The sequence below is a fragment of the Lepidochelys kempii genome, chromosome 14, assembly GCF_965140265.1.
Source record: "Lepidochelys kempii isolate rLepKem1 chromosome 14, rLepKem1.hap2, whole genome shotgun sequence".
In the NCBI taxonomy this organism is placed as follows: Eukaryota; Metazoa; Chordata; order Testudines; family Cheloniidae; genus Lepidochelys; species Lepidochelys kempii.
In genome coordinates, this window is record NC_133269.1 from 35,945,784 (window position 1) to 36,086,024 (window position 140,241).

The 140,241-nt window shown below is 48.7% G+C and overlaps 6 protein-coding genes and 5 non-coding genes across 17 annotated transcripts; 3 read left to right on the forward strand and 8 right to left on the reverse strand.

The window, feature by feature from the left end:
• Positions 1-5,701: 5,701 nt before the first annotated feature.
• LOC140897774 (zinc finger protein RFP-like) lies at positions 5,702-23,905 on the reverse strand. Its single transcript, XM_073310800.1, has 6 exons — positions 23,498-23,905; positions 21,586-21,681; positions 18,629-18,856; positions 14,729-14,751; positions 10,644-10,753; positions 5,702-6,210 (listed from the first exon to the last, which is right to left on the reverse strand). Exons 1-6 carry the CDS (start codon positions 23,903-23,905, stop codon positions 5,702-5,704), a joined length of 1,374 nt encoding a protein of 457 aa, XP_073166901.1.
• A 2,856-nt stretch (positions 23,906-26,761) lies between these two features.
• On the reverse strand, positions 26,762-38,640 carry LOC140897639 (zinc finger protein RFP-like). Of its 2 annotated transcripts, XM_073310501.1 has the most exons (7): positions 38,207-38,640; positions 34,267-34,362; positions 33,085-33,315; positions 31,159-31,181; positions 29,436-29,551; positions 28,847-28,879; positions 26,762-28,147 (listed from the first exon to the last, which is right to left on the reverse strand). In XM_073310501.1, exons 1-7 carry the CDS (start codon positions 38,621-38,623, stop codon positions 27,636-27,638), a joined length of 1,428 nt encoding a protein of 475 aa, XP_073166602.1. In that variant the 5' UTR covers positions 38,624-38,640; the 3' UTR covers positions 26,762-27,635. The 2 variants fall into 2 exon arrangements, with proteins under 2 accessions (XP_073166602.1, XP_073166603.1); XM_073310502.1 differs by lacking the exon at positions 34,267-34,362.
• An 11,899-nt stretch (positions 38,641-50,539) lies between these two features.
• LOC140898402 (E3 ubiquitin-protein ligase TRIM39-like) lies at positions 50,540-59,255 on the forward strand. The gene is made up of 6 exons (XM_073312207.1): positions 50,540-51,008; positions 51,206-51,301; positions 54,255-54,485; positions 56,072-56,094; positions 56,805-56,917; positions 58,438-59,255. The coding sequence occupies exons 1-6, from the start codon at positions 50,592-50,594 to the stop codon at positions 58,953-58,955; spliced, it is 1,398 nt and encodes a 465-aa protein (XP_073168308.1). The 5' UTR covers positions 50,540-50,591; the 3' UTR covers positions 58,956-59,255.
• On the reverse strand, positions 52,388-52,459 carry TRNAP-UGG (transfer RNA proline (anticodon UGG)). Its single transcript has one exon. It is a non-coding gene; the product is annotated as a tRNA-Pro (tRNA).
• A 4,734-nt stretch (positions 59,256-63,989) lies between the features above and the next one.
• Positions 63,990-77,441, forward strand: LOC140898391 (uncharacterized). Of its 3 annotated transcripts, none has more exons than XM_073312177.1 (2): positions 63,990-64,148; positions 68,023-77,441. In XM_073312177.1, exons 1-2 carry the CDS (start codon positions 64,139-64,141, stop codon positions 70,419-70,421), a joined length of 2,409 nt encoding a protein of 802 aa, XP_073168278.1. In that variant the 5' UTR covers positions 63,990-64,138; the 3' UTR covers positions 70,422-77,441. The 3 variants fall into 3 exon arrangements, with proteins under 3 accessions (XP_073168278.1, XP_073168279.1, XP_073168277.1); XM_073312178.1 differs by having other exon boundaries at positions 68,026-77,441; XM_073312176.1 differs by lacking the exon at positions 63,990-64,148 and adding an exon at positions 64,850-65,304 and having other exon boundaries at positions 68,026-77,441.
• Positions 77,442-84,114: 6,673 nt separating this feature from the next.
• On the reverse strand, positions 84,115-84,187 carry TRNAK-CUU (transfer RNA lysine (anticodon CUU)). The gene has a single exon. It is a non-coding gene; the product is annotated as a tRNA-Lys (tRNA).
• Positions 84,188-93,220: 9,033 nt separating this feature from the next.
• On the reverse strand, positions 93,221-93,293 carry TRNAK-CUU (transfer RNA lysine (anticodon CUU)). The gene has a single exon. It is a non-coding gene; the product is annotated as a tRNA-Lys (tRNA).
• Positions 93,294-96,546: 3,253 nt separating this feature from the next.
• TRNAV-CAC (transfer RNA valine (anticodon CAC)) lies at positions 96,547-96,619 on the reverse strand. The gene has a single exon. It is a non-coding gene; the product is annotated as a tRNA-Val (tRNA).
• A 2,106-nt stretch (positions 96,620-98,725) lies between these two features.
• Positions 98,726-98,798, reverse strand: TRNAK-CUU (transfer RNA lysine (anticodon CUU)). Its single transcript has one exon. It is a non-coding gene; the product is annotated as a tRNA-Lys (tRNA).
• Positions 98,799-105,365: 6,567 nt separating this feature from the next.
• Positions 105,366-116,517, reverse strand: LOC140898399 (uncharacterized). 4 transcript variants are annotated; one of them, XM_073312200.1, is made up of 5 exons: positions 116,444-116,517; positions 113,068-113,207; positions 110,215-110,341; positions 109,023-109,136; positions 105,366-108,653 (listed from the first exon to the last, which is right to left on the reverse strand). In XM_073312200.1, exons 2-5 carry the CDS (start codon positions 113,173-113,175, stop codon positions 107,536-107,538), a joined length of 1,467 nt encoding a protein of 488 aa, XP_073168301.1. In that variant the 5' UTR covers positions 113,176-113,207; positions 116,444-116,517; the 3' UTR covers positions 105,366-107,535. The 4 variants fall into 4 exon arrangements, with proteins under 4 accessions (XP_073168301.1, XP_073168300.1, XP_073168302.1 ...); XM_073312199.1 differs by lacking the exon at positions 116,444-116,517 and adding an exon at positions 114,135-114,401; XM_073312201.1 differs by lacking the exon at positions 116,444-116,517 and adding an exon at positions 111,745-111,911 and having other exon boundaries at positions 112,979-113,158.
• A 3,572-nt stretch (positions 116,518-120,089) lies between these two features.
• TRIM41 (tripartite motif containing 41) lies at positions 120,090-133,746 on the forward strand. Its single transcript, XM_073312189.1, has 6 exons — positions 120,090-120,983; positions 123,959-124,054; positions 126,210-126,440; positions 127,270-127,292; positions 129,231-129,358; positions 131,821-133,746. Exons 1-6 carry the CDS (start codon positions 120,108-120,110, stop codon positions 132,336-132,338), a joined length of 1,872 nt encoding a protein of 623 aa, XP_073168290.1. The 5' UTR covers positions 120,090-120,107; the 3' UTR covers positions 132,339-133,746.
• The last annotated feature ends 6,495 nt before the right edge of the window (positions 133,747-140,241 follow it).

Below are 140,241 nucleotides of genomic sequence, written 5' to 3' on the forward strand. Positions count from 1 at the left end.
CTGTGGGAGACCGTGTCAAAAGCTTTGCTAAAATCAGGAATAACACGTCCACTGCTTTCCCTTCATCCACAGAACCAGTTATCTCATCATAGAGGGCAATTAGATTAGTCAGGCATGACTTTCCCTTGGTGAATCCATGCTGACTGTTCCTGATCACTTTCCTTTCGTCTAAGTGCTTCAGAATTGATTCCTTGAGGACATGCTCTATGATTTTTCCGGGGACTGAGGTGATGCTGACCAGCCTGTAGTTCCCAGGATCATCCATCTTCCCTTTTTTAAAGATGGGCACTACATTAGCCTTTTTCCAATCTTCTGGGACTTCCCCCGATCGCCATGAGTTTTCAAAGATAATGGCCAATGGCTCTGCAATCACATCTGCCAATTCCTTTAGCCATCTCGGATGCAACGCATCCGGCCCCATGGACTTGTGCACATCCAGTTTTTCTAAATAGTCCCGAACCACTTCTTTCTCCACAGAGGGATGATCACCTCCTCCCCATGCTGTGCTGCCCAGTGCAGTAGTCTGGGAGCTGACCTTGTTTGTGAAGACAGAGGCAAAAAAAGCATTGAGTACATTAGCTTTTTCCACATCCTCTGTCACTAGGTTGCCTCCCTCATTTAGTAAGGGGCCCACACTTTCCTTGGCTTTCTTCTTATTGCTAACATACCTGAAGAAACCCTTCTTGTTACTCTTAACATCCCTCGCTAGCTGCAACTCCAGATGTGTTTTAGCCTTCCTGATTCCATTCCTACATGCCCGAGCAATATTTATATACTCATCCCTGGTCATTTGTCCAATCTTCCACTTCTTGTAAGCCTCTTTTTTGTGTTTAAGATCAGCAAGGATTTCATTGTTAAGCCAGGCTGGTCACCTGCCATATTTACTATTCTTTCTACACATCGGGATGGTTTGTCCCTGTAACCTCAATAAGGATTCTTTAAAATACAGCCAGCTCTCCTGGACTCCTTTCCCCCTCATGTTATTCTCCCAGGGGATCTTGCCCATCAGTTCCCTGAGGGAGTCAAAGTCTGCTTTTCTGAAGTCCAGGGTCCGTATTCTGCTGCTTACCTTCCCCTCCTCCCTGCTGCTTACTTTCCCCTCCTAGATCCCTTGTCAGATCTCAGAGTCTCTTTCAGAAAGATGTATGTCAGAGAGAAGACTTGAGACTCTTCAGGAGAAAACTTGTCCCCCTGTAACGTCCCCATTCTTGCACCTCGAAAGAAACAGCATTTTTAAAGGTTTCAGAGTGGTAGCTGTATTACGCTCCTACTCCGCTTGTGCTACGTTGAGGACATCTTCATCATCTGGACCCATGGGAAGGAGGTCCTTGAGGAATTCCACCAGGATTTCAACAATTTCCACCCACCATCAACCTCAGCCTGGACCAGTCCACACAAGAGATCCACTTCCTGGACACTACGGTGCTAATAAGCGATGGTCACATAAACACCACCCTATATCGGAAACCTACTGACCGCTATTCCTACCTATATGCCTCCAGCTTTCATCCAGACTACACCACACGATCCATTGTCTACAGCCAAGCTCTGCGATACAACCGCATTTGCTCCAACCCCTCAGACAAACACCTACAAGATCTCTATCAAGCGTTCTTACAACTGCAATACCCACCTGCTGAAGTGAAGAAACAGATTGACAGAACCAGAAGAGTTCCCAGAAGTTACCTACTACAGGACAGGCCCAACAAAGAAAATAACAGAAGGCCACTAGCCATCGCCTTCAGCCCCCAACAAAAACTTCTCCAACGCATCATCAAGGATCTACAATCTATCCTGAAGGACGACCCATCACTCTCACAGATCTTGGGAGACAGGCCAGTCCTTGCTTACAAACAGCCCCCCAACCTGAAACAAATACTCACCAGCAACCACATACCACACAACAAAAACACTAACCCAGGAACCTATACTTGCAACAAAGCCCGTTGCCAACTCTGTCCACATATCTATTCAGGGGACACCATCATAGGGCCCAATCACATCAGCTACACTATCAGAGGCTCGTTCACCTGCGCATCTACCAATGTGATATGTGCCATCATGTGCCAGCAATGCCCCTCTGCCATGTACATTGGTCAAACTGGACAGTCTCTACGTAAAAGAATAAATGGACACAAATCAGATGTCAAGAATAATAACATTCATAAACCAGTTGGAGAACACTTCAATCTCTCTGGTCACTCAATTACAGACCTAAAAGTTGCAATTCTTCAACAAAAAAACTTCAAAAACAGACTCCAGCGAGAGACTGCTGAATTGGAATTAATTTGCAAACTGGATACAATTAATTTAGGCTTGAATAGAGACTGGGAGTGGATGGGTCATTACACAAAGTAACAGGTTTCAGAGTAACAGCCGTGTTAGTCTGTATTCGCAAAAAGAAAAGGAGTACTTGTGGCACCTTAGAGACTAACCAATTTATTTGAGCATAAGCTTTCGTGAGCTACAGCTCACTTCATCAGATGCATATCGTGGAAACTGCAGCAGACTTTATATATACACAGAGAATATGAACCAATACCTCCTCCCACCATGACCCACCTGATGATCACTTTAGATAAGCTATTACCAGCAGGACAGTGGGGTGGGAGGAGGTATTGGTTCATATTCTCTGTGTATATATAAAGTCTGCTGCAGTTTCCACGATATGCATCTGATGAAGTGAGCTGTAGCTCACGAAAGCTTATGCTCTAATAAATTGGTTAGTTTCTAAGGTGCCACAAGTCCTCCTTTTATTTTTTCTTTACACAAAGTAAAACTATCCCCTCTCCCCCCCCCCCCCCCCCCCCGCTGTTCCTCAGACATTCTTGTCAACTGCTGGAAATGGCCCACCTTGATTATCACTACAATAGCCCCCCCACCCCACCCCCGCTCTCCTGCTAGGTAATAGCTCACCTGATCACTCTCATTACAGTGTGTATGGTAACACCCATTGTTTCATGTTCTGTGTATATAAATCTCCCCACTGTATTTTCCACTGCATGCATCCGATGAAGTCACCTGTAGCTCACGAAAGCTTATGCTCAAATAAATTTGTTCGTCTCTAAGGTGCCACAAATCCTCCTTTTCTTTTTGCGGATACGGACTAACATGGCTGCTACTCTGAAACTTCCCATTCATTGTAACTCATCTCAGTGGCAATGAACACGCTGGCAAAAAAAGCATTCACAATTTATAAAAGGGATTTGAGAGCTCCTGTACATCACACACACACAAAGCCATTCCTGGGGTCGGGGTCGATCATAAATATGTCAAATCCATTTCCTTAATAAAGAAATGAAATCCTGAAATAAAATGACCTGAAGAAGAGCTCTGTGCAAGCTCCAAAGCTTGTCTCTCTCACCGACAGAAGTTAGTCCAGTGAAAGATATCCCCTCCCCTACCTTGTCTCTCTATATAGAACCTTGTGAAATACTCTTCAGATAGGGAGATTAATAATTTTCTCCACCATCTTCAGGTTGCCACTCCAGTCCCACTATCTCCTCTCCTTTCCCTCTCCATGGGGTCCCCAACCACAATCCCATAGCTCGGAGAAATGTGGCTTGTACCACTGATATCAAAGGGGTACTCTGAAACCTAATGATGGCACCATAAATTCTTTCAACCAAGAGAAAAATGACAAACAAATCAATAAACCCCCCCAAACCCCAAAAGAGCCTTTTTGAGCTATCAAGATATTTTAACACAATGAATTTTGTGAATCTTGAAAAGGTCAAACCTATTTCCTTAAAAAAACTGTAAAACTTCAAACTTGGAAATGATTTGTTTTCTCCCTTCTCTTCAGGTTCCCCCTGCTTTGGTCTTCTCCCCTCCCTTCCCCCACCTCCAATTGCTCTGAGAAATATGGACTCCCCCATGGAGTTCAATGGGTTTTTAATTCAAACTTAAAGATGGGTGTGGTTAGATGTTCAGCTGCATGTGTGTGTTCTCCCTGCATGCTGCCCCAGCTCTGTGCAAATAGCCAGCCAAGCAGACCTTGAGCGAATGACCACAAGATCCATTAAGGTACGAAGGCACAAGGTCAGGTTTATTGTCGTCAGCACAGTTATAGCACCTGGCAGACTTTACGAGGATACGAAGACATGTATGCCCATGACAATGGACGCAGTTCAGTGAATGGCAGGACTTTCCATTCCCCCCTCGGCAGGACCAAGACAGTCTCTCAGAGATACATCTTTATAACAAACAAATTACGTATTGTCCCTCTGACATAGTTAGTTACTGCCCTCTGACTTAGCTAGTTATTACCCATTTCCTTGTACATATTGGTTTGATTAAAACATCTTTATTTATTACACTGTCATCCTGACCTTGTCTTTTAGGAGGGGTCAATGTGTTCCTGTTATCGCTGGGGAATGCTTTTGTACCATCCTTGATATTGGGGTGTTCTGGTACCACCCTTTTGGAACGTGTTTGGATGAGTGCTCTGCACCTCTCGCACTTCTTAGGAATCTGTGCTTCTGCAATATCAGCCCTGTTCTTGCCAGATGGTGTGAGCTTGCAAGCAGGCGGGGCCTGGCGTTTGCTAACTTTGCTTTATGTCAGCAAAGCTTGCCCACTACTTTAGCTCAAGCCTCATACGAGGCCTCTGATACAAGGGCTTATATCTTAGGCTCTCTTCCTACTACATTGGGCATTGTCAATTCTTTCACTGCTGATCTTTTTCACCGAAACCTCCAGACACATGCCAATCCCTCAATACCAAACAGCCTCTCATCCCACCCCAGGTGCCAACAGCCCAGATCCTCAAAGGTATTTCGGTGTCTAATTCCCATTGAAATACTCTCGTATATACCTTTAAGGTCCTGTGCCAAAATCCCCAAATGTCCCCCATCGAGGAACTAAAACCTCCAGCTCCCCTTTAAAAGAATCTCTCCCGCAGCTACGCATGCTCAGCACAAAGATGTTGGGATATTGGAAACTGATCACCTGGGAATAGTGCAAAATAAATGCAATCAAATATCTTGCTGCACTAATTGCACCATTTAAATCTATTTTAAAATGCCCTTTAAAATTGTCTCTGACGTTGCTGCAAAATCTCCCCTAGAGGCTGCAGAATCACAGGTGGCTACGGGCAGCATTTCTTATTCCCTGACCTTGCAAAATCCCTGGGCCTCCGGAATCATAAAGAATTGACAGAAAAATGCCATTTGCTTCGCCTTCACGTCCATCTCTATGCCCTTTTGACTGGCCAGAAATACGCTCTAGCCTCAGGGTCGTGGAGTCAGATGTTAGAGAAACCTATTTTATGGTGGTCACATGAATAGGCTCTGACTTTTATTTTTCCCTGGGGGTGTTCCACCCCCACTCCACCCCGAGGCCCTGCCCCCATTCTGCCCCTTCCCCCAAAGCCCCACCCTTGCTCTGCCTCTTCCCACCCCCACTCCGCCCACTCCCGGAAGCCCCTGCCTGCCCACCACTCACTGTTCTCTGCCCTCCTCCAAACCCCGCCCTGAGCCACCAAATAGCTGTTTGTTGATGCCACCATCAGCTGTTTAGCGGTGCCCCCCAATTAGCTGATCGGGGCATTGCCAAACAGCTGATTGGCCACACCGCTGAACAGCTATGGCTGGTGGGTGCTGAGCTCCCACTATTTTTTTCCCAGGGGTGGTCCATCCCTAGAACACCCCAGGAGTTAGCACCTTACAATCCCATGGGACCATTCCCCTTCGCCCCTATCTCAGGGACACAGCCGGAGTGGGGATCCCGCCAAAAAGAAAGGGAAGAGTCTCTCCCCAGTGAAAGAGGCTGGTGGGAAAATGAAGATCAGGAACTTGTTGTCAACATCAAAAAATGCCACCCGCCCCCCTTCATAGTCCAGAGCCACCCGGATTCTCCTGGGGATTGTAGGCAGGGGTAGAATGGTCTCACAGGAGGTGTAAGCCCGGTACTGACTGCCCCAGTGACCCACAGCCCAGATCTCCTGCTCAGGGTAATTGCTCATCCGTCCCTTCCTCCTTACAGACTCCCTGGCCACCCCCACTGACCAGATTCCTCCAACGCCCACCTCCACCTCCCAGTAGCATCTGCCCGAGGCGAACCCCTCACGGCCCAGCACGGAGAGAACGGAATCGAATCGCTCGGGATTGTCGGGCAGATCCCGCTGCTCGTGTCCCCGTCTCACGCCTTTCCCGTCCGCAGACAGGACGAGCTGGGGATGAGCCGTATCTGGATCCAGAGTCACATTTGCTGGGGAGAGAGAATCAGAGCATTAGGGGCAGAGCTCAGCCCTGGCGAAGGAGGGGACCTTTTCTCGCACTCCCCAGCAGCCCGGTCCCATCTGGGTCACTCCCTGATTTTCTGCCTCTCTGTCCCGGCTCTCTGTCCTCTCCCAGGTTCTACGGATGCTGCAATGTCTGCTGCTGTGACTGCTTCTCTCTGCCTCCTCCCCTGCTGCGTCTCCCTTTGGGGGCTGCCCCACTGCCAGCAGCAGGGACAGAGCAGGGGAGGCAGCAGAACCTGGGAGTCACCAGTTGTGCCCGTTAAGGAGAGACACCCCAGCCCCAGCTAGCAAGGAGGAAGGAGGAGGCAGCCCAGACCACAGCCCAGACTCCTGTGTGGCCGGGGGGGGGGGGGGCACAACCCTGAGGAAGAGCACCCAGCCCACTGTGGAATGGAAGAGAAATAGGGGATGCCAAACAATGGAGAGCTGTCTCTCAGCCCACGGGGCAGAGGGGAAGAGGAGGCACCCAGTGGTGTAGCCCACAGGGCAGGGGCGGGCAACTTTTTGGCCTGAGGGCCACATCGGGTTTCCAAAATTGTATGGAGGGCCGGTTAGGGGAGGCTGTGCCTGCCCCCTATCCGAGCCCCCCTGCTTCTTGCCCTCTGATTGCCCCCCATCCAACCGCCCCTGTTCCCTGTGCCCTGATGGCCCCCCCGGGTCTCCTACCTCATCCACCACCCCCTGTTCCCCCCCCGGCCTCTGAGTGCCCCATCCAACCCCTCCTCTCATTCCTGACTGCCCCCCCGGGACCCCTGCCCCCATTCAACCCCCTCTGTTCCCTGCCCTCTGACCGCCCCACCCCCATCCACACCACCGCCTCCACACCACCCCCTTGAACTCCCCTGCCCTCTATCCAACACCCCTGCCCCCTTACTGCGCTGCCTGGAGCACCAGTGGCTGGCAGCTCTACAGCCGTGCCGCCCGGCTGGAGCCAGCCACACACCGCGCAGCACAGGCCCCAGGGGCTCGCAGCCCCACCGCCCCGAGCATTGCGCCCGCGGTGCAGTGAGCTGAGGCTGCGGGGGAACAGCAGGGGAGGGGCTGGGGGTGAGCCTCCCGGGGCAGGAGTTCAGGGGCCAGGCAGGAGGGTCCAGCAGGCCAGATGTGGCCTGCAGGCCGTAGTTTGCTCACCTCTGCCATAGGGCAAGCTTGCCTGTATTCACTGTCTTGCCTTCATTATATTTAGCTGTAATGCAAGAAACCTACAGACATGTGTACCGTAAATCAGGGGTTCTCAAACTTCATTGTACCACGACCCTGTTCCAACAACAAAAATTACTATATGACACCAGGAGGGGGGGACCGAAGCCTGAGCCCTCCTGCCCCAGTCAGGGGGGCCAAAGCCTAAGGGCTTCAGCCCAGGTGAGGGGCCTGTAACCCTGAGCCCCATCACCCAGGGCTGAAGCCCTCAGGCTTTGGCTTCAGCCCCGGGCAGTGGGGCTGGAGCTTCGGCTTTGGCTCTGGGCCCCAGCAAGTCTGACGCCAGCCCTGGTGATCCCATTAAAACGGGATCATGACGATACACTTTGAGGTCACGACCCCCAGTTTGAGAACCACTGCAGGATTAGCTGAAGTATAAATTAGCATAAGTGTGGTTAAGCAGGTGGTAACCCTTGAATAGATAAATGGCCTAACGGTTACATTTTGATATTGGGAAATAAGGAGAGCTTGCTCAGTGGTACGAATTACAATGTTCCAGTGAGTACTACTGCAAGGAACATCAGAAGGAATAATCACAAATCCGCTGGAGCAAGGGGCGATGGTATGATCATAGGCTGAAATGGCTGTTACATGTTAACCCAGCATTTCTCAAACGGGGGTTCCGCGAGGGTATTCCAGGGGGTCTGCCGGCCCCACTGATCAACTCCTCCCCCTCCCTCCCTCAACGTCTCCCCCTCCCTCTCAGAGCCTCCTGCACACCGGGGAACAGCTGTTCAGCGGCGTGCAGGAGGCCCTGGGAGGGAGGGGGAGGAGCAGGGACATGGCGTGCTCGGGGAAGAAGGCGGGGAAAAGGAGGGGCAGGGGTGGAGCAGGGGTGGGAAGAGATGGGGCAGGGGTGGGGCATTGGGGAAGGGTGGAGTGGGGCGGGGCCTGGGGCTGAGCAGCGGGATTGGGGGGGTCCGTGAAAAAATTTAAATCAAAATGGGGGTCCTCAGGTTGCTAAAGTTTGAGAACCACTGTGTTAACCTATAGATGCCAGAGACGGGGCTGGTCCTGTTGTCTCTTACCACCAGGTCCTCAACCAAGGCTGTGAGTATGCAATTCTAGGATAACCCTGGTACTGTATGATCTCTACCTTGTTATGTGGCTTGGGTCTTTCCTAGCTTTCTTCATTATTTTCATAAAGGTATCCAAGGTTTTACTTTGCCCTCAGGGTATGTGTCCTTGTCATCCAACCTGAGCCTCCCCACAAGAATTCAACCACCATCGTGTTAGGTCTGATTCTGGGGGAAGAACCTTACCACACACCAATCCAAACATGATTAACCTTCCAAAGGGTCAGGCAATAGTGGAGAGGTCCTAAAGAGCCAGGGTGAAGGGAGGATCATAAATGGACACCCCGCAGCCCAGTGGGAAGAGAAAATGGGAGATCCAGGTGACTGAGGGAGAGAAGCAAGTGCCCCGGGGGGACACTGGGGGAGGATCAAGCCAACAGCACTGAGTCCCAGTCAGTCAGTGGATTGCACTGCCACCCCCCATCTCACTCCCATGCCGCGCTTGTCATGTGGGAACAGCAGTTAAGGGGTCAATATCGTAGGATGTTTAAGTCCCCATCCCTTTTCCTGTCGCCCTCTCTCTCTCTGTTGGCAGGAGGCTGTTTTGTTTGATCTCGGAGGGTCTTCTGCCATTCAAGCTGGAGCTACAAATGCAAACCAGGAAATATCTCTGTAAAAACTCACCCTTTCTTCCTGTGGTGTCCACGCCCCACGCTAGAGACCTCCCTGCACTGGTCTCTAGCCCCAGAGCCAGAGTGTCTAGAGAGGAGAGATGTCATGGAGTCAGCTTTATGCCCAGCTTTCCACTCTGAATTAAACAAGTCCGCTTAATGAGGGTAAGGAAACAGACATAGGGAAAGGGGCAGAGATATGGAGAGAAAAAACTTGTTTAGTCAAGCCTGATGTAACTTAAACGGAATCAAGAATATCCCAGGAGCATTTTTATGTGACTATATCACTTGCTTTCTCGAAGGATCTCAGAACACCAATACATTCCTAGATTGAACATCAGAGAGCCCAGCGCAGACTGCATTTCTCGTCTGTTGGCCTGACCCATTGAGCTTTGATCAGCCCCACTGGTTGCTCCCTAGTGGTGAGGAGCTGGGCTGAGCTAAGCTGGGAGACTTGGTGTAAATCGTCACTTGCTAGGAGAACTAACAGGAGAGCTTGGGAGGGAGCCGAGAGAGGGCACACAAGAGGCTTTCCTTCTCTGTGCGGATTTCAAGATGGCCAGTGCTAGAACAGCAGCGGTGATCTACCAGGGATGTGCCATGTTTTCTTTTCTGCCGGAAGCCAGAAGGGACTTCCTGTGCATGAAGTGCAAGGGGCTGGCTGTGCTGGAGGAATAGAACATCGTGATTTTGAAGATGGGGAAACTGAGGCACATAGCACTGAATTGATTTTTCCAGGGTCACTCACCGAATCGGTGGAAGAGCTAGAACAAAACCCAAGTCTCCTGACTCCCAGCCCCCAGCTCTATCTCCTGGATCTGTTCCTTTTTCTCTATTATTAAACCATTGTTTACTGGATCTCTTTCTCCGTTCATTCATGAGTAGGGGCCCTGCCAAATTCATGGCCCAGTTTGGTCAATTTCACAGTCATGGGATTTTAAAAATAATACATTTCATGATTTTTGCTATTTAAATCTGAAATTTCATGGTGTTGTAATTGTAGGGGTCCTGACCCAAAAAGGAGTTGTGGGGGAGTCGCAAGGTTATTATGGGGGGGGGGGGTTGTGGTACTGCTACCCTCACTTCTGTGTTGCTGGGGGCAGTGCCTGCCTTCAGAGCTGGGCAGCTGCAGAGCGGCGGCTGCTGGCCGGGAGATCAGATTTCACAGTCTGTGACGCATTTTTCATGGCTGTGAATTTGGTAGGGCCCTATTCATAAGCAGGATTCAGACCCTTTTGGATCTGGCACTGCTCCCTTCACCTGGATCCCAAATTTCTCATGATGTAGGAGAAACAAGTGAATAAAACATTGAACCACATTCATGTTATTTCATTTCTGAATCCTCATTCGAAACTTCTTTTGGCCTGGACAGTTCCCAGTCCCACGGCCCCGTCCAATGGTCCTATACTGTTCTTTTGCTGGGTTGTACATTGGCTGCTAAGTGGCCCGCCCATCTCCTCTCACAGTCACAGAGACGCAACTCGATCCTCCGCCTGCCTCCCGCCTTGGTACCTTTGAATTTCCTCAGGGTCTCCTTTAAAGCAATAGTTTGTTGAGAGAAATCACTAAGCCTCTTTTCCAGCTCAGGAGAAATCCCCATGGGCTGCTGGAACATTTTGCACCTGGAGAGAGAAAACTCTCTGAAGTAAATTGTATTCATTACATTAATTACTCCTTATTATGCATTACTTAATTGCCTTTTAATATGAACCTCATGCCAGCCAATGCTCCTGCTCTGGGGCCACAGAGAATGGATTCCTCCATGTGTCCTACCCTCACAGAAGGTGACACCAAGGCACTGGCTGTGCATGCTTCCCCCACAGTCATGATCCATCCTTAGGCTACAGAGACTATTAGGCCCAGATCCACAAAGGGATTTAGGCATCTAAGTCCCAGATTTAGGTGGCATTGAAACCCCCTTCATCTGCCACCTAATCCTGTAGATGCCTGTTAGGGGGCTTATTCCTTCACCCGCTCACTTCCCTGGTCCTTCTCGCATGAACAGAGAGCAACAATACCCAAAGTCCAAAGGTGCAAACAATTCGATGTTTATTGGGGTGAACTTCCAGCAAGCAATGATTCCAATTTCCTTCCTTAGTGTCCCCCTTCCCAGCTCACACATGATATATGCCATCATGTGCCAGCAATGCCCCTCTGCCATTTACATTGGTCAAACTGGACAGTCTCTACGTAAAAGAATAAATGGACACAAATCAGATGTCAAGAATTATAACATTCATAAACCAGTCGGAGAACACTTCAATCTCTCTGGTCACGCAATCACAGACATGAAGGTCGCTATCTTAAAACAAAAAAACTTCAAATCCAGACTCCAGCGAGAAACTGCTGAATTGGAATTCATTTGCAAATTGGATACTATTTGATACTATTTAATTTAGGCTTAAATAGAGACTGGGAGTGGCTAAGTCATTATGCAAGGTAGCCTATTTCCCCTTGTTTTTTCCTACCCCCCCCCCAGATGTTCTGGTTTAACTTGGATTTAAACTTGGAGAGTGGTCAGTTTGGATGAGCTATTACCAGCAGGAGAGTGAGTTTGTGTGTGTATGGGGGTGGGGGGGTGAGAAAACCTGGATTTGTGCTGGAAATGGCCCACCTTGATTATCATGCACATTGTAGGGAGAGTGGTCACTTTGGATGAGCTATTACCAGCAGGATAGTGAGTTTGTGTGTGTGGTTTTTGGGAGGGGGGTGAGGGGGTGAGAGAACCTGGATTTGTGCAGGAAATGGCCCAACTTGATTATCATGCACATTGTGTAGAGAGTTGTCACTTTGGATGGGCTATTACCAGCAGGAGAGTGAATTTGTGTGGGGGGGTGGAGGGTGAGAAAACCTGGATTTGTGCTGGAAATGGCCCAACCTGATGATCACTTTAGATAAGCTATTACCAGCAGGACAGTGGGGTGGGAGGAGGTATTGTTTCATATTCTCTGTGTGTATATAAAGTCTGCTGCAGTTTCCACGGTATGCATCTGATGAAGTGAGCTGTAGCTCACGAAAGCTCATGCTCAAATAAATTGGTTAGTCTCTAAGGTGCCACAAGTACTCCTTTTCTTTTTGCGAATACAGACTAACACGGCTGTTACTCTGAAACCAATCATTTTACTGAAATTTAACTAACTAATCCTAACATATTGTAACATGATTAACTAACCAATTATATCCCAACACCTGAATTGGTTTACACCCAGCAAAATTAATTATACAGCAGACAGAAACAATCACAGAACCAGACAGAGATTATACAGACAAACAATAGGGAAATGGGGTCTACAGTGATAGAACAACAAAGAAATGAGGATTTCACATCCCAGCTATTGATAAGTGGGTTCTTGCCAGACAGGATGCTATCAAACTGAGTTTTCTTTTACATCTTCTAGGCACTTCCCTTTTTCTGGAGGCGATAGGCACTATCAGGAGAGGATTGTATTCCTAACAGCCCAATAGCACCTTATTTCAATGTGACTAGGTTGGAATGTGAGGAGGTGACCAGTCGCTTCCCAGCTTATGGCTGCCTCTGCTGCTTAGCCAGAGGCCTTAGCCTAAGAACAGGGCCTCAGACTGTCACAGTAAGAGAAGGCCCTTACACCCACAGACAGTGATTTTGATTCTTTCTTTTATACCTCTATAACTAGCTAAGTGATAAGAATACACCTAAATTCTTAAAGTATAGGCCTTTGCAGACAGACCTGAATATCTACATCCTAACAATGCCTAAGCACACTCAACACCTACCTTTCAGCCACAACGCACAGTCAACCTGTGGAACTCTTTGCCGGAGGATGTTGTGAAGGCCAAGACTAGAACAGGGTTTGAAAAAGAACTAGATACATTCATGGAGGACAGATCCATCAATGGCTATTAGCCAGGCTGGCAGGGATGGTGTCCTGAGCCTCTGTTTGCCAGAAGCTGGGAATGGGCGACAGGGGATGGATCACTTGGTGATTGCCTGTTCTGTTCATTCCCTCTGGGGCACCTGGCATTGGACACTGTCAGGAGACAGGATAGTGGGCTAGATGGACCATTGGTCTGACCCCGTGTGGCCGCTCTTAAGTTCTAAAAATGCCCTAGATACCTACGTTTCTGCCTCTGGGCACAGGCACTGCTGCCTCCCCATAGGCGTCTCCTGCCTATGCTGCAGTGCAGTTCTCAAACCGGGGAGGTGTCCCTCCACCTATCTTGCCTGTAGATGTGCTGAGACATGCCTAACGGCACACAAAATGGGTAACCCCTGGGGTATGGGATGTTCTGCAGTGGGTCTCTCAGTCTCTCCTGTTGAGGTGGTTCAACCTTTTTATACATAATTAAATATGACTTGGGCCAGACAGAGAATGCCTTGCCAGTCCCAGAGGGCACTCACCTGAGAGGTGGAAAACCTATGGTCAAATCTCATCGTTGCAATGCCTTAGAAGATACGGGCCTATGTGTATGGGTAGGAAGGAAGCTGCATCCTGGCCACTTTGGTCCATGTCCTTCATGCTCTGATGGCCAGGATGTTCCCACGTTGCTAGCGGTCTTTGTATTGTAGACCTCGAGCCCAACAGCAACTGGAGTCAGACCAGTCCCTCACCAGACACAGCTCACTCCACACAAAGGGTACATCTGCACTCTTCTTTCAGCACGGTATAGAGTGCGTACACGGGGAGGCCCCCTTCGCATGGGTGTAAATAGCAGTGCAGGCCATGAGGCATGGCTTAGGTGAGTAAAGACACTCCTGAAGGGTGAGGGTATGTAGACGAGAACATACCCCACATGCTCTCTGCTCACCCAAGTCATGCCTCCCCATCTACTCAGTGCTGTTTTCAGTGGGGTAGCGTCCCGCTGACTCCCTGCAGCTGGAGCCCCTCCCCGCTGCAGGAGAAAAGACTCCAGAAGTGGGGAAAGGCTCTGGCAATGGGAGAGACAGCGGGGAAAGGCTCCTGCAGCTTCCCACTACAGGAACCTGTCCCCACAGCAAGGGAAAGTCTCCAGCAGGGGAAGGCCGCAGGGAAAAGTGGCCTTTCCTTATTGCCTCCCCCCTGCCGGAGCCTTTCACCGCATGTAGTTACACAGCACAGTGTGGACAGAGCCTGTTTCTCATTGCGGTCGTGTAGCTACACACACCCTATATGCCACCACCAGTGGTGTGTACTGTAGACGTAGCCAAAGAGTCAGCAGTGCTGGATTGTAACCAGGGCCCTAGAGATGAAAGGCCTCTTAATCCATCCCCAGCATCCTGAGACAGCCAGTCCCTTAGAGGTGGAAGCAGTGCTTAATTTGTGCCAGGCCATGCCAGGGCTCAGTGCCAACACCTCTGGGCCTGGCAGTTCACAGCCCCAGCACCTCTGGGCTTGATGCATCAGTTATGAAAGTAAAAAAATATGGCTCCTAATTGCCTGAGCCTGGGCACTTCTTTCATTACAAAGTAATCACTGGGTGGAAGACATTTAAAACCACTTAATTAAACTTAACACAGGAGAGTTGTGACTGTGCCCCTATTGCTGCTGTGCCCTGGGGTTTTAACACCTTGCTGCTGTGCCCTGGGGTTTTAACATGACAAGAGAATGAAAGGCGAGGGGGAGTGAGAAGGAGCCATGTACCTGCTCAAGGTGATCCTGATGTCCTAGAAGGGAGAGAAAGAGAGAGAGGGAGTTGATTGCACATGTGAAATACCAAACACCCATCAAGTTCCATAGGTTAAAGTCACAACGTACTTCTACATATTTATTAAAGCATCTGGATCACAGAGTCGGATTTTCCAAAACAGCTACTAAATCTTCCCCTGGGGTTAGACAGCGCGTTCTGTTGGGCACAGAGAAACAATCCAGGGTGTTTTCAAAAGGCAAATGCTAATCAGGAAAATTAACATTTCCCACCCCAATCTCCACCTCTATCTCCACAGCAGATTCCTGGGTTTGGCACATGTTATGTTGCCTTAGCAAAATGTTTAGACTCCTACTTTGGATGCTGGGTTATGGGGTTCATTTGCTGGCTCTGCTGCAGGGTCTCTCTGTGCCTGGCACATTGGGGCCTCTGGAGGCTATTGCAATACAAACAAATAAGTTAAATATTTATGGGCTTATTTGGATTTGATCTTCCCTAAGGCACTAGCTGAGTGCAGAACTCTGGCAAGCAAAGTTGCCACAGGGCTCTAGCATTCTGCATGCACAAGGCAGCCATAGGCAGCGTCTCACAAAGAACTGGGAGAGCAGGCTACATACCAGGAATATTCCACATCAGATTTCAGAGTAGCAGCTGTGTTAGTCTGTATTCGCAAAAAGAAAAGGAGGACTTGTGGCACCTTAGAGACTAAACAATTTATTTGAGCATAAGCTTTCGTGAGCTACAGCTCACTTCATTGGATGCATAAAAGTGGAAAATGCAGTGAGGATGTTTTTATACACACAGACCATGAAAAAATGGGTGTTTTTCACTTCAAAAGGTTTTCTCTCCCCCCACACCACTCTCCTGCTGGTAATAGCTTATGTAAAGTGATCACTCTCCTTACAATGTGTATGATAATCAAGGTGGGCCATTTCCAGCACAAATGGGGCAGCGGCGGGGGCGGGGGGAGGTTAGGAAAAAACAAGGGGAAATAGCAAAAAGAAAAGGAGTCCTTGTGGCACCTTAGAGACTAACCAATTTATTTGAGCATAAGCTTTCGTGAGCTACAGCTCACTTCATCGGATGCATACTGTGGAAAGTGTAGAAGATCTTTTATACACACAAAGCATGAAAAAATACCTCCCCACACCCCACTCTCCTGCTGGCAATAGCTTATCTAAAGTGATCACTCTCCTTACAATGTGTATGATAATCAAGTTGGGCCATTTCCAGCACAAATCCAGGTTTTCTCATCCCTCCCACCCACACACACACACAAACCCACTCTCCTGCTGGTAATAGCTTATCTAAAGTGACCACTCTCCTTACAATAAGAAAAGGAGGACTTGTGGCACCTTAGAGACTAACCAATTTATTTGAGCATAAGCTTTTGTGAGCTACAAGCTCACAAAAGCTTATGCTCAAATAAATTGGTTAGTCTCTAAGGTGCCACAAGAACTCCTTTTCTTTTTGCGAATACAGACTAACACGGCTGTTACTCTGAAACCTGTCTTTATGAATGTTATAATTCTTGACATCTGATTTGTGACTTTGTCCTTAGCCATAACTATTTTACATTTGGGGACAATGTATACCTTCAGATCAGCGGCACTGCTATGGGTACCTGCACGGCCCCGCAGTATGCCAACATTTTTATGGCTGACTTAGAACAACGCTTCCTCAGCTCTCGTCCCCTAAAGCCCCTACTCTACTTGCGCTATATTGATGACATCTTCATCATCTGGACCCATGGAAAAGAAGCCCTTGAGGAATTCCACCATGATTTCAACAATTTCCATCCCACCATCAACTTCAGCCTGGTCCAGTCCACACAAGAGATCCACTTCCTGGACACTACAGTGCTAATAAACAATGGTCACATAAACACCACCCTATAGCGGAAACCTACTGACCGCTATTCCTACCTACATGCCTCCAGCTTTCACCCTGACCACACCACACAATCCATCGTCTACAGCCAAGGTCTGCGATACAACCGCATTTGCTCCAACCCCTCAGACAGAGACAAACACCTACAAGATCTCTATCAAGCATTCTTACAACTACAATACCCACCTGCGGAAGTGAAGAAACAGATTGATAGAGCCAGAAGAGTTCCCAGAAGTCACCTACTACAGGACAGGCCTAACAAAGAAAATAACAGAACGCCACTAGCCGTCACCTGCAGCCCCCAACTAAAACCCCTCCAACGCATTATTAAGGATCTACAACCTATCCTGAAGGATGGCCCAACACTCTCACAAATCTTGGGAGACAGGCCAGTCCTTGCCTACAGACAGCCCCGCAACCTGAAGCAAATACTCACCAGCAACCACATGCCACACAACAGAACCACTAACCCAGGAACCTATCCTTGCAACAAAGCCCGTTGCCAACTGTGCCCACATATCTATTCAGGGGACACCATCACAGGGCCTAATCACATCAGCCACACTATCAGAGGCTCGTTCACCTGCACATCCACCAATGTGATATATGCCATCATGTGCCAGCAATGCCCCTCTGCCATGTACACTGGTCAAACTGGACAGTCTCTACGTAAAAGAATAAATGGACACAAATCAGATGTCAAGAATTATAACATTCATAAACCAGTCGGAGAACACTTCAATCTCTCTGGTCACGTGATTACAGACATGAAAATTGCAATTCTTCAACAAAAAAACTTCAAATCCAGACTCCAGCGAGAAACTGTTGAATTGGAATTCATTTGCAAATTGGATACAATTAATTTAGGCTTGAATAGAGACTGGGAGTGGCTAAGTCATTATGCAAGGTAACCTATTTCCCCTTGTTTTTTCCTAACCCCTCCCACCCCTCAGACGTTCTTGTTAAACACTGGAATTGTGCTGGAAATGGCCCACCTTGATTATCATACACATTGTAAGGAGAGTGATCACTTTAGATAAGCTATTACCAGCAAGAGAGTGAGTTTGTGTGTGTGTGTGGGTGGGTGGGGGAGGGTGAGAAAACCTGGATTTGTGCTGGAAATGGCCCAACTTGATTATCATACACATTGTAAGGAGAGGTTTCAGAGTAACAGCCGTGTTAGTCTGTATTTGCAAAAAGAAAAGGAGTACTTGTGGCACCTTAGAGACTAACCAATTTATTTGAGCATGAGCTTTCGTGAGCTACAGCTCACTTCATCAAGTGAGCTGTAGCTCACGAAAGCTCATGCTCAAATAAATTGGTTAGTCTCTAAGGTGCCACAAGTACTCCTTTTCTTATTGTAAGGAGAGTGATCACTTTAGATAAGCTATTGCCAGCAGGAGAGTGGGGTGGGGGGAGGTATTTTTTCATGCTTTGTGTGTATAAAAGATCTTCTACACTTTCCACAGTATGCATCCAATGAAGTGAGCTGTAGCTCACAAAAGCTTATGCCCAAATCATAGAATCATAGAATATCAGGGTTGGAAGGGACCCCAGAAGGTCATCTAGTCCAACCCCCTGCTCAAAGCAGGACCAATTCCCAGTTAAATCAATAAATTGGTTAGTCTCTAAGGTGCCACAAGTACTCCTTTTCTTTTTGTGAATACAGACTAACACGGCTGTTACTCTGAAACCTGTCATTATGCAAAGGGGAAATAGGTTACCTTGCATAATGACTTAGCCACTCCCAGTCTCTATTCAAGCCTAAGTTAATTGTATCCAATTTGCAAATGAATTCCAATTCCACATCAGAGAGAATTTTGGGGGTAATTTTGGCATCATCCCCTGTGCATCATCCCAATTTTGTGCATCATCCCCTGTGAAGATAGTTCAGGATACCGTGCAGAGGCAACTGGGTGTCTCTAACAGAAGTGGGGAAAGGCTCTGGCAATGGGGAAAGGCTCCTGCCCACTGCTGGAGCCTATCCCCACAGCAAGGAAATTCACCTGCAGGAAATCACTCGCTGGCTGCTGGCACTTCCCCTCCAGCTCACTGATCAGGCTATTAAGGTGGGAAATCTCCATGGGAAATCTGGTGACCGTTTCCTTTTGCCACTTTGTAATCCTGTCCAACTCTTCCAGCCGGGCCAGCAGGAGCCGCTCTTGTTCCTCCAGAAACTGGCGGAGCTGCTGAAATTCAAACCCAATTCTCTGCCTCTCCTTTTTGATCTTTTCCTGTAACAAACAGATAGAAATGGGGAATGGGCAGGTAAAGACCCTGCAGAGAGATCAGGGTATTTCATACAGCCATGTGTCTGCCAAAGGGAAATTTCTCACTACCCCAAAAAGTCATTTCAAGACTTTTTTTGAGACAAACTCCCTATGGATGAGAGAGAGATCTTCCTAAAGCTTCCTTAGTCAGTCCCAATTTATGTTAATAGTGTGTGATCTTTAGCATAGATTCATAGATTCCAAGGCCAGAAGAAACCATTGTGATCATCTAAGTCTGACCTGTGTAACACAGGCCATAGGATTTTCCAAAACATTTTTTCTTTAATTAGAGCATATCTTTTTTAAAAAAAAAACAATCTTGATTTAAAAATTGGCAGTGATTGAGAATCTGCCATGACCCTTGGTAATATTCCAGTGGTTAATTATCCTCACTGTTAAAAATATACACCTTATTTACAGTCTGAATTTGTCTAGCTTCAACTTCCAGCCAGACAACTGTGGTATATTTTTGTCCTCTAGTTTCAAAGAGCTCATTATCAAACATTTGTTTCCCATGTAGGTATTTACACACCGCGATCCAGTCACTTCTGAAGCCTTATTTATGTTAAGTTGAATAGATGGAGCTCCTTGCATCTATGACTAGAAGGCACGTTTTCTATTCTATTGATCAGTCTCGTAGCTCTTCTCTGAACCCTCTCCAGTTTATCAGCATCCTTTCTGAATTGAGGACACCAGAACTGGACACAGGATTCCAACAGCAGTTTCACCAGGACCAAATACAGAGGTAAAATAACGTCTCTACCCCTACTCGAAAGTCCCATGGTTACGCATCCAAGGATCACATTTTGGCTTCCGTGCTGCATGATGAGGATGTTCTCATATCACTGGCCTAGTGAACTCCAGATTCATCTAGCAACAGAAAGGGCAGCAGGAGGCAGGTCTCAGGTTAACATTCTCTCTCTCTCTCTCTGGCTGTGTCTACACTGAAACCGCTACAACTGAGGGCGTCAGTGTAGACACTCACTGCAGCAACAGAAGGAGGTCACCCAAGAGGCAGATCAAGTTCTCCTGGGGTCCTGGGCCGCAGCAAGTGAGGGGGCCCCGATGCCAAAACGGTGGCCCTACCCCACTCCTTCTGCCTGCAGCCCCACCCCCGTTCCGCCCCTTCCACCTGCAACCCCGTACATGGCCCACCCTTGTTCCGCCCCTCCCCCGTGGCCCTCCCCTTGTTCTACCCACGGCCCCACTCTTGTTCCGCCTCTTCCCCCATGGTCCTGCCCCTGTTCCATCCAGTCCTGCCCCCATTCCACTCCTTCCCCCACAGCCCTATTGCACCCCCTTCCCCGCTTGCTCCTTCCCCCCACTGTGGCACCAAGACTGGAGAAGCTGTGCACCGAGGTTGTGGTGAGAGCTCCTCCCACCCTGGAGCCGTGGCGGGGGGAGATTTTTCCAGGCTGTTGGCCCATGCGGTAATTTGGCACTGGTTCTCCCATTGCTGTGCTAAATCCACCTCCCCAAGAAGCAGTCGCTAGGTTGATGGAAGAATTCTTCTATCGACTCAGCACTGTCTACACCAGCATAGGTCAGCGTAACTATGTCTTTCGGGGGGAGGGTGGATTTTTCACATCCCTGAATGACATAGCTAGGTCAAACTAACATGTTAGTGTAGACCTGGCCCATCTCTCTATCTCACGCACACACACACCCCCTGCACTGGCAGAGACTTCTGGGCAAAGGGAGGTGCGGGAAATTAAAAGCATGACACCAACAAAAAAATCCAATGAGAAAAATCATGATATCAGCATATCAGTCATTTAAAAAACAAATACAAACCACAGAGACAAATGCTCATTAACACACAAGAGAGAGACACCCAGAAATTTCCTATAGGCACTCCCGTGGACAGAGACGACCCACGCCTGCTACTAGTGGCGGGGGCGGGAGGGGAAAGTGAGGACAGCTGGCTTCAGCAGTGTAACTGAGCATGCTCAGTCCGTGGGCGCATGCTCAGTACAAACCATGCAGCAAATCTGGGGGGGCACATGATGATCCCACTATGTGTTGCCTCTGCATGTGGAAATGCAATCATACACGCATCACACTCAGGAGCATGTGGTCACAGAAGAACAGAAATACCATCCCCACATGGAAGTCATAGAGTGAGAGACACATTGACACATACTTATTTATTGTCTCAGAGAGACACAAGTATTCACATCCCAGGCTCTTAAGCTTGAGCTCCACTTAAAAGTTATAGCAAAAAGAAAAGGAGTACTTGTGGCACCCTAGAGACGAACCAATTTATTTGAGCATAAGCTTTCATGAGCTGCATCCGATGAAGTGAGCTATAACTCACGAAAGCTCATGCTCAGATAAATTGGTTAGTCTCTAAGGTGCCACAAGTCCTCCTGTTCTTTTTGCGAATACAGACTAACACGGCTGCTACTCTGAAACTTAAAAGTTATATCAGCATAATCACAGCAGTCAGGGGTCACAGCGCTAGGAAGAATTCTTCCGTCGACCTCTCGGGGAGGTGGATTACCTACGCTGATGGGAGAGCCCCTCCTGTCAGCGTAAGTTGTGTCCACACTTGTGTCTACAGCTGTGCAGTGGTGGTGTTTTCAGTGTAGACAAGCCCCAAGATCTAATAGTCCATATCTAAATCCTAGTCTAGACAAAGCCAGCAATACTCACTCACAGATAGAGATCCCCTCTCTGCTTTGGGCACCTACCAGATACTCCCAGCTCCTCCTCTCGCCAGTCAGTTTAAATTCCAGGAGTTTTTCTCTCTCTTCCCTCAGAGCCTGCAGTCGAGCCTTGACTCGCTCCTGAGAAGAGAAAAAGATTTTGGTGGGATTTCCTTTTTGGGTGGGGGAGGAGTGGATCCAATTCAGACTTCACTTAAATAAACTCTTTACCAGCTACTCTAACTCACGGGGAGAACTTTCTTAATGCCACTTGCATGTAAATTCCCTGACTGGCTGGGGCCAAGTTTGCCTCCCATAATTCACTGGGCTCATGCTCAAATAAATTGGTTAGTCTCTAAGGTGCCACAAGTACTCCTTTTCTTTTTGCATAATTCACTGGGTTTCCCCCCCCAGTCAGTAATGCTGGCCTGTATAACAAACCAAGGGCTCTGCTTAGCAGTCAGGCAGTCTGGGGAGCAAGGAGTGGGTTATTGCTTTGTTGGGTATGAAATTAATGACACAAAAGAAGACAAAAATGACCTTAGTCAACTTTATTTCAAATAGACCAGCTTCAGAAAGGAACTTGCAACATCTAAAGGGCTCGTCTATGCTAGAATCGCCACAGCAGCACAGCTGTACCAATGCAGTTGTTAGCAAAATACATCCATTAAAAAGCCAGGGAATTAGGAGTCAGTGTTAAACTGGATACCCAGTGTACAAGAATTGGAGAAAGGCATTACCTTCTTGGGAGTGAAATTAGTGGCGTAGAGCAAGGAGTAATATATTACTCCAGTCAATTTTATTCACAACAGGTTCAGTGACTGAGGAATGTTATTTCAGGGTGAAATAGCCCTGATCCTGGGGCACACACATGCTTAATTTACTAATCTAAGTAGCCTCATTGACATGGTAATATAAATTTAAGCATGTGCATAAGTATTTATCTAGACTTGCCAGTCATTACAGGTGTGAATTTAAAGCACAGTACATGTGTGGACAGTTTTACTCCAAGACAACAGTGATGTATTCCTATTCAGCTTAATCCACTTTACAGGAGCAAGAGCACCCTTGCTCCAAAATAAGAGCGTCCACACACGGAGTTGATCAGGAATTTCTCCATGTGATGGACAAGCCCTAAGTAGTGTTTGGAAGACTGTGACCTTCGATGCAAAAGGGCACACTCATTTAGGTCTAATTCCCAGATTATGTAACATTTTCTTTAATGTTAGGTGCACAGATCAGTAACTTAAGAACACAACCCCTTGCAGGAACGCTTGTTAGCAAAATGGATGAATGAGACGTTAGGTGTTCAGGTTCCACTAGAAAAAAAAAACAGTTATCAGGAGCAAAGATAAAAAAATTAGTGGCTAAGGCCTTGCTCCTCAAAGATACCTAGGCTCTCAATTTCCAGTGATTTCAATGGAATCCAGAAATCTAAATACCTCTGAAGCTCTGGGCCAAAATTCCATGCAAGAACTCTGTTGTGAGCATAAATAGACCATCAATAACGCAGGAAATGAGAAGTTCAAGTTAAACTGGAAAGAAACCCAAACGTTTAGTCTAGAAATTGCCCAGCGAAGGGCCCAAATTACACTAGGATTTACTGAACTGCTGCCATTTTGATTTTGAAAAGCCAACCAACCAGCATTTCTCAAGTTGCAGTGGGGGAGGTTTAGATTGGATATTAGGAAAAACTTTTTCACTAGGAGGGTGGTGAAACACTGGAATGCGTTACCTAGGGAGGTGGTGGAATCTCCTTCCTTAGAGGTTTTTAAGGTCAGGCTTGACAAAGCCCTGGCTGGGATGATTTAATTGGGGATCGGTCCTGCTTTGAGCAGGGGGTTGGACTAGATGACCTTCTGGGGTCCCTTCCAACCCTGATATTCTATGATTCTATGATTCTATGAAAAACATAAATGAGGCATCAATGGAGACTCTGGAGAGAGAGATTTCCTACCTTGTACTTCTGGGCAGCCTCCTCTATGGGAACCGCAGCGTGAGCTCCATGCGCCCAGGACTCTCTGCAGACCAAACATATTAATTGCTGTTCCTCCACACAGAAGAGTTTCAGAGGCTCCCCGTGTTTCTCACACACGCGCTCCCCCTCTGGCTCTTTCCCTGCTGGTAACTTCAACTGTTTCACCAGCACCGCCATGTTCGCCAGCTCCCTGCTGGGCCTGAAGTTTCTCTGCTGGGCGGTTTCTCTGCACTGGGGGCAGGAGAAGTTGGGCTCCGACTCCCCCCAGCACTGAGTGATGCAGGCCCGGCAGAAGTTGTGCCCGCAGTGGATAGACACCGGGTCTCGGAAATACTCCAAGCAGATGGAACAAGCAGCTTCCTCTTGGAGTTTTTCCACAGTAGCCATGGCTCTCCATGAGGACAAGTGTGACAGCAGGTTAAATTCACATCACTTCCCTTTGAGTGCAGCCTGACAGCATTTCTTCTTCTGGAGCCGGCTCATTTGCTGGGCTGGAATGAGCCCCATCTAGTTTCAGCCCCTGAGGCACTGGAGAGCAATGTGACCCTCCCCATGCAGGGAACAGTGCTACTTAATTCCCAGGTTAAAAAAAAACTCTTTGAAACCGCAATTAAGAGAATGCATCTCTCTGCTATTGAAGGGCAGAAAGGTGAAATCCTGCCCCCAAATGTCAATAAATGAATGTAATGTAATCATTTATTTAAATCCAGACACAGTAAGAAAAGTTATTGGCGGTTAGGAGTCAGATTTCACCTAACAGATAAAGATTATCCATCACGGGAGACTTTTAAGAGCAGGTTAGACAAACACCTGTCAGGGATGATCAGATAATACTTAGTCCTGCCATGAGGGCAGGGGACTGGCCTAGATGACCTCTCAAGGTCCCTTCCAGTTCTATGATTCTATGATTACCAAGTAGGGAAGCGCTCCAAGCTAAGCGTATCTCTGTCCCTGTCCTTCTTTATCCCCTGCTGATCTGCCACCTTTGCGCCACCCAAGTTGTGTTTATGTTTATTGATATTCCTGTAGCTCCTAGACCTGCCCCAGTCAGGCTCAATGTGCTGCAAGCCAGACAGACTTGTAATAAACGCCCAGATCCTCAGGTATTTAGCCTCCAATGGAAGTTAGGAGACTAAATACATTCCAGGACCTGGATCAAAGGAAAAATCCTTCCTCCGTATTCATTAACATTCCCACGATTTCCTGGAGCAGGGAAAGGAGTGGATGCTGCAGACAGGGCTGTACATCAGCCATGGCAGACCATTAAAGGCAAGGCAAACAAGCAACAAAAAACAAAACTCAGAAACTGAGACCTGGTCTGCACTAGGGCATTCAGGCCGTATAACGACATCGCTCAGGGGATGTGAAAAATCCACCCCCGTGAGTGACACAGCCTAGTGCAGCCTAGACCACAACCCAGCCCCCAGGGTGGAGAGCACTGTGTGGCCGGGAGAACGCCATAGCTCCCATCTCTCGGGCAGGTGGAGGACCTACGCCAACAACGGGAGAAGTCTTCCCGCCAGCGTCGGTAGCGTCTTCACTGACGTGCTACAGCGGCACCACTTCACCGTTTTAAGCGTAGACCTGCCCTCAGTGGGAGGAGACGGGGATGGTCGGAGGTTTAAAACCTTCCCTGCCCTGAAGACCCTTTGGTTTAGGTTGACCAGTCAGACGATGGGTGGGGGAAGGGGATACAGGAGACAAAGCAGAGCAGGAAGTGGGTGCCCTGACATTTAGTCTGTTTGTCAGCAGGTTGTTGTGATTGTTTTGTCTATCTGTCTATGGACCTTTCCAGTGGGGGACAGGAGCGGCTTAAGCTCCCTAAAAGTGAGGGGGGGGGAAGCAACCAGTGCCCAAACCATGGCCCCGGCCCCTGTGCTGCCCCACCCCCCTGAGGCCCTGCCCCCACCCCATCCACCCCCAAGGCTCCACCCCCACCCCGCCCCTTCTCCCAGAATAAGATAATATGCATGCTTTGTGTGACTCCAGGGCTTGTGTCAGCCAAGGGCTTTTCATTCATGGATAATTAAAGCAAAGAAGCTAACTCTGGGGTTCTGCAGGGACTTTAAACCATGAAGTCTTTAAACCGCGATTTGAGGACTTCAGTAGCTCAGACACAGGTGAGAGGTTTTTCGCAGGAGTGGGTGGGTGAGATTCTGTGGCCCGCCTTGGGCAGGAGGTCGGACTAGATGATCATAATGGTCCCTTCTGGCCTTAGTATCTATGACTCTATGACAGATCTAGAACCCAGGTCGGTGGAACGGCTGACACAGGCTGGCAGCCATGGTAGGGCTCTCTGGGTCGTCACAGACGCCATCGCGAGATAAACACCACAGGAAGCGCCACCTCTGAAGGCCAGACTGAGAGCTTCCCTCTAGGCCCCTGAACATAGGCACCGACTCCATGCATGCTCCGGGGCTGGAGCACTCATGGGGAAAAAAAAGGGGTGCTCAGCACCCACTGGTAGCAATGCCAATCAGCTCCTCCCCCGAGCACCTCCTTTCCGCCAGTGATCAGCTGTTCAATGGCATGCAGGAGGCGTGGGGGCGGGGAGAGGGAGGAGTGGGGGCCGGAAGAGGCAGGGCAGGTGGGGGCTTGGGGAAATGGGTAGAATGGGGGCAGGGCCTGGGGAAGAGTGGGGGTTGAGCACCCCCTGGGAACTCAGAAAGTCGGCACCTCTGCCCCTGAACCTTGTTTAAGCCCAGGAGGCATTTCAAGAAGTGTCTGTGCACGGAGCTGAGCTCCCCAGCCAGATGTAGTGACGGACATGCCTCCATCACCGGACATTTAGATCCCGAAGGAACCACATGAAGACACCTGAATACTGCCCAGTAGAGGCGTGGGCATTTCTAAAGAGGTGAGAAAGTTCTTTTCATTGACATTGCCTTCCACTGGAGTGACCCACTCTCGTGGCAAAGGGCATGTCAGTAAAGAGCAACCACCGCACCCGTCAGACAGTTCTGAGGGCTCCTTGGCTTATTTCTCTCCAGTAGAACCTCACAGTGCCGAACCCCTCGGGAATGGAGGTTGTTCGTCACTCTGAAATGTTCGTAACACCAAACAAAACGATACGGTTGTTCTTTCAAAAGTTTACAACTGAACATTGACTTCACACAGCTTTGAAACTTTACTAAGCAGAAGAAAAATGCTGCTTTCTCTTTATTTTTTTTACTAGTTTACGTTTAACACAGCACTGTATTGTAGTTGCTTTTTTTTTTTTTTTTTTTTGGCTTTGCTGCTGCTTGGCTGCGTACTTCCAGCACCAAATGAGGTGTGTGGTTGACCGGTCACTTCGTAACTCTGGTGTTCGTGCCTCTGAGGTGCTACTATATTGTATACTAAACAGAAAAGACAAGGGAGCCCATTGGAGCGATCAAGACTCTTTAATACAGTCATCTGGTGGATCATAAAGACATAGAATCCACTTGCTAAAACAATAACACTGTAAAAATCCATAACATTTTCTCCACCTCCTTCAGGACCCATCTTCTTGTCCCCTGCCCGTCCTCACCACACAGCCTTGAGAAATGTGAAGTGAACCACTGAAGTCAATCGGTTTTAACTCTGAAACCGAAAGAGGGCGATTTCATTCGTCGACCTTGTTAACCCTTTGACTGCCCATCGCTTTTAGCAGAAACATCCACAGTCCCAAACATCCTTAAAGCCCCACTAGCCAGCAGTCAGAGCCTTCAAATTCTCCTTCTCCCAACAATGTCAATAAACACATGAATGGGAGCCTGGAAACTGACCGTGTGGGAACAGAGTAAAATAAACCCAATTCAGTGCCAAAATAAATACCCCATTTCACTTCAAGTCAAATACTCCATAGGAAACAATTAGCTGGAGCTCCCACGAAATTTCGCCCAGAGGCTATAGAATCCAGACAACTTGCTACAGAATTTCTAATTCGTTCACCCTTCCGACACCTACAATCCTCCCCAAGAACAGAGGATGAAGACACACAGGCTGGCTCATGAGGTTTGCTTCTCTAGCCCGACTGCTTCACTTTCTTCCTTGTTTTGACACCTCAGAAATACACGTCAGCTTCCAGGATCATAAAGCTGGACTTGTCAGAGGCCAGAGGAGCCCGGTTCATGGGGATAGACTAGCCCATAGCTCAGGGACACAGCGTGAGCTGGGATTCCCAGACCCAGAAGAAAGGGAGGATTCTTTCCCCATTGAAAGAGGCAGGATGGAAAGTGAAGATTGGGGCCTCGTTATCAACATCAAAAAAAGCCACCTGCCCCCTTTCGTAGTCCAGAGAAACTCGGATCCTCCCAGGCCTCCTACTCAGAGGAAGCAGGGTGTCGGGGGAGGTGTAAGCCTGGTACTGTCCCCCACAGAGGCCCACAGCCCAGATCCCCTGGGAGGGGTCCAGACTAAGCCATCCCTTTCTCCACACAGATTCTCGGGCGATCCCGACAGTCCAGAATCCCTGCTGCCCCAGGTGCACTTCCCAGTCGTTCCTCCCTGAGGTGAATCCCTCCCGGCCCAGCACGCAGCAGTACGTATCAAATCTTTTGGGATTGTCGGGCAGATCCTGAGGCGTGTCCTCCCACCACACACTTTTCCGATCCTCGGCCAGGACGAGGTGGGGATTCGCCGTGTCTGGATCCAGAGTCACATTCGCTGGGGAGAGAGAGAATCAGAATGTTAGGGGCAGAGCTCAGCCCTTGGGGAGGCTGGGACCATTTCACACACTCCCCAGCAGCCCCATCCTGGCTGGGACACTCCCAGCAGTAGAGAGAGACAGGAGAATCATGCTGCCTGCTGCAGAGACATCCTGTACCCAGCTGGAAGGCAGCCGAAGGGAGAACGCAAACCCCAGTGTACATGGAATGATCCTGGAGGGTTGGAATCAGTGCCCCCGAATGAGAGCAGCGGCCTCTTGTTTGTATCAAAGAGTTTAGGTGGTCACTCCTGCCCACGGGGAATGGAAAAGGCACCAACTCAAGACTCCTCTTCCCAAACCACGGGCGGGGTGGAATTTTGATACACGAGAAATCGAAACAACTTCCAAATTTTCCAATTTTTAGCAAAGCTGTTTTGCCATTTTTCAGTGGTGATGGGAGCTGATCAGTCTCCATATAGCCCGGCAGCTCCTTCTCACTCCCATGGGATAACAGCAGTTAAAGGGTTACTAATACTGGGGTGCTAAAGGCCTTCCCCCTTTCCTGTAAAGCTCCTCCTTCGTTGCCAGGAGGCTACTTTGTCCGACCTCAGAAACTTCTTCTGCAAGCAAAGCCCAAGCCACAACTCTCATGTTCTTCTCAATAGGGAAATATCCCTGATACAAGTCACTTTTCCAGCTGTTTTCCAGACACTCACCCCATTCCACCTCCAATTCAGACGGCAGAGACTCTAGAGAGAGAAGAGAGGCATGTCATGGTGTTATCGTTAGGAGAAGATTTCTGCAATTCACCAGTCTAACAGGACCTTAAAGATGGGAAACAAATGGAGGGGATGGGACAGAGCTATCCAGACAGAGAGAAATTAAGATGGACAAAGCATGAATTCATCCCCCTACATACAGGAGGGCCAGGCCAACATCTATGCACCTCTTGAATCTCCATAATACGATGGGCCATTGTCTCTCAGCAGAGGGGTGAATTTCACCTCCTGCGATTCCTAGGCAGTTTGAAATAAAAGAGAATCAAGAATATGATTTGATCCCTTTGTGTTACCGTACCAATGGTGTCATCCCCAGTATATCGCACTCCTCAGTAATTAGGATAGATGAGTAAATCCATCTATGAGAACACAATGATATACACCTCTCCAAACCCTACCCCTAATTCAGGGATGATGATATATTCCTTTACAGTTATTTAGCTGGGCTTTCCCTTGGCAGCCAATTGCCTAGTGCCTAAATCCTCCCCGTCACAGACACACATCTGGATTTCCACCCCCTTGGTACCTTTGAATTTCCTCAGTGTCTCCTTCAGAACAATATTTTTTTGAGAGAAATTGCTGAGTCTCTTTTCCACGTCAGGAAAAATCTCCAGTGGCTGCTGGAAGTCCCCCACCTTGCACCTGGAGGGAGACAGACTTTTTATTGATCATTCTTTATTTTATCAGCTCGTAACATGACTTTCACGCCAGTGAATGCTGCTGGACTAAGCAGCCAGGGTTAGGATTAGGGATAGGTGCATAACTCCAGTTGAAATCAATGCATAATTAGGTACCTAAATACTTTTGATGAGCTTGATTCCTGTGATGGGGGTGTACAACCCCCAGATCATACAGGAAGAGGTTAAAGCCCAGCCAGGGGCTTCATTAACCTTGGGTTTAAGACTGGAAGGTGGACTTAAAAAACGGGAAGCCCAGCAGTTGCGGGACTGATGGGGAAGGAAAACAGACAGGCTGCTTCTGTGTGGAGCATGAAGCTTGACCGGGCTAGGAGCTGTCTGGGGATGGCAGCTGCCGGAGCCCACAGCAGGAGGGCAGGCCTGTACTGGATTGTTAGTCTGACAGAAGCCTAGGCACATGGTGCTGGGTGTTGAGACAGGCCCTTGCAGATAGAAGCCTGCCTGCTAGGAAGGAGGTGGGAAGTAGACCCCAGCTGGGCTGATGATTCTTTTGTCTGGCATTTCTGTTGGATTTTGACCAGAGGACTCTATTACCCTGGAAGGAGCTGAACAACTGTCTTGGCTGGAGGACTAAGCCACCTCTACAGGGGAAGTGAGCTGAAGATCATGTGGAGAAACTGAGGCATCACCACTCCGCACCGGGGGCAGAGGGGCATGCTGGGAAGGTACCTCTGTCACAAGCCTGGACAACTAATTTCTCGGTGGCTCCCATCCTCCCAAAGGAAATAGAAAGGCATTTAGTCATCTCAGCCTTTTGGATATCATTGCCACCAAATGTGTCCAGCAAGAACTGGACTGAAAATCCCAACCCAACTCCCCAAAGACTAATCGGGTGGGGAAGATTTTTGATCATGGCTGATCTGGCCAGGGTCCTAATCCATGACAGAGAGGTGAAAAAACCCAAAGCCCACTGCCAGATGTGTCAGTCCCTCAGGTATCCAAGTTACTCAATACACACATTCAGATGACGGACGAGTCCCTTCCCTAGGATGGCTAATTCCATAGTCTAGTAGAAGTGGAATCTACCCTGGGGGTTTGTTCAGCAGTGGGAGATTTCTATACCAAAGGTGACTGTGCCCCATAGGCTGAGCTAGGGAGACGGGGCTTTATTTATTCAGGGAATGGCTTATACTGCAATCCTGGGATGTGATTGCAATGCCAGTTAACGTACCCGAGGTAGCTTTCATTGAGCAAGCTCAGGTACTGGACAGTAAAGCCGTGGCAGAACATGCTTCAGCATAGGTGAGTAACGACCCAAGGTTCTGGGCGGGTTTATACAGACTGTGCAAAAGCACATGCCACTGAAGGTTGGTTGCTCTCAGTACATGAGCTGTAGGCCGGCTAGGAGTGAAAACTATACCCCAAGACTGCAGTATGGACCCTTAGTTTATACAGTCAAATTGAATCGTGCTTCCCTTGGGGATCAGAATCAGTCAGTCATCCCCAGCTAGAGAAGAGAAGCTGAACTGTGCCCTGGACCATGTGCTTTGCTGCTGAGTTGTGGGGCGAGCTTCCCACACAGTCAAGTGGGAGGGAGAAGGAGCCATGTACCTGTTCAAGGTGCTTCTGATGTCCTACAGGGGAGAGAGAGATACAGAGAGCTCAGTCCCACAGCGATAACAATCAGAATGAACAACGAAGGGTCTTTGCACCTCTCCATGCATTTTATCCCTATGACCCTCTGCTCTATTTGGTGAGCACCAGTGCTTTGTTAATTTTGCACCTTCTTGACACTGCCCCTTTTAAGAACAAATCAGTTATTATAATCAATCAATTCCAGACTGGAGCAGGCCCCTAGGGGTCGGGATCTGGCCACATGAGGATCTGAACGGAGCAGCGCCGCTGGTGTGCCCGGCTGGTACATGCTGTCTAACCGATAGACCTTTATTGGCCAGCACAGATTGACTACCCTTGTGCTTCACGGCCTGGGGCAGGACTTAGATCCAGGTTCAGTTGCTGGCCCAGCTCCTTCCTCAGTGGCCTTGGCAAGCTTTACTTCATCTTGCCGTGCCTCGTGTGTGAAATGAGGATGCCAGCCTCTAAACTCAGACTGCACCTACATTTTTACTGTAAAAGTCCCCCAAGCTTCTGGCAGACAGCATCCGGTGTCCAGGCACCTACGTCACGTCCAAGCCCCAGTGAGATCAATGAACCAGGGGAACAGAGCAGCTCCCGTTCCTAGCTTTCCCATATGGCCGGATCAGGTAAGCACAAGAGCTTGGAGATGGGGTGGGAGGAAGGGGAAGAGGCCTCACTGCACTGGAGAGTGATTCTCATTCTGTCTCTGGCCTAATTAATATGTAAATAAAAGCACAATGGCTTCAACCAGCAAGACCCACCACAGTCCATCCCCTAGGGCAGGCACTTGCCTAAGAGGTAGCAGGTGCCCTGCTCATCAGGGCGGGAGATGAACTAACCCACAGCCTAAGCAAGTATGCTAACCACTAGGCTACAGGTTTCTGAGGGCAGAGCCTGCTTCATCCCCTCACCCAGCCATTTTGTCTGGCGTTAAGCAGGTGCCTACGCCAGCAATTCTCAAACTGTGGGTCGCAACCCCATTTTAATGGGGTCACCAGGGCTGGCATTAGACTTGCTGGGGCCCGGGGCCAAAGCCAAAGCCTGAGCCCCACTGCTCAGGGCCAAAGCCCAAGGGCTTCAGCCCTGGGTGGTAGGTCTCAGGTTTCAGCTTCAGCCCTGGGCGGTGGGGCTCAGGTTACAGGCCCCCCGCCCAGGACAGCAGGGCTTGGGCTTTGGTCCTGCCTCCTGGGGTCATGCAGTAATTTTTGTTGTCAGCAGGAGGTTGCAGTGCAATGAAGTTTGAGAACCCCTGGCCTAAGCCCTTCTCACAAGAAATGCCTAAGTGAGGAGAGCAGGTCCCGTTTGTGGCTCCCAAGCAGAGCTAGGAGGCTCCCTACATCCCAGGTTTAGGCTTCTAACTCCAGGCTTAGCACACTTCCCTCTCATCAGCATCTCCCATCGGCTTGCTAAGGCAGCTCCCCGCCGAGCGTGCATTACATAGGGAGCCACCGCAGCTAACCCGGGCTTTGTGGACGCCAGTGATTTTCAAGGGGCTGAAAAGCCAAGTGTTGCAACGCTGAGTGAATCCAGGCCAGCGTGACAAACCCTTTGGAGTCCAGGGAGATTACTGAGGAACCCAGGAAGCTGAATAGCACATACCACCTCCTTAGCTGCCCTGGAACCTGCATGGGGCATAATAAAGCAAAAACTTTCCGCCAAACCCCACAACCCTGGCCGCGCCAGGGGAGAAAGAGTCTTCTCTGGCCTATTATCCCCGCCGCCCATGTTCGCCCAGGATCTCAGCACCATGACAAAATGTGAAGTAAAAAAATCAACATATTTGAATGAAGTACCATAAATCCCAATGAAAAACGATTGGAAAACAAAGATAATATACAGCGAAAGTTACAGACACTGAGTTTCTTAGGCTCCAGTTCTTGCCTAGAATGGAGCTCTCACCTGCAGGAATTCACTCGCTGGCTGCTGATACTTCTTCTCTAACTCACTGATCAGCTCACTGAGATGGGAAATCTCCTCTGAGAGTTTAGCAACACTTCCATTCTGCCGGTTCACAATCTCCTTCTCCAGCTCTCCCAGCCGGGCCAGCAGGAGCCGCTCTTGTTCCTCCAGTAGATGGCGCAGCTGATCAAATTCAGACAGGATCTTGCACCTCTGGGTTTTCGTCTGTTCCTGTAATGAACAGATTAAAACAAAGGGAAAGGAAAGGCAGGTCAAGAACATAGTGATTGAGGGGACACATACCTGGGCCCTGAATGTACAGGAGGGTGACTTTAATTGTCCTTAAAAACCTCCAAGGTCAAGGATTCTACAACCACCCCAGTTAACCTCTCCCAGCGTTTAATGCTCTTCAGAGTTAGGAAGCTCGTGACCCGGTGGCCAGTTGCTATCGCTGATGTCTCTTCCCTTCCTCCCAGGGTCACACACAATTTATCCTCATCATGTTTGGCTGAGAAGCCTTCTCTGGTTGCTCATACTTTTGAGGCAATATCTGTCTCTCACTTCCTTGTATTTAGTCTGCTGGAGTAGAAAGTGTCTCTCTCTGTCCCATTGCCTGCTCAGCCCATCCTCTCTGGGTTTAGACCAGGCGTTCTCAAACTTTTGTTTGCTGGGACCCCCTTTGAAAATATTTCAGCCCCCGCACACCAGGCCATCCTTACTTCTGCGCGGCCGGTGGTGGCAGAGCTGCCTTCAGAGCTGGACACCTGGCCAGCCGCCGCCGGCCTCGCGACTCCCCCACAATAGTCTTGCAACCCCCTTTTGGGTCGGGAGCCCCAGTTTGAGAAATGCTGCTTTAGACTGTGCTTTGCACCTCCCGCTTCCCACCCCTAGTTTGTGGCCACCGATTTTGCGTTTGGAGCAAGTCTGCTTTATTTTCGCACAGTGCCATTATGGTGAAGTAACTGCCAGGGTGATAGCTCCGTGCAAAAGATCGGGAGCAGCCTAACTTCTTGCTGTTTGATTTCTTCTTCCCAGTGACCCTGTGTGTTTTGCTTTAGGGGCTGATCTATCAACGTGAGTATCTTTTGATTCTTATTTTTCACTGGTCAAAGAGTGAGGCTGACCCAGGGAGAGAGAGACCCACACCCATGTCCCTGCAGGGTAATAACAATGGGCACCTACCAGATATTCCTGGCGTCTCTTCTCCCCAGTTACTTTAAACCCCAGGAGCTTTCTTCTCTCTTCTTTCAGAGTCTGCAATTGCATCTGGATTTGTTCCTTGGCGGGGAAAAGTGCTCTGAATGAGATTTCACTGAGGGTTGGGGGAGGGGGGGGCTATTTTCTTCTGTTATTGATTTTCTTAGAACAATACATAACAAAAGGGGGAAAGGGGAAGTAGACAGTAATCAATATGAATTTAAAGTAATGAAATGTGAAAAATTGATAAGGGAGGCCAAAGTCATCAGAGGGAAAAAATCACAACTGGCGAGGCTAAGGACAACAAGGAGGAGTTTTTTAAGCATATCAGAAATAACAAACAAACCCCCTAACAATGGCATAGGCACATCACTACATCATGATCGTGATAAACTTGCTACGAACAATGCAGAAAAGGCAGACGTGTTCCATAAATATTTCTGGTCTGAGCTTGGGAAGAAGCAGGATGCTCCATTCCACATGTGAGGATGATGGAGTATTTCCCAGCCCATTCGCAACCAAGGGGGATGTTAGAAAACGTCTAGGAGGGATAAACATTTTTAAATCAGCATTCCCAGATAACTAACTCCAAAGGAATTAGCTGAGGAGATCTCCAGCTGGCTGGTGTTAATTTTTAATAACTCTTGGAACAATAGGGAAATTCCAGAAGACTGGAAGTGTTCTAATGTTATGCGAGTAATCAAAAAGGGCAATCAGATGATCTGGGTAATTTTAGGCTGGTTAGCCTATCAATTCTGGGCACAATGCTGGAAAAACTGATATGGGATTCAATGTGAATACAATTAATGCCAGTCAACATGGTTTTACAGAAAACAGGTTGTCAAACCTGATTCCATTTCTTTTTTAAATAAGATTACAAGTTTAATTGTTGACTGTACAGATGTACTGTACTTACACTTCTGGAAGGCATTTGACTTTTAATCAGAATGTTGGGTAATAATGCAATTAGCACTATACAGTGTCAACAAAGCCCATGTTACAGGGATTAAGGACTGCCTGACCTGTCTCAAAAAAATAGTTTTCAATAGGGAACCACCACTGAATTGGGGCATTCTGCAGGGATCGGTGCAAGACCTAAAACTATTCAACATTTTTATCAATGATCAGGAAGTGAATATAAAATCAATGCTGACAACATGTGGGGATGATGTGAAGATTGGTGGAGTGGTAGATCATGAGGAAGATAGGTCAGTCATATAGAGCAGTGGTTCCCAAACTGGGGTCTGTGAACCCCTGGGGGTTAGTGGGAAAAAATTCCCTAATGGTGGACAGAGCTGTCCCTAGGGACCCTGGAGAGTACGGGGCCAGCAGCCCGGAGCCCCAGGACTTCCAAGAGCTATGCAAATCAAAGCAAGCATATCTATCACACTGAGGAGGTTTAAACTTTGAGACTCCTTATAAGAAATGGAAAGGGAGGTGGTTATTTTTTGCTGTTTTTCAAATTAAATAGGCAACTAGTATTGTTTTTAAAATTATTATGAAGAACAAGTTTAAGCTTTGTTGTAACATGCGTTGTTTGCCTGGACTGCTCAAGACCTGAATGCTTGTGTAAGAGGAACTCTTTGAGTTGGCTTCTTAAATCCCTTCATGCTGCTTCACATCTAATACTCCTTGATGAAACATAGGAGCCTTGTCTTATAACAGGCTTAATCAAAGTGATACAAGCTACGAAAGTGAGATCTTGGAAGAGTGTTGCCGTTTTCATAATGTAATAAAAATACTGTAATGATAAATAATAATAATAAATAGTGTGTAACAAGCATGTCATAAAAACAAATTTTATATTTCCAAGATCACTGCTTTTATAATTTATACTCAGGTAAAGAAGAAAATCCCTGGAAATACTCATTTTTAGGAGGGGGTTCGCGAGACTTGACATTTTAGTGAAATGGGTTCACAGATTGTTAAAATTTGGGTACCACTGATACATGGGTCATTCGATAAGTTAAATGTATTTTACAATCAAATTCAAAGTTATACATCTAAGAACGAGGACTGCAGGCCAGACCTACAGAAGGGGAGACTGTATCCTGGAAAGCTGTAACCCTATAATGCAGAGGTCCCCAAACTGTGGGGCATGCCCCCCTAGGGGGCTGTGAAGGAACGTCCGGGGAGGGGGTGCAACGGGACCCAGGCCAACCCCCACAGAGGGCAGGAAGGGAGCACCACCCAGCCCCTCCCTGCCTCCAGCTCTGCTCCAGTCCCGCCCTTCGGTCCCGCCCACGCCTAGTCCCATCCCCAGCCTCGGTGCAGCTCCGCTTCTGCTGAGGCTGGGGGCAAGGCCGGGAGCGGAGCCACACCTGGCCGCAGGCCCGGCTGCTGGACCCCACCTCAGCTCGGCTGCGGGTCTGCTCCCGCACTTGGCCCCAGCCTTGGCCCGGCCCTGACCCACCCCCAGCTGCAGCCCCAGCCTCAGTCCCCTTACCTCTGTCCACCCTCCCTCCCCGGCCTGGAGCCATGGCCCTGCTCCTGGTCCCGGTTGCGGGAGGGAGGCAAGGGGGCACAGACAGGGGTAAGGGGGGCATGTCCCTCAAAAGTTTGGGGACTGCTGCTGTAATGTATTTAGAGGTCAGTGTAGACAAAGAGTTCGACATGCGTTCTCACTGCGATGCGGAGGCTGATATGATCCATGGACATATAAACGGAGTCGTGACTAATTTGTATATTTTTTGACCTGTGTATATGTTCATGGTGAGGCTGATCCTGGATATTGCCTCCCGTTCCGGTGGCCACATTTTTAAAAGAATGATGAAAAATTGGAGAGGGTGCAGTAAAGAGCCACAAAAATGACTGAAGGGCTGAAAATAACAACTTAGGGCTATGTCTACACTTGAACCACTACATTGGCAGCTGTAGTGCTTCATTATAGCCAATCACTTCAGCCATGGGAGAGGTTCTCTGGCCGTTGTAGTTAATCACTGCTCCAAGAGGCGGTAACTAGGTTGAGCAAAGAAGTGGGGTAGCACTGTCTACACTAGGGCTAGGTGGATTTTTCACATCCCTGAGAGATGTAGCTATGTCAGTGTAAGTGTTCAGTGTAGACCAGCCATTACAGTGAGCGATTTAAGGATTTCCATCTGATTATTTTATCATGACTATTGAGAGGTGACTTGATTAGTGCATAAATACTTTCAAAGGGGGAAAAAAATGCCAGGTACTAAAGGACTCTTTAATCTAGTGGATTGGGTGATAATGCAATAAGAACAAATGGCTAGAAATTAAAGCCAGATCATTTCAAATGAGAAATAAGGCACAAAATGTTAACAGTGAGAGTGAGTAGCCAGGGAAATGGCAGAGTTTCTCCAACTCCTGAAGTTTTCTGATCAAAACTGCATGCCATTCTGGAAGTTGTGCTTTAGCTAATCGCAGGTTGCTCGGCTCGATACAGGGGTAACTGGGCAAAGTTCTATGGCTGTTTTATATGGGAAGGCAGACAAAAAGATCATACTGGTCCCTTCTGGCTGTACAAGAACCGCCATACTGGGTCAGACCAAAGGTCCATCGAGCCCAGTATCCTGTCTTGGTCGACAGTGGCCAATGCCAGCCAGGTACTTCAGAGGGAATGAACAGAACAGGTAATCGTCAAGTGATCCATCCCCTGTCACTCATTCCCAGCTTCTAGCAAAAAGAGGCTAGGGACACCATCCCTGCTCATCCTGACTAATAGCCATTGATGGACCTATCCTCCATGATCATACCTAGTTCTTTTTTGAATCCTGTTATAGTCTTGGCCTTCACAATATCCTCTATTAATCTAAGGGAGGTGTGGTCACTTTCCCTCTACAGATTCATGTATGTGAGAGATTATCTGACTCCTGCTCTGTGTCGTTTGAAATAGAGAAAAGAATAAGGATTGAAAAAAAAAAAGCTAGTACAAAAATGGCGCTCAACAGTGGTTTCCTACCTTGTAATCCTGGATAGCTTCTTCTATGGGAGCCACAGTGTGAAATCTGTGAGCACGGGACTCTCTGCAGATCAGACAGATGGGGCTTTGATCCTCCTCACAGAACAGTTTCAGAACCTCCTGGTGGGTGTTACATGTCTTCTCCCTTCCTGCCCCTTGGGCAGCCTGGCAACTCAGCCGTTTGGCTATTTCAGCCACATTTGCTAACTCCCGGCTGGGCCTGAATTTTCTCTTCAGGGCCGTGCCTCTGCACTGAGGGCAGGACAGTTTGGCCTCCGATTTCTTCGAGCACTGCCGGATACAGTCACGGCAGAAGTTGTGCCCGCAATCGATAGACACCGGGTCAGTAAAATAATCCAGACAGATGGAACAAGAAACTTCTTTTTGCAAACACTCCACAGGATCAGGAGCTGCCATGACCGACTGCAGGGCGGGGGGGGGGGGGGGGAATGAAAAGGTTAGTTTCACTTTACAGTCTCTTCAGCCTTGGTCAGCAACTGGGCGGTTCCCTTTCTGAAGCTCCTTCATTTTCTGAGCTTTGAGGAGTTGCAGTCCCTGGGGAGGGGAAATCCCCCCACCACCCCGCCCCGGCAGGACACAGTATGAAATTGCCATGTCGCAAGCCGCGTCAATAGGACTGAGGCTGGTCTACACACAACACTCAGAAGCTTGGTCAAATTCTGTTCTGGCAGCTGAGGGCTGTGCCGCTGCAGTGTAGTAGCAGGATTTTGTTTGTATTTTGTATAATTTAGAATAAAAAATAAAAGCATGTTAATAATGTAGCATGGATTACATGTATTAATGTATGAAATTACCCCTATAATTCTGAAAGCAGCAAGGAAGGGTCTAGTGGGCCATTGGTAAAGATGCATCAGCCAGAATCTTGTGTCTAAAGCAGGGCCTTGGAGCCACAGCCAGGCCATGGTAAGAACTGCGCCGGCAGCTATAGGCAGCCGTGGACCCTCCAGCCTGCACAAATTTGTGCATTCCAGCACAAATGGCCCACCTTGATTATCATAAAAAGAAAAGGAGGACTTGTGGCACCTTAGAGACTAACCAATTTATTAGAGCATAAGCTTTCGTGAGCTACAGCTCACTTCCTCAGATGCATATCGTGGAAACTGCAGCAGACTTTATATATACACAGAGAATATGAACCAATACCTCCTCCCACCCCACTGTCCTGCTGGTAATAGCTTATCTAAAGTGATCATCAGGTGGGCCATTTCCAGCACAAATCCAGGTTTTCTCACCCTCCACCCCCCCACACACACAAACTCACTCTCCTGCTGGTGATAGCCCATCCAAAGTGACAACTCTTTACACAATGTGCATGACAATCAAGTTGGGCTATTTGCTGCATAAATCCAGGTTTTCTCACATCCCCCCCACCCCCATACACACACAAACTCACTATTACCAGCAGGACAGTGGGGTGGGAGGAGGTATTGGTTCATATTCTCTGTGTATATATAAAGTCTGCTGCAGTTTCCACGGTATACATCTGATGAAGTGAGCTGTAGCTCACGAAAGCTTATGCTCTAATAAATTGGTTAGTCTCTAAGGTGCCACAAGTCCTCCTTTTCTTTTTGCGAATACAGACTAACACGGCTGTTACTCTGAAACCTTGATTATCATGCACATTGTAGGGAGAGTGGTCACTTTGGATAAGCTATTACCAGCAGGAGAGTGAGTTTGTGTGTGTGGTTTTTGGAGGGGGGTGAGGGGGTGAGAGAACCTGGATTTGTGTAGTAAATGGCCCACCTTGATTATCATGCACATTGTAGGGAGAGTGGTCACTTTGGATGGGCTATTACCAGCAGGAGAGTGAGTTTGTGTGTCGGAGGGTGAGAAAACCTGGATTTGTGCTGGAAATGACCCAACTTGATGATCACTTTAGATAAGCTATTACCAGCAGGACAGTGGGGTGGGAGGAGGTATTGTTTCATGGTCTCTGTGTGTATATAATGTCTTCTACAGTTTCCACGGTATGCATCCGATGAAGTGAGCTCACAAAAGCTCATGCTCAAATAAATTGGTTAGTCTCTAAGGTGCCACAAGTACTCCTTTTCTTTTTGTGAATACAGATTAACACGGCTGTTACTCTGAAACCTTTTTTACTCTCTTTTCTCTTTGTAATTATGCCTGGGGGTGCCGTACATAGGACCTTCTCCCCCTTTACCTGCGTCCCTCCAGCATCTGCAGAGTTAACTTTTTCACTCTTTTTGTATTCCTGGAGTGCCTCTTTCACTATTTTCAGCTGGCTTTGGGTATTTGTAGCCAGCACCTTCCAATTGTCTGCTCCCTTTTCCGTTTGTGCCTTTTCCTCTTTACATGAAGACAAGCAGAGGTAAGAATCCTTACATGCCTCCCACAACAACCAAATTGCTGCTGCATCTCTTTTGGCAGCACTAGAAGGTTTGTCTATGAGGATATACCGAGCCCATCTATCCTCTAGGTCCGAAATAGTGCAGACATCAGCTAGGGCTTGTTTAGTCCAAGGGTTGTGCCCAGATTTTTGAAGGATGTTTAAAAGATGTAATTTCTTTAACAAAAGGTGAGGTTGGAGTTCCTTCTGACTCCATTCCTCCCTCTGGTACTGGCTTACCCTGTTTTCTTTTAAACATCTTAACATGGAAATTTCAATCTCTTTGTCACTCCTGGTATTACTTAGCAAATGACACAGCCTAGGTTCTGAAATCATAGCTTATCAAATTTCCTCGTCACACCTGGCACAGGTCAGCGAGTGACAAGCCTAGATTCTCTGAACCTGCTACTCCTTATTCCAGCGAGTAGCTTAGCCTGGCCCCTAGGCCTTCTTGCTGCCCTGATACCTCAGTGAGCAATACGACTTAGGTTTAGTAATCGTAGCTTAATCTATGCGTTTTTCCCCTGCTACCTTCCCAGAGGCCAGCAGGTCCCCTGCTACCTTCTCGGAGGCCAGCAGGTCCGGTTAACCTGTTTCTCCCTGCTACCTTCTCGGAGGCCAGCAGGTCTGGTTAACCTGTTCTTTTTTTAGTAACCTTAGCTTGATTTATACACTTTTCCCTGCTACCTTCCCGGAGGCCAGCAGGTCTGGTTAACCTGTTTTTTCCTGCTACCTTCCTTGAGGCCAGCAGTTCTGGTTAACCTAATAGAAATGCCTAGCTCAATAGAGCTGGCGGTGTGCACACCAATATTTACAATAACTGAGGTTTTTTACCAGTATTTCCCCTTTCGCAACTTCTGAGCTGTAGCTCACGAAAGCTCATGCTCAAATAAATTGGTTAGTCTCTAAGGTGCCACAAGTCCTCCTTTTCTTTTAGAGTAAAAAAGGTTAACTCTGCAGAGGCTGGAGGGAATTAAGCAGCTAAACTTTGCGAAAATGTTAAAAAGGAAAAGTGTTAGAGAAAGAAAAGGAGGACTTGTGGCACCTTAGAGACTAACCAATTTATTTGAGCATGAGCTTTCGTGAGCTACAGCTCACTTCATCAGATGCTCACGAAAGCTTATGCTCAAATAAATTAGTTAGTCTCTAAGGTGCCACAAATCCTCCTTTTCTTATTGCGAATACAGACTAACAGGGCTGTTACTCTGAAACCTGTTAGAGAAAGAGCATTCTTGATTTCTTTGCAGCCATTCTGAAGGGAAAATGGGCCCTTTTCCAAAGGAATGTCTGTAAATTAGCCAGGCAAAAATAAACTATCTGATTAAAATCATTTGACTGGACAATTTAGTCAAATTTGGTAAAAGAACATAAGGGGGTTCTACTGGAACTTAACTGCCTCAAATGTATAAAGGGAATGTAAGATGTAAAAAACAGAGCAGTGTGGATGGGATGTTAAGGAAAAGAAAATGTGTATGTATCTGTCTGTGTGTGTGTAAATATGTAAAGTTCTAAGGACCAATTGGTTTTGTTTTTGTTTTAAATAATGCCACTAAAAATCCATTTGACTCTTTAATTCAAAGTTGCAAAACTGACAGACCTTTTTGCTAGACTCAGGTAATTAGCATTGTTTGGCTTTGGGATTTGGCATTTAACCCTTAAAAGGTAACTCAATGCTTTACAAAATTTAAAATGTTTTCAAGTTGTGGCTGCAGCAGGACAGTCAAAATCAGGAGAATAGAAGAAAAAAAAATTCTGGATTCTTTTTGTTTGGTTGGTTGGTTTTTGTTTGTTTGTTTGTTTGTTTTTGTAACAAAGTAGCAGATGAGAGCTGCAGTAAAAAAAAAAATTAAAAAAGACAGTGCTCCTCTGAAGCAACAGCAGGGGTGAGGTGCACAAAACAAAAAGAAGCAATGTTAGAAACACTGAGCCTTAAAATGGCTTTGAGTAATCAGACTGTCACTTTGATAAATGTACATGAAAACTCTGTAAGCAAAAAAAAAAAAAAAACCACAAGAAATAGTTACACCTTATGTAAAAATGGATCTGGATAATGTTATAGAAGTTAAACTATGGAAGGAATGGTTTCAGAGTAGCAGCCGTGTTAGTCTGTATTCGCAAAAAGAAAAGGAGGACTTGTGGCACCTTAGAGACTAACCAATTTATTAGAGCATAAGCTTTCGTGAGCTACAGCTCACTTCCTCAGATGCATATCGTGGAAACTGCAGCAGGCTTTATATATACACAGAGAATATGAAACAATACCTATAGCTATTACCAGCAGGACAGTGGGGTGGGAATAGGTATTGTTTCATATTCTCTGTGTATATATAAAGCCTGCTGCAGTTTCCACGATATGCATCTGAGGAAGTGAGCTGTAGCTCACGAAAGCTTATGCTCTAATAAATTGGTTAGTCTCTAAGGTGCCACAAGTCCTCCTTTTCTTTTTATGGAAGGAATGTGCATTTGCCCCAGAACATGTGCAGGGCATATTGTAGAAGGGACAAAAGAAATGCAAACATACCATGCTACTTAATTAAAATGCTATTCGGGCTCCAAAGGGAGCCACAATAGGTTGGGTTTTCTTTTTCAGATTGCTGTGTGTTTTGGAAGCAGAAGTTAAAAGTGATCAAAACTCTGGTGAAAGTTGATTGTGTCCCTTTTAAGATAGAGTCTCTGAGCTGCTGAGGGCTTTAAATCCAAAAGCAGGAAGCGTCTGTGAAAATGCAAATGACCTAAATGATAAAGGAAGGAAAGAATTAGCAGCACAAAGGAGCTGCAGATAAAGGACGCACCTGGTCAGCAAACAAATTGTCTAAATAAAAGGCATGGGATCACAAGATAATTTTAATAAATGTAATTATAATAAGTACCCCTGTAACAATGTATAGTGTGTATGATTTTTGGAAAAATCTTTAAGGTCATATGGTAATGATGCTTCTCAGCTATTTCCTGTAAATAAACTTAAAGCTTAACACAGCAGGAAAAACATTATAAACTTGGTCTGCTGTATAAGAAGGAAAACTGAGGTACCCCACCTCAGGGATTTCATGACTAACAGTGGGATAATTTCCCCATAACCCTTAAAAGATAGATGCCATTGAAACCTGGCCTGCCTATAGAACAAAAAAACAGGAAAATATGGGGGTAATTCCTCTGTTTTGCCTGCAATCAGCAAGGGTATTTGTAAAAGAAATATTTTAACCAATAATTTGCCAGCCCAAAAAGGGGTAGAAACATGTTTTTTTTGTCTTTCAGAAAATCAGGAAAAGCTGATGCCAGCTGAAGAGCAACCCAATACCATGAATCTACTGTCACAATAGAAACTGTGTTTTGTGTTCTATGTTTTGTCTTGTGTTTTGTCTTGTTGCTAGCACTGTTGTGTGTTTTAAAAAAAAAAATACTGAAGACCTGCAGGTACTTAAAAATAAATTAAGCTCTCTGTCCCAGCTACAGGACAGCCTGATACAAAAACAAGCACATGCCAATGTAGACTTGGTCCAAATTGGTCTGGGTAACCTAAAAGCCCAATGGAATCTTTGGCAATGGCTTAATACTACCACATGGCTTATGCATAAGAAAAATAAAATTAGAAATAGGAAACTACACAGCCATGGCTATGGGATGCACTGAAATGCAGATACTTGCCCTAGCTACTTTGGAACACAAAATGTTCTGTGTCATATTGGGAAATATTAAGGGTTTGATGCATTTGTTAAAACAAAGAAAAAGATCATTGTTTCACACTTATCAATATGAATGGATGCAATATGTTTCCAGTATTGTAAAACCAGACTTGTTAATGGGAGAAATTGTTGTCAAAATTGCACACCAACAGTCCCTGGAGGCAAAGGTATTGAAGGTTAACCCACTCCCCATATTTATTACACATGGGATCCTTCTGGCTACCCTGGACCTCGAGCCAGTGGGCTGGGGAGGGAGGGAAGCTATTGGACACAAGAGCTTGTACCGAATGGACTCCTCAAAAGTGGGTGTGCCTCACCTTGCCTGTTGCCCCAGAACCTTGTAGTAAAGATACATCACTAGGATCATGTATGTGGGATGAATTGGAATCACAAACTCAAATTGCCTCACAGTACCTTCTCTTGAATAGGCTACATAGAAAGTGACACTGATGATTATAAATCTTAGTGTCAAAAGGGGGATTATGTTGGATCATATTAAAGAAGTTCTGTATTAAAATCACAAATGAGTTTGATTCCCCATAGTTTAAATTCCAGGGTATTACTAATTAAGAGGTCTCTTGGTTTTTGGTACTGTTTCTCTCCCTCTATGTGTGAAACTTGCAAGCTGCTGATTGTGTTAGTACATTCTATGACAGAGTCTGTTCTCAAAGCAATTCTTTGTAACAACAACTACTCACACAGAGAGAGACTCAAAGCAATACTCTGTAACAACAGAAACAGCACACAGAGACTCCCCGCCCTTTTGTTGTATTCATCTCGCTTTGTTAACAATTGTGATTAAAATAGAGATATAGGATGTATGTGGATGGATGCTTGGTGTGAATAATAACTGAATGATCAGGGAGGTGCCAGCCTAAGAATCCAGTGTCCATCGGCTGAAGAAGGCGTCAAGTGGAAATAACCAGAGGACCCCCGGAGGGCAGACTGGAATCCACCCAACAGCCTCAAGGATGGGAGAACCAAAGAACAAGATAACATCTGGCAGCACGGAGCCGTCAGGAATGTGCCATCTGCTGATTGATTCAGCAACAGCATGATGAAGCAATTCCCATAGACTAGCATAGGAAGAAATTCCTATAAAAATGGACTCTAGAAAGAGAGAACTTTGGGATCTGATTCTGCAAACCAACTTCCAGGAGTATCAGATGTGCATCTGACGAGATCCTGCTCCCTCCTCATGTCCAGGCCACCAGGCCAGTGGCTTGGCATGAGCAACTCTAAGGCTGGTAACTATGATAACAACCTTGCAGAACCTCTGTGTGTGTGTGTTTGTATGAATGAATGTCTGAATAAATATGAGACTGAATGGAATGTTATAGCTATAACTAACTGCTTACTATGATTCTTTCTGTATTCACAGTAAATGTGGTATTTTGCCTTTTCCCCTTTAATAAGATCCTGCTGTTTTTTATGTTATTTGTATAACAACCCCACCCCCTTTTTTAATGAATAAGCCACACTCAAAGACTTGCTGTGTGAAAGGGGTCCCCAGTACAAAAAGTTTGAAAACCACTGATTTAGCCTGACCTGCACATTTCTAAAAATAATAAATAGTCAAAAGAAAAGGAGTACTTGTGGCACCTTAGAGACTAACCAATTTATTTGAGCATAAGCTTTCGTGAGTGAGCTGTAGCTCACGAAAGCTTATGGTCAAATAAATTGGTTAGTCTCTAAGGTGCCACAAGTCCTCCTTTTCTTTTTGCGAATACAGACTAACAGGGCTGCTACTCTGAAACCCGTAAATAGTCAGTGAATTAACTTAATTACCTTACATCCTGGCGATTGCAAACTTCACATTTCACTTAAGAAACAGGCACAGATTACAGGGTGTGAACTCAAAGCCAAGGACGCTCTAATAACTCTGAGCCACATGATCACCTCCTGTGTGAAAAGCCATGGGTGGGGACTTCTTGCAGGAACAGAAGGTGCCCTTCCTGTGCAAAAGCTGCCACCAAAAGCTGGAAGATCCCCCTGGATCTGCAAGAGGCCAAAGCCAGACGTATGGAGACCCTGTGTGGCTGGCCCAGCTCTGATTTCAAGTGGGCCCCAGGCAGTCGGATTCCCAGAGATCTGCAGTGCCGGAAAACCCTTCGGCTGTATCTGCCCTGTGGTGGGGGAAGGCTCCAGGGGAAAGGGGATACAGATAAGATCCATGATGCCAAAGAAGGGACAATATCCATTTCATTACCACTCATCCATCCCTCACCAGTCTTTCCCCCCACACGGAGACGGGCCCGCTCTGCACTAAACAAATGATCTGCGATTACATTGTGTGTTGGTCCCAGCGTGACCATCACATGCCCTCATGTCTGCATTCCAAACCTCCTTGGTCTTTTCTCTGTCATGGCACAAGTCAAGCTAGGAAACCAGCTCTTCAGGGGAGGAAGGAGAGCCCCAGCAGATCAGCCTGCCCTGGTGAACGAACATAACCCCAGGGGATGGAAGGGCAGTACTGAGATGGGCCAGTGGGACTGCAAGCGAGGAGCGCTGAGAAGGGTGTGGGGAAGAAAGGGATTTTTGGGGGGGGCACCTGCACCTGGTGACCAATGGCTGGATTGCAGGCCAGTAGTTCTTAAAGACCCACCGGACAGTGGGATAGTCGGATGTGGGTCTTTCTCCATCTCACCCAGCGAGGTGGTTCCATTCTAACTGAATAATGAATCATCAGCTGGGCCAGAAAGGGAAGGAATGATCACTCTGTTGCTCATTGGCCTGAAAGGTGGCAGATCCCTGTTCAGACCCTTTCTCCCCATGAGGTAGAAGGGTGAATTGAACTTCAGGGGTCGGGGGGGGGGGTTCTGCCACATTCCAGATGAGTACCCCAGAACTGGGCTAAAGGTTCTGAAACTGTTTTGGGTAGAGGTGCTCCTCCGGCCGTCATCTCCTTGTTCCTGGATCACTGCCACAGGCAGTTGAGGGACCCCCGAACTCCCAGCCAGTGCGGGTGCCAGGGCGACCCCGGAGCTGTCAGCCACTGTGGGTGCTTGATACTCCCCTCCCCAGTCCCGATTTTGTCACAGTTATTGTGACAGGATCCCCAGGGTGCAGCCTGGGACTGTGGGACCACTGTGCCTTCTTAACTCTCTCCAGCCTGGGCTGTCTCTCACAATGCCCTGCTAGTGACCGGCAGCAAACCCCTCCAGGCGCTGTGATCACTCAGCACAACACCTGTGTCTGCACCCCATCTCCGCTTGCCTGCCCATCAAGCCTCCTGCCCACCCAGTCTCCGTGCAGTATTCTCCTCTCAACAGCTTGCTGAAACTGGTGGCTCCTACCCACTACCCAGGCTCAGCTGCCCCCCTGCTCTCTCTCTGCTGCTGGGAGTGGGGCAACCCCAACATGAGAGGAAGCAGAGAGGCAGCATTTGCCACTGTAACAGCACCTCTAGGGCCTAGGAGGAAGGAGCCATGGTGAAATCCCTGCTCAACCCCAGCACAGAGGCAGCTCCCATCCCTGGGGCCCCCGGAGAGGGAAGCAGAAAATCAGAGAGGGTCCCACCCACAACAGAGCTGCTGGGGAGTGTGAGAAATGGTCCTAGCCTCCCCCAGGGCCAAGCTCTGCCCCTAACACTCTGATTCTCTCTCCCCACTGACTCTGGATCCAGACACGGCTCATCCCTGACTCATCCTGTCTGCAGATCAGAAATGTGTGAGAAGGGGAGGCACAGAGCAGGATCTGCTGGACAATCCCAAGAGATTTGACACTAAGTGCTGTGTGCTGGGCTGTGAGGGATTCACCTCGGGGGAGACATTACTGGGAGGTGGAGGTGGGGGCTGGGTGATACTGGGCTTTGGGGGTGGCCAGAGAGTCTGTGTGGAGGAAGGGAAGGAGATCAGCCATAGCCCTGAAGGGGTCATGTGAGGTCTGTCTGTAGCTGGCTGACTCTCAGTATGATGCCTTAACCTGTCCTATGACCCACTTCCCATGAGCTGGTTCCCCAGGAAGATCTGGGTTTGTCCAGACTATGAAGGGAGGTGGGTGTCATTTTTAGATGCTGATACTGACGCCCTGATCTTCACTTTCCTGCCAGCTTTTCTTGCTGGGGAGAGTGTGTCACTGAGACAGGGAAGAAATATCCCATTAGGACCCCACGGAATTGGCTCCTCTCAGCTCCTACACCCCAGTCTTTATGAGCCAGAAGGCTAAAGTGTGACTAGGGGGGAAAGGAGGCTAGAAAGGCGTTGATCTGCCTGTATGGTGACTGTTCTTTGTGTTCCTGGAGGACTCCAGCATTGTCCTGAATCAGAGACTGAGATGGGGAGGCCTGGTGACGGGCAGAAGAAGGCGAGGACTGGAGAGGAAAACCTTTGGGTTGAGACAGTGGGGGTAGGGGATCTAGCAGGGGATTGTGAATATTAATCTCCACATTCCAGAACTATGGTTCAGAATTCTACAGCTCATCTGGATCCTAGTTCATTTTTCTGAGGCACAGAATCATTGTATTAAAGCATGCTAGGTTTCTGCATTGATCTCTTGTCTTCTTTAGTGCTCATGTATGATTTTTGTTTAATGAGGAAATTCCCAGACACAAAGTATACTAGTGTGGAATTAAGGTTGAGAGTAGAGGGAAGGGATTTCCCCTTGCTAGTTATCACAAAACTCAGCAGGGTTCTACCAAATGACTCCTAGAATATTCCTGGGAGGAAAGGCCAGGCAGAGAAATGCCATCAAATTGAGGGCCGGGTGGCAGGGCCTCACAGACTCAGCCAGTTATCCCCGAATCAAGTTTTAAAAACCCAGGAAATTCAAAGAGAATTTTAAACTGAAAGGAAAAAAGAAAAGAAAGAAAGATGTACTAAGGAAAGTGTTCTCCGACTGGTCACGCAATCACAGACATGAAGGTCGCTATCTTAAAACAAAAAAACTTCAAATCCAGACTCCAGAGAGAAACTGCTGAATTGGAATTCATTTGCAAATTGGATACTATTAATTTAGGCTTAAATAGAAACTGGGAGTGGCTAAGTCTTTATGCAAGGTAGCCTATTTCCTCTTGTTTTTTCCTACCCCCCCGCCCCCGATGTTCTGGTTTAACTTGGATTTAAACTTGGAGAGTGGTCAGTTTGGATGAGCTATTACCAGCAGGAGAGTGAGTTTGTGTGTGTATCGGGGTGGGGGGGGATGTGAGAAAACCTGGATTTGTGCTGGAAATGGCCCACCTTAATTATGCACATTGTAGGGAGAATGGTCACTTTGGATGAGCTATTACCAGCAGGATAGTGAGTTTGTGTGTGTGGTTTTTGGGAGGGGGTGAGAGAACCTGAATTTGTGCAGGAAATGGCCCAACTTTATTATCATGCACATTGTGTAAAGAGTTGTCACTTTGGATGGGCTATCACCAGCAGGAGAGTGAATTTGTGTGGGGGGGTGGAGGGTGAGAAAACCTGGATTTGTGCTGGAAATGGCCCACCTGATGATCACTTTAGATAAGCTATTACCAGCAGGACAGTGGGGTGGGAGGAGGTATTGTTTCATGATCTCTGTGTATAAATAAAGTCTGCTGCAGTTTCCACGGCATGCATCTGATGAAGTGAGCTGTAGCTCACGAAAGCTCATGCTCAAATAAATTGGTTAGTCTCTAAGGTGCCACAAGTACTCCTTTTCTTTTTGCGAATACAGACTAACAGGGCTGTTACTCTGAAACCTGTCGTTACTTTGTGTAATGACCCATCCACTCCCAGTCTTTATTCAAGCCTAAGTTAATTGTATCCAGTTTGCAAATTAATTCCAATTCAGCAGTCTCTCGTTGGAGTCTGCTTTTGAAGTTTTTTTGTTGAAGAATTGCCACTTTTAGGTCTGTAATCGAGTGACCAAAGAGATTGAAGTGTCCTCTGACTGGTATTTGAGTGTTGACGTCTGATTTGTGTCCATTTATTCTTTTACGTAGAGACTGTCCAGTTTGACCAATGTACATGGCAGAGGGGCATTGCTGGCACATGATGGCATATATCACATTGGTAGATGTGCAGGTGAACGAGCCTCTGATAGTGTGGCTGATGTGCTTAGGCCCTATGGTGCTGTCCCCTGAATAGGTATGTGGGCAGAGTTGGCAACGGGCTTTGTTGCAAGGATAGGTCCCTGGGTTAGTCTGAAACCTGCAAAGAGAGAAAGGGGCACTTTCCTGCCCAGCCCCCTGGGTGGGGGAAGGGCTCTGTTTAACCCAGGCTCATGTTGCAGCCCAGCCAGGGCTGTCCCAGGCACAGAACCGCCCTTTTCCTGTAACAGACACTGAACACGTGAACATTTCAAATCGCTGCTGAGGCTGCAGTTTGCAAGGGGCGGGTTGGCTGCAGGTGGGGTGCAGGGAGCCCGGGCCATGGCCATGGCCACAGAGGGCTCTGCAGTGGAGTCCCTGCAAAGAGAGCTGGCTTGCTCCATCTGTCTGGAGTACTTTCAGGACCCGGTGTCGATACAATGCGGGCACAATTTCTGCCGAGCCTGCATCAGCCAGTGCTGGGAGGGATCGGTTAGAAACTTCTCCTGCCCCCAGTGCAGAAAAACTGCCCGGAAAAGAAACTTCAGGCCCAACAGGGAGCTGGCGAGAGTTATCGAAATAGCCAAAGGGCTGAGTTTCCAGGCAGCCACAGGCTCGGGAAGGTGTGAGAAACATCAGGAGGCTCTGAAACTCTTCTGTGAAGAGGATCAAACCCCCATCTGCGTGGTTTGCAGAGAGTCCCAGGCTCACAGAGCTCACCCGGTGGTTCCCATCGAGGAGGCTGGCTTGGATTACAAGGTAAGGAAGCTCTGTCTAGGGCTAGAGAGTTTGTGCCTCGTTTTATTTGTTTGAATAGCACTGTTATTTCAGGGGATAAAAAGCAAGAGTCACATAGTCCTTCAGACACAGGACTTTGAGACTAAACCCTCCCAAGGCAAAGAAAATCTCACACGCCAAAATACTTCAACCCACTCAAACCTTTTCTCTTGGTTCAGGAACAAATCCAGACCCGCCTGCAGACCCTGAAGGAAGAGAGGGCAAAGCTTCTGGGATTTAAAGAGACTGAAGAGGGGAGATGCCAGCAGCATCTGGTAGGTGCCTGTTGTTACGCAAGCAGGGACATGGATTTGGGGGGCTCTGTGTCTGGGGGACTGTCACTCTGTGAACAGGGGAGGTAATTGTTGGTGGAGCTTGGCTGCCTGTGTGTAAGATGGTAACTTCTGAACACTGCTTCTGATCCATGCTAAAATTTCAGGGGATGCTCTAGGCCAGAGCCCTATAGATTTGGGGGACAACTGGGACATTCAAAGAGGGGGCAAAATGGAAGCCACCCTCATCTGTGGATGGCCCTTGTTAACACATTGCAGTATAACAATAACTCTGCTCATCTTCCCAATAGAGGGTAACTGTGTTCACACCCTGAATTACAAAAGGAACAATTGCTGTCCCTGGTGGGGGGAGCCATGGGGCGGGTACTTAGCCTGCAGGGGAAGCCAGAGGAAGGGGAGAGAGACAAAAGACCCCTCTGGCATGGGTGTGGGGTGGGGGATCGGGTCCCTAGCATGATGGGGTGAATTGGAGACCCTGTTCTGTGTGGGGAAAGGGCCCCTGGTGTGGTGGGATGAATTGGGGATTCAGCTGGGTGGAAAAAGGAGCCCTGGCATGGTGAACTGGGGACCCTTCTCTGTGAGGGGAGTGGAAGGCCCCTGGCATGGTGGCCAGAATGGGGGACCCTGCTGTGTGTGTGTGGGGGGGGGAATAGGGCCTCTGGCTTGGTGAGAATGGGGACCGTACTGTGGGAGGAAGAGAAAATGGGGGTCATAGAATATCAGGGTTAGAAGGGACCTCAGGAAGTCATCTAGTCCAACCCCTGCTCAAAGCAGGGCCAATCCCCAATTTTTGCCCCAGATCCCAAAATGGCCCCCTCAAAGATTGAACTCACAACCCTGGGTTTAGGAGGCTAATGCTCAAACCACTGAGCTATCCTTCCCCCCAAAACTTCCACTAACTTGTGAAAAACTTACTCGCTTCGCCCAACATGGGGCTCGACCCCACAACCCTGAGATTAAGAGTCTCAAACAAGACTCTGTTTCAGCCCGGTTTCGAACTGGGATCCTTTCATGTGTGAGGCGAACGTGATAACGACTAAATACAGAAACCACTTAAAATATAAAAGAGGGCTTGTCCGGGATTTGAACCCAGGCCCTCTCACACCCAAAGTGAGAATCATACCCCTAGACCAACAAGCCATATAGTCACATCACCTGTGTCTTTGCATGTCTCTCTCTGTGGGCTGGATTGTGGCAGTGACTCCCTGCCCTGCACTGGGGCTGGGGCAGGCCCAGGAGAGGGGCCATGAGCACTGGCCAGTGCATGCATAGGGCCTTGGCCCTGCTTCCTTCTCCCCTTGTCACTAGGGCCACCAGCCTGGAGCTGTCCTGGCAGGTCTGCAAATGTGGCCTGTCCCGCACATAAGAGAGAGGCCCATTTTTCTCCTCCATCGCATGCCCCTTAGGCACCCTGATGGGACCTGTCTCAGTCGGGGGTCCGTGTGTCCCCATTTGCACATGGCTGGCTCTGTGTTTGAGTGTTGGAAGATCAGGGTTTTCCTCAGAACTTCCAAAGTCTTTTGTCCCCCTCCCCGCCCTCTCACTAAGCCTCTGCCAAGGTCACTGTGAGTCCTGCCCTTCCTGCCACTGGAAAGGACTCAGATGTGCAGACCCCCTTTTATCCCAGGACAGAAGGATCGGGTCAGATATGGGGCTGCACCAGTCAGAGTCACCAGGGTCAACTGCAAGGCTCTAGGAACCCTGGGGAGAGTAGCAGGCAGAATATTTCTATTTCTCAGTATCTCAAGTGCTGCATGTTTCGATGTATTGATGTCGAAATTCTCCCCCCTGCTCCCAGTGTTGCCCGACTGTCCTCACGTCCCCGCAATAAGACCCTGGGCTTGCCTTTTTGAGCCCAGACAAACGCTTTCCTTATAGGTTTCAGAGCAACAGCCGTGTTAGTCTGTATTCGCAAAAAGAAAAGGAGGACTTGTGGCACCTTAGAGACTAACCGATTTATTTGAGCATGAGCTTTCGTGAGCTACAGCTCACTTCATCGGATGCATGCCGTGGAAACTGCAGCAGACTTTATATACACACAGAGAATATGAAACAATACCTCCTCCCACCCCACTGTCCTGCTGGTAATAGCTTATCTAAAGTGATCATCAAGTTGGGCCATTTCCAGCACAAATCCAGGTTTTCTCACCCTCCACCCCCCCACACACAAATTCACTCTCCTGCTGGTGATAGCCCATCCAAAGTGACAACTCTCTACACAATGTGCATGATAATCAAGTTGGGCCATTTCCTGCACAAATCCAGGTTCCCTCACCCCCCTCCCAAAAAAAAAAGTTTGTGTGTGTGGTTTTTGGGAGGGGGATGAGGAGGTGAGAGAACCTGGATTTGTGCAGGAAATGGCCCAACTTGATTATCATGCACATTGTGTAGAGAGTTGTCACTTTGGATGGGCTATCACCAGCAGGAGAGTGAATTTGTGTGTGGGGGGGTGGAGGGTGAGAAAACCTGGATTTGTGCTGGAAATGGCCCAACTTGATGATCACTTTAGATAAGCTATTACCAGCAGGACAGTGGGGTGGGAGGAGGTATTGTTTCATATTCTCTGTGTGTATATAAAGTCTGCTGCAGTTTCCACGGTATGCATCCGATGAAGTGAGCTGTAGCTCACGAAAGCTCATGCTCAAATAAATTGGTTAGTCTCTAAGGTGCCACAAGTACTCCTTTTCATTTTCCTTGTAAAACCTCTTCCAAGAAAACATCTCTGTAAAATCTGAAATTCGCTCCACAACTAGGAAACTAAACAAAACCTCCACTTGAGCAATTTAACTGGGCAAAATGGGAAGAAAGTAAAGATCTAGCAGCACCAAATTAAAAAACAAATAATTTCAATACAATCTGGGTTTAGTTTGGTTTTTTAATTATTACTCTTATCCACGCTGGGTCCCTGAACTTCCCTTTCACCTGTTTGTTACAGAAACAGACACAAGCTGAGAGGCAGAAGATTGTGTCTCTATTTCAACAACTGCACCAGACGCTGGAGGAAAAAGAGCGACTCCTGCTGGTCCGGCTAAAAGAGCTGGACAAGATGGTTGTGAGGATACAGAATGAAAATGTCACCAAACTCTCTGAGGAGATTTCCTTTCTCAGTGAGCAGATCAGTGAGATGGAGCAGAAGTGTCAGCAGGCAGCGAATGAATTCCCACAGGTGAGAACTCCGATCTCTGCAGCGAAATGGAGATAGGGTTTTCCATTGCTTTGTATCAATCTTGATTGTAGTCCGTTTTCGTGCTGTGATTTGTCAGGGTGGCAGGAGAGGCGGATAATTATGGATCTTTTAAATCAAAATAAATAAACTCTATGAAGTTTGTGATCAGACCTCTTTTGGTCCAATGTCTGGGCACCTCACAAATATTAATGAAGATCTCCTCACCAGGGTCTATAGTAGGTACGTTCTATCACCCCCATTTCATGGATGAGGAACTGAGGCCAGAGAGACTAAGCGATTTCCCTAAAGACATGGTCCCAAAGTCTCTGACAATGACAAGAACTGACTCTGGGTCTCTTGAACCCCATTCCTGTGCCTTCATCATAAGGCCAGCCTTTTTCTCCAGCTCTGTGTGGGCCAAGAAGGGGTCTTGGGTCAATGCTTCAAGGCAGTTGTGCTAACCCAGTGTTTCTCAAACTGGGGTCTGCGGACCCCCAGTTCGCCGGCCCCACTGATCAACTCCTGCTCCTTTCCTTAACTCCTTCCCCTCCCTCCCAGGGAGGGGGAGGAGTGGGGATGTGGCGTGCTCAGGGGAGGGGGCGGAAAGAAGCAGGGAAGAGGAGGGGTGAGGTGGGCCTTGGGGGAAGGGGTGGAGTAGGGCAGGGCCTGGGACTGAGCAGGGGTGGAGAGTCTTGGGGGTCCACAAAAATTTTTAAATCAAAATGCGGGTCCTTGGGTTGCTGAAGTTTGAGAACCCATCAAGAGGTCTGCACTGGGATTGATGGTCCAGAGCATATTTATTCATTATTAGTTTACATTCACTGCTTTGTGCTTCAAAGGGACAGTGACAAGAAGGGGTAGAATGAATGAAGGTGCAGTAAATATACCTGAGGTTACATTGTTCATTTTCACTTTCTGATTAAAAAAACTAGAGCAACATAAAATTAACCAGGCAGACATGACATGGACTTAAAGATGGCTAACTGACAGGTTTCAGAGTAATTGTAGACAGGGAATCATCACTGAACACGTGTGTTTCTAGTGGGGTCCCTCAAGGATCGGTTCTGGCCCTATGCTATTTAACATACGCTATTGATGGGACAGTAGATGGGGAGGGCTCTCAGCTACTACAGCAAATTCTTTCCCAGGTGTCCGGCTGGTGGGTCTCGCCCACATGCTCAGGGTCTAACTGATCGACAGATTTGGGGTCAGAAAGGAATTTTCCCCCGGGTCAGACTAGCAGTGACCCGGGGGTGGGGTTCGCCTTCCTCTGCAAAGGGTCACTTGCAGGTTTAAACTAGTGTCAGTGGTAGATTCTCTGTAACGTGGAGTCTTTAAACCATGATTTGAGGATGTCAGTACCTCAGCCGGAGGTTAGGGGTCTATTACAGGAGTGGGTGGGTGAGGGTCTGTGGCCTGCAACATGCAGGAGGTCAGACAAGGTGATCACGATGGTCCCTTCTGACCTAGGAATCTATGAAAAAGTGTAACCAGGTACAGAGATTTATGTAGTGTTAGTTTTCATTATTAGCACTGTGGGACTGAACTTCTCTCTCTTTCTCCCTCTCTTCCCCTCTCCCCTCCAGGATGTCAGAAGCACCTTGAGCAGGTATGTGTTGCCTTCTCACTCCTCACTCGGGCTTCACTGTGCTGAGAAGGGTTCTAGACAAATGCATGGGGGAGGATTAAAATTCAGACCCCAATCTTCCTCGGCTGAACAAAATCCTGGGCATAGTGCTCTTCATTTAAGGCCCCGTGATTAATCATCCTAAAGGCTGGGTTATTCACCTGAAAATAACTCCTTTCCCCTCCCTGGAACTGGTCTTTCTCCACATCACAACTGAAGCATGTTAACTGGACCTGTGGGGGAAATTGGTGCCTTGACTGACACTGTTCTGAGGCTGGGATCCACAGAGCAATTCAGTCACCTGGCCTCTCAATCCAGCAGTCTTCACTATCTGAAATTCATACTGACAGGTGATGTGATACATTATATGTTATAGAACAATGAATTAGAACATAAGAATGGCCATACTGGGTCAGACCAAAGGTTCATCTAGCCCAGTATCTGTCTTCCGACAGTGGCCAATGCCAGGTGCTTCAGAGGGAATGAACAGAACAGGTGATCATCAAGTGATCCATTCCCAGCTTCTGGCAAACAGAGGCTAGGGACACCATCCCTGCCCATCCTAGCTACTAGCCATTGATGGACCGTTCCATATATTTATCTAGTTCTTTTTTGAACCCTGTTATAGTCTTGGCCTTCACAACATCCTCTGGCAAAGAGTTCCACAGGTTGACTGCAGTCTGTCTCTCTAGGTGCAAGAAGGGGAAGTCCCAGCACCCAGTGGAGATTCCTCTTGAGCTGGAGGAGTTCCTCAATGAATTCTCTCAGGGGAACAGTGTCAGGAAGACGCTGAAGGAATCCAAAGGTACTGAGGCAGGAAATGGAGCTGTAACTCTGAATGCAAGAGGGGGCGGCTCTGCCTGATCAGCTGTAAAACGAAACACCCAAAGAGGTCAGGCAGCTGGTACAATATCTGAATCAAGTGAAGATTCTGGGGAATTATCCTTTTGACTTAGCAGAAATGACATGAAGGTGATTCCTTGGTCAAGAACCTGCATATGCTAATTATTGAGGGATGCAAAGTCTTTTGGAGGACTTAAACTCTATCGTTGTTGCCAAGGGCCCATGTTGTGTTCTGGATTCTGTTTAATTTCAATCTGGCTTTCGTAGAAATTTTCTCTAGGTGCAATTCACCCCAAACAGAGTGACCAACCTAAGGGTTTTTCCTCTCCCTCTGGGTACCTCTGCATCTTTCCTGTAATTAAACCACAGTTCTCCCCCTCTCTCTTTTCCCCGGACTCAGAGGTCTCTGTGCCCTCTTCTTAGGGGTGAGAGGGCAATCTCCTCAGGCATAGGTGCCGACAGGGCAGGAGCACCCACAAGGAAAAAAATAGTGGATACTCAGCATACACCAGCAGCCTCCCCACCCCCCCATCAGCTCCTCCCGCTTCCCCCAGTGCCTCCCACCCACTGCGATCGGATCACATGCCGGAAGTGCTGGGCAGGAGGAGCCAGGGCAGGGGCACTTGCGGGAGGGGGTGGAATGGAGTGGGAGGGGGTGGGGCCTTGGGGGAAGGAGAGGAGTGGGGACAGGGCCTGGGGCGGAGCAGGGGTCGAGCACCCCCTGGCAAATGATAAAGTTGGCACCTGTGTCCCTCGGTGCTGCCTCTCTAAGGCCCGGGAATAGATTGCTCTGGGAACAGGTTCATATTGTCCATATTGCGGAATACATGTATGTGGTGGCAGAAGATCTGTTTGCATTGTCTGTGGGGGGGATGGGGGGAGGGTTTAAGAAATAGTTATGAATGAAGAGAAATAGCAGCTCCCCCATTAAAAATAAGGCCGAGGTAGTTGGAGTGACTCTTGCGGAGCCCTGTAAGCAGAGGGCGCTGCTGGGTTCGGAGCCGGGCATGTCGCCAGGGATCGGCCGGAGGTGGTGGGGGTTGTCCCCTCTCCCCATGGCTGGGTGGGGAGGGGTCTCTCCAGCTGGTGCCTCTGACTCCTCCCGCTGTCAGATTCTTGTCAGTGTGCTGCCCCCTTCTCCTTCCTTGCTGGGGGGGGCGGGGGGGGGAATTTCCCAAACTGCAACTAAAGCTGATGCCTCCATCTGGGCATCCTCCCCTGCTCCGTCCCTGATGATGGGAGTGGGGGAGAAGGCAGAGGGGCAGCCAGAACAGCACCCTTCTAGACTGTGGCAGGAGGGGGCTGCAGTGAAATCCCGGCTCAATCCCAGCACAGAGGCAGCTGCCTGGGACTCAGGACAGCGAGGCAGGAACTCAGGGAGGGTCCCAGCGAGGACGGGGCTGCTGGGAAGTGTGAGAAATGGTCCCAGCGTCCCCCAAGGCTGAGCTCTGCCTCTAACACTCCGACTCTCTCTCCCCCCAGTGAATGTGACTCTGGATCCAGGCACAGCTCATCCCGAACTCACAGTGTCTGAGGATCGGAGAAGTGTGAGGTGGGGAGACAAGCCGTGGCAAGTGCCTGACAATCCCAAGAGATTTTACGCTCAGCCCTGTGTGCTGGGCTGTGAGGGATTCACCTCGGGGAGACACTACTGGGAGGTGGAAGTGGGGGATGGGGGATGCTGGGCCGTGGGGGTAGCCAGAGAGTCTGTGAGGAGGAAGGAAGAGATCAGCCATAGCACTGAGGAGGGGATCTGGATTTTGTGCCACTGTGTGGGTGAATACTGGGCTCAGACCTCCCCTCTGACCACCCTCTATCTGAGCTGGGACCCCAGGAGGATCGGGGTTTTGCTGGACTATGAAGTAGGGCGGGTGTCTTTTTTCGACGCGGACAACGAGAAACCCATCTTCACTTTCCCCCCGGCCTCCTTCGGCAGGGAGAGAGTCCGCCCTTGGTTCCGTCTCTGTGGGGAGGACATGCTGCTCCGACTGTGTCCCTGAGGGGCAGAGCGGGACAGCCCTCCTCCTCTGCCAGCCCCCATCTTGAGGCATTTGGAGGCTGAAGTGTATTTCTGGCTTGCCAAAGCAACCTCGAGACAGGAGCGAACTGACTAGATGCGAGAATGACTTTGACCTGCCTGTTGGTCCCTGTTCTCTGTGATCCCAGAAGGCTGTACGTTTCTGCCGAGAAGGGGGTTGGGGGGGGGGGAGTTGAAGTACGATTTAGTGTATCACAAAAGGAGCTCTTCTCTGTTGTACTGGGCAAAAACGACGGAAATAAACACAGATCTCTTTTATAAACTGGGGTGGTGCTTTCTTTTCCTGCCATGCCTACTGGATTCAAGGCAGGTTACGTGAGGAAAGATTATTCATAGTATTAATAGTACAGTAAGAGCTGTGTTATCCGGCGCTTTATGAACTGGAAAGCTCTATGAGCCGGCATTTCTGGTATCTCCCAATAGAAATCTTCAATCTAGTAACCGGGACTAGTTTACTGCCCAGGAGGTTATGCAACTGCACATTCTGCACTTTGCTTTTATGCAAAAGAGGCAGAAGACAAGGCAGCAAGGGGATATCAGGGATTTAGTCAAAAAAAAGCCGCTTCCAGGGTGTGTTGTAGGGTCGGTATAGATCCAGCCCAATCTCCTACACCTTCTACATCTACTGTACGGTAATTGGTGTTGATAATGCTGACCGTGAGGCACTGCAAGATCCTGAAGTGCCTTCTGAATCAAAAAAAGATTAAATTATGTTAAGTAAAGCTTTAGTGTTCAGGGTATTTTTAGTGATCTGGGTGTACGCCACGCTCTGCCCATAGTGAAATGCAGTGTCATAAGATAACCTACTGTATAGAAAAAGCTTTCCCTGTATATACCTAAGTGCTTGAAGAAACCAACCACTCTGCCGTGCAGTACTACGACTGGACTGGGGAGTACCCATCTACTATTTTATACCGAATTCATTTTATTGTATTCTTATTCTTTGAAAATTGGTATTTCATTGGAGAGTATAACACTAAGTTAATTGGAATTTTTGACTAACTGGTACCTCCATTCCCCCAACATGCTGGATAACAAAGCTTTTACTGTATAAATCTTTATTTATGTTATCATAGCAGCGAAGGACCTCAGTCATAGACAGCATGCAAACAGAACACAAAGACAGTGCCTGCCCTCAATCCCTGTGTAGCTAGGTCGAGACTCCCTGGTGCAGCGCCTCCTGCTGGTCCTCTGGGAATTAGCTCTTTTCCAGCATATGGAGCACCCTCTGCAGACCAGTGTCTCGCCTCCCAGACCCCAGTGCCCCTTACCCTTGGGTTTCTACCCCCAGCGGTATCCCACAATCTGACTCTCCCCTCCCAGGGGAACCCCCAATCCACTAAACCCACCTTGCCTCAGTGGCTACTGCCAGTCATCGTCTCGCCCCCACTCATTGGGGCAGGCTGCAATCTGTAATGGCCAGTCATCGCTGGCAAGGGGATAGGACCTGCTGCCTTTGCCTATCCCCAGGCTACCTCTCTGCAGCCCCAGTACCTTTTGTAGGCCTTCACTAAGGCCTGCAGCCTGGGGGTTCACCAGGCTAGAGCTCCCCAGCTCCCTTTGCCTTTGCCCTTCCCCAGCACTGCTCTGCTTCAGGTACCTCAGCCTAGCCTTTCACAGTCACAGCCTTCTCCAGAACTGCTTTTAACCCTTGTTTTCCAGGAATGGGGCAGTTGCCCCACTACACCCTGCTTTCCCCTGATGTCTGCTGAAGCCAGATTTTCAGGCCTGGGTGCATCAAGTGCCCAGACACTATGGTGACAGGGGGCCACCCACGTACCTAGGTAGAGAGGGGCTGGGAAACTCCTGTGTGTGCAGCTATAACATCACAGCTGTTAGAGGGGATCAAAAGTTGGAACTTCAAACCCCTAATCACCCACCCCTTCCCCTTGCATTAAAGCAGTAAAGCTTTATCCCCAACAATAGGGGGAAGTAATAGGTATTAGAATTATTTCTATCCTTTCTTTCTTTCCCACAAAACAAGGCCCATCAACTTAAACAGCACAGCTTGAGAGGAATATATGAAGCTCAGTTCCCCTTTCACGTTAATATAAATCAGGAACACAGCAGAACCTGCAAGTTACAAACCCTCAGGAATGGAGGTTCATTACTCTGAAATGTTCGTAACTGAACAAAACGTTATGGTGGTTCTTTCAAAAGTTTACAACTGAACATTGACTTAATGCAGCTTTGAAACTACTATGCAAAAGAAAAATGCTGCTTTCCCTTTATTTTTTTAGTAATTAACATTTAACACAGTACTGTGCTGTATTTGTATTATTCTGTGTCTGCTGCTGCCTGCTTGCGTACTTCCGGTTCCAAATGAGTTGTGTGTGATTAACCCATCAGTTCGTAACTCTGGTGTTCATAACTCTGAGGTTCTACGGTAACTCACTGGTGTCATGGGGGATCAGTCTCTGCTCTCAGTTTTACCCATATTCATTTAGCAGAGCTGGAAACTAATCCACATATGGCCATATTCTCGGTTGGTGCAAGTCAGCAGAGCACCAAGGAAGACATCCCCACTTTGGGAAAGCATTCACCACATTACACATTCACCAAGTTAAATAAAAGTTAACAATGCTGTTCAGTAAGAGGAATTTCTTTCCCACTAAACATGATGATATGTGATGCTAGCTTTTAATGGAGGGTGGAAACCCTCAAAATGTAGAAACATTATATAGAAGGAAAAGTTCTAAAACTGTTGGATCTGGAAATGTTGAAATGTTTTGTTTCACTGGACATGAAATAATTTATTTTGTGATGTTGACATGTCAAAATATCAGTCCGAAGCCCAATGTTTTGTTTAACTTTTTTTTTTTTTACACAAAATCAGAATGTTTCAACAAAACTGACCTGTTGCCACAAAATATTTTGGCGTTGAAACCACGTATATTAGCTGGACAAACGTTCAGACAAAATATTTCAACCGGCTCCTATGTGATAACAACAACAAAAATTTAAATGAGAATAATTATGCCAAAGGGAAGAGAAAGAAGCCCTTACAGGCAAGAAAGGAAGAATCACAAAAGAGCCCATGATGTCCTCTAGCAATCCACAAGCATCCAGGAGCCCCAAACACTTTTGAAGCCCTGCCTGCCTTAGCTGTGTCTCTTTGACCTCTTCATCACACACCCAAACCTTCAAGGGGAAGGGCACAGGGAAATAAAGTTCATACACTAACCAAATAGTTACAGGTTTCAGAGTAACAGCCGTGTTAGTCTGTATTCGCAAAAAGAAAAGGAGGATTTGTGGCACCTTAGAGACTAACCAATTTATTTGAGCATGAGCTTTCGTGAGCTACAGCTCACTTCATCAGATAGTTCATCAAATAGTTACAGTGACACAGAATTACCCTAACATATGCATTCTCATTTATGAGTGCTCTCTGTTTTCCAGTGCTGGATAAATCACTGCGGGGGCCATTTTCATTCCCCCCTAGGGAAAGTCCCAGCAGCCGTGATGCTGCATCATGATATTCGCTGTGAGTCCTCAATCCCTGTCTACACAGTGTTTGCGCTGCTTTAACTATATTGGTTTGAAACTGGTATAGTTAAAGCAGAACACCTCCCCTTAGTATGGATATACCAGTATAAAGATGCCTATACTAGCATAGTTTAGGGCTTGTCTACACTACCGGCCGGATCGACGGGCAGCAATCGATCCAGCGGGGATCAATTTATCATCTCTAGTATAGACTCAATAAATCGACAGCCAGTCTCTCTAGCATGAACTCCGGACTCCACGTAGCTGAAATTGTGTGACTTAGATCAAACACACACACACACACACCCGCCCTGTAGTGTACACCAGCCCTTGTAAATTTAGGGGAATAAGCTATGTTGATATAAGCACCTTTATTTTGATATAACTAAGTGTTATACCAAGTTTACTAAAAGAGAATGACAAAGGAAAGAGAGAGACAAGGCGGGTGAGGTAATACCTTTTAATAGACCAAGTTCTGTTGGTGAGAGAGACAAGCTTTCAGGCTTACCAGGCGGGATCCCAGCCCTGCAGAAGAGCTCTGTGTGGATCAAGAGCTTCTCTCTCTCACCAACAGAAGTTGGTCCAATCAAAGGTCTTATCTCACCCACCTCATCTCTCTGATATCCCCAACGTGTCTACAACATAAAGGAAACAGAGACAGATGCACAAAGAGAGAAAAAGTCAGACAGTGAAAAAGACAAACAAGGACAGAAAGAGAGAGAGAGAGATGGGCGGATTGGATGTATTTGTGGTCCACATTTAAATACAAGGAGACCAGCCCAGCAGTGCAGTTGCTCCACATCACAACCTTCATCTTCAGAGACTTCTTCAGCCTGCAATGAGCCTACCATGAAAACAAGAAGCCTCCATCACAGCCCTAGCTGGGAATGTGACATTTCCTCAAGGCTCAGTGAAATCCAGAGATAGAGATCCTCTCCTTGGCATCAGGCTAGCTAAGTGATCAAAGGAACCATGCTTAAGGCTCTGTATGCCTTTCTTGAGCTGGGTATTCTGGTCTGTAGGTGGAGGTTGGGTTCACATCCTGCTCTTAACACATTTTGTCCAGGCACGTGGACTGGGTGTTTAAAATGAATTAACTAATGGTGAATTCACTGCAGGCAAAGAATTCCTCCCTTTGTTATCCTGCAGGGCTCGCTTTCTTTCTTAAAGCTGGGGTGCCTTCCTGCCCCTCCACATCCTCCTCTCCAGCACATCACAATCAAGCAGTCCTCATGCCTCCCAGAAGTTCATTTCCCATACTGCCCTGCCATGCAAACTACACTTCCCATAACACTCTGCCAGGCATACTGCTTTCCCCATAATGCTCCACCCCCAACACTGCATTTCTGATCAGGCCCAGAGACTACACCTCCCACAATGCCTTGCGATGTAAAACGCTGTTGCATGGCAAAGGAGACTACACTTCCCATAGTTCTCTGCAACACAGACTGCCCGTCAGAGTTTGCTCTGCAGTAAAGAGTGCGTGTTCTTTATGCCTTGCAGTGGAGACTACATTTCCCACAGTGCATCTGTGATGGAAACACAAAAGGCAACTGAGATGCAGGTTCTGCTACCCCGGTGCATCAGAGAAGCATCTCTGGTTGGCTGGGGCTGCTCCCCAATTACCCCTTGGTGCTTGGGCACAGGGCCCTCTCCAGTATGAATCCAGGTAAGTGCTGGGAAGGGGATTGATGGTAGGTGCAATGAGTAGACAGCTCAGGGAAGGCAGCCAAGGAACCTTGATGTAGGTCAATACAGCAGCTGAGCATTTTGAAGCCTGACCCCTAAGAAGCTGCTTCGAGAGCAAGATGCCCTGTTTGGTGCTGGACCGCAGGACCCCTGTATTTGCCAGCTGAAATCATTCAAAAATCAGTCAGCCCCCCAAAATCACGAGACTGCTTTCAAATAATGAGGCTTTAAATAATAAACACAGAATTATTATTATTATTAATTTTGTTATTTATTATTAATAATTATTATTTTATTACAGTTTATTATTTGCCTTCTGGGTTCTGAGACTCTAGAACCAAGTTTTCAAGCTTTTCTCTTTAACCTTGGGGGCTAGAAATGTATTTTTTTAAAAGAAAAAAATTAAAGCTGAGATTCTTCCATAATCATCTGACTCTGGGTGCTGGGGCTTTGAGGAAAACACTAAACATCATGAGACTGGCGATAAAAAACAGATGTTGGCGTCACTGGAACAGTCGCCCAGCTTCTTAGCTGAGCCAAGATTTTGCAAAGTGACTTAATGATTTTCAGTGTCCATCTTAACGGGGCCGGATTTTTAAAAAGTGCTGAGAACTTATCCTCCGAAAAATCAGGGCTTCTTTATGGTGTGTTGGGTTAAACATCCAGAATTCAGCAGCTGCTTTGGAAAATCTTGGCCCTGTAGCTCCTTTGACGTTAGTGGAGCAGGATCTGGTTCCACAGACTCCGAGTCCAAACCCAGAACTGGGAAAGGGAGGGAGCGGAAGAGCCCAGAAAGTAGACCTTCCCCCACAGCTCACACTCCTCAGCTGGCATTGTGAGAGCTGCTTTCCTGTTTCAAATTTAGCTATCAGTTTTCTACAGCCTCCCATCACCGTAGTGTCTGATCATCTTCCACTTAAAATTCCACGCAGGAGCAAAGTCTCTAGTGGACTCCGTAGACTCTCTGGCACCTTCTCAGGGGCAGAACTATGCTTGGGGATAGGAGTGAAACTCATTTTAGAACATAAGAATATAAGAAGGGCCATACTGGGACAGACCAAAGCTCCATCCAACTCAGTATCCTGCCTTCTGACAGTGGCCAATGCCAGGTGCTTCAGAGGGAATGAACAGAACAGGTAATCATCAAGTGATCCATCCCTATCACCCATTCCCAGCTTCTGGCAAACAGAGGCTAGGGATACCATCCCTGCTCATCCTGACTAATAGGCATTTGATGGACCTATCCCCCATGAATTTACCTACTTCTTTTTTTAACCCTGTTATAATCTTGGCCATCACAATATCCTCTGGCAAGGAGTTCCACAAGTTGACTGTGTGTTGTGTGAAGAAATACTTCCTTTTATTTGAAACCACTTTATAGCATACTGAGGACCACACCACTAAAGCTGGCTAGAGAACAGAATTTTGGTTCTGTGAAATTTTGAGTGTTCAGGAAACGTTTTGGCCAAAATTGGGACAAAAAACCAAAACCGTGCAAATTGTGGAACTGAAGTCCTGCAATATTTTGCTTCCGAAACATTGAAATGTTTCTGCAGGGAGAATGGTGTTTCTTAAATATGCTCCTCTGCTCCGGGGCAGGCTGCCTTCGAACAAGGACCCGAGAAACCTGCCTGATTTTGGTTGAAAGTTTCAATAGAATCGGGACATTGCCGCAGAACATTTCAATTCTGTCAAAATATTTCCCCTTGAGAAAACAGTTCCAGTGGAAAATTTTCTGCCAGCTCTAGCCCGTGACCCAGTACTTTGGGTATAATGATGATGAACCCCCAAATGTTCCTTACATTTTGCATCTCTATGGTAGGACTAGTTTGCTGGCATTGTTCTTAGAGGTGACCCAATAGCAAGTGTGAAAAATCGGGACAGGGTGGGGGGGGGGTAGTAAGCGCCTATGTAAGACACAGTCCTGAATATTGGGACTGTCCCTATAAAATCAGGACAGGTGGTCACCCTAATCGTTTTCCTTTTCCTGGAACCTTACTGCTATTGATTTACTTAGTAATAGTGAGGATAATTAATCATTGGAGCAATTTGCCAAGGATCGCAGTGGATTCTCTGTCTCTGGCAATTTTTAAATCAAGTTTGGATGCTTTTCTAAAAGATGCGCTCTAGTGCAAACAGAAATTATTCTGGGGAAGTTCCCTGGCCTGGGTTCTCTGGCCAGGAGGTCAGAATAGATTATCGCAATGGTTTCTTAAAGCCTTAGACTCTGCATTATTTGTATTACATAGGATCTAAAGGCAGCAGCTGAGATCTGGGCGCACTACAAACACACAGTGAGACTCAGTCCCTGCCCCAAAGACCTTACAGTCTAAATAGACATGGTAGGAAGGAGGAAAAAGGACTATTATTCCCATTTCACATATGGGAACTGAGGCTGGCATTTTCAAAGGTTACCTAAGGGAGTTATTCCTGAAATTCAATGAAAGTTGGATGTCTGTTTCACATAGGCGCCTTTAAACATCCAAGCCTAAGTGAATTGTCCAAGGTCATACAGGGAGTCTGTATCAGAGCTGGGGAATGAAACCAGGTGTCCTGTGGCCTTGCCCCTTTCCTTAACCTCAAGACCATCAGCCTTCCTCACACTGTGATCTTGTGTTGTCATTTACACCCTTGTAAAGTGTTTGAAATAAGCAACCCTTTCCAAAAAGATTTCAAGGTCAGAAGGATCATTCTGATCCTCTAGCCCAGTGGTTCTCAACCTTTCCGGGCTCAGGAGCCATTTGTTAATGTTTGTGGCCTGTTACGACCCAGTAAATAGTCTGGCAGTAGAGGCCCTGAGGTGGGTTCAGTTGGATCCTGCCCCCTGGGAAGGTTCGGTCCTGCCCAGTGCTCACCCCACAGTGGCAGCTCCTGCAGCTCCCATGCTTTGGGGCTGGCTAGGCTTGGGTCTCTGCTCCGGGCACTGTGACCTCTGGGATAGCAGCACTGCTCAGATTTGGCCCCGGCCCCTGACTGGACCCAATCTGTGTGAGCGGAGCTGTGCCCTGGCTCATGGGGTTGCAGGGCCACTCACTCAGGTTTGGCCTACCCAGGCTCCCATCGCCATGATGGCTGGGCCAAACTTGAGTGGCGCTGGGAGGTTGCAGTGCCTGGAGCGGGGAGGCGAGCCCAGCCGCCCCATGGGACAGGAGCCGCAGGAGCTGCCATGCGACCCTTTGAAACATTCTGGAACCTAGGCACCAACTTCTAGTTTTCCCCGGGGGTGCTCCACCCCCACTTTGCCCTGAGGCCCTTTCCCCAAAGGCCCCGCCCTCACCCCGCCTCTTCTGCCCCGCTCTGCCCCCCTCCCGAGGCCCCGCCCCCCCCTCCACCCCTTCCTCCCAAGCCGCACCCTCGCTCCACCTCTTCCTGCCCCAGCTCTGCCCCACTCCCCCGAGGCCCCGCCCTTGCTCTCCCTCTTTCTGCCCCCGCTGCACCCCTCCCAAGTCCCCCGCCTGCCCACTACTGGCTGCTCGCCACCCTCCGGCAAGCCTCCAAACAGCTGTTTTGTGGCTGTGTCTGCACCCACTTTTTTTTTTTGCTGCAGATGCTCCAGCCCCGGAGCACCCACAAAGTCGGCACCTACGTTCTGGAGACCCAATTTTGGGTCCCGACCCACGGGTGGAGAAATGCAGATCTAGTCCGACCGCCCGAATAGCACAGGCCGCTTCATTCCGCTCCATGATTCCTGTCGGGAGTCCAATAACTTGAGGTTGTGCCGAGATCCAAGTGTTCCTAGGGTTTTGGCCTCTGCTTCTCCACCTTATCGAGTTTCCCCAATCCCCGGTGCTGAGGTTTCCTTTCTTCCCAGCCCAGAGAACAACTCACCTTCAGATTCTCTCTTTTTATCCCAGCAGCTGATGGGCTCGAGCATGAGAATGAAGAGACGAATCCCTGGCAGGGAGGTCCGGAGCGTGCAGAACCATGCGGGGCATTCTCGGGAAGGTCCAAAGGGATTGCTTCTCAGCGGGGGAAAGCTGTGGAGAGTCGGCGCCCAGCGAAGCAAGAGGATAAACCCGCCTGCCATCAGAGAGCTCTCAAGGGACCCCAAGACGGCAACACGGTCACCGCCGAGAAACCCTATAAATGTAGCGTGTGCGGCAGAAGCTTCTCTCAGAGCTCCAACCTCCTGACTCACCAGAGGCTGCACACGGGTGAGAGACCCTATAAATGCACCAGCTGTGGGAAAAACTTCAACACCAGCTCGGCCCTCATTGTGCACCGCCGGACCCACACCGGGGAGAAATCCTACCGCTGTCCCGACTGCGGGCGGAGCTTCAGTGAGGGCTCGGTGCTGATCAAGCACTGGCGGACCCACACGGGTGAGAAGCCCTACAAGTGCGCCCACTGCGGGAAAGGCTTCAGCCAGAGCTCCAACCTGCACGCCCACCAGCGGGTCCACACCGGGGAGCGGCCCTACCACTGCACCGACTGCGGGAAACACTTCAGCACCAGCTCCAACCTCAGCGCCCACCAGCGGGTCCACACCGGGGAGCGGCCCTACAAATGCCCTGAGTGCGGGCGGAGCTTCAGCCAGCAGTCCAACCTGATCTCCCACCAGAGGACCCACCTGGAGGAGAAATCCCACCTGTGCCCCGACTGCGGAGAAGGCTTCGGCACCAGCGCCCAGCTCCTGACCCATCGGAGGAGCCACGCAGGCGACAGGCCTTATAAATGTCCCGACTGCGAGAAAAGCTTCCCCAGCCGCTCCGCCCTCATCACCCATCAGAGGACCCACACGGGAGAAAAACCCTACAAATGTCCCGATTGCCAGCGGGGCTTCACCCGGCGCTCGGACCTCAATAAGCACCGCCGGGTCCACACAGGGGAGAGACCCTTTAGGTGTGCCAGCTGTGGGAAAAGCTTCAGCCAGAGCTCCCACCTCATTACCCATAAGAGACTCCATGAGGATGCAAAGCCCTATAAAGGCAGCATGAGCACCACGCCGACGGTCCTCCAGGAAGAGGATCCCGGTAAAGATACTCAGAGCAGGGGAAGCGTCGGCCAGAGCTCGGCAGAGACCAGCGATGGGGAAGCCCACCTGGCGGGGAAGCCCCATCAATGCCCTGACTGCGGGGAAAGGTTTGATGCCAGCTCTGAGCTCAATGTGCATCGGCGAATGCACCGAGAGGAGAAATCTCGTCCGCGTGCTAACGCCGTGGAAAGGTTGAGTGGCTCCAATCACAATGCACGAGAAGGAGCTGACCAAGAGGAGGAAGCTGATCTGGGGAAAAGATTGAAGGCGAGCCCAGCACCCCCCAGTACACATCCCAAAACCCCACTGGAGGAGGCGTTCTCTCCATGTGTTAACACTGAGCAAAGTCCCCAACCCACCAGGTCCAATGTCAGTGCACGTCAGAGAGCCCACACAGAGGGGGAATCCTTCCCATGCGCTGGTATGGAGCAGAGCCCAGTGCCGGCTGCCCGCCAGGCAGAGCCAAGGGGCCGCAAGGCACGTTCTGATCTGAGCTTGGCCCCTTCGCGCTGTCCAGCGGTGAAGCCCTTCAGGTGCTCCGAATGCGGGAAGAGCTTCAGTCAGAGCTCCAACCTGATCAAACACCAGCGGACCCACACGGGGGAGCGGCCCTACACCTGCGCCGTCTGCAAGCGGAATTTCAACACCAGCTCGACGCTGATCGTGCACCGCCGGACCCACACCGGGGAAAAATCCTACCAGTGCCCTGACTGCGGGCGCAGCTTCCGGGACAGCTCAGTGCTGATCAAACACCAGAGGATCCACACGGGAGAGAAACCTTACAAATGCTCCCACTGCGGGAAAGGCTTTGCCCAGAGCTCCAACCTTCATGCCCACCAGAGGACCCACACTGGGGAGCGGCCCTACCACTGCCCTGACTGTGGGCGGGGCTTCAGCCAGCGCTCCAACCTCATCACCCACCAGAGGACCCACACGGAGGAGAAATCCTACCTCTGCCCTGACTGCGGGGTTGGCTTCGGTTCCCGCCCAGCCCTGGTGACCCATCAGAGGGCCCACGCGGAGGGCAGGCCCCACCAATGCTCCGACTGCCAGAGGAGCTTCGCCCGGCGCTCGGACCTCGTTAAGCACTGGCGGACCCACACGGGAGAGAGACCCTACCTGTGCCCCCAGTGCGGGAGAAGCTTCAGCCAGAGCTCCCACCTGGTGGTCCATCAGCGATCGCACCTGCCAGAGAAGCCTTACAAATGCACCGACTGTGGGAAAAGCTTCAGCACCAGTTCTCACCTTCTTGCCCACCAAGGGACCCACACGGCATAGCCACCTGGCACTGGTGCGGTCCTAGAAGTGTCAGGCTGGACAGGGCCTCGAGAGGGCATCCAGTCCAGTCCCACCAGCGGAGGCAGGACCAAATACACCTAGCCCATCCCTCACAGGTGTTTGTCCAACCTGGTCTTAAAAACCTCCAGTGGTGAGGGTCCCACAACCTCCATAGGTCGCCTGTTCCAGAGCCAAACTCCCCTTAAGTGTTAGAAAGTTTTTCCACATATCTGGGCTAAATCTTCCTTGCTCCAGATCAAGCCGATTACTTCCACTGTGACTAATAATACTGTTGCCTTCCTACACATCACTTTTCACCTGTAGAGCTCAAAGCACTTCCCAATTCCTAATCTCTATATCCTCACAGCACCCCGAGAGGTAGGGAAGCATTAGTCCCCCATCTGTAAAACGAGGGATAATGAGACGCAGAGAGGCTAAGTGGCTAACTCGAAGTCAGACAGGAAACCCGCAGCCCAGCAGGGAGATGAAACTGACTCACCCATGTCCTCAGCCAGAGCCTTTACCATTGGACCATCCTTGCCCTCAGGTAGCTGAAATCATAGGCGCCAACTTTCTAATGTGCCGGGGGGTACTCGCCCCTGCTCCGCCCCAGGCCCCACCCCAACTCCACCCTTTCCCCCAAGGCCCGACCCCCAACCCGCCTCTTCCGGCCCCCTCCCCTGAGCGTACCACGCCATCCTCCCCCTCCCCCCAGTGCACCCTGCCCTCGCTCCTCCCTTCCCCCGCCAGTGCTGGCATGCAATTAAGCTGTTGCATGCCAGCGAACAGCTGATCCACGGTGGGCTGGAGGCGCTGGGAGGGAGAGGGAGGTGCTGATCGGCAGGGCCCACCGGCGGCCAAGAGAAGCTGTGGGGAGGCAGAGGCATGGATGGGTGGCTGCTAGTGGGTGCTCAGCACCCACCATTTTTTTCCTGTGGGTGCTCCAGCCCTAGAGCACCCACGGAGTTGGCACCTATGGCTCAAATAAGGGAGGAAGTCGGCGCTGGGGGATAGCTGGGCTCAGGATACTCCCTGTGTGACCTTGAGCAAGGTACTTAGGGACCATCCACACTGCCGTTGTAAGTCCCAGCTTGAGTAGATGTACACACCCTCGCTTTGATCAAGCTAGCGTGCTCAAAGTAACAGCGATGCGGCCGCAGCATGGAGGACAATCCCATCCGAGACCCACGCTATGTACTCAGGTGGCTAGCCCGTCCTGCCCCCCACCCCATGGCAGCTACACTAGGAGTGGCGGAAGCTTCCTAAAAGTGGGGGGCCCACTGGCACCTGAACTGTGGCCGCACCTGCCTGTGCCACCCCTTCTCCCCAAGGCCCCGCCCTTGTGCCGCCCCTTCCCCTGAGATTCTGCCCCCACCTCACCTCTTCCCTCCATGACCCCGCCCCCTGCTCACTCCTCTCCGCCCTCTCCCCCTTGTCGTTTGCCCTTACAGCCAGTAAAAAGTGATGGGCCATGGCCCCCTGGTTCCCCCCCGTTCTGCTGCCCCGGAGCTAGCTAGTTTTTAGAATGCTAGCGCCATCAAAGGGAGCACATATCCATGCTGGAAATTGCAGGTCCAGCTTTAATGGAAACGCACCCTTAAGGCTAGATTTTTCAAAGTGCCTAAAGATTGAAATCAATGGGAGTTTAGTCCCTGTGCAGGTATGGTGCCTATGAATCCTAGAATATCAGGGTTGGAAGGGACCTCAGAAGGTCATCTAGTCCAACCCCCTGCTCAAAGCAGGACCAATCCCCAGCTAAATCATCCCAGCCAGGGCTTTGTCAAGCCTGACCTTAAAAACTTCTAAGGAAGGAGATTCTACCACCTCCCTAGGTAACGCATTCCAGTGTTTCACCACCCTCCTAGTGAAAAAGTTTTTCCTAATATCCAACCTAAACCTCCCCCACTGCAACTTGAGACCATTACTCCTTGTCCTGTCCCCTTCTACCACTGAGAACAGTCTAGATCCATCCTCTTTGGAACCCCCTTTCAGGTAGTTGAAAGCAGCTATCAAATCCCCCCTCATTCTTCTCTTCCGCAGACTAAACAATCCCAGTTCCCTCAGCCTCTCCTCATAACTCATGTGTTCCAGTCCCCTAATCATTTTTGTTGCCCTCCGCTGGACGTTTTCCAACTTTTCCACATCCTTCTTGTAGTGTGGGACCCAAAACTGGACACAGTACTCCAGATGAGGCCTCACCAATGTCGAATAGAGGGGAACGATCACGTCCCTCGATCTGCTTGCTATGCTCCTACTTAAACATCCCAAAATGCCATTGGTCTTCTTTGCAACAAGGGCACACTGTTGACTCATATCCAGCTTCTCGTCCCCTGTAACCCCTAAGTCCTTTTCTGCAGAACTGCTGCCAAGCCATTCGGTCCCTAGTCTGTAGCGGTGCATGGGATTCTTCTGTCCTAAGTGCAGGACTCTGTACTTGTCCTTGTTGAAACTCATCAGATTTCTTTTGGCCCAATCCTCTAATTTGTCTAGGGCCCTCTGTATCCTATCCCTACCTTCCAGCGTATCTACCTCTCCTCCCAGTTTAGTGTCATCTGCAAACTTGCTGAGGGTGCAATCCACACCATCCTCCAGATTATTAATGAAGATATTGAACAAAACCAGCCCGAGGACCGAACCTTGGGGAACTCCACTTGATACCAGCTGCCAACTAGACATGGAGCCATTGGTCACTACCCATTGAGCCCGAGGATCTAGCCAACTTTCTATCCACCTTATAGTCCATTCATCCAGCCCATACTTCTTTAACTTGCTGGCAAGAATACTGTGGGACACCGTGTCAAAAGCTTTGCTAAAGTCAAGGAACAACACGTCCACTGCTTTCCCCTCATCCACAGAGCCAGTTATCTTGTCATAGAAAGCAATGTGATTAGTCAGGCATGACTTGTCCTTGGTGAATCCATGCTGACTGTTCCTGATCACTTTCCTCTCCTCTAAGTGCTTCAGAATTGATTCCTTGAGGACCTGCTCCATGATTTTTCCAGGGACTAAGGTGAGGCTGACTGGCCTGTAGTTCCCAGGATCCTCCTTCTTCCCTTTTGTAAAGATGGGCACTACATTAGCCTTTTTCCAGTCGTCCGGGACTTCCCCCGATCGCCATGAGTTTTCAAAGATAATGGCCAATCGCTCTGCAATCACATCCGCCAACTCCTTTAGTGATCTCGGATGCAGCGGGTCCGGTTCGATGGACTTGTGCTCGTCCAGCTTTTCTAAATAGTCCCGAACCACCTCTTTCTCCACAGAGGGCTGGTCACCTCCTCCCCATGCTGTGCTGCCCGGTGCAGTAGTCTGGGAGCTGACCTTGTTCGTGAAGACAGAGGCAAAAAAAGCATTGAGTACATTAGCTTTTTCCACATCCTCTGTCACGAGGTTGCCTCCCTCGTTCAGTAAGGGGCCCACATTTTCCTTGACTTTCTTCTTGTTGCCAACATACCTGAAGAAACCCTTCTTGTTACTCTTAACATCTCTTGCTAGCCGCAACTCCAGGTGTTATTTGGCCTTCCTGATTTCACTCCTGCATGCCCGAGCAATATTTTTATACTCTTCCCTGGTCATGTGTCCAATCTTCCACTTCTTGTAAGCTTCTTTTTTGTGTTTAAGATCAGCAAGGATTTCACTGTTAAGCCAAGCTGGTCGCCTGCCATATTTACTATTCTTTCTACACATCGAGATGGTTTGTTCCTGCAACCTCAATAAGGATTCTTTAAAATTCAGCCAGCTCTCCTGGACTCCTTTCCCCCTCATGTTATTCTCCCAGGGGATCCTCCCCATCAGTTCCCTGAGGGAGTCAAAGTCTGCTTTTCTGAAGTCCAGGGTCCGTATTCTGCTGCTCTCCTTTCTTCCTTGTGTCAGGATCCTGAACTCGACCATCTCATGGTCACTGCCTCCCAGGTTCCCATCCACTTTTGCTTCCCCTACTTATTCTTCCCGGTTTGTGAGCAGCAGGCCAAGAAGAGCTTTGCCCTAGTTGGTTCCTCCAGCATTTGCACCAGGAAATTGTCCCCTACACTTTCCAAAAACTTCCTGGATTGTGTGTGCACCGTTGTATTGCTCTCCCAGCAGTTATCAGGGTGATTGAAGTCTCCCATGAGAACCAGGGCCTGCGATCTAGTAACTTCCATTACTAGAACATCCTGTTGAATGCCTCCCTGCATCTTTAGGTACCGAAACACCTTTGAAAATCTAGCCTCTTGTGCCTCAGTTCTCAATCTATACAATGGGGATAGGAGCACCCATCTTACATAGTGCATTAAATATTGCGAGGTCTTTGAATACTAGGTAAAGGGAGGCCTGATAAGTACCCTTAGAATACATTATTGTGGCATGAATGTAGAGACCTTTGTCATGCTTGAAATTGTGTTGACAGCTAGTCACTGATTGGCATTTTCTGAACAGAAAATATTTTGTTAAGGGTGGGACCCGGGGTGCTTGGGGCAGCCCTCACTGAAAATGCCAAGATCAGTTCAGGCTGCAAAAGGAGAGCAGATAACCACCAGTTCTGGGAGAAACACTCAAGTTAGACTCCCCAACCAGTCACAAACTGTGCTTCTGATCCCCCACATTGGTTCTCGAGAAACTAAAAAAGAAATCACATAGTCCCATTTATTGCATTCCAGTTCTCTGGCTTCCAATCAGCACCTAGGTCCAGTACAGTGAGAAGTTATTTAAAAACTCTCCTCACATATACAAAATGTTCTTCTCACCCCAAAGGGTCAGCCACATTGCCAGGTCAGTACTAGTTTGGATCTTACCCAAAATACCATGCTGCAAGCCAATCCTTTAGTGTCTAAAACTAAAGGTTTATTATAAGGAAAAAGAAAGAACAAGAAGAGAGTTGTTAAATGATAAAGCAATCAGATACATACAGAGATTTCAAAGTCCATATATCAGGGTCTTAGCAGTATTGGTGAGTTTGCTGGCTTGAAAGTCCCTCTGGAACACATCCACAGCTTGGATGGATCATTCAGTCCTTTGTTCAGTTTGTAGAAAAGTTACTCCAGAGGTAAGAAGCAGGAATGAAGACAAAATGGAGATGATGCAGCTTCCTTTTATATTCTTTTGCCACGTGGCTTGTACTTCCTGTGTCCCAGACACAAGCTTCACAGCACGTGGCATGGAAAAGCCATGGAGTTCTCTTCCATAGGCATGCCCCTACATGTCTTGCTGACTCATACAGTGTAACCCTTGGATTCTTTCAGTGGGTTCATTGTACAGTTGATGACCCTTGATGGCCATCAAACAGGCTAGGCAGTGCTGATGGCAGTCAGTCTGGGGGTGTCACCCAGAAACACAGCACAAGTTGGAAATACAGCTATACCCTACACATCTATAACTCACACTACAAAGGTGATACAAACATATAAAGAAGATGATCATACTTGGCAAATTCTAACATTTTCACAGATACCTCACATGGCATATCCGCTCAGATTCCTTGCAATTTTATAATATTGGCATCAACACTATCATATAAAGTGCCCCCCATATTCCATACAGCATCACAAATGGAAAATCTCGTTTCATCAAAACCAGAAAAATAGCATTCCTCTGGGAAACTGGACATTTCCCACTGGGAAATCCCCAAGCGGGGGAAAGCTAGTGGGAATCTACTTTCCAACTTGATTTCCAGCTGGAAAAAGTTGGGAAACAGTCAGAAAATGTGAGAAAATAGGATTCTCTTACTCTCCCCTTCTTTTTCTAATAGTCCCATGGGAAAGTGGAATTTTCCACTGGGAAAACTTCCCAAAGGACATATGCCCCTGAAAATTCCTCTGAGAACTCAATACAGGGGTAGCTGTGTGAATTCTATGGCCTATATAAAGCAGGAGATCAGACTAGATGATCAAATGGTCCCTTCTAGCCTTAAAATCTAGGAAACAAATTCCCATTTTCCAAACAGGTCTCGTAACTTCACCGCTAGCTAGGCCTGGCTAATGGATGTGGCCCTTTAGCCCAAGCGGGAGGTGCTTATGCTTTTGGATAGAGGTCAGGGGGTTCAGTCCTCACAGATGCTCAAATTCCCTACAGAGCTTTAAAAATTCCAATCTCTGTGTCCGCATGTACCATTGCTGCTCAGAAACCGAACTTGAGACTTCTGGAGCTAAAAGCAAGAATTGGTACGGCCTGATCTAAAGGAGAAAAGGGGGCTGCATTTGATAGTAAAGTTTTATTTATAAAAGTTTTAATAAACGATGAATAGCTGTTAGAAGCATGTAACAGACATGATTAGTATGTGCTATAGGTGCATCGATTGAAGGTTATAAGCATGTCCGTAGGAGTCAATATCAATGGTTATAAGCAATCTGTTGACCTGTCTAAATGGGGGGGGGGGTCGCATACTTCTTTGCTTCTGTAGGCTGAGTTTATTGCACATACCAGAGACCTCTTGCCTCCCTCCAGTTCACTCTCCTTTCCCCTCTATTTCAGCGACTCCCTGTAACTTTCCTCCCTTCCCCGGTTAGTCTTTGTTCTGTCCTGGAGATGAGTCATTTGGGGTAGCAACATGTTAAACTCCACTGGGAGAAGGAGCAGGGATGTTGTTATGCTGGAAGGTGTTGGGGGTGCCATCAACCTGTTGTTTGGTCTGTAGACATTTGCAGAGGTGGTTGAAGCTGTGGCTAGGTGAATCAGATGGAAGGGGCTCCCCGTGTCCCCTATTTTTCCCTTTCTTGTTTTCTGATTTTGTTCCCCCAAAATCAATAGGATTGTGACCACTGACATCTAGAACATTCCCATGTATGTTGGAATTGATCAGCTGCGGTGTTCAGACGTTACCACATTATGAAAGATAAACGGAGAAATGTAGTTGAGTGTCAGGCTTTTGAACGCCCAGCCAACGATTGAGTGACCATTTCTTGAAATGCTCTGTTAATCCTGTATTAATCTGTAATAAATGTCACCATGATAAAAAGTGTAACCAGGCAATCTCCATTTCCGCCAAGGCTACAGTGAACTCAAAACATCTATATCCCATCTAGCCAATAGAGGGGGACAGAGAGCCACTTTTTGTGAGCGAGGGGTACAATTCCATGAGAGCCAGTCTCAATTTCAAGGAATATTTCTTACTGTAACCCTTCTGCCAGGTGGAGTCAGCAGCAGCCACGACTGGGTTCTATACCTAGGGGTTCCTTTCCATCAATCCAACACAGAACCGGCTCGAGCCCCCACCCAGTAACCTGGGGCAATTACACACCACCCCTGGGCATTTCCAAGAAGCAGCACTTCCCCTCTTGCAAGCACAGAGTCTGAGCGTAGAAAAGAAACTTTTCATAAAAGGAGGGAAGTCACCCGGCATTAATTAGGGAAAACACCGCAAACAGGATTCATAAACATAAAACCGTAGGCAAAAGACATTGGGTAGTGTCCTTTTGCCTCAGGTTCTTAAATCCATCAACCAAAAGTTCCTTTAATGCGCCCCTCCCATCTCCTTCCACCACACCCCATTCATAGTTGTTGTCCTTAATCAGTGAAGATCCAAAGTTCAGAGGTCATCTTCAGGAGCTCTGGGGGGTGGTCTGCCAACCTGGGGCGGGGGGAGCACCTTGCTTTGAAATCTGATCTTTTGTGTGTTTTTACCGTATACTATACAGATTTCATGGGAGAGACCAGCGTTTCTCAAAGCCTTCAGAGCTGGGTGGGCAGAGAGTGGCAGCTGCTGACCAAGGGCCCATCTCTGCGGGCAGCCATGCAGAAGTGAGGGTGGCTATACCACACCCACTCCACTACAATAACCTTGTGACCCCCCCACAGCCCTTTTTTGGGTCAGGACCACCACAATTACAACACCATGACATTTCACGTTTAAATGGTTGAAATCGTGACGTTTACTATTTTTAAAATCCTATGGCCATGAAATTGATCAAAATGGATCATGAATTTGGTAGGGCCCTAGTTATCAATGATTTTAGCTCTGTTGGTGTGTAACGACTCCCCATTGAATATTACTCAGCTTTGTTATTACATAGTAGAGAAAGGAAAGGGCAAATGATGTCTCTTACCTGACCTTTTATTCCAGTGGGCTTTGGCTTAGCACCCATGTCCCCTGCGTAGTGAGTGCCATTTAGTTGAGGGTGAGGCCTTCAATCAGGGTATGCCAAGCACAGTTCTGCTGCCCTTGATTCACACAACAGGAAGAACAACCCTTTCGTGCCCCTGCCCCCAGTAAGAAAGTGACTTGTGATCCAACACCAGCCAAAAGTGATCATTTGGGCAAAGCAGTACCATCATGCCGAGCACCTAGGCAGGGTGGGTGTGCCCATGCAAACAAGGTCGGCTCCTGAAGTCCTCTTCCCCAGCTCAGCACTAGATGTCAGGGGAGAGCTCATTTCAGGCCCTGCTTAGATTACCAGTAATTATTCACAAATGGCTGGATTTGCAAAATTGCTCAGCACCCAACTTCTTCCATTTAGGCACCTAATAGGAAGTGCGAAGTTATTCAAAAGTTCTCAGCAGCCAACAAAGAAAGGCCTTTGTTGTTGTTGTTGAACCTTCTGTATTGCTTGGTGGAAGGGACCTGACCAATGAAATTCCTGTTTGTCTCCAAGTTTCCTCTGCGGTGTGTAAGATATTCTGTTCCTTTGGGTTCTTATACTGACCCACCACCATGGTGTCCCGGCCTGAGAATCTCCTCATTTCTCAATCTAAGGGAAGCAAAGTGTCCCGTATTCATAAAATCATCTGTGTAGGATTTTAGACCACTCCATCCTATCAAAATTAGACACCAGATAAAGGAATTTCGTTTTTGGGTCATCAGTAACTCTGCTTGCCTTGGTTGCCAGCCATTAAAAGGTCGTTGGGTCTTCCATTGTCTCTCCAGCTCCCTGAAAGTGGGGGTGCCACCAGCACCCAAACCATGTCCCTGCCCCCCCATGCCACCCCTTCCCCAGAGGCCTTGCCACCAGCATGCTTCTCTCCGCCCCCTCTCTCCAATCGCTCACCCTTACGGCCCCATAAAAGTGGGACCCAACCACTTTTAAAAGTGATGGGGCCATGCCCTCTGCCCCGCCCCCCGCCCCCATGTTCTAGCACAACTGCTGAGCAGTTTTCAAACTTTTTGAGCTGAGTCCCCCCACCCACCCCTGTGAGTTACAGTTTTTGGTTGTGCCCCCACCCACAATCCCTGACAGGCTGGGTGGCCTGCTGAGGTGAGTTGGCGGTGAAGGTGGCGCTCCCCCCCCGGGCTCTGCCGCATGGAGCTGGCTCAAGCCCTGCACCCTCCCCACCCCCCAAATATAGAAGTCAAACTGCGCCTATGAAAAAACTAAAGTTTTCCAGTGCCTATGTAGCCCCTGGCTATGGGCAAATGCATACAAGCACCATAGTCACTGAGGAGGGTTGAACAAAGGACCTTCAGCACTGAAAATACAGCCCGTGCTACTGTTAATAAGTAGCAGGTGTGGCAAATTGCCAGTATGATTATCATAGAATTATAGAATATCAGGGTTGGAAGGGACCTCAGGAGGTCATCTAGTCCAACCCCCTGCTCAAAGCAGGACTAATCCCCAACTAAATCATCCCAGCCAGGGCTTTGTCAAGCTGACCTTAAAAACTTCGAAGGAAGGAGATTCCACCACCTCCCTAGGTAACGCATTCCAGTGTTTCACCACCCTCCTAGTGAAAAAGTTTTTCCTAATATCCAACCTAAACCTCCCCCACTGCAACTTCAGACCATTACTCCTTGTCCTGTCCTCTTCCACCACTGAGAATAGTCTAGAACCTTCCTCTCTGGAACCACCTCTCAGGCAGTTGAAAGCAGCTATCAAATCCCCCCTCATTCTTCTCTTCTGCAGACTAAACAATCCCAGTTCCCTCAGCCTCTCCTCATAACTCGTGTGTTCCAGTCCCCTAATCATTTTTGTTGCCCTCCGCTGGACGTTTTCCAACTTTTCCACATCCTGCTTGTAGTGTGGGGCCCAAAACTGGACACAGTACTCCAGATGAGGCCTCACCAATGTCGAATAGAGGGGAACGATCACGTCCCTCGATCTGCTGGCAATGCCCCTACTTATACATCCCAAAATGCCATTGGCCTTCTTGGCAACAAGGGCACACTGTTGACTCATATCCTAGGTCCTTTTCTGCAGAACTGCTGCCAAGCCATTCGGTCCCTAGTCTGTAGCAGTACATGGGATTCTTCTGTCCTAAGTGCAGGACTCTGCACTTGTCCTTGTTGAACCTCATCAGATTTCTTTTGGCCCAATCCTCTAATTTGTCTAGGGCCCTCTGTATCCTATCCCTGCCCTCCAGCGTATGTACCTCTCCTCCCAGTTTAGTGTCATCTGCAAACTTGCTGAGAGTGCAATCCACACCATCCTCCAGATCATTTATGAAGATATTGAACAAAACCGGCCCGAGGACCGACCCTTGGGGAACTCCACTTGATACCGGCTGCCAACTAGACATGGAGCCATTGATCACTACCCGTTGAGCCCGAGGATCTAGCCAGCTTTCTATCCACCTTATAGTCCATTCATCCAGCCCATACTTCTTTAACTTGCTGGCAAGAATACTGTGGGAAACCGTGTCAAAAGCTTTGCTAAAGTCAAGGACCAACACATCCACTGCTTTCCCCTCATCCACAGAGCCAGTTATCTCGTCATAGAAGGCAATTAGATTAGTCATGCTTGACTAGTCCTTGGTGAATCCATGCTGACTGTTCCGGATCACTTTCCTCTCCTCTAAGTGCTTCAGAATTGATTCCTTGCAGACCTGTTCCATGATTTTTCCAGGGACTGAGGTGAGGCTGACTGGCCTGTAGTTCCCAGGATCCTCCTTCTGCCCTTTTGTAAAGATGGGCACTACATTAGCCTTTTTCAGGTCGTCCAGGCCTTCCCCTCGATCGCCATGAGTTTTCAAAGGTAATGGCCAATCGCTCTGCAATCACATCCGCCAACTCCTTTAGCGGTCTCGGATGCAGCGGGTCCGGCCCCATGGACTTGTGCTCGTCCAGCTTTTCTAAATAGTCCCGAACCACCTCTTTCTCCACAGAGGGCTGGTCACCTCCTCCCCATGCTGTGTTGCCCAAGGCAGTAGTCTGGGAGCTGACCTTGTTCGTGAAGACAGAGGCAAAAAAAGCATTGAGTACATTAGCTTTTTCCACATCCTCTGTCACTAGGTTGCCTTCCTCATTCAGCAAGGGGCCCGCACTTTCCTTGACTTTCTTCTTGTTGCTAACATACCTGAAGAATCCCTTCTTGTTACTCTTAACATCTCTTGCTAGCTGCAACTCCAGGTGTTATTTGGCCTTCCTGATTTCACTCCTGCATGCCCGAGCAATATTTTTATACTCTTCCCTGGTCATGTGTCCAATCTTCCACTTCTTGTAAGCTTCTTTTTTGTGTTTAAGATCAGCAAGGATTTCACTGTTAAGCCAAGCTGGTCGCCTGCCATATTTACCATTCTTTCTACACATCGGGATGTTTTGTCCCTGTAACCGCAATAAAGATTCTTTAAAATACAGCCAGCTCTCTTGGACTCCTTTCCCCCTCATGTTATTCTCCCAGGGGATCCTGCCCATCAGTTCCCTGAGGGAGTCAAAGTCTGCTTTTCTGAAGTCCAGGGTCCGTATTCTGTTGCTCGCCTTTCTTCCCTGTGTCAGGATCCTGAACTTGACCATCTCATGGTCACTGCCAGGTTCCCATCCACTTTTGCTTCCCCTACTAATTGTTCCCGGTTTGTGAGCTGCAGGCCAAGAAGAGCTCTGCCCCTAGTTGGTTCCTCCAGCACTTGCACCAGGAAATTGTCCCCTACACTTTCCAAAAACTTCCTGAATTGTCTGTGCACCGCTGTATTGCTCTCCCAGCAGATATCAGGGTGATTGAAGTCTCCCATGAGAACCAGAGCCTGCGATCTAGTAATTTCCGTGAGTTGCCGGAAGAAAGCCTCATCCACCTCATCCCCCTGGTCCAGTGGTCTATAGCAGACTCCCACCACGACATCACCCTTGTTGCTCACACAGAAACTCTCAGGTTTTTCTGCAGTTTCATACTTGAGCTCTGAGCAGTCATAGTGCTCTCTTACATACAGTGCAACTCCCCCACCTTTTCTGCCCTGCCTGTCCTTCCTGAACAGTTTATACCCATCCATGACAGTACTCCAGTCATGTGAGTTATCCCACCAAGTCTCTGTTATTCCAGTCACATCATAATTCTTTGATTGTGCCAGGACTTCCAGTTCTCCCTGCTTGTTTCCCAGGCTTCTTGCATTTGTGTATAGGTTGTCATAAATATAAAGGGAAGGGTAAACCCCTTTAAAATCCCTCCTGGCCAGAGGAAAAATCCTCTCACCTGTAAAGGATTAAGAAGCTAAAGGTAACCTCGCTGGCACCTGATGAAAATGACCAATGAGGAGACAAGATACTTTCAAAAGCTGGGAGGAGGGAGAAAAACAAAGGGTCTGTGTCTGTCTGTATGCTGCTTTTGCCGGGGATAGAACAGGAATGGAGTCTTAGAACTTTTAGCAAGTAATCTAGCTAGGTATGTGTTAGATTATGATTTCTTTAAATGGCTGAGAAAGGCACTGTGCTGAATAGAATGACTATTCCTGTCTGTGTGTCTTTTTTGTAACTTAAGGTTTTGCCTAGAGGGATTCTCTATGTTTTGAATCTAATTACCCTGTAAAGTATCTACCATCCTGATTTTACAGAGGGGATTTCTTTACTTCTATTAAAAGTCTTCTTGTAAGAAAACTGAATGGTTTTTCATTGTTCTAAGATCCAAGGGTTTGGGTCTATGGTCTCCTATGCAAACTGGTGAGGATTTTTACCAAACCTTTCCCAGGAAGTGGGGTGCAAGGGTTGGGAGGATTTTGGGGGGGAAAGACGTGTCCAAACTACATTTCCCAGTAAACCCAGTTAAAGTTTGGTGGTGGCAGTGGAAATTCCAAGGACAAAGGATAAAATTAATTTGTACCTTGGGGAAGTTTAACCTAAGCTGGTGAAAGTAAGTTTAGGAGGTTTTCATGCAGGTCCCCACATCTGTACCCTAGAGTTCAGAGTGGGGAGGAAACTTGACATAGGCACTTGAGACAACTCGCTGATCATCCCTTTTTCTCAGTATGAGGCAGGAGCCCTGCCCTCTCGTGCGCTCCGGCTCGTGCTTCCTCCCGGTATTCCACTTCCCCACTTACCTCAGGGCTTTGGTCTCCTTCCCCCGGTGAACCTAGTTTAAAGCCCTCCTCACTAGGTTAGCCAGCCTGCTCGCAAAGATGCTCTTCCCTCTCTTCGTTAGGTGGAGCCCGTCTCTGCCTAGCACTCCTCCTTCTTGGAACACCATCCCATGGGCAAAGAATCCAAAGCCTTCTCTCCGACACCACCTGCGTAGCCATTCGTTGACTTCCACGATCTCTACTCAGGCCTTTTCCTTCCACGGGGAGGATGGACGAGAACACCACTTGCACCTCAAATTCCTTTATCCTTCTTCGCAGAGCCACGTAGTCTGCAGTGCTCTGCTCAAGGTCATTCTTGGCAGTATCATTGGTGCCCACGTGGAGAATCAGGAAGGGGTAGCGATCCGAGGGCTTGATGGGTATCGGCAGTCTCTCCGTCACATCATGAATCCTAGCTCCTGGCAAGCAGCAGACTTCTCGGTTTTCCCAGTCGGGGCAGCAGATAGATGACTCAGTCCCCCTGAGGAGAGAGTCCCCGACCACCACCACCCGCTCCAAAACTTACTCGCTTCGCCCAACGTGGGGCTCGAACCCACGACCCTGAGATTAAGAGTCTCATGCTCTACCGACTGAGCTAGCCGGGCTCATGATGGGTGTTATGCTTCCTCTTCTTGGGGGAGGTTCAGGGCGCAGTTTCCTGCCCCTGAACTAGGGTATCTACTGTCCCACTAGTAACCCAGAGAAGGGTAGTGGAGAGGGAGGGACCCCAGCCCACCCTCTACTCCGGGTCCCAACCCAAGGGCCCTAGGGATAATGGTAAACCACTTGAACTAGTGCTTCCTTCCCCTGGGCTACTTCCGTCTCCTGCTCTTCAGCTTGTGGGGCTTCCTGCCCTATCTCTCTGTACAAGCCGGGTGTCTCTTTACCTAGGGTCTTGGTCTTTTAGCCAGCCACGGCACTTCTCCAAACTCTCCTCTACTTCAACTCCTCCAAACTGCACTCTGCTCCAACTCCAAACCACTTGGCTCCAACTTCTTTCTCTGGCTGATGGAAGCAGGGGGGTTTTATCAGGTGACTAGCTTCAGGTGCTCTAATTGGCTTCAGGTGCTTTTAGTTAATCTATAGAAACCTTTCTTCCCCCCTACTGGGTATAAGGCTTCTCCTCATCCTGGGACTATATCACTCTCCTGCTGCCTTCTGGCCATGCTGTATCACACAGGCTACTAGGGCTGGGTTGCAGATGATATTTAGATGCCTAAAGATGCAGCTAGGAGTCCAGTGGGCTTTCCAAAGTGCCCAGGGGCCTAACACCAGTTGATTTCTAGGTCCTTAAGTATCTTTAAAATCTGGACCTTAGTTGCTAAGGACACGTCTATGTAGGGTTAGCAGATAGCAACTGTGAAAAAACAGGATGGGGGTGTGGGCCTGTACAAGAAAAAGTCCCAAAAAACGGGTCTGTCCCTTGAGAAACGGGATGGATGGTCACCCTACGTCTATATAGAGAAATTGACTGGAATCGCTCGTCTGGAATCACTTCCTGCGTGGAAACTCTGTTTTGGGAATAAGAGAACCATTTTGTGTGTCTGGATGTGAAATTCATTTTTTTGTTTGTTTGTTTGTTTTTATGTAAAACTGAAACCAATAAAACAGCATGTTAGGATATAGACATTCAGGCCTGTCTGTAAAGGCCTACACTCTAAGAATTTAGGTGTATTCTTATCACTTGGCTAGTTCTAGTGGTATAAAAGAAAGAATCAAAATCACTGCCTGCGGGTGGAAGGGCCTTCTCTTACTGTGACAGTCTGAGGCCCTGTGCTCAAGCGAAGGCCTTTGGCTAAGCAGCAGAGGCAGCCATAAGCCGGGAAGCGACCGGTCACCTCCTCACATTCCAACCTCCTCACATTGAAAGAAGGTGCTATTGGGCTGTTAGGAATACAATCCTCTCCTGATAGTGCCTATCACCTCCAGAGAAAGGGAAGTGCCTAGAAAATGTAAAAGGAAACTTAATTTGATAGCATCCCGTCTGGCAAGAACTCACTTATCAATAGCTGGGATGGGAAATCCTCACTTCTGTATTGTTTTGTCATTATAGTTCCCACTTTGCTATTGTTTGTCTGTATAATCTCTGTCTGGTTCTATGATTGTTTCTGTCTGCTGTATAATTAATTTTGCTGGGTGTAAACTAATTAAGGTGGTGGGATATAATTGGTTACATAATCATGTTACAATATGTTAGGATTAGTTAGTTAAATTTCGGTAAAATGATTGGTTGAGGTATAGCTAAGCAGAACTCAAGTTTTATTATATAGTCTGCAGTCAATCAGGAAGTGAGTTGCTGTGTGGGGGGGGGGATGGGAACAGGGAATGGGGGTGGGGAAATTGGAATCATGTTTGGCTAAGGGCAGGAATGGGAACAGGGACACAGGTGTAAGGCTCTGTGGTGTCAGAGCTAGGAAGAGGGACACTAAGGAAGGAAACTGGAATCATGCTTGCTGGAAGTTCACCTCAATAAACATTGAATTGTTTGCACCTTTGGACTTCGGGTATTGTGGCTCTCTATTCATGCGAGAAGGACCAGGGAAGTAAGTGCGTGAAGAAATAAGCCTCCTTACACAGCACATAAAGGTAAATGAGTTACAGCTTGTGTATGATTCTGAATCCAACACACTGCAGAGGTTCGCCAACAGAATTATACAGTTTTACAACTCATCAAAGCTGCAAGACCAGCCGATACAAAACCAAACGGTACCACGTAGACGTAACACAGTAGGGTGGGTGTTACAACCATAAAATACAAGACACTCTTAAACAGGAAAACCAGGGAAGGAGGGGACTAGGGAGGGTACGTGGAATGGAGGTCAGGCATTCTTTCAGTAGTCTCAATGGTTTTTTAACCAAATGTATCCCAAAATCGAGTCCAAATGTCTTCAAATTCATGTAATTGAGCTGGTGATGTTGTCTGCCAACCGTGGGTGCCGACCTCAGGGCATACTGTTAAAAACAAGGCAGATACCCCAAGCTGGCAGTGTATTCTATAATTAGATTTCACCAAGCCGATAACAAATGTGAACTTCTGGATCGCTATAAAAGTCTTACCATGGTGTCACAGACAGTCCCATTAGACTGTCTAGACCAGCAGTTCTCAAACTGTGGGTCGGGACCCCAAAGTGGGTCATGACCCCATTTTAATGGGGTTACCAGGGCTGGCTTAGGCTTGCTGGGGCCCAGGGCTAAAGCCAAAGCCCAAAGCTGCGGGCTTCAGCCCTGGGAAGCAGGGCTAAGGTTACAGGCCCCCTGCCTAGGGCTGAAGCCCTTGGGCTTCAGCTTTGGGCCCCCAGCCTGGGGCAGTGGAGATTTGGCTTTTCTCCCCACCCCACACCCAGGGTGGTGGGGCTAGGGCGAGCTAAGGTTTTGGTCCCCACTCCTGGGGTCCTGTAGTAATTTTTGTTGTCAGAAGGGGGTTGCAATGCAATGAAGTTTGACAACCCTTGATCTAGACTATGTTGCTACCCAGACAAACTGGACTTAGTAATAAATGGTCACTTATACCAAAAATCATACCTTATTTGGGTTGCTTCCAGTCCCAAGAGACCAGTCACTTACCCCAGATCTCACACTTACCCCAGATCTCACACCAAAGATGACACTGGTAGCCAATCCTGTAATAAACTATCTAAAGATTTATTAACGAGGAAAAAGGAATAGGTTATGCTATGCAATGTCTGTGCTTAACCCAAGAAAATTTAGCACAAGGGGTGACCTTGGTAAATGCTGTGCAAAGTGCACAAGACCCTGACAATGCTTTAAAGAAAACCAATGAGGGGACAAAAGAGAATGGTGAGGGGACAAACGTGATGTAAAACTTGGTAGCAGTAAATGAAAATCTCTATTGAAAAGGGCTTGATGACTCTCTATGTTTCTGTTAGGACTGTGGGGCACTTAAATAAGATAAAAGTTATGATGGGATATCTTGGTTTGTTTTCAAGAAGCTGTATGTCTTTTGAAGAAAAATAGTTTCTAAGAACCCAGCTATTGTGCCTTTGGGAAGAGACCTATTTACAGCAAAAATCTGGAATGCATGTAGAAGAATCTGGGGGGCAGGTGGGGGACAAAACAAAACAAAAACCCCAAATGTGTTTAAAATAAAGTAAAAAAGCTCCTATATTCCGTATAAAACAGGGATGTTTGAGACATAGGTTTGAGTACAGTAGAGTTTTGGGATGGTATAAAAAACTCTGAGCTTTTTGGAGACTGGTTTCAGAGTAGCAGCCGTGTTAGTCTATATTCGCAAAAAGAAGAGGAGTACTTGTGGCACCTTAGAGACTAACCAATTTATTTGAGGGTTTAAGCTTTCATGAGCTACAGCATCCAGTGAAGTGAGCTGTAGCTCACGAAAGCTTATGCTCAAATGAATTGGTTAGTCTCTAGGGTGTCACAAGTCCTCCTCTTCTTTTTGCGAATACAGATTAACACGGCTGCTACTCTGAAACCTGGCAAATAAATTGGTTAGTCTCTAAGGTGCCACAAGTACTCCTTTTCTTTTTGGAGACTGTTTGATAACAGAAACTATCTTGAATTGACCAGAAAGGCTGCTGCTGGACTGCAAGAGGAGGTATGTGCTGTTTGTTTTTTAACTCTGAAAATATATATTATATAATGTTACTGTGTCCAGACTGTCCTTACTAATAATGATACATGTCTTCATTACAGTGTGAGCTGTTTAGCATGGAAACAGCAACTTCAAGCTGTATTTCACCAGGACAAGGTAACACCCCATTTTAACTATAGAGTGCTTAATACTGTTTAACAAACAAAAACCAAATAAGTATTTAATAGCTTGTATAGGTGTTTCGTGCATTTGGGGAATAATACTAACTAAAATTTTGCTTGTTCTTTAACCCAAAGACCCCAGAACACATGGAGGAAAACAGAATAACCATGGGCCAGCATCCCTTTACCTTATGGGGGAAGGTACATTTCTGCACTTTGCTTTTATATGTGTGTGTTTTAAAACAAGTCTTTAAAAAAGCTGTTTTTGATGTTTAAACTGTTATTTGTGATTGAGGGCATATGCAGTAAATAGGTGTGGGTTGCTTGAAAAGCATTTTATTGTTTAAAAATACTATGTTTTTTAAGGGTGTGTGTGTGTGTGTGTTTAAAATGGTTAAAATAGTTGGGTTTGATGTTTAAATTGTTGTTTTTGATTTAGGGGTATATGCAGGAGATAGGTATGGGGGGGTGTTTAAAGTATTTTGTTGCAAACTGTTTGGTTTTGACTATTTTAAACTACTGGGGTATTTCCTCTGGAAAATGTGGTGTTTTTAAAATGGGTTTAAAAAAAAATTAAACCTGTTTGTGATTTAGGGGTATATGCAAGACATAGTTGTGGTGTGGGGTTTTAAAGGTATTTTATTTCACACTTTGTTTTGGGGTGCATGGTGAAAACATGTGCTTGTATTAAAAATGTCTGTCTAGGTTTTGGAGAAACACTAGTGGTAGAAATGAATCAAAACATGGGGTGGTACAGCCTGAAATGGATTTTGGTGAGAGAGATTGTAAAGCAGAGGAGGAATGTTCAGGGAGAGATGGGGGCAGAGAGAGAGCTCCACACAGCCTTGCTCTGCTACCCGCTCTGCCCCGGCTGCACCCCTAGCCGCAGCCCCGACTCATGGCCCCTGCCCAGCTGCAGCCCTGCTCCCTGCCCCAGATCCACCCCCAGCTGCTCCCCCAGCCTTGGCCCCCTTATCGCTGTCCACACCACCCACTCTGCGAGCTGCAGCCCTGCTCCCAGCCCCAGCTCCGGTGTGTGGGGGGTGTTGTGTGCAGACAGAGGTAATGGGGGGCTCGACACTGAAAAGTTTGGGGACCACTTTGTAGAGTTCAGTTTTGTGGTTTTGGTGAATTTTGTAAAATATTTATTTGCTGCTCAATTGGAACATCTGTGTTTTCCTAATCAGGCCTGGGCAGCTCTCCTGACGATGCCATAGTCAGAGCTAGAGGGACACCTCCAGCAGAACCGCCAAAGAACCAGGAATGTGTTCTGAGACCTTCACCAACAACGCCAATGCAAAACAGCAGAAGGGCGCAGACGAAGCATCGGGTCAGTCCAAAGCTCCGATACGTCGGGCTGAAGGACAAAACACAAGACTCCGGAAAAAAGCAACAACGCAAGCACAAGTCCAGCTCCTCCGCGGTCGACACCACACCAAGCCCTGAGAAAACGGTGAGTGAAAACACACACCTTCACAAACCCGGAGCGTGAGCGTGTGAATAAAAATCCAAGGACTGAAAGCTCCTGTGATGCAGAGGTCTCTCCTTATGCAGTATCCAAAAATTGTTATGAACTGTTCTTCTACCTCAATAAGTCTAGGCACAGCTTTTGGGTATTTGGAAAAAATTTGGGAAAAACATGACGCTTCGTTGCTGATGGCCACTGTGTCCTCAGGGGTTCTCAAGGAAAGGACAATGGGAAACTACATCAAAAATTCAAAAGCTCTTGTGGGTGACTTTGAAAAACACTTCCGTTTTCCAGAGGGTGGTTCTGAGCAGATGCAACTAGCAGTGGAAAGGGGCACGGGCAAAGGGGGCATCCTTGAGGATACACATCAGCTGAGGGGTAAGGAAACAGTGGGGGTCAACGTTTGGGGGATCAATGGACGGCCGACAGAAGGGCCAGGGTCATTGTAAACATTTTTTAAAAGACTAAAGAGGTGAAAAAAAACAAAAAGAAATGATCCCTAGTGGAGACCCTCAAATTGTCGTGTCTGAGGAGGGGGAGATGGAATCCAGCCCCAGGCTCCTGCAGGGTGGTGGTGACTCTTACACAGAGTCTGATTTAGAAGATTCCCCAGAAGGCTCTCTGGACGGGTCCCCCTCTACTTCTGACAAGCCTCACGGTGGCCCCTTGGAGTCTGACTCTCCAATAGCATCGGATGTAGAAAGCACACCAGATGGTTCCATAGAGGAACCCACAAATAACCCTGCAAATGCAGATGAAGACCCCCGAACAGATGTTAGTCCTGGGGGAATTCTGTGCCACTGTGCAATGCAGAATTTGCACAGAATTAATGTTCTGCCCAGAATTTCCTTTTCCCGGGCAGAACTTCTGCTACAGGGCTTCTGGCCACCACTAGGAGCCGCTGGACGTGGCAGAGCCAAGATCCCCAGCTCACAAATAGAAGACACTGCTGTGGGGAGGGGGACTGAGCTGGAGGGTTCCTGGCATGCCCTGAAGGAAGGACGTGGAGTGCAGTAAACTACATATATGCTCAAAACCCAGCATCAGGCTGTTTCTCCCACTGGATCCCTGGGTTCTGAGTGAAGAGGGGATGCAGGTGTCTGGGCCTGGGAGGGCCCTGTGGCTGGGCTCAGGGGGTGGGGGGGAAGGTGTCTAGGTAGGGGGGCGCCTCATGGCTGGGCTCTTGAGGGGAGGGGGTGTGGTGGGTGTCTGGGCTGGGGGGCCCCATGGCTGGGCTCAGAGGGAGGAGGTGTGGGTGTCTGGCTAGAGAGGGCCCTGCAGCTGGGCTCTAGGGGAGAGGGGGCAGGGGTGTCTGGGCTGGGGGGCACCCCATAACTGGGCTTTAGGGGTGGAGGGGGTAGAGAGGACTGGGTTGACGTAGGGGTTTCTTTAACTCTGTACTGCTGATGGAATCTTTTTTGTTGTCTGTATTGTTGACATACTTGTTGACAGGTATTTTGAAATAAACTACCAAAATAAATGAAATAGGCATGATTATATTGTGTTATTTTGACAGATAAAATATGCAGAATTTTAAAATATTGTGTGCAGAATCTTTTATTTTTTGGCACAGAATTCCCCCAGGAGAAATCAGATGCGTATATGGCACGAGTGAGAAGTTGACCACAGGAACTACCTAGATTTAGGGGGTTGGTATATTGTGAAGAATTTTGTTGTGTCAATCTCGAGTGAATACATTCAACCCGGCAGGTCGCTGAAGCTGTACACAGTTAGTTCTCGTTCACGTTAATGCTACTGATCACAACTGTCAACCAGTGCAGTTCTGTGCTACAGTCACAGGACGGGGCTTCAAAAATATACCCATGGCCAGCTACAAAGGAAGGAAGATGGGGAGTGGGAAGAAATACAGTTGAGGCAACAGTGAAGCTGGGTCTTTCTGAAGGAATCAGTGCTAAATAGACAGTGGCCCTGGCGCTACAAAGACCCACACACGTGGTTAACTTTATACACTTTGAATAATCCCATGGCCGTCAGTGAAGCTCTCATTGTGCAAATTGAGCATATGCTTAACTCTTTGCAGGATCTCAGCCAATATTATTAAATTAGCATGCAATCCTGCAACCACTTACACGGGTGTTCAACTTTGCTACCATGAAGACCCGTGGCATGTGCATAAGTATTTGCAGGCTTGGGGCCCAAGGTACCAAGTGCTACACCGGGTAATGTGTATTCTGGATCAGGCCTTTATTCATTATATTTTATGTTATATTATTATACTCATTCAGTAGCCTTTTTTTAAAAAAAACAACAACATATTTTATTTCCACTTTGTTAATTTATTTGTTTTTGCTACTTTATTTAATTTAGTTTATCAAGTTGGTTGGCCATTAAAAAAAATTGGTGGGGAAAAAAAAATCAAAATTGTTGCCCTTTCACCAGCTTTGAAAGGGAACAATTTAAAATACTAAAAAATGGTTTTCATTTCATGAAAACAGGCTTTTTTCGGTAAACCAAAGCGTTTCGTACCCCTTTCATTAATGCCTATGATACTAAAGGTTGAAAAAATAAATGGCAAATGAATAAAAACTGGAAAAAAATCAACCTTTTTGCATTTTTTTATCCATTTTTCACAGCAGTCCACTTTGCAATTAAAAACCTTTGTTCAAAAATGTTTCTGCCCATTCAAGTGTTATCCTTGTTTTACTTTATTGTTCCCTGTTATGTAATATATTTATATTTTATTTTCCTTAATGACATTATGTTATCTGCTATGCTGTGCATCTGTTAAACCCCAGGATCAGCATCCACAGGATCAGCATCCAAATAATCTGATCTAACTGCATCCAATCACAGAGGCCACAGTTTATTCAGCTGTGGTCACGCTCCTGTCAAAATAGAATGTCTGACAGCTCCCTACTCTGCTTCTTTTCCCTTTAAAGTCACTGGAAAGCCTCTCAGGAGCGTCAATGGTGCAAGATGAAGCCCTCGGTGGGGGCAGATCTGGGTGCTACCAGTTGCTGAATGGCTTTCAATTTCACCTGTCACCTGAGCTGAGAAAGGCAATGAATTAGAGCTCCCTACAGTTCGTCTCCTCTCACACCGGGCGGGGTGGTAAAATAGACACAGTGTGAATCTGGTACTGGGGGGGGGGGAACTCCCTGAAAGTGACAAGACGCTGAAACTCTCCTCCTGTCCTTAGAGGACTAGAACAGAGTGGGGGACAGTGATCTCAGCAAGGGGGCGGGGGAACAGGATAATGATCAGAGGGAATGGGAAGGTGCCTGAAGCGTCTTAAAAGAAGGTGCTCATTTCTCAGACTTTCCCCACTGTAATGACACGTGTTTTTTCTCCACTGATCAAAGCCTAGGGGCTATTCTCCCCAGATCAAAACAGGGCCCTAATTTTAAATGCACGGTTTTGTATGCAGGGGGCTCATCTAGAAAAAATTCTTTAGGGAAAGGGGGGAAAAAAGAGACTGCGCCCAACGTGGGGCTCGAACCCACGACCCTGAGATTAAGAGTCTCATGCTCTACCGACTGAGCTAGCCGGGCACTTGTTATAAGACATGGGTTTTAGCAGGAACTACTCAGAAAGCGCTGTGTCATGTCTCTTGATTTGCTGCAGACTGGAGTTTGCCTTTTCTCCCAACTGACCGCCTGGAAAACACGCCTGGACACAAGACCCTCTCCAGGATTCACCCTAGACTCTTAATCTAGTTCCTTCCGTATTTGCAGTTTGCTAAAGAAGGCATGAAAGTTGCGTTCCCGCTGGTATGCAGGCCACATTTCAGGCGCTTTATAAAACATCCTGACTCAGTCCTGGCAGAAAACCCAACAAGAAGGCAGGATCTGGCAGGACCCAGGCACAATAACTGGGGAAACAGCGGGGGAAAACCCCTGAAAAGTGCACACGGGTGTGCATCTGAACGCCTGAGAATTCAATGCCTGGCTGTACAGGGAAGGATTTAGTCAAGAACAGGGTGAAGATGGATGGGGCTAACACAGTGCAAACCCATGGAGTGATTCAGTCATAGTCCAGAATTACCTTGTTCCTGTTTGCAAGGGTGTTAAACTACACAAGAGGGGCCTTAGTCCAGAATAAGAATGTCCACACATTCTTAGGAAGGAATAGCTGCTCCTGACTGACACCGCATGTAGACAAACTCTAACTGGAGTGGGGAGAACACATGGGTCTTGGTGCAGGAAAAAATAAATGTTGAACTCACATGGACCCACGACAGGGAAAATAATGGTGAAAACACGTGGATCCCAGTGCAGGGGAAATAATGGTGAAAATACACTGATCCCAGTACATGGGAAATAATGGTGAAAACACATGGATCCCAGTGCAGGGGAAATAATGGTGAAAACACGTGGATCCCAGTGCAGGGGAAATAATGGTGAAAATACACTGATCCCAGTACATGGGAAATAATGGTGAAAACACATGGATCCCAGTGCAGGGGAAATAATGGTGAAAACACGTGGATCCCAGTGCAGGGGAAATAATGGTGAAAATACACTGATCCCAGTACATGGGAAATAATGGTGAAAACACGTGGATCCCACAGTGCAGGGGAAATAATGGTGAAAACACATGGATCTGAGTGTAGAGGAAATAATGGTGAAAACACATGAATCCCAGTGCAGGGGAAATAATGGAGAAAACATGTGGATCCCAGTGCAGGGGAAATAATGGTGAAAATACACTGATCCCAGTACATGGAAAATAATGGTGAAAACACATGGATCCCAGTGCAGGGGAAATAATGGTGAAAACACGTGGATCCCAGTGCAGGGGAAATAATGGTGAAAACACATGGATCCCCCTGTAGGGAAGTGAGTATGAAAAAAAAAAATCGGTGTCCAGAAAGACTCAGGAAGTCACGGTGAAAATACCTGGCAAGGTAAAGCGGAAAACTGGTTGAGTGCAGAATTTGGCCACACTAAAGGTAATCCAGCAAACTAGGCGGAGAGTTAAAACCCCCCATACACCCACAAAACACACAGGCAGTGATTTCGCAAACCGCGAGAACTTTCATAAGAACATTTTCTCCCTGTTTGAATGAGCTTATCAATAACCAGGCAGCCCTTTCCTTCAACTCGACTCCATGCCTTTTATTTCCGTTCCAGTTTAATACATAATCTAAAGGCAAAGAAAACGCTGGTCAATACCCAAGGTCAGGTTACTTCTCTGTTATTGTTACCCACAGCATAGCACTCATTTCCTCCCTAAACAACCATCATAATCCTTAATGTGACATAAATCCCATTGACAGGCAATTGAGCAATTCTGGACAAAATCAAACATACCTAGATATTAGATCAAGTTGCAGACCATTATTTCATTATTATTAGTCTGCTGTGCTTTAGGTGACTTAGGGACATGCTGATTAAAGATCTGACATGAACTTTCCTTATGCAAGAAAAATGAAGGTGGAGAAATATGGCAATTTCCTACCGATGAAGGTGCCCAAAGAGAGACTGCAAAACAGAGACAAACACCTACAAGATCTCTATCAAGCATTCTTACAAGTACAATACCCACCTGCGGAAGTGATTGATAGAGCCAGAAGAGTTCCCAGAAGTCACCTACTACAGGACAGGCCTAACAAAGAAAATAACAGAACGCCACTAGCCGTCACCTTCAGCCCCCAACTAAAACCCCTCCAACGCATTATTAAGGATCTACAACCTATCCTGAAGGATGACCCAACACTCTCACAAATCTTGGGAGACAGGCCAGTCCTTGCCTACAGACAGCCCCCCAACCTGAAGCAAATACTCACCAACAACCACATACCACACAACAGAACCACTAACCCAGGAACCTATCCTTGCAACAAAGCCTGTTGCCAGCTGTTCCCACATATCTATTCAGGGGACACCATCACAGGGCCTAATCACATCAGCCACACTATCAGAGGCTCGTTCACCTGCACATCCACCAATGTGATATATGCCATCATGTGCCAGCAATGCCCCTCTGCCATGTACACTGGTCAAACTGGACAGTCTCTATGTAAAAGAATAAATGGACACAAATCAGATGTCAAGAATTATAACATTCATAAACCAGTCGGAGAACACTTCAGTCTCTCTGGTCACGCAATTACAGACATGAAGGTCGCTATCTTAAAACAAAAAAACTTCCTATTTCCCCTTGTTTTTTCCTACCGCCCCCCCCCCCCCCAACGTTCTGGTTAAACTTGGATTTGTGCTGGAAATGGCCCACCTTGATTATCATGCACATTGTAGGGAGAGTGGTCACTTTGGATGAACTATTACCAATTACCAGAAGGCGAGTGAGTTTGTGTGGGGGGGGGGGTGAGAAAATCTGGATTTGTGCTGGATTATCATGCACATTGATCACCTTGATTATCATGCACATTGTAAGGAGAGTGGTCACTTTGGATAAGCTATTACCAACAAGAGAGTGAGTTTGTGTGTGTGTGTTTTTGGGGGTGAGAAAACCTGGATTTGTGCTGGAAATGGCCCACCTTGATTTTCATACACATTGTCAGGAGAGTGATCACTTTAGATAAGCTGTTACCAGCAGGAGAGTGAGGTGGGAGGAGGTATTGTTTCACGGTCTCTGTGTATATAATGTCTTCTCCAGTTTCCACAGTATGCATCCGATGAAGTGAGCTGTAGCTCACGAAAGCTCATGCTCAAATAAATTGGTGAGTCTCTAAGGTGCCACAAGTCCTCCTTTTCTTTTTGCGAATACAGACTAACACGGCTGCTACTCTGAAACCAAAACAAAACAGGTTCTCTGGGAGGGGTGTGGTGAAAAGGAATAAGCTGTTTCTGCCCGGTTTCGAACCGGGGACCTTTCGCGTGTGAGGCGAACGTGATAACCACTACACTACAGAAACCAGCTGGTTGCATTTTTCTTCCTAGCGGCTACAGCCATTGGTGCGAGAGTGGCAGGCCTGTTCCTGCCAAGTGCTGATGCTTTCCTGCTGCTGGATATCACACAGGCAGCTGTTTAACCGGCGCCTCCCACAGAGGCTGCTTTATCTCCCCCTGTGTAACATTCCCTTTCATTCACACCCCTGCATGCAGCGTGGCTGCTAAACAAAGACCAGGGTCCAGCCAGATATGGGCAACACTTAGATCTGGAAAAGTGCAGGGGGCAGAAAGTTTTGTATAGACACTTTTGGCGGATCAGAATTGAGACACATACGTGAGCCTCCTCGGGGTCCAGGCATAACACACGCAAACACACGAGGCAAGAAAAATGCACTCAGGATAATGCTAAGAACTCCAGCATCCAGATACCCTCAGTGTAAAGCAACCCTGCCCCGAAGGAATCTAAGGATCAACTCTGTATAGCTGGTTTTAAATGATAAGAGACATGTAATACACCGAGGGCTGATGGGGTTGAAAGTTAATGGACAGGACTTGTAAAGAGGGAAGATTAAGAATTGAATTATTTACGGTATCAGCTTCATGACAATTCAAAGTGATTACATGTTAAAGACTAAGGGGAAAGTATATTCAAATTAATCCTTTCGGTTTTAAAATAGGGGTTTTGTGTGGCTGATCACTGGGGAGACCACTGCTGTACGGAATAAAACTCATTCCCTACTGGGATACAAGCCCCTGGCTTTGAAAAAGTAACACGCGAGTATAGGTAGGGATTGACAGCTACCGCTTTTCTCGTCCCTATTTATCGTCTGCTAAACTAAAAGCAGTTTCAGTATTTAACCAAATATACCATTTTTCGTTTATTTCCCATGTACCTCTGGTGAATCAGAAGACACTTCAGCAAATCAGAACAAAAATGTTTTATTAGAGGATAAAATGTGTTAAATATGCCGGCATTATTAAATCTTATTTTTCTCTATTTTTTTACGTGTGTTCACTTGTTGCCTTTGACAAGTTTGTGTCTAGTCAGTTAGTTTAGTCAGTTTCTCCCATCCTGAAAGGACATTTGTAAAACAGACACCAGAAGGGGCACCCAATAAACCCTTATTTAAAAAAAAAAGAAAGAAAAAAGTTTAGGTTATGCCATTTAATGGCTGTTCCCTTAAACACTGGGTTAAAAAATTGTGTCAGTTTCAAATAAAATTAACTTCAGCCTCCCTTTAAGAACTTAACACAAATCTGCTCTATAAAAATGTATAAAAATGAGACAGTATAAAGGACAGGGCAGTGCACATCCATCTAAATCAAAGGGGTGTTTTTGTTTGTCTGAAATCATAGAATCATAGAATATCAGGGTTGGAAGGGAGCTCAGGAGGTCATCTAGTCCAACCCCCTGCTCAAGGCAGGACCGATTCCCAACTAAATCATCCCAGCCAGGGCTTTGCCAAGCCTGACCCTAAAAACCTCTAAGGAAGGAGATTCCACCACCTCCCTAGGTAACCCACTCCAGTGTTAGGCCAAAGTCAGCCTTGGGGCAAATCTACTGAAGCTGTGGGCCAAATGTGTTTCAAACACTTTACAAAAATAATAAAGCAATTTTTTAAACATATTCTTATTTTAGGTTCTGCTGTTTCAAATATAAAATTGATTGACTGTATAATAAATGCACAGGAGAAAAGCACAATCCCTACACTCCACCTATTTTCCATTTTGCTGGATAGAAAAATCATATTTACTAATTTTGTCTCTGAACTTTTTTTGTGTGATTCAATTATCCATCAGCTGTTTGTCCGTCTCCAGAGCAATCCCCCTTAATAATCAACCCAGTCGACCGAGACAAAAGATGATAGGGAATTGCAGCTGGTCTGTTTTTCTGTCCTAGCTGAGACAGAAAAAGAATGAAGAGGCGATCAGAATAATATCTTTTGATTGTAAGAAAGAGGGTGGTCTTACTCCTGGAGCAGGAACTGGCATCTGACGTGTCCCTCTCGCTCTCTTTAAAAAACAGGAAGAGGGTTGGAACAGCCATTTTTAGAGACAATACATTTCTTTCCAGGGAAGAAGAAATGGTTACAACACCTTGCACTAACTTTTGAAAAACTTACTCGCTTCGCCCAACGTGGGGCTCGAACCCACGACCCTGAGATTAAGAGTCTCATGCTCTACCGACTGAGCTAGCCGGGCTGCTTATGTAATAGTCTCCTTTAAGCAAGTAGAATAGAGCTGGAGCTCTGTTTCTTCAGTCCAAATTTCTAGTCCTGTGTTGCAATAACCCCAGGGAACCTTCCTAAGATCCATCCGGCTACTTTTCCAGATTTAACCACCTTCTGGGAACCCCCAGAATGCCAAGCCACAGGATGCAAAATTATAGACACAAAGAGCAGGGGGAATTCAGAACAGAAGATAAGAAGAAAGGAAACAAGAAACTTCAAGCAAAACATAAGAAACAAAAGGAAGTATTTCATCACAGAACGCACAGTCAGCCTGTGGAACTCTTTGCCCGAGGTTGTCATGAAGGGCAAGACTATAACAGGATTCAAAAAAGAACTAGATAAATTCATGGAGGACAGGTCCATCAATGGCTATTAGCCAGGGTGGACAGGCATGGTGTCCCTAGCCTCTGTTTGCCAGAAGCTGGGAATGGACAACGAGGGATGGATCACTTGATGATTACCTGTCCTGTTCATTCCTTCTGGGGCACCTGACATTGGCCACTGTCGGAAGACAGGATACTGGGCTAGATGGACCATCGGTCTGACCCAGTATGGCTGTTTTTACGTTCTTATGAAAGGCCACACTGGGTCAAACCAATATTCCATCTAGCCCAATATCCTGTCTTCCGAGCAGGGGCAGTGTAGCCTGATGAAAAGAGGAGGACCAGAGGCCTCCCCCCCTCCATGGCACCACCCCTTCTGCCCAAGGCCCTGGCCCCAGCCAAGCAGAGTGGGCCGGGAGCTGCAGACCCTCCATGGGGATGGGAGTGCCAAGAGCAGCTTTTGGCCCATGTCCCTGCAGTGCAGGCCCCCCGGCCCAGGGCAGGTGGAGGGTTCGCAGCCCCCAACAGCTACCAGCGTGGCTCCTATCCCAACCTGGCTCTGGTTGGGGCCTCAGAGCTGCAGCCCGGGCCTGGCCATGGTGAGAGCTGTGCAGCAGGGCAGCTGTGAGGAGCCACCGATCCTCCACCTTCCCTGGGTGGGGGACCTGGAGGATGAGGAAATGGGTCAGGGGCTACTCTCGGCCTCCTCCCCGCCCCAGGCAGGTGGAGGGTCCATGGTGTGATGCCCCCCACTACCAGGGTTCCCCGGCCGGGCTCCAGCTGCGGCCTGGCTGGGGAGGTGTGTGTCAGGGGGCCATGGCGAAAAGTGGATTTGCCAGGCCCATCCACTTTCAAAAAGTGTGAGGGACATAGCCCCCTCTCACACTGTGTCACTGAGACAGGAAAGGAATATTCCATTAGGACCCCACGGAATGGGCTCCTCTAGGCTCTGACATCCCAGTCTTTATGAGCTAGGAGGCTAAAGTGTGAGTAGGGGGGAAAGGAGGCTAGAAAGGTGTTGATCTGCCTGTATGGTGACTGTTCTTTGTGATCCTGGAGGACTTTAGCATTGTCCTAGATCAGAGACTGAGATGGGGAGGCCTGGTGACAGGCAGGAGAAGGCGAGGACTGGAGAGGAAAACCTTTGGGTTGAGACAGTGGGGGTAGGGGATCTAGCAGGGGATTGTGAATATTAATCTCCACATTCCAGAACTATGGTTCAGAATTCTACAGCTCATCTGGATCCTAGTTCATTTTTCTGAGGCACAGAATCATTGTATTAAAGCATGCTAGGTTTCTGCATTGATCTCTTGTCTTCTTTAGTGCTCATGTATGATTTTTGTTTAATGAGGAAATTCCCAGACACAAAGTATACTAGTGTGGAATTAAGGTTGAGAGTAGAGGGAAGGGATTTCCCCTTGCTAGTTATCACAAAACTCAGCAGGGTTCTACCAAATGACTCCTAGAATATTCCTGGGAGGAAAGGCCAGGCAGAGAAATGCCATCAAATTGAGGGCCGGGTGGCAGGGCCTCACAGACTCAGCCAGTTATCCCCGAATCAAGTTTTAAAAACCCAGGAAATTCAAAGAGAATTTTAAACTGAAAGGAAAAAAGAAAAGAAAGAAAGATGTACTAAGGAAAGTATGGAATAATCCAGGGTGACTTCAAAATCAGTTTACTCCATTTGAGCTCCACCACTCATTTGTGCCACACAGTTATTTCTGGAGAAGCATCCAAGAATTCCTGACTGCTGAGAGCCCTTGTCGGACTACAGGAAGATTGGGGGAGGAAGGGTCAAAGGGTCAGATCAGCTTAAGACAGGGAAGTCCCAATTCGAGATCGCAGCTCCGTCTCACAGCTCCCACAGCCAGAGAATCCCCAGGAGTTGGCTTCACTGAAAGTCTCCTCTCTGGTCCCACAATGCACCCTTCTGCCCTCCCCCCACTAAACCCCCAAAATGGGTCCTGGCCAGGACTCTACAGTTACTCCCTCTGGAAATGATCCCCTTACGTCCACTGCTAATAACCCCCTCATGAAACTGTAACCCACACACCTCCTGGGTGTGGTGTTCTGTCCCATCTAGCGGCACCGAGACCACTTAGAGACAGAGAGATTACTGAGTCTGCTCTACAGCCTTACCTAAGGGCCATAGGCGTAGAGGCTCGTACACTAAGCTCCAGAAGCCCCAGGTTCAATTCTACCTGCCAACGAGTGGGGTCTGTCAGTGTTACAAAACCAGCAGAGATTTCCCTTCCTTCCTCTTTCATTTGTCTCTGCCCAAGTATTTCCCTCCCATTGGCCATTCTCTGCACCAAGAAAGGTTCTTTCCCCCTCCCGCGAGTGCAGACACAAAGAGCAGTGCCAGGTAACTGGCCTTATTAGCCACCAGAGGCTCTAGAAATGGAGACTAGCTTTCAGCTCCCACCCACGGACAGTGCTGATCTTGGTAGGTGCTAGCCCACTTTGAAGCTCTTTGTGTATCTACAAAGGATGAAGCTGACACAAGAATCCGCTTCCACACCAGAGTGCAAAAAGCACCAAGGAGTACTGAGGAATAGAGCACGGACCTGAAGCTCTACAGTGGGCCCCATTAGCAATGCCCTGATGAGAGGCAGGCAGGTGACAGGCTGCAAAGATGGGAAGGTCCCATGAACATTTGCAGAGGGGCTGTGAGCCGATGCCAGAGGCAGAACAGCATGGGGGCCAGAGCAGGCAAACTGGCCAGTGGAGGCTTCGAGGAAGAAGAACAGTGAATTTGGAACATAAGCCTGGACCCACAAAGGTCCTTAAGTGCCTCAGTCCCAGTTTTAGGCTCCACACAATTCCTCTTTGTGAACCCCACCCCTTTCCCAACTTCCCTGCTTCCAACAGTGGCTAATGCCAGGTGCCTCAGAGGGAATGAATAGAACAGGTAATCATCCAGCGATCCATCCCGTCGCCCACTCCCAGCTTCTGGCAGTCAGAGGTTTAGCTTAAAACAGCAAAGAGCAGGGGCAAAGACTCAACATATAATATGCTCGCTTTTTAATCTTTATTTACCTACATTCCATTCATTTTCCTTTGCCTCAAAGGGAAAGGGGAAAGAAAATGACCTAGGGGTTGAGATATTTGCTTTGGAAAAGAAAGAGATTTTATGCAGGATCCTCCCTCTCCCCCCTCTGTATGTCCAGCTCTTTCCTAAAATTGGCACACTCTCCCTTATGGGAGTTTAGATGGAAAGGGACAGCTGCCAGGTCTGGGATCTCCCAGACTCCAGCCAGGGTCACACTGCAAACAGCTGGGAGCACGATCGCTTTTGCTGCCCTGTCACAATTTGCTGCATCTGCCTTTCCCCATCCTCTGGTCCAGGGGTACCATATCATGATGGGTGGCGGGCTTTCCCATCATAATTTGCTTTCTCTCACCTTTCTCCATCTTCTTGTCTGGGACAGCAAATTATGATGGACAGGGTTCCGCCTATTATAATTTGCTACCTCTGCCTTTGCCTATTACCTTGGACAGGGGCTAGCAAATAGCATATGCCTTAATCCACCCCTGACTACGCTTGATCTCCTCCAAGGTTGGGGGTCTGGCAGGGAGAGGAGTGGGGGGAGCAATTCAGGAGCTGTTGTGTCCCTGCTCAGAGAGAGGAGGCTGCACTCCATCTGTCTCTGTTTTTTGTCCTGGGTCATGAGCTGCTGCCTCCTCCACTGGGGTTTGGGAGCCCACACTGAGCAGCTGCTTGTCCCCCAGCAGGGTCTGTGCTGGGGAGAGACCTTCATCAAAGGCCCCTTTGTGCTGTGCCCAGCCCAGGTGGGACATTCACTGAGCCACAGCAAGAGATCGACTCTGCAGTCTGGGGTTGGGGCACCTGCCTGGGAGGGCCCCTTTCCGTCGGACTGCTGCAAAGTGTCACAGGTTTCGCAGGAGAGACTGAGGGACCCCCTCACATCAGCATCTCTCATCGCCTAGCTTAGGCAGCTCCCTGCCTAACATGCTGGCTTTTGTAAATCCCATCCTTAGATGCCTCACTTTCCCCATGCACGGTACAGGGAGCTTAGCTGACTAATTCAGCCTTTCCAGACCCCAAGGTTGTTTCAGTGGTTTTCTAGACACCTAAAAGTTAGGTATTGCAACATCACAGTCCCTTCAGCCCTCCAGGGCTCAGTGGAAGCCATGCACCAGACATTCGACAAATGCTCACTGGTTGAAGCAGAGTGGGCTAGGGACCAGATGCCTGGAGAGCCCCATGCATCCACCATTACCCCTCAGAATTTTCCGACGTTCACCGAACTCAGCAGCCTTCTCCTGAGGGCTGCCAGGAACATTCCCTGAAACGTTAGAACTGATTGGGTGCAGCGATCGAAAGTTATTGTGTTGCGTCCAAACGGACAAATGCCATCACGCTGAGCGCAGGGCCTCACTTTGTGCGGCCAAAAATAAATCGGAAAACCTGGCTCTCAGATAGCACTTTTCATCAGTGGATTTCAACGTGCTTTAAAGCAGTGGCTCTCAACCTTTCCAGATGATTGTCCCCCTTTCAGGAGGCTGATTTGTCTTGTGTATCCCCAAGTTTCACCTCACTTAAAAACTAGCTTACAAAATTAGACATAAAAATACAAAAGTGTCGCAGCCACTAGTACTGAACAATTGCTTCCTTTCTCATCATTACCATGTAATTATAAAATGAATCAATTGGAATATAAATATTGTATTTACATTTCAGTGTATAGCATATAGAGCAGTACAAATAAGTCATGGTCTGTGTGAAATTTTCGTTTGTACTGACGTCACTAGTGTTTTTTATGTAGCCTGTTTCAAAACTGGGCAAATATCTAGATGAGTTGATGTACCCCCCAGAACACCTCTGCGTACCCCCAGGGATATGTGTACCCTTGGTTGAGAACCACTGTTTTAAAGAACAGGTTATCATCATTCCTCTCCATAGCTGCTTCACCAAGGTTCAAAAAAATGCCTCCCCAGCCTGACTGACTCTTCTTCCGCAGGAGGCGGGTGAATGGGACAGGACAGCCAGTGGGGATTTTCCCTGCGGATGATGGATTTTCGCCTTAGAAGACTCTGAAATCCCACAGAGCTGGCTGCTTTGGCATCTGCAGTCTGTGGTGCTCAGGAAAAGAGAAATAACACCTCCAAGAGGCTTCCATGAAAGCCCATTTTGATTAATATTCACGACAAGAGATGCTGAGAGGTTGAGAAACTATGTTCTGCTTTATCATTTCCAAATGAGAAATACAAGCTAAACCCACCTCCCCAGCCAGGGCCCGGAGCCTGGCTCAGCACAGTCCACTTCTGTCCCAGGCCAGCACTGTGCTGCTCCCGCAGGCACCAGGGAAAGAGAAACAAGTTAAAACTGGTAGAAAAGCGCAGACAATCTGCGAGCGATGCCGAGATCCAGTCACAAGAGTAAATGCTCCGAGAACAGGAAACCTCAGTTCAAGGGATGCAGTGTGGGGCGAGCGGGGCACAGAGGGGTTCTCTCATCTGCACCCAGGACTCTGCGGCGGATGGGGAGGGGAGGAACTAAAATTTCAGGGTCCTCCTCTCTCTCTGGCCTCATTGATGGGGGTCAGCCTGGCTTCTGGGGAGCTCAGGCCTCGTGACTTCCCCAGCTTCCTTCTTACATCTGCCTAGTCTCGTTCTTTCAGCAACGATGAGACGCTGCCCTCTCCCCACCTCTCTTCTCTTGGGGCATCATTCCTAGCCCTTTAGATTTCAGGGGCATCTTCCCATGGCACTCATAGGACATTTTGTGTCTCTCTCTAGCACAGCTGCAGCAAGTTCACAGTTATCAGTATTGGCGGTCTGGCTCTCAAGAGCGAAATGTGCAGTCTTCCAGCTCTGTACCCCTCACCTCCCACTCCATCCCCCTCCTGACTCTATCTCGCATCGTTGCAGGGATCAGGCAGTAACTTCCTTCTCCATTTCAGTCTCTGCCTCTGGGAGTGTAAATCTGGCGCTCACCCTCTGTTTGTGCCCATACATATTGACAATTGGCATTGTTCAAACCACATGAAAATCTCACGACGGGATAGAGGTGAAAATAGGAAAGGACTATTCTGGCAAATGGTCATTTGCCACATCACGTCCCCAATACACCTGAGCTACATCCTGTCAAACCAAACTAATATCAAAGTACATGACCCAACACCTTCAGGAAAGAAAACCCCACGATACAGGGGGGCTATGAAGCACTTTCACATTCAGAAAGCAAAATCTTGATTCACAATCAGGAGAACAAATTTACTCATTTTCTTCTGAGCTGGCTAACCCTGCTTCACTCAGCGCCTCCTCGCTATTCGGTTGTGTTAGTTACAACATTTTGCCATCATCCTAACGAAACAGGAAAAAAAAACAAAAACAAAAACCTTCCCCTTGACAAATGATCTGTACTTGGCTCTGAAAAGCCCAGAAGCCACTTTACCAATAGATGGAAACAGGGATTTAAGCTCAGAAACCTCAGTTTGTGCTTTGGGGTTCATCTGAATCCTCCCCCACCCTGGCCCAGGTCGGTGACACTTTCACCTCCAGAAGTCTGGTTTAGGATCCAAGTGTGATTCCTGTGCACGGAGAGCCAGGGGCACTGTAGTAAGTGACACTTTGGGAGCTGGAGGAGTAGAATGGGGAGAGGATAAAATTCTCCAAAGGTTGGACAGAGACTGCTGCGTCAAGGATGGAGCATGACAGTGACGGGGGAAGGAGGGAATCCCTCGGACTCACCCCATCGCTCTCAAATAGCACAGCACCTAAAACACTACCCTTTACTATCCTTGCTCCTACTCTTCTAGACTCCATTTAATTCTCGTCTGTAAGAGAGAAAATGTACAAAAAGAAATGCTTGCCAGCACGGCCTGGATCAAGGTGAGACTAGCTGGGAGCGAGAGAATCTACCCCCAAAGGGGGAACTCAGTGACTCTAACAGTCACTCTGCTAATTGTGCATAAGATGAAGTGAGCTGTAGCTCAGGAAAGCTTACGCTCAAATAAATTGGTTAGTCTCTAAGATGCCACAAGTCCTCCTTTTCTTTCTGTGAATACAGACTAACACAGCTGCTACCCTGAAATCTGCTAACGGTGAGGATCAGAAGGAATTAGATGCTCTGGGTGAATCTAGGGTAGGATGAATGGGGGAGGGTCAGAGGAGACGAGCTGGCTGATCCTGACCACGTTTCCTACCACAGACGGACGCTCAGAGGCTGATGCTGCCAAGGCAGAGGTGGTATCTCCAGGCCTCCCACAAAAGGCCCTGTGGGAATCAGTCCCACTTAGTGGTGCTGTCTGAACGCAGAGAAGGGGCAGAGGGGTGAGTGATGAGAGGCAGCACCTCTCTACCCCTGTGCTCTCCCTCGCCTCTTATCCCATGATCCCCAAACATTCGATAGCCCAGCACCCAGCTCCCCCTGCTTCCCAGCTCCAACCATTCCATCCTCAGTCCCTTCCCCTTAACCCATCGTCCTGGTCCCTTAACGATTGGCGCCCCAGAGCCCAGCGCCTTGGGGAATTTGGGGAGGGAGGAGTTACCAGCCTCCAGGGACACTCCCCCTGCAGGGAACAGCTCCAGGTAAGTGGGGGAGCCCAGCCCAGGGGCTGGTGAAAGATGGGGGATGGAGACAGGGGTCTAGAGTGAAGGTGAGGCCTGGCCCAAGTGCCCTGCTCCTCATCTCCATGGCAGGGGGATCCCATCTGGGAGGGGAAGGGAGAGGGGGGAACTTCAGCCAGGCAGAAGGAGTGGCTGGAGGAGTTTCTCTCTCTCCCTTCCCCCACCTGTGGCCCATCAGCTCAGCATTCAGGGCTGCGGCAGGGAGGAGGGGCTGATGAGGGCTCCTCCTCCTCTGCTTGGGGTTTGCTTAGACCAGGTAGAGCCAGAGGGTCACTGACCAGCTGCTGCTCAGCTGCTGCTGGATCCTCACCCCAGTGATGGGCAGCTGGATCCTTGGGAGCCAAATGCCCCTGATGTGTGTGGGAACGAGGAAATGGGTTTGTCACCATGGCCAGTCCTAGTTAGGCCCCTGAAAGAAATTCTCCCATGTGGGGAGGAGTCTCTGATGTCTGACATGGTGTTGGCTCCACTTGGAGCATTTGCCTTGCTAAGGACATCTCAGTGGTTTCTTCCCTGCACGGATTTGCTGCTGCCAGATACTAAGGGAAGCCTGCCCCACATTCAAGGTTTTTCTCTCTCATGTGGGTTCTCCAGCATTAAGTAAGGCCTGAGCTGTCATTGAAGCTTTTCCCACAGTCCAAGCACTTATGGGGTTTCTCTATTTTGTGGATTGTCTGATGCGTAACGAGGGCTGATCTCTGAATCGAACTTTTCCCTCAACAGAGACATTTCTGGGGTCTCTCTCCCATGCTGGGGGTCTCCTGATGCGTATTAAGGGTTGACTTCCTATTAAAACATGTCCCACTTATAGGCTCTCTCCCCCTCATGAATTCCCTGATGTTTAGTGAGGTTTGAGCTATGACTGAAGCTTTTCCCACAGTCCAGGCATTTATAGGGTTTCTCTCCCGTGTGGATTCTCTGATGCGTAATAACGGCTGAACTGACGTTAAACCGTTTCCCACAGTGGAGGCATTTGTAGGGTTTATCCCCCGTGTGGGTTCTCTGATGTGTAACAAGGTTTGAGCTCTGACTAAAGCTTTTCCCACAGTCCAGGCATTTATGGGGTTTCTCTCCCGTGTGGGTTCTTTGATGTGCAAGAAGAGCTGATCGCAGATTGAAACATTTCCCACAGTCCAGGCATTTATAGGGTCTCTCTCCTGTGTGGGTTCTCCCATGTTTAATAAGAGACGAGCTGTCGCTAAAACTTTTTCCACACACGAGGCAGTTATAGGGTCGCTCTCCTGTGTGGGTTCTCCGATGTTTAGTGAGGCTGGAACTCTGACTGAAGCTTTTCCCACAATCTAAGCATTTATAAGGTTTCTCTCCCGTGTGGATTCTCTGATGTCTAATAACAGCTGATCTCACATTGAAGCTTTTCCCACAGTCCAGGCACTTATAGGGTTTCTCTCCCGTGTGAGTTCTCTGATGTGCAATAAGGGCCGATCTCACATTGAAACTTTTCCCACACTCCAGGCATTTATAGGGTCTTTCTCCCGTGTGCAGTCTCTGATGTGTAATAAGGTGTGAGCTCTGACGGAAACTTTTCCCGCAGTCCAAGCATTTATAGGGCTTCTCTCCCGTGTGGTTTTTCCAATGCGTAATAAGGTTCGTTCTCACACTGAAGCTTTTCCCACAGTCGAGGCATTTGTAGGGTTTCTCATCCTTGGGATTTGTCTGCTGGGCGGTGGTTTCCTTGGGATCTGTGCATCCTCCCCCACCTTGAATTGATGCATCCACTTTCTTCCTTGGCTGGTTTCCCAGCTGCCTCTCTGACCCACCCCGATTTCCCCAGGCTTCTCCCTGTTCCAAGCCCTGGGGAAAATTCCCTTCAGCTCCTCTCAAAAAGGCCCTCTCTGGTTCCACCTGCCAAGTCACCTCCTTGTTCTCACTCACAGTCTCATCACCTGCTGGGAGAGAGAGAATCCAGACAGGAGTCACTGCCTGTGCCGGGGAGAAGGGACCAAAAGGGGAACAGCAAAGAGGGAAAACACCACACAGTGACTGCTGGGGAGCTGGAGACATTGGATTCTGCCTCCACATCCCACCCAAACACTCCTAGGGGAGTAAAGCTGGGGAGGAAACTGCATACAGCTAAAGGATGGGTGGGAAGCTGTGACTGATATCTGTCATGGTGAGGCACGACCTGTTGATTACAGCCCTGACCTGGGTGAGATGGGGCAGACCTGGGGGAGTTCGTTCACAGCACATCTTTGGGAGTCTCAGCTTTTTCCTTCACTCACCACACAGTTTCTATGTCAATTTCACTGACTCCTCACCTGTGTGGGTGACTCGCGGGACCTCCTTTTTCTCAGAGGCCTGGAGATCCGGGACCCACGCCTCTTCCCCTCGTTCCAGCCGGGCGATCAGGTCAGGTTTGGGAACGGGAAATCCTGCTCGGGGGGTGAAATCAGACAAGATCAGGGTGTATGGAATACTGGGAGAGTATCTGTCACAAGGAACATTCCCGGAATTTAACCTGGCCCCACACTGTGCTGGGAGCATGAATAATCTGAACAGATGGAAGCATGATCACTGAGCCCCCTTGAGAGAAGCAGACATTGGGGGTGGGAGACCATCCCCGCACGAGGAGTTTCCAGGGTCTGTGCACTCTGGGGGATTTGCTGATGCAGACACAGCTCTGGGGTTAAACCCCTGCCTAGTTCTAATCCTCCAGAGCCCTCCCCATGGATGGAACTAGTCTACCACCAAGACTCAATTAGCATAAACCTGGAAACTGAAGTCAATGAGCAGTTATCCAGTTCAGACTCATCAATGTAATCAAAAAGCTGCACTGCAGTAACCTCTTTGCACCTCATGGTGAATAGTGATAGTTTTGGGGTTGCCTGTTATTGATACCAGGGATCTAGATTGCATAATATGAGGTGAGAGACATTTTTTCCTGCCTTAGTCTCACACCCCCAATGTCAAAATCCTTGGTTCCCGAGTCAGCCTCAGAGCAACAGCACTTGCTCACAAGATGTATACTGTTATGTGCACCACGGGCTGGAGGCTTTTGAAGCAGATGGGCTCAACAGGCAGCTGAATTTTTAAAAAAACACGAATGGCAAAGGAATGCAGTTTAATCTCAAAGTAGGTGATGGGGCAGGAGGGTCAGTTTCAATTCAGTGCATTTCCCAGATGCTTGGAGGAGCCTCTTAGGTCAAGTTCGGTCTCCTGGGAAAGGAGACCAACAAGGATTCTGCATGTGAGTTATAGTTAACAGAGCCAGGACAATACATGCCTTCTGCCCCCTTGAAAGCTGGAGGGATCGGGATGAATTAGCATGTCCATTGGGTTTACGACTCCCTGACCACTTTGGAGGGGATGGAGATGCAAGCCTCTCTCACACTGGAGCTGTGAACTATGGGACCCATTCCCCTCTAATCTAACTGACCAGGAAGAACCTGACCAGATTCAGACACACAGACCCCACGGCTTCTAATAACCGAGGGGACGGGAATCCCTTACCCAGCGAGGTCACAGTCTCGTAATTCTCCTGCATGACGTCCCTGTAAAGGGCTCTCTGGGCAGGGTCCAGCAGAGCCCCCTGCCCCTGGGTGAAATACACAGCTACCTCCTCGAAGGTCACCGGCATCTGAAACAACAAGAGTCCCCCCACTCAGCACCTGCTGCCCCAGCCACTATTTCACTAGTCACACAGGAGGAAGGCAAAAACCCAGAAGTTCTCGGAGGACTAGAGTAGCAGAATTCCAAGCCCACCGTGCTCAGAGCAGCCAGGAGGCTTCAGGGGGTGGGGAGAAGGTGAGAGCTCCTTGTCCCCCCAGCAGATGGAGGAAGGCACAGACTTCTTATTTCCCACTCGCCTGCCAGCCACAGGCTGATACGGGAAGCAGAGCTCTGAGCAGGGGACAGGGACAGGGTCAGGAACCCCAATGGCTTCCTTTCCATATTTGGGGGGAAACCAGACGGTACAGCCTCATCATATACACTCTCTCCATTCCACTAGTATCTCATGGGGATGTTTAACAGAAGCCACTAAAGCTAGGCATTTTTTAATTAGCAGATCCAGATAACTTGCATCCAAGAGTTTTACAAGAGCTGGCTGAGGAGCTTGCTAGACCGTTAATGTTGATTTTTTAATAAGTCTTCAAGTGCTGAGGAAGTTCGAGAAGACTGGAAGAAAGCTAATGTTGTGCCAATTTTTAAAAGGGTAAACAGGATGACATGGGTAATTATAGGCCTGTCAGCCTAACACTGAGCCCAGGCAAGATAATGGAGGAGCTGATGCAGAAACTTGATTAATAAAGAATTAAAGGAGTGTAATGTAATTAATGCAATTCAACATGGGTTTATGGAAAATAAATCCTTTCAAACTAACTTGATATCATTTTTTGATGAGATCACAAGCTTGGTTGTCAAGGGTAATAGTGTTGACATAATATACTTACACTTCTGTAAGGCGTTTGACTTGATACCACATGACATTTTGAATCAAAATCTCAAATGATACACAATTAATATGGCACACATTAAATGGATTAAAAACTGGCTAACTGATAGGTCTCAAAATGTCATTTTACAAGGGGAATCAACATCAAGGGGGTGTTTCAAGTGGGGGGCCACAGTGATTGGTTCTTCGCTCTACATTATTTAACATTTCTAAGAAATAACTTGGAAGAAAACAAAATCATAACTAAACAGGTTTGCAGAGGGCAGAAAAATTGGGGGATTGGTAAACAGTGAAGAAGCCAGGTCTCTGATTCAGATCAATTTGGATCACTTGGTAAACTGGGTGCAAGCAAAAAATATGCATTTGAATATGACTAAATGTACACGTATACAGCTCGGAACAAAGATGGTAGGCCATGCTTCCAGGATGGGGGATGCCGTTCTGGGAAGCAGTGACTCTATGGGAGCCATGGTGGATAATTTGCTGAACATGAGTTCCCAGTATGACGCTGTGGCCAAAACAGCGAATGCGATCCTTGGATGTATAAACAGAGGAATCTTGCGTAGGCGTTAGAGAGGTTATTTTACCTCTGTGTTTGTCACTGGTGCAGGCACTGCTGGAATCCTGTGTCCAGTTCTGGTACTGACAGTTCAAAAAGGATGTTGACAAATTGCAGAGGGTTCAGAGAAGAGCCAGGAGAATGATCAAAGGATTAGAAAACCTGCCTTATTGTGATAGACTCAAGGAGTTCTATCTGTTTAGGTGAACAAAGAGAAGATTATGGAGTGAGTTGATTGCAGTCTACAGAGGGAACAAATATTTAATAAAGGGCTCATCAGTCTAGCAGAGAAAGATATAACACAATCCAAGGGCTGGGAGCTGAAGCTAAACAAATTCAGACAGGAAATAAAGCGTACATTTATAATGGTGAGAGTAATTCACTATTGGAAGAATTTACCAATTCTCCATCACAGACAAGTTTTTAATCAAGATCAGATGTTATTCATCTGCTCTAGGAATTATTTTGGGGAAGTTCTCAGGCCTGGTTTATACAGTGGGTCAGACTAGATGATGAAAACAGTCCCTGGAATCTATGGACCTATCAAAATACCACAGTAGCCTCTGGCCAGTGGGTTCAGGCTCCGGCACTGGGAGTCTGGTCACTTTTCCCAGCCCTGTCCCGGGGGGTGTTTCCTGTTTCAGAAATGGGGGAATGTTTCTCCCCCACCCCCACCAATGGGCCTGTTCAGAAAATCAGGCCCAGGTTGATCATGTCCCAGCAGCTTTATCACGCCCTGTCCCCTCCCTGCCTCACCCGGTGTGTTTACTGCCCCTCCCCCTCTACAACAAATCCCCCCTGCAGCTCCCTGAAAATCTCCTCCCTGAGCTGGCTCCATCACAGCCATTTACTTTCCCTATCCCCTGGAAGACGGGAGGATCTGGAGCAAAACATGGACGTAATTCTTCAGGCTGTCAGGGCGAGAGGGGCCATTGGGGAGGTTACAGAAGGGGCTTGAGTCTATTTCACACCCCGATTCCCCCAGGCTCCCTCCCTGCAGACAGATGCTCTGGACTCTGCCACGCTGGGAAAACCCTCAGTCACTTTATTACAACACAGACCCAGCCCCTCCCACCAGCACTGAACCCCCACGAGACACTTTTAATTCCCCCCCCCCCCCGTAACAGATCGTCTGAGCCAAACACTAGAAAACAGCAGAATCAAAGGAGCTGCGTTGGTGGATTCCCCCTGACATTGGCCCCAAGGGCAGTGCATCCAGCAGCTCGGCCAGGGCAGGAACTTTCCCTTTGTCAGCTCCTCACCTTGTTCCCAGGAGAATCAGGCTGCCCAGGGGGATGCAGGGAATGGATCCGGCCAGGGCTGGGAGCTGAGAACCTCCCTCCTCACTTACCGCTCCTGCTGCCCCTTTCAGTCTCTTCTCTTTCCCTTTCTGTCTCCTTCCTTTTCTCTCCTCCCCTCTGCCTCGGACAACTGGTGACTGTCCTGTTCTTCTGGGCATTTGTTCTCCAGTACACAGATCAGCTACTTCGTCTAAAACACAAGAACAGCCACACTGGATCAGACCAAAGGTCCATCTAGCCCACTGTCTTGTCTTGACAGTGGCCAACGTCAGGCTCCCCAGAGGGAATGAACAGAGCAGGTGATCATCTGATCCATCCCCTGTCGCCCATTCCCACCTTCTGGCAAAACAGAGGCTAGGGACACCATCCCTACCAGCCTGGCTAATAGCCATTGATGGACCTGTCCTGCAAGAACTTATCTAGTTCTTTTTTGAACCCTGTTATAGTCTTGGCCAGCACAACATCCTCTGGCAAAGAGTTCCACAGGTTGACTGTGCGTTGCGTGAAGAAACGCTTCCTTTTGTTTGTTTTAAACCTGCTGCTTATTAATTTAATTCGGTGACCCCTAGTTCTTGTGTTATGAGAAGGAGTAAATAACACTTCCTGATTTACTGTCTCCACACCAGTCTACTAGAAGGAGTGTGAGCCTGGGAGTGTCACCGAAGGCAGCAGCTCTGGGACTCGCTCCCCATCTACCATAAACTCACCAGCAGGTCCCTGAAAGGGGCCCTTTGTGCAGAGTCACTTTCCTGCCAGGCCCCAGACCTTTCCCCCGGGTCTCTCCCCTCATCTGCAGGCTCCGGCACCGGAGAAAGTCCCCACCAGGCTGGACAACTCTTAAAGCCCCCCTCAGCCGCCTCTTAAAGCCACCTCCCCCTGCCCCCATCCCATCCCCCTCCTGCCCCTGGCCTCACACACCCCTGTTCCCCCCGCCCCTCTTCAGCCCCCTCCCGCTCACAACCCCAGGTGTCACTGTCCCAGCCCCCAGCCCGGCCGGGCTCCCCCCGCCCCGCGCACACCGGGGGCTGCGGCAGCTTTCCCGGGCCCGGGGCAGGGAATCGCAGCCGGCTCCGCGGGGAGCAGCCCGGGGGTAACGGGGGGAGCGGGTCTCTCTTACCTTCCCTCCGAGCGGGGCCCCCCGGGGCAGGGGCCGGGCCGGGAAGGGGCCCTGGCCGGGCTGGGGGCTCTGCCCTGGGAGAGGCTCCCGGGGAGCAGCGGGCAGGGCCCGGCTGGAGGTTCCCCTCTCCCGGCTGCAGCCCGGGCTCCGGGCTCCCAGCACCAGCCGCCGGGGCGCGGGGATCTCGCCGGGAGCCAGAGTCCCCGCAGCGGCTGCGAGTCACTTCCTGGGGCCGGGCCTGAGCCCCGCGATCCTCCCCCCAGAGCCGCCCCCCAGCCGCTCCTGGGTCCTAGCGATCAACCCACCGATCTGCAGGCCCCTGCCCCAGACCCTGCCCCCTGGGGACCCCACCTCCACTGGGCACGGGCAGCTTCTCCCCACATTAGGCGGCATCGTGCATAGAAGCCACCGTGTCAGTGACTAGATAAAGGAGACGTCAATGTCCCGGGGAGGGGGGAGAAGAGCGGGGGGCCTCTATGGAGATTGTTCCTGTCTATGGGGGCACAGAGGTGATGGGGGTGCTGGTCCTAGAGAGGCTGCCCAGAGCTTGGAGCTGCAGGCAGCATGCTTCTCGATGACACTGACTGTATGTGACCACTCTGGTAACAGATGGGCACAGAGAGCAGGTGGTCAGAGCTGGTCTCTTGTCTGCACACCAGACTCCCTGGCTACCAGCCCTAGGCCGGAGCTACCAGCTCTGCTCCCCTAGCTCAGGTCATGGAGCTGTCAGTGCTTTGTCGCCAGGTTCCTGGAGTTATTTGTAGGGCCGGATTAAGCCATCCCTGGGCCCAAACCCCCTCATGTCCCCCCACCCAGGGGCAGGCACCAAAGGAACTTTTTCCCTGAAAACGTAGGCACTGGGTGAGTTTAGGAGCCTAGATGATTTGACAGGAGTTGTGGGAATAGTTGTGGAGCCAAAACTTGAGACTTAGGCCCCGAAACCCAAATTTAGGCATCTAAGGAGCTTTGTGAATCTTGCCTGGGGTCTCTATAATGTGGGCGTAACGTGCAGTTGTGTGCACCTGGCTTCTTCAGTGCTGCATAAGAATGTCAGCATCCTCCATCCTTCTTCTCAAAACACTTCTCAGTGCTGTCAGCACATGGGCATGCTCTTGCACTGAGCAGCCGCTGATATCACAGGGCTGTCTTAAGCAGATATGTTTATAACATTTCCCCCCCTTGATGTCTGATCAGCTTATCGGTCAGGTGAGTAAAGAGGGAGCGGCCTGCCAGGTGGTTTGCCTACAATGAAAACATCCTACACAGCTTCAGAAACAAAGTACAGAGCATATCTCATAAGGACAATCACAGCCTATTTCTGGGTGTTTCTGGGCCGGGTGATGGGCCCTGCACTGTGCCCATGGGCTGAGATGCAACACTACAATGTGTTAAGTGAGCTGAAAATATTTTTATTACAGCCTCTCAGGCTGTGTCGTAACACCTAGGCAGATATCGCAGTCATTAATATTACCATGAAAATGTCAGAAAGGTGTCAGAGACAATGCTGTGTTTGTGAGAAAAATTCCCCAGGGAGTACATAGTAACAGGTATGCTTTATATGACATGTGATTAGTGAGCAGCTAGAGGCTGAGATCAAAGAGGAATTTTACAGTTAGAGCACCAAAAATGTGGATCGATTGGTTAATTCTATTGGGACAAGAATTTCTATACATCGCTTATAGAGGGGATCCCTGTACAGCCAAGCCAACACCATCTGTGCGCACAAGAGGATCTACCATGATGACACTATCCAGCCTTCATTCTCCTGGTCATAACAGATACCCTGACCAGTAGAGAGAAGAGGCAAGATCATCTTAAATTTCAACCGTAAACCATTTATTGCAATTTTGTCAGGCCAAAATTGAGATCTGGGAAATATCGTAGTGACTTTTCCACACAGGGCAACACTCAGGGAAATTAAGATGAGTGCCCCATTGCTTCACTCCTTCTTTTTGAAAAATCAAATGTGGGTTATACCTGGACTATTCAAAAAATTGTAAGCGTTCTGGACACATCAAAGGTCTGATGAATAATAGTGTTTTTGGGAAGGACTCTTGCAATCTTTTATGGTTGCCATGACTGCTATAGTCATAACTAACGTGACTTTACTTCTGAACAAGATCATCCATATGGGTTTACGGCGCAATAACTTCACACTTTTAGCATCACACCATGTAGACAAGCCCTGAATAAGGGGAATTGAAGGGCTTGAAGCCTCTGTTAATTCCTTTAGTTTAAAATTTGGGTTTTTTTTATTTCCATTACATCCACATGAATGGGGCGGGAGGGGGACATTCAGATGCAAATACCTCTGCTCGGGAAAGAGAAGCGTTCACTGCATAATCAGCATCAGCCTTGAAGTCATATGATCCCAAAGAATAAACTGGGTAAAAAGAACAAAAAATTAGCATTAAAACCTCATACTGCTGTCTGCCATACAAACAGGATGTGTTACACTAGAAACACTGTGAGAGGTGACTGCTGAAACTACTAGTAACTATTTATATTTTCAATGATTATTTGCTATGAAAACAGAAATGAATGAACACACAGACAACCATCTGCACCATGTTAATGACGGGAAATGATGAAGTGCTAAGAGTCATCAAAATAGCATTTGTAAAAGTCACCAATTTAAAGGAGTGAAACTCCATGAACAGTGGATTAACAAAAAATCCCAGTCCAACTCAGGTAATCAGAACACCAGGTAAAACAAATTTGTGAGCTCCTCGGAGGCTTTATGCAGACAGATACATTGATCAGGGATTCTTTAACACTAAAATCATGTATGACTATTGCAATTTTTGTCAGTGGGTGGATGTAAAATATTTTACTGGATCAAATCTCCTTTTGCTGCTCAATACATCATGTCTGATAGGGAACAGCTGTCTTGTCTTGGCATTGGGATGCTGTGCTTTTAAGAACATAGGCCTGTACACCAGCAGACCCTGTTCTTCAAGTGTTCCTTCCATTCGCTGGGTTGCCCTTTAATTCACTCAAAGTTCTTTGTTCTACTTAAGTCTCTTGAAGCTGGTCAAACCAGTTTCTGCAGCCCACTGGGAGACAAAGGCAACATCTTATGGTTAGTCCTGGCCATTTGCTGAGGATTTCTTATCTGTGTATTGCCCATCTTTCTGGGGAGTGTCCTGATCACTCGATTATTGAATTAACCCAACATCTGCAACCAGTAAACCTCTCTACAGTACTCAGAGCATGTCGAATTCATAGACTATTACATGCAGCTTCAAATCCATCATGCTCTTCCTTTTGCTTTGACCTCTTTATTTCCCCTGCTCTCTCACTCCTCTAACTTGGGGGATTTAGTCCCCATTTCTCCTTCTACTCCACCCCCTTTTCCTACAGGCTCCTGCCCCTTCCCCATGAGGAACCTTCACATAAGTTCTTCCTCTGCACAGTTCCCACCCACCATTAGGGTCCTTCACTGAAACCCCTCCCTCCTCCATACACAAACCACACCCACTCAATTAGACCCCTCCCTCAACCAGCCCTTTCCCCATCCAGTCCCTCCCCTCTGTTAATCCCCTCTCACCTCCCCATACAAGCCCCTTACCCTCCACTAGACCCCTCCCCCACTATCCCCACCCCCTCTGGCTGGGGAGAGAGATTCCCCTTGGATACCTCCCAGGCCAGTGAGATGGGGGCTAGATAATCCAGCTCCCCATTGCAGGCACCAGATAGACTACAAGGTGAGGGGCACAGAGCATCTCCCACCTGCTTCCGCTTGTGAGATACTTGGGAGAGGCGGGTACTCAGCCAGCTCTGCCCCAAGACCATGTAGTGGAACCTGCTGTCACCTGTGGAGGTGGGCCAACCTGTATTGTACCCTGATCCCACAGCCCACTGGGGATATAAGTTGGAAGCTCCTTCATGGAGTTGTTAGCACGGATGTGATGCTGACACAGTTTACAGAGTCCTCCCACAGTTGTTCTTTCTGTGGCAAGGAGATCCTGCTGCACGAGTATTTGCAGCAGGCCTGGTTGCAGACCCTTTTTCATCTCCTCCAGAACCTCCTGCCAAGGTCCTGACTGCACTTTTCCTCACACCTCTTTATTTGTTCACCCCCTATCCGCGGCCCCATACCGTCTTGGGGCCCTTCTCCTCGCCCTGGCTAAAATGGCCATCTAACCATTGAGGACGAGAAGGTTGGGCAGGGGTGGGTGTACTTTGTGACTGCGGGGCTGACCTACGTTTACTCGTCTGTTCCAGTCTCCAGGCAGAGTTCCTGTGGCTGGCATCCCCCAGCTCCCTGGACTCTTTCAAAGACCAATGGGCGCTCTCCGGACTCCCCTGCTCGGCAGCCCCCTCTGGATCCCTAATTCTGAACCTTGTACCCACACGCTTTTCCTGTTTTCACATTTGTTGACCTCTTCCCAGACTCAGGGGATCCCTCCGTTGTCCCCCGACACCTCACCCCGCTGCCCTGTAGAAGGGTGTGGTGGATGGATCCCCTTTGGGGAGATCTGCCTTGGACACAGGCCCAATGCCAAGTAGGGGGGACCTGCAGCCACCTACGGGGGGAGGGAAGCCCTGGCAGGCCAGCCTCCACTGCGCCCTGATCCCATGGCCCACCGGGGATGTGATTCCTTCAGCAGGGTTCACAGAGTCCCCAATGCCTGCCCCGTAGGCGGTGACAGGGAGACCCTAGTGCTTCGGACCGCGGCCCCCCCAGACGCCTTCACCAGCCCCTCCCACCACCAGCGTCCCCCCACTCTCAGCTCCTTCGTTCTCGTGGCCCCACGACACCCTCGTCGGCCCGACCCAGTGCCCGCCACCAGGCCAGGGGCCGACAGCTCTGCAGGGCTGCAACCGCAGGGGCTGCTTCCAACCTTCCCCCGCAAGCCCCAGGGCTGCCTCTGACCTCCCCCACTAAGTGCCCCCCGCCCCCGTCATGGCCCCAGTGGCTCCTCCCACTCCACTGAGGGCGGGGCCTATGCCAGCCCCGCCCCCAGAACGTCAGCTCCCGCCCCCTTTGACCATAGAGACTAGAGGGAGGCAGAAGCCAGAGCGTCACACCCCTCCCGCAGAGAGGCCATAGAGAAAAGGCCCTTTCCAGGAGATAGCGCGTCCCACCCGTTCACTTCCGGTCTTTTTTTAAACTCCATAGAGAGGCGCTGGGTGCAGATAGAGCGTCCTGCAGGCAGCGCAGAGTGGCGCGTCCGCGAGGTTAGGTCGCCTCGCAGGGCCTGCCGCACAAAGAACTTGTCACCACAGAGGGCAGGAGCTACAGTGTCTCGCGGGCACTTCCGCTTAAATGTCCTTATACCATAGACAGTGAGAGAGGGGGATGGAGCGTCTCGCACGCACTTCCAGTCACGTGCCGGTCTACTCTCGTGCTGGGGAGAGGGGGGTGGGGAGAGAGCGCGGCCGGCGGGCACTTCCGCTCGAAAGACCGCTTCCCTCTCGAGGGGCGAGAGAGCGTCTTGACGCCACTTCCGGTCACATGACCACGTACCGTCGCATGGGGGAGCCCGTCTGTGGGGGATAGATTGTCTCGCAGCCACTTCCGGTGAAGGGGAGGAGGGGAAGAAAAAAAAAAAAAAAGCTCGCACACCATAGAGAGCGGTGGCCGGGGAGGGTAGAGCGTCCTTCGCCACACTTGGCTGGCTGGGGCAGCTGTCAGCTGGGCCCCGGGGGAGCAGGAGGCTCCGGGGGCTCAGAGCCCTGAGGGGGGCAGGGCCCAAGTGGGGGGAGGGGGGCAGGGCCCTGAGTGGGGGGCAGGGGCTGGAGGGAGGAGACGGAAGAAGCTCAGGGCCTTGCTGGTGTCTGGGGCAAAGGGAGGCCTAGGATAAGGGGGGGGGGAGATCAGGTTCCAGGGGGGCCCTCAAGTTCCGGGGGGGGGCGGCTCAGAGCAGGGCTGGGGGCTCAGGACCGGGGGGGCTCAGGGCAGGGGGCTCAGGACCCTGGGGGGAAGCTGAGGGTGGGGGCTGCAGGCTCTGTTGGTGCAGGGGGTCCATGGCGGTGGCTGGGGAAGGCGGCTCCATGGGGGGCCGGGGTGGGCGGCCCAACGCGGTGGAGACGCTGCAGGAGGAGGCCGTCTGCGCCATCTGCCTCGACTACTTCACCGACCCCGTCTCCATTGGCTGCGGCCACAACTTCTGCCGCGTCTGCATCACTCAGCTCTGGGGAGGCGAGGAGGAGGGCGACGGCCAGGCCGCGTATGAGGCCGTGGGGGACGACGTGGGGATGGGCGGCGAGGAGGACGATGTGGATGAGCTGGACGATGATGACAACATAGAGTACAATGAGGAGGAAGAGGGGGATGGGGACAACGGGGCTGAGGAGGAAGACGATATGTGGAGTGAGGAGGATGAGGACACTGATCTATGGGACGACCCAGGGGAGGATGACATGTGGGAGGACGAGGTAGGAGATGAACTTTTCTTCGAGGAGGACGATTACGATGAGGAGGTGATGGAGGAAGAGGATCTGGAGGAGGAAGAAGAAGAGCCGCTGCCACCGCCTCCGCCAGCAGCAGTGGTCACGCGGCCTCGACACCCCACAACCTTCACCTGCCCCCAGTGCCGCAAGACCTTCCCCCAGAGGAACTTCCGGCCCAACCTCCAGCTGGCCAATATGGTGCACATCATCCGACAGATGCACCCACACCCACAGCGACTCGCATCACCGGCTGCTGGGACTTCAGCATCTGGGGGTGCGGCAGGAGTAGCAGGGGAGCTGGAGAAACGAGCTCTGTGTGAGAAACACCAGGAACCCCTCAAGCTCTTCTGCGAGGTGGACGAGCAGGCCATCTGCGTGGTGTGTCGGGAGTCCCGGAGCCATAAGCACCACAGCGTTGTCCCGCTGGAGGAGGTGGTGCAGGATTACAAGGTATGCAGTTGGCAGCGTTGGGTTTGGTAAAGGCTAGCTAGAGGCTGGTGGGTTGTGTTGAGTTGGTTCCTGTCTGATGGTAGTTGAGCATGCATGGATCAGCGTTCACGTCACGTCCATCAGTACCCGGCCCGAGCCAGGGAAGCTAATGGTCCAACCAGCAGACCAAATTCGACTACCCCAGGCACGTTGTGCCTGAAGTTGGGGGCTAGTTGGCTGGGAAGTTTTGGCTTGACCAGGTGGTTTGAATAGGGGAGATCTGCTTCATTTGCAGAGGATTGCGTTGGCAGTGATGGCTTTGGTAAAGCTAGTTAGTGGCTGGAGGTACTGCTTTGCTTCAGTGAGGGAGTTGGGTTCACTTGGTGACTGATGGTGTTGGGGTGGGGGGCATTGAGTGGTTGGCTGGGAGTTGCTGGCTTGATCAGGTGTTCACGCAGCTGGGTGTGGTGACGAGTTGGTTTGATCCGCAATGGGATGGGGTTGGCCGAATTGAGTCATTTGGTAAGGCTGGTCAGAGGCTGCTGGTGCTGGATTGCATTGGGATGGGATAGATGGGAGCTGTTTGGTTGTTTTCCGGCTCCCACAGGTGTGTTTTCTGGGCCCTTCTCAGGTCATAGGCAGCTTACACTGTAAGGCCTCCCTTGTGGGAGGAGCTCTATGCAGGCGTTTCCCGGAGTCAGCGCTGCTGTGAGTAGCTCCTGAGTCCCACTGAGTGAGTGGAGCTGAGAGCAGGGTCTGACCTCTTGATGGGGGATAACAAGCAGCAAGACTGGGAGAGGATCAGACCAATAAGACTATCAGTTACTCAGGCTCAGATCATCACAGGCATTTAGATACTGACTTCAGTGGGACTTAGCCGTCTAAATACCTCTGACACTCTGAACCTCAATTGAAAAGCTTATTTCTGTGATCATTGACTCTTCTGGGCATTGTAGAAAAAGGAAGTCTTTAGAGAGATGCTGTCAGCTTAAAACTCTGCCTGGAAATGTGGCAACTGCTAGTGTCACAAGGGTGATCTGACCTTTTCAATGGTGTGAGCCAGATGCTAGTTCTGGGTCACCTCCACGGTCCCTGTACAGAGGTCATGCTGGGACGAGGACCCCATTCAGCAGAGCGTGCCACCCCCCCCCCCCTGCTGGCATGACTGCGGTGGGGGCAGGCCCATACAGCCCGGGTGACCCCTTCCAGCTGGAATGCAGGCGGACGACCGTGCAGAGCAATGAGCTCTGGACTGCAGGCTGCAGGGCTCTACCAGGAACCACAGCAGCTAAAGCAGCAGCATGTTGGGCTGACGCTTCCAGCCCAGGCAGCTCTTCCAGTATGGCTGTGCTGCCCCCAGCCCTGCCCACTGGGACGGGCACCAGGCTCACCAGCAGCTGTCCCTGGTTGCGCAAGTCTGTGCAAGTGGCTTGCATGCTCCCAGACAGGAGTACTGTCCACACAGTGGTCTGTATTCCTGGTAGAGCCCTGCAGCTCTGCGGATATCTGCTTTATATCCATGGATATCCGCATCTGCGGATCTAAATTTTGTATCCAGGCAGGGCTCTAACCGTAAGCTTTTTGGGGCAGGGGCTGCCTCTTTGTTCTATTTGTCAGCACCTAGCGCAGTGGTGTCCTGATCCCTGGCTAGAGCTCCTAGGTGCTGCCACTGTTAAAATCATAAATACTTATAAAAGTTACAGCTAACACCCTGGTCCTGCAAAGAGTGACTAGCCCCTGTTGAGTTCAGGGGGGCTACATATCTGTGTAAAATTACCCTCATAAGCATTTGCAGGATCAAGGCCCAATATTCCTGTAAATAGAAGAGATCCAGGGAGGTGTTTTATCTCTTTTCTCAGTTTTTCCTGTTTGCAATGGACAGCACTGTGTGGATTACCAGTTCCATGGCTGGCCCTCTGTATAATTAGTCCATTCCCTGTTTGTTGGGGGACTTTTCCACAGCAACGGGAAAGGAAAAAACAAAACCAGGAAAATGTTATCAAAACATCTGGGTTGAAGCAGAGTAGGGAGAGTTTTTAAACGGACCTCAGACTTGCTTTTTTAACAAGGCTTAAAGTGCGTTTGCAGTGTTTGTTGTAGCTGTGTCGGTCCCAGGATATTAGAGAGACAAGGAGGGTGAGGTCATATCTTTTACTGGGCCAACTTGTGTTCCATCAGAGTGATATAACTGTGATGTAGGTATAGACCTGGCCTACACTAAAAAGTTCAGTCGACCCAGCTACATCGCTCAGGGGTCTGAAAAATCCACCCCCCTGAGCAATGTGGGTAAGCCGACCTGACCCCTGGTGTAGGCAGTGCTCAGTTGATGGAATTCTTCCTTCAACCTAGCTACCTCCTCTGAAGAAGTGGAGGACCTATGCTGACGGGCGAACCCCTCCCATCAGCGTAGGCAGTGTCTACGCCGAAGCGCTGCGCTGGAGCGTTTCAAGTGTAGACAAGCCCTAAGTGCGTGCAACCGCAGCTCAAGTTTCAACCTGTTGCAATGTTACTGTCCCGCCCTCGCCCTCTCTAGTCCTCCAGCAAAACCAGAATAGTTCAGGCTGGAGTCTCTACAGATTTCCTGAGTCTGGATATTGCAGCAGCGCCTGGAAGCTCCAGCTGATGGCAGCCCTGTTGTTCTTGGCTCTGTACGTGCAGGTGGGGGAGTTTCAGAGAGCTTACAGTGTAAACACAGGACAGACCAGGGAAGGATTGTCACGTTTTACACAGGGGGAGCCAAGGCCCAGAGAAATCGAGTGGCTTGCTCTAGGTCACACAGGGACTTTGTGACAGAGCCAGGAATTGACCCCAGGTTTCCTGCTATGCTGCTTCTACCGTTAGACCATGCTGCCTCCTGGTCCATTGAAGCCAGACTAGATGGCCACTCTTGACATTAAAACCCATGAGCCCAGTAAGGGAAAACACATATAGAAAAGACAGATTTGGTGATAAACTTGTCAGGGGTGGGGAGGATGTTTATTGTCTTTTCTTTGTAGATGAAACTCCAGGGCCACCTGGATCCGCTGAAGAAGAAGCTGGATGCGGTTCTGAAACAGAAATCAAGCGAAGAGGAGAAAATTACTGAGCTGAAGGCAGGTGCCAGGCTCCCCCTCCCCACCACCTTTGCTCTCCACCCCGACCAGGGATTGCATGGTTAAGGGGGGTTCTCAACTTGAAGGTCAGGTGATGAGAGGTTATGTCCATCCTGCCCTTCCCATGTTGCCGCATATCTCCTTGGTGTCTCCTCCTCTTCCCTCTCTGCAGCCACTCCTAAGTCTCACCTCCCTTGGGGCTCCTATCTCCTTCCCTATTCCAGCTGCTCAGACATCAGCACTGAAATAGTTAGTGAAGTGTCGTCACTGACCTGTCAGAGCTGATGCCCCAGAAAGGCGGACGGGGAGTTCGCTCTCCTCTGAGCTATTGGTTCAGGCTCTCTGCAGACTCAGGCAGATGTCACTCACGCTCGGCTCACGTTCAGCGGGTTTTCTTGACAACCGCAAGGGCTAGAGCCTTTTTTTTTCTTTTCTTTTTTAATGGAAGCTGAGATACTGGCCAACCAGACCACGTAATGCAGACTGTGGTACAGCAGCAGTGTTGGTAGAGTTAACATGTGACTCGCTTATTGTTTGACAGATGGCTTTTCTAAGTGCCCTAAAATCCACCCACAGACTCAGCTTTTCTTGAAATTTGCTGTGCTGTCTGAGGGTGGTGGGGTAGGGTTAGTGATCAAAATTTGGAGTCATTTGATCGCAGGATTCCTGATACACAGCCTCCCCAAGAGTCATGTGATATCAAAGTCCTCTGGTTCGCCTAAGGCAGTGGTTCCCAAACTTTTTAGTAAGGCGACCCACCAACTGTTTGTTTCTTTTTGTATCCCATCTTCCCTCCTGCTCCCCACTCTCCCAGCCCCATTGCTCTGGCCTTCCAGCCCTGCCCCATTCTGGAGAGGAGAGGGACAGTGAGAGGGCGACCTATCTGGACCCTTCCCATGACCCACAGTTTGGGAAAAATTGATCTGAGAAGGTTTTTTTGCATACTTAAATAAACCATGTGAGCTGGATCCCCGCATATCTGGCATCCCCATTGTAGATAGCTATACCTTATCTATAGCATGTTGCCAAAGATAACAGTGCCCTGTGTTTCCACATAAACGCCTTCTACGGGTTCTGTAGCTGTGTCTGCACTAGGAAACTTTACTGCAGAGCCCTGCAGGGGGACTATTTTTTTAATCCTGCTCCTGTCCCGCAACATCCACTCATGCATTGTTGCAAAAACTCCTGCTGCAAAAAAAATCCTGCAAGAGAGACAGATTCCACCTTGCTCCTTTGAAAAAATAAAAGTCAGTTAATATATTATAAATGGAATTCAGACACAATTTTTACCACTAAAAGAATAAAATAAATCTTGCTTAAACCATGTTTAAAAAAAAATGCTTTAACTCCTGTTATAATAGACATCAAATCTCTTTCTATCCCTGGCTTAAATTTAAGTCTTAAAACCTTTATTTAAAAAAGAAAAGAAAAACTTGCTTTATGTGGCTGAAATTCTGTTTATAAGAACATAAGAGCGGCCAGACTGGGTCAGACCAAAGGTCCATCTAGCCCAGTATCCTGTCTTCCGACAGTGGCCAATGCCAGGTGCCCCAGAGGAAATGAACAGAACAGGTGATCATCAAGTGATCCATCCCCTGTCACCCATTCCCAGCTTCTGGCAAATTGATGAAAGATTGTTTTCCTGCAAATCACCACCGTCTGGGTTTTTTTGCCCACCCAATCCTGTCTGCAACAAAGTACATTTTACACGCTGTTATGGCAGCGGGTCCTGTAAGACCCGTGGGATCCCAGACCCACTGCAGGGCTCTACCTGGAAGATTCCCACCTAGCCGGAGCCCAGTGCGGATTAGGCTTTGGCAGCCAGACTGAGCTTTGCCATTGTTAGCAGGTTTAACAGGCCAAGAGCTGCCCAGCCTGTTGCTATAAGTAGCTCTGTTGGCCTGGTGTTAGACATGCCCTAGGGGATTTTATCCCACTGCTCTTTGGCAAGGACAGATTATAGTGTTGGCTTCGCTCTGATGACGCTGTCCAAATATTCCCCTGCAGGGGCAGCGATGCCCTAGGACAGGTCATTTAACAGGGGTTGAAGCTGGGACTTTGGGGCCAGCTGCCCAGGCTGGATAAGCAGTGGGTGGCCCAGGCAGGCAGGAGGTGGGGGAGGAGCTGTGTCTAACCCTTCCCCTCCCTGCTCCAGAACAAGATGAAGCTGGAGATCAAGGAGTTCGAGTCGGACTTCGAGCTGCTGCACCAGTTCCTGATCGGGGAACAGGTGCTGCTACTGCACCAGCTGGAGGAGCGCTACGAGGCGCTGCTGGCCCGCCAGAGCAGCAACATAAGCCAGCTGGAGGAGCAGGGCGCCACCCTCGGGCGCCTCATCACTGAGGCTGAGGACAAGAGCAGGCAGGACGGGCTGCAGCTGCTCAAGGTGAGAGCCCCCAGCACACAATCTGATGTCTGACCCCCACACCCTCCCAGCCCTGGTCTGTCACCCCCAGCCCCTTTCCAGATCACCCGACACCCCATTCCGCACCACAAAAGCATCTTTCTCCAGCCAGGGACATCTATTCGAGCCACAGCTCAGAAAGGGACTTGAGGGCAGAGCCGCCCAGAGGGTGACCTTTCCTGGCAACTTCCAAGGTGTTTTGTTCCCCGCTGGAATGAAAACGAAATCTTTGGACCCTTTTCACAGCCTGGGAGAGTGTTTGCATGCAGGGAAGGTTGAGAGGGGGGCGCCAGCTGGCAGGGGGACCAAGCTTCAAGTCTCTGATTTGGGTTATGATCTGGAACAAAAAACGGCCCTGACTCAGAGCAGGGGGACTTGAACCAGTTCTGCTCCCAAGTCCCAGGCCAGCGCTACATTTTCTGTCCCTTTGTCCCCAAGGGACACTTCATTGAAACCGATACATCCCCGGCTTCAAAACAACATGTTCCAGTGAAATTAAATTGCGCCGAAAATGTTCCCTACCCAGCTATACTTAGGGGGAGACTTCCAAGGGCACAGATGGCAACACCCACTGAAAAGCACCTCCCTTAACTCCCCTGTATGCCTTAGGCACATACATCAGGGGTGGTTTTCTAACTTCAAGCATGTGATTAGTCCCCCTGACTGCAATGGGGTCACTCCCACGCTCAAAGCAAGAGAGGTGCTCACAGACCTCGCTGAGTCGTGGCTGATCAAAGTCTTTTATGAGCACAGTGGTGTTTGTCACTGGCTTGTTACTAATCTTTTTCTCTTTTCTTCCCACTCTTCTCAGGACATCAAAGACACCTTCATCAGGTCAGTCCTGGGCTAATTCTGTTGATACACCTGTTGCTACAGGAAGGAAACCGACGGCTTTTAAGAGCGTCCTGTTGTAGAAATATGGAAATACTCCATGATGTCACTTGTTGAAACTGACTAGCTGTGGTTAGCACCGAAGGGTACAGCTCTTCTGTAGTGTGTTTCATCAGTAGATCGCAAAGCACGTTGCGAAGGAGGATAGTCTTATTTTCCCCATCTTACAGATGGGGCAACTGAGGCACGGGAGTGGGGGCGGGAGTGACTTACCTAGCAGGGCAGCAGATCCGGGAATAGAGCCAAGGTCTCCTGAGTTTCGCTAGGAGAGTCTATTCACTAGGCCACACTGCTTCCTCTGCAGACTATAAAGCCAACCAGGACACTGCGTTAAGATCTAAACATCTCTGGTGTCCCCACAATGTAGTTACAGTCATGGCAGTTAGACTTCTGTGCAGCCTAGACTTGAACACACTTGGCTTTCTCTATAATATTTATTTGGATTATCCTAGCACTTGGGAGCCCCAGTCATGGACTGGGCCCCTACTGAGCTAGGCACTGTGCAGTCACAGAACAGAAAGACCCAAAGAGAGTGGAAAGTTACCCCAGAGAACCGTTGATCTTAGGCAGTCGTGTCAGATGAATGGATGTGATGTATTTACTAAGCCCTCGTGACGGGTCCTGAGTTAAGCTTTCATTCTAAACCGGATTCCAGCTGTTGTGGCTGCAAAGAGAAACTCTCAAACATGAACCAAAGTGGTATTGTCTTAGGCCCAGTCTATGCTAGCAAAGGGTTTGCCAGTATAGCTATACTAACAAACCTGCCTAGTGGAGATGCAGTTTCGACAGCAAAAGAGTATAGCTTATTTTGGTTCTCCAAACGAAGTACCAGCACAAGGATTGTTATGCTGAGACTTGGTCTACACCAGGGCTTTTGTCAGTACAGAAATGTCCTCAAAAAAATTGCATCCCTAACTGAACTTCCTATACCAGCCAAAATTTCTAGTGTAGATCGGCCTGAAACAGGTCGGGGGACACCTCTCCCCATTTACATCACGCTGTATTAACTCTGGAATCGAACTATGGTGCTTCAAGGAGCAGTCTTCCAAACAGATTTGGTCATAGTTACCAGCGGGTCACACACGGTCTGAACGTGGTAGACCTGATCCACGGACTGTAGTTAAAGACGTTACTTGTGTGTGCAAACTTCTCTGATCTTAGGTACTGTTAGGTCATTTGTGTTAGAGTTAGAGACCCACTGTGTTGGATGTGGTAGTCGTGCGTAATGAGTAAAGCCGGCCGGAAAATGTTTTATGGAAAATTTCAATACCAGAAAACTCAATTTAGAAGTGCTGCCCCAGTGGCTCATGGGAGTTTAGTTCAGCTGCCTTGTACTCCCCTTCTCCTGTATAGGCTGGAGTTCCTGGATACATTTCATCTGTCATGATGCAGCACAGTGTCTCCTCTTGGAGAGGGGAGGCAGTACACCATGCTCAGGGACTCTCCCGATGCATCATGGGGCATGTAGTCTGCCTGGGACCCCAGCCAGTAGAGGAGAAGGGAGACATGAGGCAATTGAATTACAACTCCCAGGAGGCCCTGCGGCATTTTAAGTCGAATATTTCGATTATGGGGGTGGTCTCTTTTTGAGTGGAAAAAAATCAAAATCTTCTGCAGAAAGAAAAGAACATTGCTTCGTCAAAAACCTACATTTCTGTTGCAAAAGTGTTTTGACAGAAGATTGTCGGCCCGCCCCCATAGAGAGACTTTCTGCCCTTGGAGCTTACAGTCTAAAGAGACAGAGGAGGGAAACTAACTTGCCCAGGGTCGCCTAGCGAGGCAGTGGCAGAGCTGGGGATAGACCTCAGGTCCCCCGAGACCTGTTCAGTGCTCTGCCCACCACACCCAGCCCTTGACTCACTGCTGTATTCCCTTTGCCAGGTGCGAGAGCGTCAAATTCCAGGAGCCGGAGACTGTGCCGGTAGACGTGGGGAAGAAATACCGCAATTACTTCCTGCAGGACGTGGTGATGAGGAAGATGGAGAAGGTCTTCAGGAAAGTCCCTCAAGGTAAAGGAGAACAGCTTTTTCTTCCCTTGGCTAGGGGACTGGGGAAAGCCAGGACTCTGTTTACGCTGACGTCCTGTGTGTGGTGGAGCTGTACAGAGCTGGCAGCTGTAGCATGAGTTTCTCCCACAGGCTGCTTTCACTGAAGTGCATCAGCACTCGCTCACAACTCTGTCCTGACCTACATCCCCCTGCTGTCCCAGCCCTGGGCTCCCCCAGTGCACACGCCTGCTGGTGCTCCTCTATCCCGACCCACAGCCCTCACCTGCTGTCCCAGCCCTGGGCTTTGCCCCCACAAACTCCAGGCTCTGCCAGTTTCCAGCCATCCCAGCTGCTTGGTTTCCCATGCAGCTCCCTATCTCTAGTGGAAATACCTGTCCTGATGCATCCCAAGACCGCATTAGCTTTTTTCATGGCCATATCACATTGGCGGCTCATAGTCAACCTGTGATCAACCAATACTCTGAGGTCCTTCTCCTTCTCTGTTACTTCCAAGTGATGCGTCCCCAGCTGATAACAAAAATTCTTATTAATCCCTAAATGCGTGACCTTGCATTTTTCGCTATTAAATTTCATCCTATTACTCCAGTTTACAAGGTCATCCAGATCCTTCTGTATGATATCCCGGTCCTTCTCTGTATTGGCAATACCTCCCGGCTTTGTGTCATCCGCAAACTTTATTAGCACATTCCCACTTTTCGTGCCAAGGTCAGTAATAAAAAGATTAAATAAAATTAGTCCCAAAACCGATCCCTGATGAACTCCACTAGTAACCTTCTTCCAGCCTGACAGTTCACCTTTAAGTGTGACCCGTTGTAGTCTGCCCTTTAACCAGTTCCTTGTCCACCTTTCAATTTTCATGTTGATCCCCATCTTTTCCAATTTAGCTAATAATTCCACATGTGGAACCATATAAAATGCCTTACTGAAATTGAGGTAAACTAGATCCACTGCATTTCCTTTGTCTGAAAAATCTGTTACCTCCTTAAAGAAGGAGATCAGGTTGGTTTGACATGATCTACCTTTTGTAAAACCACATTGTATTTTGTCCCAATTACCATTGACCTCAATGTCCTTAACTTTCTCCTTCAAAATTTTTTCCAAGACCTTGCATACTACAGATGTCAAATTAACAGGCCTGTAGTTACCCGGATCATGTTTTTTTTTCCTTTCTTAAAAATAGGCACTGTGTTAGCAATTCTCCAGTCATACGGTACAGCCCCTGAGTTTACAGATTCCTTAAAAATTCCTGCTAATGGGCTTGCAATTTTGTATGCCAGTTCCTTTAATATATTTGGATGAAAATTATCTGGGCCCCCCGATTTAGTCCCATTAAGCTGTTCAAGTTTGGCTTCTACCTCGGATGTAGTAATATCTACCTCCATAGCCTCATTCCCATTTGTCATCCTACCATTATCCCTAAACTCCTCATTAAAGACTGAGGCAAAGTATTTGTTTAGGTATTGGGCCATGCCTAGATTATCCTTGACCTCCACTCCATCCTCAGTGTTTAGCGGTCCCACTTCTTCTTTCTTTGTTTTCTTCTTATTTATATGACTATAGAACCTTTCTTGGTTTTAATTCCCTTTGCAAGGTCCAATTCTACATGGCTTTTGGCCTTTCTCACTTTATCCCTACATGTTCTGACCTCAATACGGTAGCTTTCCTTGCTGATCCCTCCCATCTTCCACTCCCTGTATGCTTTTTGCTTATTCTTAATCACCTCTCTGAGATGCTTGCTCATCCAGCTTGGTCTACAACTCCTGGCTATGAATTTTTTCCCCTTTCTTGGGATGCAGGCTTCCGATATCTTCTCCAACTTTGACCTGAAGTAATTCCAGGCCTCCTCCGTCTTTAGAGCCACAAGTTCTTCAGTCCAATCCACTTCCCTAACTGATTTCCTTAATTTTTTAAAGTTAGCATTTTTGAAATCAAAAACCCTAGTCGCAGATCTGTTTTTGTTTATCCTTCCATTTAGTTTAAACTGAATTAGCTCATGATCACTTGAACCAAGATTGTCCCCTACAACCATTTCTTCTGGGAGGTCTTCACTACTCACCAAAACCAAATCTAAAATGGCATCCCCTCTTGTCAGTTCAGTAACTACTTGGTGAAGGAATCCATCAGCTATCGCATCCAGAAAAATGAGCCCTATTATTATTACTAGCACTTGTCCTCCAGTCTATAGCTGTGAAGTTAAAGTCTCCCATGATCACACAATTCCCATTAGTATTTACTTCATTAAAAACATTAAAGAAGTCCCTATCCACTGCGCACACACACAGCGAAAGCCAGTCCCTGCCCCAAAGTGCTCACAGTCTGAATAGACAAGACACGGTGGGAAGGGAAACAGAGGCAATATATTCCCAGCTGACCCTGGGCAAGGGATTCCAGGTGTCCTGACGCTCGGGACAGAACTGAGTTCACCCTAACTCTCCTGACTCTGTGTGGGTCTCTTTCCTTAGCCGACGTGACCCTGGACCCCGACACAGCCCACCCGCACCTGAGCCTGTCCCTGGACCGCCGGAGTGTGAAGCTGGGCGAGCGTCGCCAAGACCTACCCGACAATCCCAAGCGCTTCGACTCCGACTACTGTGTGCTGGGTTCTCAGGGCTTCAGCACAGGGCGCCACTACTGGGAGGTGGAGGTTGGGGGCCGGCGGGGCTGGGCGGTGGGGGCGGCCCGGGAGACAGCCCGGCGGAAGGAGAAGACTGGCGGCCCCTACCAGAAGCGGGAGATCTGGTGTGTGGGCGCCAATGGGAAGAAGTACCAGGCGCTGACGGCCACGGAGCAGACAGCACTGCCCCCTGGGGAGAAGCTCCGGCGCTTTGGGGTCTACCTGGACTACGAGCGGGGCCAGCTGTGCTTCTACAATGCCGAGAACATGGCCCACATCCACACCTTCAATGCCACCTTCCGCGAGCGCATCTTCCCCTTCTTCCGCATCCTGGCCAAGGGCACACGCATCAAGATCTGCACCTGACCCGCTTTCCCGGGCCTCCTCCCCCGCTGGGTCCCTCCCACCATTGCACGGATCCTCCCCACCCTGTCCGGCACCGCACAGAGGCCGGGGGGAGGCCGCCTCAGCCAACCTGACATTCCAAAGCCTGCCTCGTCCCTTTGTGTCACTCTGTTTCAAAAGTGTGAGGGCAGGGGAGGGATTGGTTACGGGGATGACGGGTGGGTTTTCACTCCGCTGTCAGGCGATCCCCCATCCTGTCCGATGCATAACGTGTGAATTGCTCTTGATGCACCACTGTAACCAGCCCCCGACCTCTCCCTCTGCTGTAGGGCCCCGGTGCTCCTGCAAAACCCTCGCTTGTGTCTCTGGGCCGAGCAGGTGGAGGTGAGCGATGTCACGGAAGATCTAGGCCTCAGACCTGGAGAGGGAGCTCTGAGCATCTCCAGAAGCACTAGCCCCCTGCTCTGTCCCATAATGAGTCACGCTCCTATGACTAGCCCCAAGGGACTTGGCCACCTGGATCTCATTGAATTTCCTTTGGCCCTGCTGGAAGAATTCCAGCCATCCAACTTCCCCCCTCCCCCACTTCCTGGTGGCATTTGGAGCTAGCTCCAGACCATCTTCTCTCTTCTTCCACAGGCACAAGACCCCATTGCTCTATGCCCAGTACCATAATGCTGCCTTCCCTTCCCTGCTGGTGTTCAGACCAAGATCCAGCCCTGCAAAAACATTGCTCCCCACCCCACCCCCTTGTGTCCAGCCTCCAGAGCCCAGTGCTTTCCACCCAGAACAGTCCCAGTGTCTGTCCTCTAGTTCTTCCTCTCAACGGTCCTCTTGTCTGCAATTCTTGGTCTTGGTCCCCAGGTCTTCTCCAGAACCATCAGGCACCAGGTCTTCTCTAGAACCATCACACGTGCTTCTGAATCTCTCTTCCCCATTGTCATCACCCTTCGTGGCCCTAGACATTGCATTGATTTGTTGACGTCTGAAACAGCTTGTAGTACCAAGGCAAATGGGGCAACTTCCTCCCTAAGCTGAGATGCTACAAGAGAATCACTGGCGAAAATGTCTGGAGGTGCCAAGAATCATGTGAGATGCTTTCATTGCGAGCCCTGTTCTGGGAATCCTAGGCCGCCTCCAGCACTCTCTGAGGGTTGGGTATTTATTTTAATTGTTCTCTGAGCTGTTTTCCACCCCACCTCACCCCACCCCACCCCGTTGCTGTCCAGTTTCCAGCAACCCATCTCTCTCCCCACTAGAAAGACACTGCCCATACCTGCTGTGTGTTGGGGTTTGGTTGGTTGTTTTTCTGTTGATGTTACAAAGCTAGTTTGAAATATTTTTGGCTAAACCAAGAATTAAATGGAGATTTAGTTTTTTGAAATGTTATAATAATAATAATAATTAATAATAAAGAGAGGATTGTACAGTTTAGTCTCTGCCTCTTCAGTCCGGCCTTGGCTGGAGCTGGTGGAAGGATAAAATCTGAAAAGGGGGTTTTGGAAAGGATGTTGAATTTGTTTCAAAGGCTACAAAAGTAATTCTTCTGCTCTACTCCGCACTGATTAGGCCTCAACTGGAGTATTGTGTCCAGTTCTGGGCACCACATTTCAGGAAAGATGTGGACAAATTGAAGAAAGTCCAGAGAAGAACAACAAAAATGATTAAAGGTCTAGAAAACATGACCTGTGAGGGTAGATTGAAAAGATTGGGGTGGTTTAGTTTGGAGAAGAGAAGACGGAGAGGGGGCATAACACTTTTCATGTAGTTCTTACAAGGAGAAGTTGTTACAAGGAGAAGGGAGAAAAATTGTTCTCCTTAACCTCTGAGGATAGGACAAGAAGCAATGGGTTTAAATTGCAACAAGGGAGGTTTAGGTTGGACATTAGGAAAAACTTCCTAACTGTCAGGGTGGTTAAGCACTGGAATAAATTGCCTAGGAAGGTTGTGCAATCTCCATCATTGGAGATTTTAAAGAGCAGGTTAGACAAACACCTGTCAGGGATGGTCTAAATAATACTCAGTCCTGCCATGAGTGCAGGGGACTGACCTAGATGACCTCTCGAGGTCCCTTCCAGTCCTACAATTCTATGAAAATGGAAAGTGCCAGACTGGGTCTGACAAAGGCTTGTCCTGTCTCTGATGCGGGACAGCACTGAGTGCCTCAGAGGAAGGGGCAAGAACCCCATGATGCAGATTTACAAGGCTTGGGCTATACCCTGGCCCTTAACTTAGCGCAGCAGGAACCCTCTAGTGCGCCAGATCCCCAGGGGTCAAACTCATCCACCAGGGCAGGCCATGCAGCCTCCACAGCTTTTGGGCTGAGTCTTCAAGCTCCAGCAATCAGTGTTTCTCACGGTGGCTCTCAGCAGCAAGTCCAGCTGAGATCAGAGCCCCAGGCAAGCAATGTCAACATTGAGGATCTGCTGTGAGGAGAAGGGATTTTTATTAGTCACCTGGAATACAGCATCAGCAGGTCCTAAGGTTAGCCTGGGCAAGGGAAGCTTAAGACAATTCATACTGGTGGGAACCTTGGACCAAGATGCTCCTGTAGATCCAGGTTCTCTCTTGTCCCTCCAGTCTGTGTCTTAACGTTGCTTCTGGGAACAGTCTTGTATCTCCTGTCTTTGTTCTCCAGCTACGGGTTTTTTGCTCTGGGAGGGAAGGAACTTGCTTTAGCAGTTGATGTTTGGTCACTGAGTTTTCCGCACTCTCCTGGGGCGGCGCAGCTGGGGCAGGCTCAGGCTTCAGTCCCCCCTCGTGGGGTTGTATAGTAATTTTTGTTGTCAGAAGGGGGTTGCAGTGCAATGAAGTTTGAGAACCGCTGTCCTAGGGAGAAGGTGAACTCTTTCCCTTCAAAGGGTAGCAATAAAAGTGAGTAGGTACAGAGTCCTACAGATCGTTCATAACAGTATCACAAAGATGTCCACATTTGTCGTGGGGTAATCAGCCCCCTGCCATCAGTCTTTCTGTAGTAATTAGAGATTGGTTTAAGGCCTGTAGTCTCTCTTCCAGCATTTTAGAGTGGTAGCCGTGTTAGTCCGTATCAGCAAAAACAATGAGGAGTCCTTGTGGCACCTTAGAGCCTGACAAATTTATTTGGGCATAAGCTTTCGTGGGCTAAAACGCACTTCATCAGATGCATGGAGTGAAAAATACAGTAAGCAGGATATATATTCTAGCACATGAAAAGATGGGAGTTGCCTTACCAAGTGAGGGGGTTAGTGCTAACGAGCCAATTCAATTAAGGTGGAAGTGAGCATTAGCTGTTCTAACTCTGAATATTCAAGTTATCTGCATAAATAGCCACTCCCTTTTAAAAAAATCTTGCTGAATTCTTGGCTTCAACCACTCCCCGTGGTAACAAATTACATAGTCTAATCCCACGTGGTGTGGAAAAAGTGTGTCCTTTTTATCCGTTGTTCACTGGCCACCTTTCGTTTTCATTGAATGCCTCCTTTGCTCTTGTCTGGTGAGACAGAGAGAACAGAAATTCCTGCTCTCCTTCCTCTAACCAGTCCCATATTGTATAGACTCTCATCATGTCTCTTTTCTAAAGCTATGTCTTTTCAGTCTCTCATCACGGGAGAGTTTTCAGGACACCATATGAGCCTCATTGCCCTTCTCTGAATCCGTCCCCTCCAATCCTTCAATGAAATGGACCCAAATTTTAAAATGAAATGATCTGCCCTGAATTACTTATGAAGATATTTAACATTTAACACAGAGGTTCTCAACCAAGGGTATATGTACCCCTGGGGGTATGCAGAGGTGTTCCAGGGGGTACATCAACTCCTCTAGATCTTTGCCTAGTTTTACAACAGGCTACATAAAAAGCACTAGCAAAGTCAGGACGAACTAAAATTTCAGACAGACACTGAGTTGTTTATACTGTTCTACAGACTATACACTGAATTGTAAGCACCATATTTATATTCCAATTGATTTATAATTATAGGGTAACAATGAGAAAGGGAGCAATTTTTCAGTCATCGTGTGGCTGTAACACTTTTGTATTTTTATATCTGATTTTGTAAGCAAGTTGTTTTAAGTGAGGTGTAACTTGAGGTACACAAGATAAACCAGCCTCCTGAAAGGGGTATAGTGGTCAGGAAAGCTTGAGAGCCACTGATTTAACAAAAACAAAGGAGGGCAGGGGGGTTGGTCAACAATTTTTTTCATTCAGTGGAAAAACCCATTTTTCAATTGTGTTTGGGGGACAAATATTTTTAACTGAATAATGGAAAAAACCCAAAAAAGTGATGGGGGGGGGAACCACAGAAGGAAGCCATTGTATACCAAAGTCGTCCTGTGAAAAATACGAACCCAGCTCTGGTGTTAACCCTTTGCTCTTCATGTCCCTTCTGTGATGACCAAAGTTGTCTCTTTGCCCAGCTACCCCAGCTCTCTCCCCAGGGGAGTCCTCGATGCAGGAAAGTGCTTAAACATTTGCTCACATCCTGACAGCAATGAGATCGAAGCATGTGGTTATCTTACATTTTGCTCAAGTACTTTCCTGAACCAGCCCTTCCATCAGAGAAGAAGTCAAGAGCTGTTGTCCCAGCCGCAGAGCTAGCTGCCTCCCTGACCCTCCTCTGCCTCTCTGAGGGCACTCCCACCGGTGTTGGCCTCATGCCTTTACCTCCCTGGGATGGAATCCTCATGCTTCAGGGTTTCACCTGGCAGTGGTCAGGAAAGGATTTCTCCTCTGCACCCTCCCCAAGGTCTTCTGGGAGGGCTTTTCAAATCTCTTTCCTCTGAAGCATCAGGGGTGACCACGGCTGGAATGGGACAATTAGAGGGAGGTGGGTGGGCCAGGGTGCTGAGATGGCACCAGCCATTCTTGCTCTCTCAGGTGCTTGGCTGGCTGGTTCTTGCGCACATGCCTGGGGTCTCACCGATTGCCACATGTGGGGTGAGGAAGGAATTTGCCCCCCAGGGCAGCTTAGCAGTGATCTTGGGGAGGTTTTTCACTTTTGTGTGCAGCAGGTGGGTGTGGGTCGCTTGTCAGGATTACCTGGGTATATCTCACTTAATCACTTCCCTGCCATTGTGGGGTCCATAGGCACAAATGCACCTTGGTCCCTCCTGGTCCCTGCCTGTGGCACGTAATAGTCTAGTCTCCTGCAGGATGTAATACTGTGGTCTTGTTCCAGGTGTTGGGCTGAGCGGGCCGGTGGCGGTAGCCTGTGATTCAGGATCAGCCGCATCGGGTGGCACCTTCTGCCCTTAAACTTTATTTCTACCACTCCTAGCCTGGATCCCTGGGCTACAGCACCCTGTACGCCAGCTGCGCTTCCTGTTTTGGGCGTTTTGACCAGTAGTAAATGCTGTGACGAATGTAGGGTTTGCTTCCCCCAGCCGGAAGAGAGCAGAGCATAAGAGGAAAAAAATCAAGGCTTTTAAAACCCTCCTGTGGTTATATTACCTAGATGCTTGCCAGCCCTTGGCAGAGCTGCTAGGCAGGACCCTGTTTACTCCAGCCATCTGGGATCTCTGGCTGGGAGGGGGAGACCAGCTGCTCAGTAGCAGCACCCACCAGCCCCCTCATTTCTCAAGAGTGCCTCTTTTCATTCCTCCAAGGGCCTTTGGCTCAGGTTTCCAGGCTTCTGATTCTCCTGCGGTTACAAACAGGGCTCCCCTTCTGAACAAACTGGTCCCAAGCACTCAGTAGGGGGGACATCAAGGTGAATAGTTCTAGCATTGTCCCTCAAGTGTTGGTAGAGAGGCTGGCTGCAGCTCTGGTTTGCTTTCCTGCCTGCCTGCAGACAGGCTCTGAATAGCCATCCCAATATGTAACCCCTTGTGTTCACACAACAACCCCCCCCTTGCAGCAATCAGACCTTACAATGATTCATGCTGGGAGCAGACAGGCTGCTTAAAGCAATGCCCTACCCAGTCCAGTGCTGATACAAGTTTGCCAGGTCTCAGAGGGGCTGATCGGATTCTGGGCCGTGTCTGTGAGGTTGCAAGTGAAAGTCAGCCCCAGCCCCAGCAGCTGTGTTTGCTGCCCTTTCCTCTCCCTTTGCGTGTGCCTGTCTTGTTTTGTCTCCTTTGGAAACAGGATTGGACGTTTAACCGCAACAGCTCCATCCTGATTCCCCTAACTTCTCTTGTGCCCTGTTATGACCATATTTGATACCATCTAAGATGTGGTCATACAAGGGAGTGGTTAAAATGAAAACCTTGTTCAATATTTTACCTTTCAGCTGCTTTAACTAGTTTTCCTTCATTTTCTGTCTCTTTAATAAAAGGTTAAAAGGATTTTTAATGGTGTATTTGACACGGTGCTAAGCAGGTTGGTCTCTGCATACCACATCCCAGACCTTGTTTAACTATTTCATAGTTGCAGTGTTGTTACCGCCAAACTGGTCTCAGGGATTACAAAGTGAGTGAGGTAATATCTTTTATGGGCTCACCTTTGGCAGGTGAGAGAGAGAGAGAGACATGCTTTCCATCTTACACTGAGCTATTCTTCAGGTCTGGAAAAGGTACTCCCTTTTCCAGCCCTGAACACAAGGTGGAATAGATTGTTAGCATAAGTAGTTAACACACATTCTAAAGCACCATTCAAGGTGAAATGGCCCATTAATACCCCTCCAGTCTTAGGACACAAAGGGGATTAGTGGATTACACACTGCTGTAATACAGTAGTTCTCAAGCAGAAGTACACATACTCCTGGGGGTTTGCAGAGGTCTTCCAGGGGGCACATCGACACATCTAGATAGTTGTAGCCTGACTAGCAAAGTCAGGACAAACTAAAATTTCATACAGACACTGACTTGTTTATACTGTTCTACAGACTATACACTGAAATGTAAACACGTTTATATTCCAAATTGATTAATTTTATTGTATGGTAAAAATGAGAAATACTGAAAAACTGCATAATAGCATGGCTGTGATTCTTGAATGTTCATCTGATTTTGTGAGCAAGTCATTTTTAAGTGAGGTGAAACTTGGGGGTAGGCAAGACAAATCAGACTCCTGAAATGGGGACAGTAGGCTGGAAAGGTTGAGAGCCACCGCTGTAATACATCCTAAATCCAGTGTCTTTATTAAATCCATGCTTTGGTCCCTTACAACATGTTAACTACTCATGCTAAACAATCTGCTCCACCTTGTATTTAGCTGTGATGCTGGGAGTCTCCCAGCCCTGCAGAAGAGCTAGGTGCGGCTCGAAAGCTTGTCTCTTTCATTTAGCAAAGTTGGTCCAATAAGAGAGATCACCACAGCCCCTGTATCTATCATTTAATGTTGGAAAACAACTGGCTTACATTAACCCCTTTAGCCCAAATACACCATCTAAATTAATACAAGTCCCTCCTGTTCCTGGTTCATAGCACAGAACAGTTTAGGCTCCTGAAACCTGGCATATTTATTTTAAGTCTTTGTGTTCAACAGAGTGGGGTCTGGATGAAATTCTCTAACCTGTGGTACACAGGTGGCCACATCAGTTGCTCTATGGTCCTTTCTGGTCTTTGAGTCATGGGTGAATTTCACTCTCGCTGGCTTGGCCTGGATGGATCTAACTCTGCCTGTATTTATTTATCACTTGTATTACAACCCAGGACTGGGGCCCCCTTGTGCGACACACTTCACAGACCCATAGTAAGGACTTGATTACACACCGAAATTGCACTTAAAGTTGGATCAGTTTAAACCTAGTTTACATTAGGGCCTGAAAAGCACAAGTTGTACTAATGGGCACTATGTCCAGATCAGCCCTCGCCCCAGAGATCTTACAAAGGATGGGAGGAGAAAGTGAGGCAGAGAAGGGGAAAATGGGAGGATTGGAACAGAGGCCTCATGTCCCATCTACCCGCTAAGCCACATGGCTTGATTTGTACCAGTGCACCCGGCTACATCAATCACAGGGGTAGAAGGAACCTAAGAGATCTCTAGGCACGAGGCAGGATTACA

Coding starts and splice junctions, on each gene's coding strand:
- LOC140897774 (XM_073310800.1), bottom strand. CDS start 23,905: ATGGCTACTGTGGAAAAACTCCAAGAGGAAGCTGCTTGTTCCATCTGC. Junction 14,752..18,628: donor CAGCGAGTGATTTCCTGCAG/GTGAATTTCCTT, acceptor TCTCCCTTCTAG/GACATCAGGATCACCTTGAG. Junction 6,211..10,643: donor GACCCTGAGGAAATTCAAAG/GTACCAAGGCGG, acceptor CTCTCTCCCCAG/CAAATGTGACTCTGGATCCA.
- LOC140897639 (XM_073310501.1), bottom strand. CDS start 38,623: ATGGCAGCTCCTGATCCTGTGGAGTGTTTGCAAAAAGAAGTTTCTTGT. Junction 34,363..38,206: donor AAGCTATCCAGGATTACAAG/GTAGGAAACCAC, acceptor TTCCCCGCCAAG/GAACAAATCCAGATGCAATT. Junction 31,182..33,084: donor CAGCGAGTGAATTCCTGCAG/GTGAGAGCTCCA, acceptor TCTCCCCTGTAG/GACATCAGAAGCACCTTGAA.
- LOC140898402 (XM_073312207.1), top strand. CDS start 50,592: ATGGCCATGGCCACAGAGGGCTCTGCAGTGGAGTCCCTGCAAAGAGAG. Junction 51,302..54,254: donor GGAGATGCCAGCAGCATCTG/GTAGGTGCCTGT, acceptor TGTTTGTTACAG/AAACAGACACAAGCTGAGAG. Junction 56,095..56,804: donor GTCAGAAGCACCTTGAGCAG/GTATGTGTTGCC, acceptor CTGTCTCTCTAG/GTGCAAGAAGGGGAAGTCCC.
- LOC140898391 (XM_073312176.1), top strand. CDS start 65,271: ATGCCAGGTGCTTCAGAGGGAATGAACAGAACAG. Junction 65,305..68,025: donor AGAGGGAATGAACAGAACAG/GTAATCATCAAG, acceptor TTATCCCAGCAG/CTGATGGGCTCGAGCATGAG.
- LOC140898399 (XM_073312200.1), bottom strand. CDS start 113,175: ATGCCCAGAAGAACAGGACAGTCACCAGTTGTCCGAGGCAGAGGGGAG. Junction 109,137..110,214: donor CGAGACTGTGACCTCGCTGG/GTAAGGGATTCC, acceptor CCCCCCGAGCAG/GATTTCCCGTTCCCAAACCT. Junction 108,654..109,022: donor CCCGCGAGTCACCCACACAG/GTGAGGAGTCAG, acceptor TCTCTCTCCCAG/CAGGTGATGAGACTGTGAGT.
- TRIM41 (XM_073312189.1), top strand. CDS start 120,108: ATGGCGGTGGCTGGGGAAGGCGGCTCCATGGGGGGCCGGGGTGGGCGG. Junction 124,055..126,209: donor AGAAAATTACTGAGCTGAAG/GCAGGTGCCAGG, acceptor TCCCTGCTCCAG/AACAAGATGAAGCTGGAGAT. Junction 127,293..129,230: donor ATCAAAGACACCTTCATCAG/GTCAGTCCTGGG, acceptor TCCCTTTGCCAG/GTGCGAGAGCGTCAAATTCC.